Raw genomic sequence first — 144,179 nt, forward strand, 5'->3', positions numbered from 1 at the left:
CCGCACCGTGTGAGCCGTTATGCCTACGAGCCGCACCCACACCGTCCCGCTGGGCCGCCCACAACCGCTTCACCCTCCCCCGAGAGACCGCACTGCTCGCAGAGTTCCCCGCTGTGGGAATCCTTGAAGGAAGCGCCTCGCAAGTTCGGGCCGTACGCACGAAGCGTACTGCCCCCCCCCTGTTCACAGCGCAGCCAAAGAACAACAGTCCTGCATGGAAGGAGACAACTCGTACGCCGCAGCGTACAAGCTCCTAGACACCGTGCTGCTGACAGAAAGGAAAGGCCTCCCTCGCTCGAAAGGCACGACGCGGACGAAAGTCGCGCACACCGAAGGCTCCATACCTAGGATCACCCGCTTCACTCCCCGGGGGCCTCCCGCTTGTACGTCTCGGACCGAGACACCTGCACGGGCTGGACACGTACCAACTGGAGAGGGGCCGCCAGATTGCTCCTGGGACGCCTCGCCTACGCACGCCTCATCCGCAGCCGCAACTCTACATTTAAAAAAGGTACTGTGAGAGTTGTACACTGACTCATGCGCACCGGACCCGAGAGTCCGCAACATTGCTTTAACCCTTTGTTTATGCTACGATCTGTCCCACGACGTTCCGCACAGTCAGCACGACTCGCATGAGCCTAAAAATGAATGAATACGTATTTCTTTAGCGCATGGCTACCCTAGGGCATCCCAGCACATTTAAGACAGCTAGAACTTTTCCACTACTCATGGAAAGAGAAAGGTTTTCAGCAGTTTCCTGAAGAGGCGATAATTAGGTTCAAGAGACACGCATTTCTTTAAGATAATCATATCCTTGCATAAAATGTATTGTGGCCTGATTTGACACGTTATCAGGGTCTTGTACTAAGTCTGCTTGCTATATATATATAAAGTACCTATTTTTGATATAAAAACTAGACTGGTGTCCATTTGTGGTGAGTCAGCTAATTACTGTATGTGATCATAAATGCTTAGCCTATAACGCCCTGAAGTTTAGCCTTGTCTGCTCGCGCCACGCAACCTGGAGGGTGAGCAGGAGTTATTCTAAAGAGTAAGTCCCTTGCCCTGACTAGAGGAGAGGGTCCCTGTTTGCCACAAGTACTCACCTGTGCCAACCAGAGACCCCCAATTCTAACTTTGGAAGCAGCTGTAAGGATCCCGAATTTGCATTTGTGATTTATGTAGAGTGGTTATTGAACACTACATAGTGAGTTCAGACCAATAACGCAGCCACATACTTTTGAGTTTTGGTTTTCTAGGAAGATATCCATTTTTGAAAAGTCATGCCTGGCCCAAAGTCTGTAGAGAAGGCAGCATCCATAGTTTCTGGTGGAAGTGAAATGGATTGGGAAGAAGGGAGGCTAGACAGCTACACCAAGGCCCAGCTGAGGGGCTTCTGCATCAAATTCAAAGTTCCCATAACGGGATGTAGAAACAAGCCAGACTACTACAAGGCGCTTAAGGCCTGGTTAGAGTCAAGGGCACCTGTGAATGTGGTGGATGTGGAACAAGCAGAGAGTGTCCATGAATTTGGCAGAGTCTTGTCGCCAGAGGAGTTGGCAGACAGGAAGGAAGCCAGGGCACACGAAATGGAGTTGGCAAAACTGAAAATCAATGGGCAATTGGAGCTGGAAAGCAAAAAGATGGCTCTGGAAGAAAGAAGAATTCAGATGGAGCATGAGATGAAAATGAGGGAGGCGGATCTGAGAGCGCATACTCCCTCTGGTGGCAGCACATCGCCAGTGCAGGTAGAGTTAAGGGTGTACATCCCAAAGGAGGTGCTTAAGGAATTTTTTAAGAATGATGACATAGGGCAGTGGTTCAAGGCCTATGAGGTAGCCATGTCTTCCCACCAGGTCCCTGAGAGAGATTGGGGAGCGGGGTTGTGGGGGCGGTTCCTCAGTGAGGGGCGGGACACACTGTTAGATCTACCTTCTAAAGTTCATAATTCCTACACTCACATGAAGGAAGCTTTGATGGCATGGTATGGGTTAACTCCTGAATTGTACAGACAGAGGTTCAGGGGTTGCACTAAAATTGCTGGGAGCACCCATGTTGAATATAAGACTTTTTTCTGCAGAGCACTGGATGGTTGGGTGAAGGGTTACAAAGTGAATGATTTTCAAGGTCTCTTTGATTTAATTGCATGGGAGCACGTGTCTAGTAATTGTTTTCCTCAGCTACGCCAGCACCTGATTGATAGCAAGCTGACTAACCCTTGGAAGCTTGCTGAGGAGGCGGACCGCTGGGTCAGCACCAGGGTCCACTAGGGTCAAGTGGGAGACTCAGCCAGGGGTGGGCAGGGTCCCCAGCAGAAGAGTGGGGGGTACAAGGGCAAACAGAGGGAGTTCCGAAAGAGGCTCCAAAGTAATACCCAAGGGAACCAAGGGAAAGGTTCTCAGCCTCCCCTACCCCCAAGACTGAGTGGGGCCCGACAGGTACCCCTGTTCAAAGAGGGCCCCCAAAATGTTATAAGTGTGGTGAGCTGGGTCATTTTGCCAATGACCCCAAGTGTCGCCAGTTTGTGAAACCTGCATCCCCTGGTGCAGTCCCCCAGCAGATGGCTAGTGTAGCCCTGGGTGAGGAATGAGTTTTCCAAGGAGGGGGAGGTCCCGTAGAGATGTCCCTTGTCTCATTAGGAGACTGTGAGGTGGTCCCAGCAAGCCACCTGCCCAAGAACACTAAAAAATATGGGCAGTGGGTGACCATCAATGGCAAGAAGGTGGGGGCTCTTAGAGATACAGGAGCCAGTGTGACCAGCGTAAAGCAACACCTGGTGTCTCAAGAGCAGGTTGTCCCACATGCATTCTGCCGAGTTGTGAACGCAGACAACACTGAGACTCAGTGTCCCATGGCTCAAGGTACCTTTGAGTGGGAGGAGGTCTCTGGTACTCTTCAGGTCGCTGTAAGGACTGCCATGCCTGTTGACTGTTTGCTAGGGAATGATGTGGAGAGCTCACCTTGGGAGAAGGTGGAGTCTGCCTGACTGGGCGTGCGTGACCACCCGGTCAATGACAGTCAGTAGGGGTGCTCAAGAGGTCCTGGAGCCTGAGGGAGAGGCCCAGGAACCGGCCTTGGAGAGAAGGAGCAGGAGGCGCGGGAAGCCGGCCCCTGTAGTTCCCACAGTCCAGGAAGAAGCAGACCCCTGGAACCTAGAGGGGAACAGATAGCTGAACTCGGGGACCTGCCTGAGCTGACCCATTGGCAGCAGGAAGGAGGGCTCACCAGGGAGGAATTCTGCAGAGCGCAGAGAGAGTGTCCTTCTCTCATTGGTCGGCCCCAGCAGGCTGCAGACCATGCCAACGGGGCTCAGTCTGGGTCACATTTCATTTATTGGGAGAATGACCTCCTGTATTCAGAGCCTAAGGTTGCTGAGCTTGGGTCAGCCTGTGTGCTGGTGGTACCCCAGAGTTTCAAAACCTTCCTACTGGGGCTGGCTCACGATGTGCCATTGGCAGGACATTTGGGGCAAGACAAGAACTTTGAAAGGCTTGTCACCCACGTTCATTGGCCCCAAATGCATAGGAGCTCAGATTCTCATTGTAGGACCTGTCAGACTTGCCAGGCAAGTGGAAAGAGTGGGAGGAAGCAAAAGGCTCCTCTCCAGCCATTCCCTGTGGTCAGTACCCCATTCCAGCGGGTGGGAATTGACATTGTAGGGCCTCTGGACCCCAAGACAGCCATGGGCAACAGGTTCATCCTGGTCTTGGTGGACCATGCCAACTGGTACCCGGAAGCCATCCCTCTGAGGACAGTGACGGCCCCGTGGTGGGACGTGCACTGATGGGAATTTTCTCCAGAGTGGGATTTCCGCTAGAGGTGGTGTTTGACCGGGGTACCAATTTCATATCTAAGTATATGAAATCTCTTTGGCAAGAGTGTTGTGTAACCTACAAGTTCACCAACCCTTACCACCCCCAAGGAAATGGGTTGGTTGAGAGATTCAACCGTACCCTCAAGGGCATGATTATGGGTCTGGAAGAACCCATGAGGCGTAAGTGGGACGTCCTCTTGCCATGCTACTCTTTGCTGACCGTGAGGTGCCACAGAAGTCTCTAGGGTTCAGCCCCTTTGAGCTCCTGTATGGCCACCCAGTGAGAGGACCTCTAAGTCTGGTCAAGGAAGGCTGGGAGCACTCTCCCAGGAAACCTCCCCAGAATATATATAGCTACATGCTGGCCTTCAGGAATCAGACTAGGCATGATTTCAAGCAACTTGCTGAGGCAAATCTGGAAGCCAGCCAGGAAGAAATGAAGCGGTGGTATGACCAGAATACCACTCTGGTAGAGCTTCAGCCTGGACAAAAGGTGTGGGTCCTGGCCCCTGTGGATCCTTGTGTGCTCCAAGACAAGTGGACCGGACCCTTTGAGATTGTGGAGTGGAAGAGTCCTGTCACCTATTTGGTGGACTTGCAGTCTCTCAGGAACCCCTTGAGGGTCCTGCATGTCAATTACCTGAAGCCCCACTTGGAGAGGTCCGAGTCCGAAGTGGGCATGCTCTTGGCAACAGATGATGGAATGGAGGAGGACACTGAGCCTCTTCCTGACCTCATGGTAGTCACAGAGTGAGATGGGTCAGTGGATGGAGTTAACCTCTCTCCCACCCTGACCCCTGAGCAACAGAATGACTGTCGCCAGCTGCTGGAACAGTTTTCTGACCTGTTCTCCCTGATTCCTAGTGTCACAGATTGGTGCGTCCATGATGTGGCCACAGGAGACAGCTTACCTGTGAGGCACAAAGCTTACAGAGTAACTGACAGGGTCAGGGCCTGCATCAAAGAGGAAGTCTCAAAGATGCTTGCTCTTGGGGTGGTTGAGTCCTCCAGCAGTACTTAGGCCAGCCCAGTGGTCTTGGTCCCAAAGGCTGCAGCGCCGGGAGCCACACCCGAACTCCGGTTCTGTGTGGACTATAGAGGACTCAATTTGGTCACCAAGACTGACGCGCACCCCATCCCCAGAGCTGACGAGCTCATAGATCGGTTAGGGGCTGCCCGGTACCTCAGCACGTTTGATTTGACGTCTGGGTACTGGCAGATTGCCTTGACTGATGGGGCCAAAGAGAGGTCAGCATTCTCCACACCAGATGGGCATTTCCAGTTCTGGGCTATGTCATTTGGGATGAAGAATGCCCCTGCCACCTTTCAGAGGTTGGTCAACCAGGTGTTGGTTGGGCTGGATGAGTTCAGTGCCGCCTACCTGGATGACATCGCACTGTTCAGTGTCACATGGGGAGAACATCTGCGCCACCTCTGGGAAGTGTTGATGACACTGCGCAAGGCAGGCCTCATGATCAAGGCAAGCAAGTGTCAGATCGGACAGGGTTCTGTGGTGTACTTGGGACACCAAGTTGGGAGCGGCCAGGTGGCCCCCCTTCAGCCCAAGATTGAAACCATCCTGGCTTGGGAACCCCCCAAAACCCAGACAGAGGTGACAGCCTTTTTAGGACTCACAGGGTACTACAGGAGGTTTGTCAAGGGATATGGCTACATTGTTGCACCCTTGACAGAGCTGACTTCCAAGAAGCAGCCAAAGAAAGTGATCTGGACTGACACCTGTCAAAAAGCATTTGACACCCTGAAGACTGCCATGTGCATGGCGCCCATGCTCCTGGCACCCAACTTCTCCAAAGAGTTCCTAGTACAGACAGACGCTTCAGAGCATGGTGTAGGGGCAGTCCTTTCACAGATGACTGAGGAGGGCTTTGACCAACCTGTAGCCTTCATCAGTAGGAGGTTACTTCCCCGGGAACAAAGGTGGAGTGCTATTGAGCGAGAAGCATTTGCTGTGTTCTGGGCACTGAAGAAGCGAAGGCCCTACCTGTTTGGGACTCACTTCCGGGTTCAGACAGACCACAGGCCCCTCAGATGGTTGATGCAAATGAGGGGTGAGAACCCAAAGCTGTTGAGGTGGTCCATTTCCCTACAGGGTATGGACTTCATGATGGAACATCGCCCTGGCACAGATCACGCCAATGCTGACGATCTGTCCAGATTTTCCCGCCTTAGTGATGAGAACTCCCTGGGGTAGGATAGTTCTCCCCACATTTCAGCTGGAGGGGACACGTGTTAGACCTGGCACCTTGGCGTGAGTCTCCCTTCCACTTTCTGCTGATGTGCCTTGTGTGTTTTGCTGGTGTTAGCTGCTCAGAGCACTGTGCCACTGCCAATCAGTGCCACAATGCAAGTGCTCCCGATGAAAAGTGTACGTGCAATTGATTTCCATGATTGGCTTATTTGAATTACTGTCAGACCCCAGTAAAGTGCACCAGGAGTACCAGGGCTTGTGAATCCAAATGCTGCTAGTGGGCCTGCAGTCCTGGTTGTGCCACCCACAGAAGCAGACTTGTAAAATGTGCCTAGGGTCTGCCATTGCAGAACCTGGTACTGTCATGCTGGCTGGGCAGTTGCACACACTTGCCAGCCCCTAAAACTCCCCTTTACTTCATGTGAGTCACCCCTATGGTAGGCCCAAGGGCAGGGTGCATTGTAAGCATAAGGTAGGACAAGCCCTGATGTGTGTGGCTTGCCCTAATAGTGAATTACAGCCATTTTCGTTTTTCACTATTGGAAGGCTACCTGTTCTCATAGGCCAGAATGGGCTGCTGGAATTATTACACTCTATATTCCCAGCAGGCTCAGGGAACATGGTAGAAAGTCAAGTTTGGTATGCCTGAACTCAGCATAATAAAATACATATTTTAGTAAAGTTTATTTTAATATCCTGTGTTTGCAAGCACCACTTTTAGAAAGCTGGTGTTTGCTTACCTAACCATTTCAGCCTGCCTCTGCTCTTCTGTGCATCTGCTGTCTGGTTTGTGTGATTGACAGGGCTGGGGGATTCCAGGAGACAGTCTGGACTGCCAGGTGGTAAATAGAGAGATTACACTAGGATGGGTGGGAGGAGTGCCCCTTGACTCTGAATAGGGCTGTGCTCTGTCACCTCAATGCTGGCTCCACCTCCTGGGGAGCGTCTGATGTCTCTGCCCTGCACACTGAAAGAAAAGCCAGAGTCTCCAAAACAAAGTGCTCAGGAACTGGACTGGATTAGGCAAAGGCCCCCTGGCCTGAAAGAACAAAGGATTTTGGGTATAAAGACAGTAGCCCTGCTCCTAAGAAATCAGATCCTGTTTACGCCAAGAAGAACCTCTGCGACAAGAAGGATCTGTAAAAGGTGCATGGAGGAGTACTGTCTCTAACCTGGGAGTTTGGCCTGTGGTGGGTGCCTTGCTGCAAGAAAGAGAGGAAAAGACTGAAGTGACTTTTGATTCAACTTGTGCTTTTTGAACAAATCTCCAAGTGCTTGTGGGTGAGCTTGCCCCCTGAACGGAGTCCCAGGACCATTGGACTCCTCCTGCCTTGAACCTGAGCCGCTGGAAGTTGCCGATTTCTCCCTGCTGCTGGAGCCGCCAGCTGAGTGCGCTCCGCATCCCGGGACAGCTGTGAAGCCACACCTATGACCGCCCGCACCGTGTGAGCCGCTCTGCTTACGAGCCGCACCCACACCGTCCCGCTGGGCCACCCGCATCCGCTTCACCATCCCCCGAGAGACCGCACTGCTCGCAGTGTCCCCGCTGTGGGAATCCTTGAAGGAAGCACCTCGCAAGTTCGGGCCGTACGCATGTAGCGTACTGGCCCCCCCTGTTCACAGCACACCCAGAGAACAGCAGTCCGGAAGGAGACGACTCGTACGCCGAAGCGTACCAGCTCCTAGACGCCACGCTGCTGACAGAAAGGAAAGGCCTCCCCCGCTCGAAAGGCACGACACGGACGAACGTCGCGCACACCGAAGGCTCCACACCTAGGATCACCCGCTTCAATCCCCGGGGGCCTCCCGCTCGTACGTCTCGGACCGAGACGCCTGCACGGGCCAGACACGCACCAACGGGAGAGGGGCCGCCAGATTGCTCCTGGAACACCTCACCTACGCACGCCTCATCCGCGGCCGCAACTCTACATTTAAAAAAGGTACTGTGAGAGTCGTACACTGACTCGTGCGCAACGATCCCGAGAGTCCGCAACATTGCTTTAACCCATTGTTTATGCTACAATTTGTCCCACGACGTTCCTCACAGTCAGCACGACTCGCATGAGCCTAAGAGACACACATTTCTTTAAGATAATCATATCCTTGCATAAAAAGTATTGTTGCCTAATTTGACACGTTATCTGGGTCTTGTATTAAGTCTGCTTGCTATATATATATATAAAGTACCTATTTTTTATATAAAAACTAGACTGGTGTCCATTTGTGGTGGGTCAGCTAATTACTGTATGTGATCATAAATGCTTAGCCCATAAAGCCCTGAAGTTTAGCCTTGTCTGCTCGCGCCACGCAACCTAGAGGTTGAGCAGGGGTTATTCTAAAGAGTAAGTCCCGTGCCCTGACTAGAGGAGAGGGTCCCTGTTTGCTACAAGTACTCACCTGTTCCCACCAGAGACCCACAATTCTAACATAATTCATCCCTATGTGTGCCTTTTATCTGGGGGAGACTCTACATCCTGTGATTCTGGGCAAATCCCCCAACCCCCGTGCCTAAAAAATGAATGTGTTTGTCTGTATGCAAGTGGTGCTCATGTAAAGCGCTCTGAAACCTTCGGTCGAGTTTGCACTATATCAAACTGAAAAAGAAAAAAAGTACTAGAAGAGGATAACCTCTCTAGAAGAATCAAAGTTTGACAATCTGCAATTCCAAGTGTAGAGTTCTGTACCTTCAGCAACGGCGACACACTTAATTCTGCATCCGGTGTTGCAGCATCTTTTATTAGCTGGACAATGCGAGTGGTCGCTGCATAGTGGCTTGGCAGGGGGCGTACTGCATTTTATCAAAGTGACATTAACATAAGGGCAGAATAAAACTTGATCTGCAAGATAAAAAAAGCAAAGTTCGAACATTAAATAAAGAACAGCAATCCACACACTGTGTTTGTTTACATTTGATAATAAATAGTGCTATAAACAGGGGTCGAAATGAACTACATTAACATAATAACACCAAAGCCCACACCCCATGCACACATCTCACCTCAACACAACTCTCAAGATATCTAGACTGCACATCCCATAAATCTTCATGCATGTGACACAGGCAAAGTGTGCTGTGCCATCAAGACCAGTCACAGAAAAAAGTCAGAAATATATACATTATTGACTTATGCCTCTATTATTCATGGATTTACCAGTTTTTATAATGACAAATAGCAAACCCAGGCAAAACCAAAGTTCAACAATACAATGAGGACCAGCACATTAAAAATAACATTAAACTTAAATGAATTTTTGTATAAAAATAATCAAGATTTTTAATAAATTTCAAATGCACATTGATAAAAGAATTTTACAAAAAACATGTATATTTTGATAACAAATTACAGTATAATCAAAAACACATAAAATACAATTTTAAAAGATGGTAAAATTGAGGTAGTGACATTTTGATCGATTACGCATGGAAATCCACACAAATCAAGCATTGCCGCCTCATCTACCTTCCTCATCTGTGTTCTAACCTAGAGGCATGATGACACCTGAAGATACGCGCCTAAAAAACATGAAAGTGTGTCCTCATGTAAAAACTTAACTTTTGCTATGTAAAGCGCTCTGATACCTGATTCGGTTCGGGTCTAGTTCGCGCTATATAAAACTCTACAAAAAAAAAAAAAAAATAGGCACTTTACTTGTTCCCTTAAAAAAAACACAGCCATTTCTTCTGCAATAACAAACTCCCCCCGGCTATAATCCCCTCCAATCCCAGTGCTGTCTCGAGTATTGACAAAGGTCCACTTGGATCACAAAGATCTGCTTCTGGTGGCACCAGCATGGACCCGGAGGCCTTGGGTTCCACTTCTTCTGATTGACATTGGACCCTCCTTCTGTGTTTCCAGGTTGAACTTCTTTCCTTCGTCTGCCCCTTTTGTGGCTATAAACCCTTCAATGGCTATGCCATGAAGGTTGAGGGGGTCGCCCTGTACTTAGGATGTATGAACCTCTGAAGCTCTCTTTGTGAAATGTGAACCCTCTGAGAAGGTAGGTGAACCCTGTGTGAGCCATTACTATAGCACAGGTGTCTCCAGCAAGTAGCTTTTCAGCTCCCAGTGCTTAGCTCTTCTGCATTCAGGCCAGCCAACTAATATAGAAGCTTTTGCTTGGTTGAATTATTATATTATACTAAAATTTAAAAGCATGATCTCAAGATGAAAATGTGTCTATTTTCAGAACTCATAAGCTGATGTTTAACAAAAAAAAGTTGAGTTTTCAAAATGTTTTTAAAGCTATTATTGAGTCGGGGAGATTTATTACTCATATAATAACCTTAGCTGCAGGGGTATTGCAGCTATGGCTTTTATGTACTACCCATATACAGTCATTTCACATTCTCAAGGATTTTCTTTTACATTTGTGCTGGAAACACTGCTTCATACACTGCTGTGATCACTGCTGACAATCTTGGATGGAGTGGTCACTATTACATCATTAATATTAGCAGCTCCAGATAATTTCCATTGAACATCAGTAGCTCTTGTTACAGAAAGAGTTGGAGACCCCTGACATAAAGAGCACTTAACAACTTTCATAAATCCTCTTGGTGTAAAGAGTTTAGCACCAAACTATATCAATAAAACACCTTGTGTAAAGAATTCAGAAATCGAGAGACACTTCAGACAAGTTTTTGGGGGGCGGGGTGAGATCTCACCATCCTTCTTCGCGTCAGCTCTTTTCTTACCAATTAAGCTAACATTCCCGATGACCTTAGGAAAACAATTGTGACTACCTTGGTGCTGTCCAAGTTAGACTACTGTAATGGTCTATACCTGGGGTTACAGAAACAACACTTAAGGAAACTTCAGATGGTGCAGAACGCTGCAGCCAGGCTTCTATTGAATATACCAAAGTATCAATCTGTTAAAGAAGAGATCCAGAAGCTTCACTGGTTACCTGTGGTGCAACGCGTCAAATTCAAGGTACTCTGTTTTGCCTAAAAAACTCTGAAATGGACAGGTACCTTTGAAACAGCTCTTTTCGTGGTATCACCCAGGCAGACAATTAAGGTCCACAAATGCCAGAATTATGTCGATACCTAGGATTCGAACTGCGAGTTGGGGGGGTCGGAATACGGCCTACTGTGCTGCAAAACTATGGAACACTCCTCCTGCTGATATGAGAGATGCTAACTCTCTCCTTTCCTTTAGGAAAAAGCTTAAAACCTGGTTGTTTTCAAGATAACTCCCCCCTCTTCCATGTCTAAAGGTCTTACTTTAGTTCAGCGCCAAGACACCCCAGGGTATTCGTGCGCTTTAAAAGTCCCTTTAACATTAACATTAACATTAACAAAGAGAATAGGCAAAACCACAGTTTTCAGCAGGTTCACACTGACCATGTTCTAGGTTGTATAGATGACATTTCCAGCCTCCAGAACTGCAGATTTTGGACCTAAACCCATTGCATGGATACCAGTGATTCCTCGAAGACAACCCTTTTGTTGCCTTTTTTGCGGGGTGGATCACGGGGAGAGCAGGATCCGCCTCCTAGGTTTACCCTGCTGTGAGTGTTCACTCAGCATGTACATTACTTTCCTAATATCAATCATTGCTTAAAACCGGTATGAAATTGAGCCAGCTTTGCGCACTTTCTAGACGATGATCATGGCTTATAATGCACCCGCGCCAGCAGTCATTACTCTGCAACCACTGGGAAGCGAGCTGCAAACACAACGATGCTAAGTATCTTCCATAGATCCAATGCTGCTTTTGTCACAAGAGCCCCACTTAGACCCTGATTATGAGCGGGGGTTAGTCCAATATCCCTGGGAAAACAAGAATTTGATCAGGTATCAGTATTCCTAGCTGTACAATGATTATCAATGTCATTTCCACATCAAAATCCTTGGAATAAGTGGTAACACCTCACCTTTTTCTAACCATCGTACACTTGGAGCCCTTGTGAGTGTACTACAAATCCCTCTCCAAGATAAGGTGCCATATGTAGGTAATTTCATTTTACCGATTCCTAAATACCGAATTTTACCGATTCGGTATTTAGGAATAGGTAAATTGAATGTAGGCAAAAAAACTGTAAATGTTACTGATTCGCTAATATTCGTTATTACTGATTCTGTATTTACCGATTCGGTAAATTCCCATTCATTCCTATGGGCCCGGAGGCCCATAGGCATGAATGGGAAGCCATTCACTATTACCGATTCGGTAAATACTGAATCGGTAAGAGGGGGAGCATTTTCAAGGGTGGCAGGGTGTCACATTGAAACCCTGTTGCACCCCTGAATCACGCATGAGTGCACATGTGGCGCACATACATGCCCTAAGGGCATGTATGTCTGCCACATGGCACTTTTAAAAAAACACAACATTGCTTTTTTAAAGGTATTCGATATTTACCACCAACTTGTAGTTGGTGGTAAATAACGAATCCTTAAATAAAAAATGCACTCACTTGAGTGCTCCCCACATAGGATTTAAGGATTTGGTAATTTACCGATTCGGTGTTCTAAGGATTCGGTAACTTACCGATTCCTTAAATTACCGATTCAGTAAATTACCGAATCCTTAAATCCAGCCACCTACATTAGAAAAAGCTAAATACCGGTCAGTAACGGGAAATTTCCAATTTTCGTCCATTACTGACTGGTATTAAGCTATCTACATATGGCCTTTAGTCTCTGAAGATGTTTTACCTGCTTGCAAATTGGGGAGGGAAGACACTGTCTTTGCGGACCACTAACATTGGTTGGACCGAAACTTTCCTTGCAAAGTTCTGTTCAGTCAAATATCTTGTGTGTCCAGTTGCCAAGGATATGTTGTACATGTACCCCGGTAGGCAGACTCCTCAATGGTGTAAACTTATAACTTTTGGGAATTTTCAAGCATTGTTAGTACTACACCAGTCACAGCTTTCTAAGCGTACGCCTTTGAACGCCGCATGACATCTGCTGTTTCCAATGGTGAAATTGTATGTAAGCTATATCTCTGCACTGCAGACATGGAGGTTGATGAACCCGTGCACATCCTTTCTTCTTCAATGGCAAAGCATGGTCCTCATGGATAAACTCCTCCCGCTGCAGCCCCACATGGACTCGAAGAGTCTCATTCCCTTTCCTACCTTGGAATGGGTGTTGCTCAAACATTTACTGGAGTAACCCTCTGGTCATTTACAGGAGAGGAGTTTGTGAATCGGAATAAACTCCAACGTTTAAGGGCAGTCACAAACTCTCTACACAAACAACTCCTTGAGCCTCCCCTCTTTGTGTGGGGTTTACTGCTCATTACCTATATACTCCCACACTTCAGAGTAAGTGTAGGCCATGAGTATCATGGCCTACACTTACTCTGAAGTGAAACTACACATGGCCGAGTGTCAGCACGGCCAATCGCCATGCCTTTTGGAGGTTTGTGCTCCAATCCTGGCTCCGGGCCCATTGCCCACACAGAGGGTCCTGGGCCACTTTAAACTATCCTTCTGGACAAGCAACTCTCACTCTTTCAGCCCTCTGTGACCTGTGAAAGAGTCACCTGTCACAGGCAGAAAGAGGGAGCTGCAGGACAGCAGGGGTCACGCCTCCTCGACCTGTGAAAGAGACGCCTGTCGCAGCTGGAAAGAGGGATCTGCGGGACACCAGGGGTCACGCAGCCTTGACCTGTGAAAGAGACGCCTGTCCCAGCTGGAAAGAGGGATCTGCGGGACACCAGGGGTCCCACAGCCTTGACCTGTGAAAGAGACGCCTGTCACAGCTGGAAAGAGGGAGCTGCAGGACAGCAGGGGTCACGCAGCCTTGACCTGTGAAAGAGACGCCTATCCCAGCTGGAAAGAGGGAGCTGCGGGACACCAGGGGTCACGCAGCCTTGACCTGTGAAAGAGACGCCTGTCACAGCTGGAAAGAGGGAGCTGCAGGACACCAGGGGTCGCGCAGCCTTGACCTGTGAAAGAGACGCCTGTCACAGCTGGAAAGAGGGAGCTGCAGGACACCAGGGGTCACGCAGCCTTGACCTGTGAAAGAGACGCCTGTCGCAGCTGGAAAGAGGGAGCTGCAGGACAGCAGGGGTCACGCAGCCTTGACCTGTGAGAGAGACACCTGTCACAGCTGGAAAGAGGGAGCTGCAGGACAGCAGGGGTCACGCAGCCTTGACCTGTGAAAGAGACGCCTATCCCAGCTGGAAAGAGGGAGCTGCGGGACACCAGGGGTCACGCAGCCTTGACCTGTGAAAGAGACGCCTGTCACAGCTGGAAAGAGGGAGCTGCAGGACACCAGGGGTCGCGCAGCCTTGACCTGTGAAAGAGACGCCTGTCACAGCTGGAAAGAGGGAGCTGCAGGACACCAGGGGTCACGCAGCCTTGACCTGTGAAAGAGACGCCTGTCGCAGCTGGAAAGAGGGAGCTGCAGGACAGCAGGGGTCACGCAGCCTTGACCTGTGAGAGAGACACCGGTCACAGGTAGAAAGAGGGAGCTGTAGGAAAGCAGGGGTCAAAGAGCCGTGACCTGTGAAAGAGACGCCTATCCCAGCTGGAAAGAGGGAGCTGCAGGACACCAGGGGTCACGCAGCCTTGACCTGTGAAAGAGACACCTGTCGCAGCTGGAAAGAGGGAGCTGCAGGACAGCAGGGGTCACGCAGCCTTGACCTGTGAAAGAGACGCCTGTCACAGCTGGAAAGAGGGAGCTGCAGGACACCAGGGGTCCCACAGCCTTGACCTGTGAAAGAGACGCCTGTCGCAGCTGGAAAGAGGGATCTGCGGGACACCAGGGTTCACGCAGCCTTGACCTGTGAAAGAGACGCCTGTCACAGCTGGAAAGAGGGAGCTGCAGGACACCAGGGGTCGCGCAGCCTTGATCTGTGAAAGAGACACCTGTCGCAGCTGGAAAGAGGGAGCTGCAGGACAGCAGGGGTCACGCAGCCTTGACCTGTGAAAGAGACGCCTATCCCAGCTGGAAAGAGGGAGCTGCAGGACAGCAGGGGTCACGCCTCCTCGACCTGTGAAAGAGACACCTGTTGCAGCTGGAAAGAGGGATCTGCGGGACACCAGGGGTCACGCAGCCTTGACCTGTGAAAGAGACGCCTGTCACAGGAAGAAAGAGAGAGCTGCAGGACAGCAGGGGCCACGCCGCCTCGACCTGTGAAAGAGACGCCTATCCCAGCTGGAAAGAGGGAGCTGCGGGACACCAGGGGTCACGCAGCCTTGACCTGTGAAAGAGACACCTGTCGCAGCTGGAAAGAGGGAGCTGCAGGACAGCAGGGGTCACGCAGCCTTGACCTGTGAAAGAGACGCCTGTCACAGCTGGAAAGAGGGAGCTGCAGGACAGCAGGGGTCACGCAGCCTTGACCTGTGAAAGAGACGCCTATCCCAGCTGGAAAGAGGGATCTGCGGGACACCAGGGGTCACGCAGCCTTGACCTGTGAAAGAGACACCTGTCGCAGCTGGAAAGAGGGAGCTGCAGGACAGCAGGGGTCACGCAGCCTTGACCTGTGAAAGAGACGCCTGTCACAGCTGGAAAGAGGGAGCTGCAGGACACCAGGGGTCACGCAGCCTTGACCTGTGAAAGAGACGCCTGTCGCAGCTGGAAAGAGGGATCTGCGGGACACCAGGGGTCACGCAGCCTTGACCTGTGAAAGAGACGCCTATCCCAGCTGGAAAGAGGGAGCTGCGGGACACCAGGGGTCACACAGCCTTGATCTGTGAAAGAGACGCCTATCCCAGCTGGAAAGAGGGAGCTGCAGGACAGCAGGGGTCACGCAGCCTTGACCTGTGAAAGAGACGCCTGTCACAGCTGGAAAGAGGGAGCTGCAGGACACCAGGGGTCCCACAGCCTTGACCTGTGAAAGAGACTCCTATCCCAGCTGGAAAGAGGGATCTGCGGGACACCAGGGGTCACACAGCCTTGACCTGTGAAAGAGACGCCTATCCCAGCTGGAAAGAGGGATCTGCGGGACACCAGGGGTCACGCAGCCTTGACCTGTGAAAGAGACACCTGTCGCAGCTGGAAAGAGGGAGCTGCAGGACAGCAGGGGTCACGCAGCCTTGACCTGTGAAAGAGACGCCTGTCACAGCTGGAAAGAGGGAGCTGCAGGACACCAGGGGTCCCACAGCCTTGACCTGTGAAAGAGATGCCTGTCACAGCTGGAAAGAGGGATCTGCGGGACACCAGGGGTCACGCAGCCTTGACCTGTGAAAGAGACGCCTATCCCAGCTGGAAAGAGGGAGCTGCGGGACACCAGGGGTCACGCAGCCTTGACCTGTGAAAGAGACGCCTATCCCAGCTGGAAAGAGGGAGCTGCAGGACACCAGGGGTCCCACAGCCTTGACCTGTGAAAGAGACGCCTGTCACAGCTGGAAAGAGGGAGCTGCAGGACACCAGGGGTCCCACAGCCTTGACCTGTGAAAGAGACGCCTATCCCAGCTGGAAAGAGGGATCTGCGGGACACCAGGGGTCACGCAGCCTTGACCTGTGAAAGAGACGCCTGTCACAGCTGGAAAGAGGGAGCTGCAGGACACCAGGGGTCGCGCAGCCTTGATCTGTGAAAGAGACACCTGTCGCAGCTGGAAAGAGGGAGCTGCAGGACAGCAGGGGTCACGCAGCCTTGACCTGTGAAAGAGACGCCTATCCCAGCTGGAAAGAGGGAGCTGCAGGACAGCAGGGGTCACGCAGCCTTGACCTGTGAAAGAGACGCCTGTCACAGCTGGAAAGAGGGAGCTGCAGGACACCAGGGGTCACGCAGCCTTGACCTGTGAAAGAGACGCCTATCCCAGCTGGAAAGAGGGATCTGCGGGACACCAGGGGTCACGCAGCCTTGACCTGTGAAAGAGACACCTGTCGCAGCTGGAAAGAGGGAGCTGCAGGACAGCAGGGGTCACGCAGCCTTGACCTGTGAAAGAGACGCCTGTCACAGCTGGAAAGAGGGAGCTGCAGGACACCAGGGGTCCCACAGCCTTGACCTGTGAAAGAGACGCTTGTCGCAGCTGGAAAGAGGGATCTGCGGGACACCAGGGGTCACGCAGCCTTGACCTGTGAAAGAGACGCCTATCCCAGCTGGAAAGAGGGAGCTGCGGGACACCAGGGGTCACACAGCCTTGATCTGTGAAAGAGACGCCTATCCCAGCTGGAAAGAGGGAGCTGCAGGACAGCAGGGGTCACGCAGCCTTGACCTGTGAAAGAGACGCCTGTCACAGCTGGAAAGAGGGAGCTGCAGGACACCAGGGGTCGCGCAGCCTTGACCTGTGAAAGAGACGCCTGTCACAGCTGGAAAGAGGGAGCTGCGGGACACCAGGGGTCACACAGCCTTGATCTGTGAAAGAGACGCCTATCCCAGCTGGAAAGAGGGAGCTGCAGGACAGCAGGGGTCACGCAGCCTTGACCTGTGAAAGAGACGCCTGTCACAGCTGGATAGAGGGAGCTGCGGGACACCAGGGGTCACACAGCCTTGATCTGTGAAAGAGACGCCTATCCCAGCTGGAAAGAGGGAGCTGCAGGACAGCAGGGGTCACGCAGCCTTGACCTGTGAAAGAGACGCCTGTCACAGCTGGAAAGAGGGAGCTGCAGGACACCAGGGGTCCCACAGCCTTGACCTGTCAAAGAGACGCCTATCCCAGCTGGAAAGAGGGATCTGCGGGACACCAGGGGTCACGCAGCCTTGACCTGTGAAAGAGACACCTGTCGCAGCTGGAAAGAGGGAGCTGCAGGACAGCAGGGGTCACGCAGCCTTGACCTGTGAAAGAGACGCCTGTCACAGCTGGAAAGAGGGAGCTGCAGGACACCAGGGGTCCCACAGCCTTGACCTGTGAAAGAGACGCCTATCCCAGCTGGAAAGAGGGATCTGCGGGACACCAGGGGTCACGCAGCCTTGACCTGTGAAAGAGACGCCTGTCACAGCTGGAAAGAGGGAGCTGCAGGACACCAGGGGTCGCGCAGCCTTGATCTGTGAAAGAGACACCTGTCGCAGCTGGAAAGAGGGAGCTGCAGGACAGCAGGGGTCACGCAGCCTTGACCTGTGAAAGAGACGCCTATCCCAGCTGGAAAGAGGGAGCTGCAGGACAGCAGGGGTCACGCAGCCTTGACCTGTGAAAGAGACGCCTGTCACAGCTGGAAAGAGGGAGCTGCAGGACACCAGGGGTCACGCAGCCTTGACCTGTGAAAGAGACGCCTATCCCAGCTGGAAAGAGGGATCTGCGGGACACCAGGGGTCACGCAGCCTTGACCTGTGAAAGAGACACCTGTCGCAGCTGGAAAGAGGGAGCTGCAGGACAGCAGGGGTCACGCAGCCTTGACCTGTGAAAGAGACGCCTGTCACAGCTGGAAAGAGGGAGCTGCAGGACACCAGGGGTCCCACAGCCTTGACCTGTGAAAGAGAGGCCTGTCGCAGCTGGAAAGAGGGATCTGCGGGACACCAGGGGTCACGCAGCCTTGACCTGTGAAAGAGACGCCTATCCCAGCTGGAAAGAGGGAGCTGCGGGACACCAGGGGTCACGCAGCCTTGACCTGTGAAAGAGACGCCTATCCCAGCTGGAAAGAGGGAGCTGCAGGACACCAGGGGTCCCACAGCCTTGACCTGTGAAAGAGACGCCTGTCACAGCTGGAAAGAGGGAGCTGCAGGACACCAGGGGTCCCACAGCCTTGACCTGTGAAAGAGACGCCTATCCCAGCTGGAAAGAGGGATCTGCGGGACACCAGGGGTCACGCAGCCTTGACCTGTGAAAGAGACGCCTGTCACAGCTGGAAAGAGGGAGCTGCAGGACACCAGGGGTCGCGCAGCCTTGATCTGTGAAAGAGACACCTGTCGCAGCTGGAAAGAGGGAGCTGCAGGACAGCAGGGGTCACGCAGCCTTGACCTGTGAAAGAGACGCCTATCCCAGCTGGAAAGAGGGAGCTGCAGGACAGCAGGGGTCACGCAGCCTTGACCTGTGAAAGAGACGCCTGTCACAGCTGGAAAGAGGGAGCTGCAGGACACCAGGGGTCACGCAGCCTTGACCTGTGAAAGAGACGCCTATCCCAGCTGGAAAGAGGGATCTGCGGGACACCAGGGGTCACGCAGCCTTGACCTGTGAAAGAGACACCTGTCGCAGCTGGAAAGAGGGAGCTGCAGGACAGCAGGGGTCACGCAGCCTTGACCTGTGAAAGAGACGCCTGTCACAGCTGGAAAGAGGGAGCTGCAGGACACCAGGGGTCCCAAAGCCTTGACCTTTGAAAGAGACGCCTGTCGCAGCTGGAAAGAGGGATCTGCGGGACACCAGGGGTCACGCAGCCTTGACCTGTGAAAGAGACGCCTATCCCAGCTGGAAAGAGGGAGCTGCGGGACACCAGGGGTCACACAGCCTTGATCTGTGAAAGAGACGCCTATCCCAGCTGGAAAGAGGGAGCTGCAGGACAGCAGGGGTCACGCAGCCTTGACCTGTGAAAGAGACGCCTGTCACAGCTGGAAAGAGGGAGCTGCAGGACACCAGGGGTCCCACAGCCTTGACCTGTGAAAGAGACGCCTGTCGCAGCTGGAAAGAGGGATCTGCGGGACACCAGGGGTCACGCAGCCTTGACCTGTGAAAGAGACACCTGTCACAGCTGGAAAGAGGGAGCTGCAGGACACCAGGGGTCGCGCAGCCTTGATCTGTGAAAGAGACACCTGTCGCAGCTGGAAAGAGGGAGCTGCAGGACAGCAGGGGTCACGCAGCCTTGACCTGTGAAAGAGACGCCTATCCCAGCTGGAAAGAGGGAGCAGCAGGACAGCAGGGTCACGCCTCCTCGACCTATGAAAGAGACACCTGTTGCAGCTGGAAAGAGGGATCTGCGGGACACCAGGGGTCACGCAGCCTTGACCTGTGAAAGAGACGCCTGTCCCAGCTGGAAAGAGGGATCTGCGGGACACCAGGGGTCACACAGCCTTGACCAGTGAAAGAGACGCCTATCCCAGCTGGAAAGAGGGAGCTGCAGGACACCAGGGGTCGCGCAGCCTTGATCTGTGAAAGAGACACCTGTCGCAGCTGGAAAGAGGGAGCTGCAGGACAGCAGGGGTCACGCAGCCTTGACCTGTGAAAGAGACGCCTATCCCAGCTGGAAAGAGGGAGCTGCAGGACACCAGGGGTCACGCAGCCTTGACCTGTGAAAGAGACGCCTGTCCCAGCTGGAAAGAGGGATCTGCGGGACACCAGGGGTCACACAGCCTTGACCAGTGAAAGAGACGCCTATCCCAGCTGGAAAGAGGGATCTGCGGGACACCAGGGGTCGCGCAGCCTTGATCTGTGAAAGAGACGCCTGTCACAGCTGGAAAGAGGGAGCTGCAGGACACCAGGGGTCGCGCAGCCTTGACCTGTGAAAGAGACGCCTGTCACAGCTGGAAAGAGGGAGCTGCAGGACACCAGGGGTCACACAGCCTTGACCAGTGAAAGAGACGCCTATCCCAGCTGGAAAGAGGGAGCTGCAGGACACCAGGGGTCGCGCAGCCTTGATCTGTGAAAGAGACACCTGTCGCAGCTGGAAAGAGGGAGCTGCGGGACAGCAGGGGTCACGCAGCCTTGACCTGTGAAAGAGACGCCTATCCCAGCTGGAAAGAGGGATCTGCGGGACACCAGGGGTCACGCAGCCTTGACCTGTGAAAGAGACGCCTGTCACAGCTGGAAAGAGGGATCTGCGGGACACCAGGGGTCACACAGCCTTGACCAGTGAAAGAGACGCCTATCCCAGCTGGAAAGAGGGAGCTGCGGGACACCAGGGGTCACACAGCCTTGATCTGTGAAAGAGACGCCTATCCCAGCTGGAAAGAGGGAGCTGCAGGACAGCAGGGGTCACGCAGCCTTGACCTGTGAAAGAGACGCCTGTCACAGCTGGAAAGAGGGAGCTGCAGGACACCAGGGGTCGCGCAGCCTTGACCTGTGAAAGAGACGCCTGTCACAGCTGGAAAGAGGGAGCTGCGGGACACCAGGGGTCACACAGCCTTGATCTGTGAAAGAGACGCCTATCCCAGCTGGAAAGAGGGAGCTGCAGGACAGCAGGGGTCATGCAGCCTTGACCTGTGAAAGAGACGCCTGTCACAGCTGGAAAGAGGGAGCTGCGGGACACCAGGGGTCACACAGCCTTGATCTGTGAAAGAGACGCCTATCCCAGCTGGAAAGAGGGAGCTGCAGGACAGCAGGGGTCACGCAGCCTTGACCTGTGAAAGAGACGCCTGTCACAGCTGGAAAGAGGGAGCTGCAGGACACCAGGGGTCACGCAGCCTTGACCTGTGAAAGAGACGCCTATCCCAGCTGGAAAGAGGGAGCTGCAGGACACCAGGGGTCACACAGCCTTGACCTGTGAAAGAGACGCCTATCCCAGCTGGAAAGAGGGAGCTGCGGGACACCAGGGGTCCCACAGCCTTGACCTGTGAAAGAGACGCCTATCCCAGCTGGAAAGAGGGATCTGCGGGACACCAGGGGTCACGCAGCCTTGACCTGTGAAAGAGACACCTGTCGCAGCTGGAAAGAGGGAGCTGCAGGACAGCAGGGGTCACGCAGCCTTGACCTGTGAAAGAGACGCCTGTCACAGCTGGAAAGAGGGAGCTGCAGGACACCAGGGGTCCCACAGCCTTGACCTGTGAAAGAGACGCCTATCCCAGCTGGAAAGAGGGATCTGCGGGACACCAGGGGTCACGCAGCCTTGACCTGTGAAAGAGACGCCTGTCACAGCTGGAAAGAGGGAGCTGCAGGACACCAGGGGTCGCGCAGCCTTGATCTGTGAAAGAGACACCTGTCGCAGCTGGAAAGAGGGAGCTGCAGGACAGCAAGGGTCACGCAGCCTTGACCTGTGAAAGAGACGCCTATCCCAGCTGGAAAGAGGGAGCTGCAGGACAGCAGGGGTCACGCAGCCTTGACCTGTGAAAGAGACGCCTGTCACAGCTGGAAAGAGGGAGCTGCAGGACACCAGGGGTCACGCAGCCTTGACCTGTGAAAGAGACGCCTATCCCAGCTGGAAAGAGGGATCTGCGGGACACCAGGGGTCACGCAGCCTTGACCTGTGAAAGAGACACCTGTCGCAGCTGGAAAGAGGGAGCTGCAGGACAGCAGGGGTCACGCAGCCTTGACCTGTGAAAGAGACGCCTGTCACAGCTGGAAAGAGGGAGCTGCAGGACACCAGGGGTCCCACAGCCTTGACCTGTGAAAGAGACGCCTGTCGCAGCTGGAAAGAGGGATCTGCGGGACACCAGGGGTCACGCAGCCTTGACCTGTGAAAGAGACGCCTATCCCAGCTGGAAAGAGGGAGCTGCGGGACACCAGGGGTCACGCAGCCTTGACCTGTGAAAGAGACGCCTATCCCAGCTGGAAAGAGGGAGCTGCAGGACACCAGGGGCCACGCAGCCTTGACCTGTGAAAGAGACGCCTGTCACAGCTGGAAAGAGGGAGCTGCAGGACACCAGGGGTCCCACAGCCTTGACCTGTGAAAGAGACGCCTGTCACAGCTGGAAAGAGGGAGCTGCAGGACACCAGGGGTCCCACAGCCTTGACCTGTGAAAGAGACGCCTATCCCAGCTGGAAAGAGGGATCTGCGGGACACCAGGGGTCATGCAGCCTTGACCTGTGAAAGAGACGCCTGTCACAGCTGGAAAGAGGGAGCTGCAGGACACCAGGGGTCGCGCAGCCTTGATCTGTGAAAGAGACACCTGTCGCAGCTGGAAAGAGGGAGCTGCAGGACAGCAGGGGTCACGCAGCCTTGACCTGTGAAAGAGACGCCTATCCCAGCTGGAAAGAGGGAGCTGCAGGACAGCAGGGGTCACGCAGCCTTGACCTGTGAAAGAGACGCCTGTCACAGCTGGAAAGAGGGAGCTGCAGGACACCAGGGGTCACGCAGCCTTGACCTGTGAAAGAGACGCCTATCCCAGCTGGAAAGAGGGATCTGCGGGACACCAGGGGTCACGCAGCCTTGACCTGTGAAAGAGACACCTGTCGCAGCTGGAAAGAGGGAGCTGCAGGACAGCAGGGGTCACGCAGCCTTGACCTGTGAAAGAGACGCCTGTCACAGCTGGAAAGAGGGAGCTGCAGGACACCAGGGGTCCCACAGCCTTGACCTGTGAAAGAGACGCCTGTCGCAGCTGGAAAGAGGGATCTGCGGGACACCAGGGGTCACGCAGCCTTGACCTGTGAAAGAGACGCCTATCCCAGCTGGAAAGAGGGAGCTGCGGGACACCAGGGGTCACACAGCCTTGATCTGTGAAAGAGACGCCTATCCCAGCTGGAAAGAGGGAGCTGCAGGACAGCAGGGGTCACGCAGCCTTGACCTGTGAAAGAGACGCCTGTCACAGCTGGAAAGAGGGAGCTGCAGGACACCAGGGGTCCCACAGCCTTGACCTGTGAAAGAGACGCCTATCCCAGCTGGAAAGAGGGATCTGCGGGACACCAGGGGTCACGCAGCCTTGACCTGTGAAAGAGACACCTGTCGCAGCTGGAAAGAGGGAGCTGCAGGACAGCAGGGGTCACGCAGCCTTGACCTGTGAAAGAGACGCCTGTCACAGCTGGAAAGAGGGAGCTGCAGGACACCAGGGGTCCCACAGCCTTGACCTGTGAAAGAGACGCCTGTCGCAGCTGGAAAGAGGGATCTGCGGGACACCAGGGGTCACGCAGCCTTGACCTGTGAAAGAGACGCCTGTCACAGCTGGAAAGAGGGAGCTGCAGGACACCAGGGGTCGCGCAGCCTTGATCTGTGAAAGAGACACCTGTCGCAGCTGGAAAGAGGGAGCTGCAGGACAGCAGGGGTCACGCAGCCTTGACCTGTGAAAGAGACGCCTATCCCAGCTGGAAAGAGGGAGCTGCAGGACAGCAGGGGTCACGCCTCCTCGACCTGTGAAAGAGACACCTGTTGCAGCTGGAAAGAGGGATCTGCGGGACACCAGGGGTCACGCAGCCTTGACCTGTGAAAGAGACGCCTGTCCCAGCTGGAAAGAGGGATCTGCGGGACACCAGGGTTCACACAGCCTTGACCAGTGAAAGAGACGCCTATCCCAGCTGGAAAGAGGGAGCTGCAGGACACCAGGGGTCGCGCAGCCTTGATCTGTGAAAGAGACACCTGTCGCAGCTGGAAAGAGGGAGCTGCAGGACAGCAGGGGTCACGCAGCCTTGACCTGTGAAAGAGACGCCTATCCCAGCTGGAAAGAGGGAGCTGCAGGACACCAGGGGTCACGCAGCCTTGACCTGTGAAACAGACGCCTGTCCCAGCTGGAAAGAGGGATCTGCGGGACACCAGGGGTCACACAGCCTTGACCAGTGAAAGAGATGCCTATCCCAGCTGGAAAGAGGGATCTGCGGGACACCAGGGGTCGCGCAGCCTTGATCTGTGAAAGAGACGCCTGTCACAGCTGGAAAGAGGGAGCTGCAGGACACCAGGGGTCACACAGCCTTGACCAGTGAAAGAGACGCCTATCCCAGCTGGAAAGAGGGAGCTGCAGGACACCAGGGGTCGCGCAGCCTTGATCTGTGAAAGAGACACCTGTTGCAGCTGGAAAGAGGGAGCTGCAGGACAGCAGGGGTCACGCAGCCTTGACCTGTGAAAGAGACGCCTATCCCAGCTGGAAAGAGGGATCTGCGGGACACCAGGGGTCACGCAGCCTTGATCTGTGAAAGAGACACCTGTTGCAGCTGGAAAGAGGGATCTGCGGGACACCAGGGGTCACGCAGCCTTGACCTGTGAAAGAGACGCCTATCCCAGCTGGAAAGAGGGATCTGCGGGACACCAGGGGTCACGCAGCCTTGACCTGTGAAAGAGACGCCTATCCCAGCTGGAAAGAGGGATCTGCAGGACAGCAGGGGTCACGCAGCCTTGACCTGTGAAAGAGACGCCTGTCACAGCTGGAAAGAGGGATCTGCGGGACACCAGGGGTCACACAGCCTTGATCTGTGAAAGAGAGGCCTGTCGCAGCTGGAAAGAGGGATCTGCGGGACACCAGGGGTCACACAGCCTTGACCAGTGAAAGAGACGCCTATCCCAGCTGGAAAGAGGGATCTGCGGGACACCAGGGGTCACACAGCCTTGACCAGTGAGAGAGACGCCTGTCACAGCTGGAAAGAGGGAGCTGCAGGACAGCAGGGGTCACACAGCCTTGACCAGTGAGAGCGATACCTTAAATTCAATGTATAAAGGAAAAAAAAATTGCTAATTGTCCCTAAGGAATCGCAAATTACCACCAACTTCAAGTTGGTGGTAATTAGCGAATTTCTTGAAAAATGCCAATTTTTGCACTTTTCAAAGTGCCATTTGATGCACATACATGCCCTCTGGGCATGTATGTGCACCACATGTGTACCCATGCTTATTTCAGGGGTACAACAGGGTGTCCTTTGGACACCCCTGCACCCTTGAAATTATTCTCAATTTGTAATTAGCAAATTCCGAATCGCAAATTGAGAATAACTTCCCATTCATTCCTAAGGTCCTCCTGGTCCATAGGAATGAATGGGAAAGTATTCCTTAATTGCGATTCACAATTTGCTAATAGCAATTAAGGAATTTTAAGTAATCGCAAAAAAAATGCGATTTTGTACATACATACCCATTTGCGATTCTCAAATAGCGGTTTCTTAAAAGTCGCTATTGGGGAATCGCAAATGGGTATCTTGATACATATGGCCTCATGTCTCTTGGTGTCCACTGGACTACAGGTAGGGTGGCAGTGATTCCACATCAGACCGGGGGGCCTCCTTTCTAAGTGAGCTATCACCCCAGCTTTCGAGTCCAGTGTTCACTTCCAGCATATGTAGGTGAGGCGCGGAAACCGAGATTGGATGTGCCACAGCCGGGTTCATTGTCTAAACCTCCATGACTGGCAGTGGGCAGTTACTGGGCAGCGTGAGGGGCAGATACTATATTTACATCTGTGTTTCAAAAGTTAAGGCTCCTTTGGATGCCAGTTATTCTTTTTCAGATCTTGTCTCTGATCTCTAGTCACGCGGTGTTTGATTTCTACTCAGTTTCCCAGCTCCTCGTGCGCCTTGACTGCACGCCTAGCGCCTAGAGCGCGCAGTCAAGGCGGACGAGGAGGAGGTGGGAAACTGAGTAGAAATCAAACACCGCGTGAATACTGACCAGACACCATCAGGGTGGCACTGGGACATACATTAGAAGCGGGCACCCACATAAAAGTGGCCCAGTCCATACATGCCTATGGACCCGATTCAGAGGGGAAACTCCCGATTTTTTAAGATAAGCATGGCTTCCTTCAGCTGCCTCCCGCCTGAAATGGCCTCTACCTGGACAGCATCTGTGTGTGCTGCAGGCCAGGTTTGTGTCAATATCAGGAACATCAACAGTAAAAACCGGCCCACCTTAAACAGGCCCACAAACTGCAAAAAAAGACTGGCCCATCCTGTGATCTGTCAGACCAGCTCGTCGGTCACTGACTCATTGCCCTGGAGGCCAGTCCAGCCCTGGGCACGAGCGCTCACCCGCAGGCTCTGTAGATGACGCGGTTTAAGCAGCAGGTGTAGGTTATCACCGATATGACGTCATCCAAGAGCAACTGAGGCCAGGAAGCCTGGGCGTGCACGTCCTCTGCGCAGGTGTGACTGACACCACCAGCAGCCAATCCGGTGACGCGCACACCTGGAGGCACATCTGGGATGCAGCCGCTCATCTGGAGGCTGAGCTCTGCCGAGGCCACATCTGCAGGGAGTGACCTGGTCGATTTGCATCCACGGTGTGACCGCGTCACTCGGCGCCTCTGGAACCGGAGGAGATAACATCTGTGGCGGGATGGAGAGAGCGGCTGCTCATGTCACACGTCAGCGTGTGATCCTGGGCAGAGGCGGCAATGCCCTGGCACGAGGCCACATGATCATGGAGTGACCCGGTAGATTCATATCCAGGCCCTTTGTAACCGGAGGATTACCTTCCCAGCCCGGGCGGGCTGTGGCGGGATGGAGAGAGCGGCTGCTCATGTCACACGTCAGCGTGTGATCCTGGGCAGAGGCGGCAATGCCCAGGCCCTGGCACGAGGCCCGGCTCACGGCTGCACCGACTTGTCTGGGGAGTTGACACTCCGGAGCCCTCCCGCGGTCCTTTCCCCCGGAATCCGTGGGGGAGGGGAGCCCTTCACACCTGGTGTTTGCAGGCCTTTTAGCATTTTAGAAAACTGCACATTTTTTCGCCAAATTTAGTGCCAAGGTTGGACTGGCACTTTAAATGCGTTTCTATGTGCTTTATTTTCCCATCCCGCCCGACTTGTCCTTGTTTATTTATATATTTATCTGTCCACTACTGGCATTGTTTAATTGTGGTTGTTAATACATTTCGCAGATATAACTCAATTTAAACGTCCTCCAGTCTGGTTCCTAATAGTCCTATAGTAAAGATACTGAGAGAAGCCTTTTAAGTAGAGAAAGCTGAATTACCCGAGTCGCAGGAGGCTGCTCTGGAGGGGACAGAGGCTGATGTTGAGTCATTGAGGACAGGGGTCAGGGAGCCATAGTACCTTCCACCAGCAGGGGGTGCAAGCGCTCCGAACAGGGACCTCCTCTATGAAACTCTGAAGACAACTTTGGTGGAGCAACTCACGGAATTTGGCTCTGAAGAATTGCTCGTAGATACATCAAATCTCCGCGAGCTTCGGTGGAGTTCCGCCAACGGGCGGAGATAGGCAGGTCGTCGGGCTGCTCACGATGCTATGACTTAGTGCCAGGAGCCCGTTACGGTTTGAAACATCAGCACAGGAGGCACCACACGCGGCATGACAGGGAACGCAGCTACTCGAGTTGACTTTGCTGCCGTTTGCGTAGATTGTCCACTCGAGAGACAGCTTTCAGACCGCAAATGGTCGTGACCGGCAGCATTAGAAAAATCTTGCTGGATGCCAGAAATCGTGCTAGGGGATGTCAAACCTCGCTCGCCAACTTACAGTTCAAGAAAAAAAATGGTGCCACATGGCGAAAGGCGGAATTTACCCAGAATTCAACATTCCGGCAAATCTGTGGGCGGAACAGGCATTTTTCCCACCCCTAATGACTACAAGGATCAATGAAATACAGTCACTGCTACCACCTTCCATGTCCAACTCCTGGGGACTTTCTGAATGACGGAAGGATATATGTGTGCGTATAGTGCATTCCACATCTCATACGAGACCCATAGGTCGGTTTTATTTATATAGCGCTTCATGCCAGTGGCAAAGTGCTTTGCTTTTCGTGAGTGCCCGGGCATCCGTCAGAGTGCGTGGGTGAAAGGGTGTTGTGTAAGGATTGGCCTGCTTGACATACTCATTGGCGTGTGTGTGGTTTGACAGTATTGCGGATGCACATGTCATTAAGGTCCTGATTTATTCGTTTTTCACACAATGCAGCACAGCTCTTGATTTTCCGTGCAGCGTTGCACCAGGACGCAGCGCAGCGCAGAGCCAAATCCATGAAGATTGTCCTGGTGCGGCTGTCACGCCCTGTGCTGGCGCTCTCAAAGACTGCCATGCTTGACACACAGTAAAGAGATATAGCATCCCAAGTGGTATTATTTAGAGACAGTTTGGCCAGGATATGCATACAACATTATCCGAAAGGAAGCAAGGAGACGCTGTATGGTTATGGCATGTGCTCAAGGCATCATTTATACAAAAGTACGAGGGAAAAGGTCAAACAAAAGGTGTAATTCGCAGTTATTGCAGCACTGCAGTATACAATTGACAGAAATTAAGATTGTTGACCATCCAGTGCAAATACAGGCGCATAACACGAAGCGGTTCACGATACTGAACAAACCAAAAATGAACTTTTAAATCTACCTGGAACCGCCGTGTACCGAATATTTCACTGTACATTTATGCACTAGTCACCTTGCGCCACCCACTCTGTTTCACATTGTCACATGCGTCGCTACCTTGGTCTTCACTTATACACCTTGAGCACCACGTACAATTTGGGTTGTTCTTAATTTCTGTCAATTGTATACTGCAGTGCTGTAATAACTGCGAATTACACCTTTTGTTTTACCTTTTCCCTCGTACTTTTGTATAAATGATGCCTTGAGCACATGCCATAACCATACGGCGTCTCCTTGCTTCCTTTCGGATAATGTTGTATGCATATCCGTGCCAAACTGTCTCTAAATAATACCATTTGGGATACTATATTTCTTTACTATACCGAACCCCAATCCCAACGCGGTTGACGGGTACTTTACTCCTGTTGTTGTTACAACATGCTTGGCACACAGACAGCCTGCGCAGGTCAGCGTGCGCGGTCTAACATAGGATGTTTACTAGAAGCAGACACTTCCAGTACACATTTCAATGTCTAGTAAAACAGAGAAGGATCCCTCATTCTGGATGTGTGTTGTGAACTTCAGCACGCAAAGCAATGCATGTTGTTTTTAAGGAATGAAAACATGTTGCCTTGTTTGCATCTGCTCCCAGAAGGCGTTAGATTTGGATGCAAAGTCTGGTCTGGGTGTCTTAGAAGATATCGCTTTGTGTTAAAACCTAATACAGCTTGAGCTGACCTGCCCAAGTCACACCCTCTTGACATAAAATGATGCAACGCAGTACAAAGGGGCCCTAGATCTGAAAAAGGGGCACCTAGGCAGCACTAAATACCTTTTGCGCTGGAAATAAATACCATGCAGCCGTTTGCGTCGCTTTGCGCTGACACAGGGCCTTAGTAAACCTGACCCTGGGTGTCGCTGCGCATCAGCAGTGGAATTACTTAGACTCCATTCAAGAGACAGATAAGCAACCTTTGAGCACTTAGAAACCAATATCAGTTGTTCTATGGTGTATACCAAGGACCATCAAGTGAATGGACACATTAGAGGCAGTGATAATCCAACAGGAACCCATTGGGGGCAAAGTAAACCACTGAGCAATACCATGTAGTGTGTACCCAGAAGCATCAGAGGGTGACATTTGGAGGCCGTGTTATATGGAGTCTAACCAGGAGCAGCAGGTGCGTGGCCTCTTTGGAGGCAGAGAAAAACCAACCGGAGCCTTCAGAGGCAGTGTTAATCTGCCATGGGGTGCTACGTGGAGTCTACCGATGAGCGACAGACGGGTGAGGCTGGGAGGCAGTGTAATGTGGAGTCTAACTCGGAGCGACTGATGGGTGACGTTTTATGGCAGTGTTAAACCACAAAGGCATTTATACGTGGAATCTACCTTGAAGCAGCAAATTAGCAACAAATAGAAGAAGTGTTAAACCACAAGGAGTACTACGAGGAATCTACGCCAGAGGAACAAATGAGCGACCCATGGAGGCAATGTTAAATCACAAAGGAATACTACAAAGAATCTACGCCAGAGAAACAAATGAGTCTTAAACCACAAAAATGTACTATACAGTCTACTCCAGAGAAACAAATGAGCAACCCACTGGAGGCAGTGTTAAACCACAAAGGTGTACTAAATGTAGTCTACCTCGTAGCAACAAGTAAGTGACCCAATCAAGTCAGTGTTAAACCACAAAGGAATACTACTTTCAAATCTATTCCAGAAAACAAATGAGCAACCATTGCACTCAGTTTTAATCTATGTTGGACTTGGCCCTTCTGGCAGGTTTACCCCTTAACTTTTTTCTTTTTATATGTGACCTGGGGATAGTGATTTTTGGTTTCTGCGCACTTTCACTGTGTCCCAGTGGAAAGTGCGTGCGCACTCTGAGAGCGTGTGGTGAGATAGGCATGCCCTCCCATAGGAATGCATGGGGAATGTATGTGTCCCTGGTAGTTCCTGATGCGTGGGGTGTGCAGGCCCGAGTTTGGTATGTGCAAACTCGTGAGATTGAATGCTGTGCAAGGATGTGTGCGGCATGAATGTGTCTAGTATGGAAGTGCCACTTCTAGACATGGGTGTGCGTGTGCAGTGAGTGTGCTGGCGTGTGATTGGCTGGAGCTGGCTGGTGAGCCTGGCTCCAGGAGTCTGGATGGGTCTGCCCCGGTAGTGAGTGTTGAGGTTAACATGCTGATGTGAGGGAGGGGTGCACCTGGGACCTGAATAGGGCTGGGCTTTCCCCACACATTGCTGGCTCCGCCCCCTGTGGTGCGTCTAATGACCCTAGCCTGGCCAGTGAAAGGAAAGGGTGGATGAGCACATCACAGTGCTCCAAAACCAGCTGAGACTGGGTTTTCCCCCACCCTGCACCCTTAGACAAAAGGTTTTAATGTATAAAAAGGGGCTGTGTCCCCTTGCAAAATGTTCTCTTCTTGGATCCTGTTGCTGAGGGGGGGCTGCTGCTGGGCGCCAGGAGGACCGCCACTGGGGATTGCCTCCCTGCCTAGGAGGACCTTGTGAGCTGACTCTGGGCCCAGCCTTGCCCCACCTCCTCCTGAAGGACTTTGTGCTGGTGTCTGAACTTTTCGGAAACTAGCGCCTGGAAGCGCTGTATTTTGCCCCTAGCGCTTGAGAGCGCTTTACTTTGCCTAGCGCTTGGGAGGGCTTTTTGTTCTCAGCCGGTGCCCACCCGGCATTTGCCCCGTTCATTTGCCGATATTGTAAAGTCCCCTGGCAGGTGCCCACCCTGCCAGGGACCTTGCCGCTATTTCTTTTGGGCCCCCAGGCGAGTGCCCACCTCGCTTCATATTTAAAATTGAAGAGGGAGCCTACCCCTCGTGTTGCCCCGTTTCACCGCCGCCAGCCCGGGACACCCAGTGACGTCTTACCCCAGGCCGAACCGCGATTGGCTGCCGGCCCGAGGCACGACCCGGAAGTACTGGGCCAAAGCAGGAAGCGGACGAGAGCCCACCCCGCGCTCCTGTAAGCAGCTGCAAGCCCAGCCGGAAGAGTGAAGCCGGCACCAGGAAGCCGGAAGAGGCGCTGTGGTCAGAGCCTCCCCAGGAGAGGAGACGCTCCGCAGGACTGCCTCGGCGGGAGAAGGGCTGCAGGGACCTTATCAGCAGAATCCCGCAGTGTGAGAAGGCCGGAGCGGGGCTCTCGGGAGTCTGAGGAGAGAGCCCTGCAGCTCCAGGAAGGTCCCTGCGGTTGCCTGCCTGACGTCGGGGCTCCCATGTGAGCAAGGGGAGCCCCGCCCCGCCGAAACCCCGAGAAGGTAGTCAACGTCCTCACCGAGGCTCCCCTAGCGAAGGGAGAGCCCCGCAGCAGAAGGGAGAGAGAGAGGAGCCCCCGCCGGAAGAAGTCACCCGGTAAGTTGAAACGGGCTCAGGGGCTCCGTGGGTGCAGGATTGTCACCAGGTAGGGCCGAGCGACCCTGCCAACCCACTGAGCGGACCCGCCGTTATGGGCCGCTCCCACCTGGGCATTGCCTTGATTTCCGAGTCCCCAGAGGGTGGACTCCGACGTGGGGGACATTTCTTCTTGTTGCAGAGTGGCCCCGGCTGGTAGTGGGCCGTTCCCCCCACCGTGGGCAGTATTTTCTTTAGAGCCCTTGAGGCTCCATCACTTCGGGGGCATATTTCTATTCAGAGCCTGAGAGGCTCAGGGGGACATTGTATTTGTTTAGGGCCACGAGGCTCCAGCGTTGGCCTCATTGTCTCCCCAGCTGCCCAGCACTTAGTGGGCAGCTGCTCCGTTTAGGCCCCTGACATTTAGGACAGTCACTGGTTGTGGCCTAATGTGATTTCTGCGCAATTGATCTTTGCTACACCTCTGAATGTTGTGATTGCATCATGTGTAATATTCTTATGCCTATACCCCTAAATGTATTGTGATACTTAGGTGGTTGTTCTTCCTAGTACAGGTGTTGCTAGTGAGGTCCTGGTTCCCTGCGTAATATTCTCCTAAGGTGGTTAGGGTTGCGCAGGTGGTACTTACCTGTTACCAGTGATTGCTGGTTGTGTGCTCTATTTCCTATTTTGTGCTATAGTGATTTTATATTCTAGGTTTTAAGTGCTATTTCCAACAAGTATTCTAGTTCTAAAAGTGCTGATCCCTGACAGTGGCCCATGTGGCCCTGTCCTGTACATATCCCTTGTAAATTCTGCCCGTGCCTGTTGGCACATTGTAAAGTGTGCGTTTTTATCTAATGTGTTTTGGTATAATACAAAGGCTATTTTTATATATAACCTTGTGTGGAGTTTCCTTTGTGGTGGGCCTTGGGTGTTGTTGTGGGTGCGTGTGCAAACACTCAACTCACATTGTCTCCGAGTTTAGCCTTACTGCTCGTGCTACGTTACCAAGGGGCTGAGCAGGGGTTATCTTGGCGTGTAACTCCACTGCCCTGACTTAGGGTGGTGGTCTCTGACTGACTTTGGCGCAAGCCTTGGCCAGCCAGAGATCCCATTTCTAACAAACCACAAGGAATATTGCACGGGGTCTACCACGGAGAAAACAAAGGAGCAACCCACTTGAGGCAGTGTTAAACCACAAAGGAATACTAACTGGAGACCAGCCCGGAGGAACAAATAAGCGACCCACTTGAGGCAGTGTTAAACAACAAAGGAATACTACATGGAGACCACCCCAGAGCAACAAATGAGCAAACCACTGGAGACAGTGTTAAACTACAAAGGAATACTAACTGGAGTCTACCCCGGAGCAACAAACAAGCGACCCACTGGAGGCAGCGTTGAACCACAAAGGAATATTAATTGGAGTCTAACCCGGAGGAACAAATGAGTGACCCACTCAAGGAAGTGTTAAATCACAAAGGTATACTAAGTGGAGTCCACCCCGGAGGAACAAATGAGCGAACCACTCAAGGCAGTGTTAAACCACAAAGGTATACTAAGTGGAGCCAACCTGTCACAAAATGAAACGTTTGTGCAATGAGATAGCCAGACAAATTCATACAAATATGGTAGCGGGGTCATCCCTACATAAAAATAAATTTTGCTTCACAATGTTTCAGGTGTGACATGTACAATGCCCTAATAAGAGAGAATTTTGAAAACACACATGCATACACAAAAGCATGCATGCACATATACACAGTCGCACTCACGTGCACATACATAAGCAAATTATACACAAAAACAACCAAATATGCACACAACACATCCCCGTATATGCGCATGTGCACATGTGCATGCACACACACACAAGCACACAAACACAAGCATGCATGCATACACACAGAAAAACACACACACACACACAACCACACAACTGCAAGTGTGTACACACACTCGCACACACACACACAGAGTAGATGATACAAGTACCTTGCTTCAGATCCACACATCTGTGCCCACATTCTGGGCAGCACTTCTGGAGTCCAGGGCACTGCCAGTCCTTGTTGCACAGTTTCTCATCACTGGGAGGAGGGCACAATTCCTTGGATGTGGGGCAGACTCCCGGTTTATCTTAAAATAAAGAATGAATATTAGACATGTGGATGCATGCGGTACATGTGAGCTCTCTCAGTGTGTCTTCAACTCTTGCATTCATTCATCCTTCTATTTCGACTCTTTCATCTCCTTTTATTCAAGGGCGGAGGAGAGAAGGCATGGATGTAGGTCGACGTTGGAGACTGCACCCCTAAGGTACACAACAAGAGTTTCAGTTGTATCTGATGATAGACAAGGGCAGTGGATGGTTTGATTCCAATGTAAAAGAAGCACATGGCCCCCCTGGAGAGCGATATCTTTCGTGGCTACGAAGGGGAAACATTATGGGATGATGACGTGTTCAAGGATGCAGATAGATCAAAGAGTAGGAGCTGTCAAATAGTGTCTGCTTAGCGACATCCGGGGTGGAAGCCGGCCTGGAGAGAGTCCTGGGTATCAGAGCTTTCTAGGAAGTCCACCAGCTTCTCCATTAGGCAGTGTGGCTGGCAGGGGACGCACAGGGATTGGACAGTAACTCTCTGGGATACTACAATAAAAGGATCAATGGTCTTCCTTAGTTGTGCCTGAGATGCTCCCAAGGCTGACAAGGCGTTTAAGGACAACTTTAACAGAACAGGTAAAATGTGCCTGTCTCTTCCACACTACTGTTAGGATCACATCTTTGTGGGAGCCTGATTTATAAGGCGACCAGAAATTAAAAAAAAAAAGTTAATCTAAAAGAGGCATAGATGAGGCCAGTGGGATCTCCAGACCTTTCCACATCTAATGTGGCAGGTCCTAAGAGAACAAGCATTGGCATAGCCAGTAGGTCTTGCCTTTGGGACATTATAAGTAAAAAAAGAAAAATTTCAAACTGGTTATAACACTTCACATTTACATTCACTTCACATATAGGATGCAATTGGTAGAGAAAAGGGAGGTAAACCGGTCAATGTGGAAAGTAACCTCTAAAAGAGGTTCAGACAGTGTACAGTGCAACTGAAGGGATTGAAGCCTGCAAGTGAGGTGAGATGATATTGTTACTTTTTGTCCTGGCACTGAACTAAGAATGTTTCTTTTTTGTTTAGGATGCTTCCTGCACTCAGCAGATAATTACTGTGCAAGTTCCAGGCTCTGCTGGAGGCACAGAGATTAGAGCTGTTTTACAAAATTTCAGAGGCAGGCAGGCTGGCTGAGACACTTCTGGCTACTTAGGGCCATATGTAGGTAATTCTAAATTACCGAATCGAAAATACAGAATTTTACCAAATTGGTATTTTGGAATAGGTAATTGCTATGTAGATAATAATTCGGTAGAAAAATACCGAATCGGTAAGATTCGGTAATTACCGAATCGGTATTTGCCATTCATTCCTATGGGCCTGGAGGTCCATAGGAATGAATGTCAATTACCGAATCGGTAAATACTGATTCGGTAAAATTGGGAAAAAGTAAAGGGTGGCAGGGTGTCACTTTGACACCCTGTTGCACCCCTGATTAGTGCTTGTGTTCACATGTGGCACACATACATGCCCTAAGGGCATGTATGTCTGTCACATGGCACAGATGTAAATGCACAGATTTGCATTTACATAGGAATTTGTTATTTACCACCAACTAATATTTGGTGGTAAATAACGAATCCTTAAATCCTAGAAGCACTCTTTGAAGTGCTCCCTACATATCATTTACGATTTGGTAAATACCAAATCGGTAAATGATGATTCGGTAAATACTTATTCGTTATTTACCGAATCGGTAAATGTGCCTCCTACATAGGAAAAACCTATTATCGGTCGGTAATGGCCTTCCTACATATGGCCCTTAGTGAGTGTGTATCATTTTTGCAACATTTCTTTTGTCATCCTGGGGAAGGTAAGAGGCTTCCTGTTTCTAATGCGATGTCATTGAAACATAAGCCTGCAAAGCACCCCTCCCCCTCTTCCAATGTCCGGCCCACGGCTTAGCAAGGGGAACATGTAGATTCTTACCTTCCCCCTTGTCATCATGCATTTGTGAATTAACAGGCTGAAATGTTGAAAATGTAACAGACTCTCTGAGTAACCAAGAGTGTCTCAGCCAGCAGGTCTGCTTCTGAGGCCTCTGGAAGGGATCAGCAGAAAGGAGGACAGAGCTGCTGTGAGCTGCATGGGATCTCAGAGAACAAAGGAGAGACAGCGTCCCCGGCTCCATCCCGCCCCGCCTCCAATGGCCACATCCGCAGAGCCCGTGAGGAGCAGAGCGGCCTAAAGCGCTCAGTGAGGCTTCTACCTTTTTTAAAAAAAGAAAAAATATAAAGGAGCAGTTAGTGCTCCGATACGTAGGAGGCGAGCTTCTTATGCTGCTGCAGCGTGTGAGCTTCTAGAAGGGAAGCCAGTACAACAAAAAGCCGTGTGCCAGCCAGCGGAGAGGGCAGCAAGGAAAAGTAGTGCAGGTCAAGAGAACATATGGGCCAGAGCGAAAGGATCGGGGTAGCAGGGGCAGAACACCCACAAGGCGGGAGAAATGAGTAGTATACACCAACCAACACTATGAAATTAGTGAAAGCAGACAAAGTGACCTAATAAAATCGGTGTTCTGTCATGAGTGCGTTTCATCTCTACATACAGATTACAAAATGCCTCGCTGTGCAGCGCATGTGCGCTGCCTCTAGGCTCGACCTAAAAATGAGACCAGAAACTGTTAAAGTAGTAACATGAAGACTAACCCCCAGATGCATCAACAACACATTTTGCGATTCCTTAATAGCGAAAAATACTGATTCGCTATTAAGGAATAGCAAAATGGAATGCATCAAGAAATCACTTAAAAAATAGCGATTTCTTAGAATTCCTTAATTGCGACTCGCAAACTGCGAGTTGCAATTAAGGAATACCTCCCCATTCATTCCTATGGGCCTAGAGGCCCATAGGAATGAATGGGAAGACAATCTCAATTCGCAAATTGCAATTAGCGAATCGCAAATTGAGTTTGCGATTTCAAGGGTGCAGGGGTGTCCAAAGGACACCCTGTTGTACCCCTGAAATTGATCTGTGCACATATGTTGCAACATGAAACTTTGAAAAATGCACAAAAGTGCATTTTTCAAAGTTTTTGCAAATTACCATGAAGTTGTACTTCATGGTAATTTGCGTGCCCTATTAGCGAATTCGCTAATTTTAAAACTTTCATGCATTGCATTTAAGGAATCTCAATTTGAGATTCCTTAAATGCAAATAATCGCAATTAAGCAAATTCTCAATTTGCGATATTTGCATTTGGAATGATGCATCCCAAATACAAAATCCGCTCGCAAAGGGGCAGATTCTGAGAATCTGCCCCTTTGCGAGCGGATTTTTGTTTGATGAATCTATGCCATATTTTAGCCAGATACATAATAGCTAATTCAATATACAGCTCTGGCTAGAAGAGGACTGAGGGTTAGGAGGGTGCGGGTTACAAAATGATGTAATGATTCGAGAGAGTTACCTTCGGTGGAGGACAGAATGCTGATTTTTAACCGCATGCGTGCGGCCGCTATTTTTGCGCTGTGTGGCTATTTACGAAAAGCCGCGTTACATGACGAGCTGAGCTCGTCATGAGCATGGAAGGCGTTAAGAGGTTTTGTGGGTTCAGTCCTCTATACATAAACTGTCCTTAAGTGTCCCCTCGGTCCACACTTTACCTCTCCGTTGTCTCTCATGGCACTGTGTTTATAATGGTTATAGATTCCCCTCTGCCCCCTCGCTGGCTGTATCTGTATGGGCTGCTGCCCGTGACCCTCTCTAAGGAGCCCCCATTGCTCCACGCCGCCCCACTGCGACAGGGGGTCCCGGCTATGCATAGACTGACCCCAGCTGGCCATCTCTCTGCGTCCAGTGACCCTTGTAAGGCTCACGTCCGTCCGCACACCTCTTGCTTACCTGCTCTTCAGTAGTCTATTGTCCACATGACTACAGTGACGTGTTCCTCGGACCCCTGCCTACAAGGCACTCTCACCGCCATCCATCACCAATAAAAATGTTCATTCACTCCAGCCCTCCCGCTCTGCCCCACATCTGTCCGTGGCCTCTTCCTCATCGTCCTCGTTTCCCCACAACCTGTTGTTCTTCATCCTTCAGCTACTGCTTTTATCGGTGTGGAACTGTGTGATCTCCTCCCCTCCTCTCCCCCTAAATCCCCCAGTCCAGTGGTACATTCCACACAGAGCTCCATTCCACGGATGTGGACTAGAGGTTGGAGAAAATACAATTCCATGGGTGCAATTGGGAGAAATCCATTAATTGTAAATTTCCTGAAACTGCAACATTTTAATGTGATTTTTTCCCCAATCATCCTATTGACACACGTCACCAGATTTCGAAGCACATTTCTCTTGAAAGAAGCAGATATGCTGGCTTTTTTATTTTATTTTTTAAAGGTCATTGTTCACTACTTGTAAAATGTATTAGGTTCTTTGCACAGTTAGTTAAAACCATTGCAATGGAAATGCCTCCAAAACATCTTTACATCCTCGATAGCAGGGCCAAACAGTGATTAGAGCTGCCTTAAAAACTTTCAGAGGCAGGCAGGCTGGCTGAGACACTTCTGGCTACTTAGGGCCATATGTAGGTAATTCTAAATTACCGAATCGAAAATACAGAATTTTACCAAATCGGTATTTTCGAATAGGTAATTGCTATGTAGATAACAATTCGGTAAAAGATACCGAATCGGTAAGATTCGGTAAGTACCTAATCGGTATTTACCGATTCAGTATTTGCCATTCATTCCTATGGGCCTGGAGGCCCATAGGAATGAATGTCAATTACCGAATCGGTAATTACCGATTCGGTAAAATTGGGAAAAAGTCAAGGGTGGCAGGGTGTCACTTTGACACCCTGTTGCACCCCTGATTAGTGCTTGTGTGCACATGTGGCACACATGTATGTCTGTCACATGGCACAGGTGTAAATGCACAGATTTGCATTTACATAGGAATTCGTTATTTACTGGCCATCACATTTAAAACTAATTGTTCAGACAAGGCAAACTTACACAGTGGTCTTAATTGTGAGTAAAAATGTTAAAATCAGAGACAAAATAAACATTAGGACATAGTGTAGTGAGAGAACCCTCCGGGCGGTACTATAAAATAGTCAGTAATGAGTTTTTGAGGAGCAGGGACCAGGTTGGGAGAGGTGATACGAGGAAAAAGTAGGTCTTCCTTCATTGTTCACTAAAATCGGCAACAAAAATCAATATGTCATTTTGGCTTCCAAAGATGTATGTTTGCTGATTTTTCCATAGCAATCATTTTGAAAAATATAACTTTTATGCAATGGAATATACAAAATCTGCAACAGAATCTTCTGAAATTCAGGGTGCCAAAGCATGGTAAATGTATACAGACCAATTGTTTGTTCAACAGAAGCCCTGGCCAACCTTAACCAAGTCCTGAACCAAGAGCGGGCAATCCTATCCTTTCTACCTGAGAGAAGGCATGAGTGGACAAAGACTATGTTTTTAATCGCATCAATACATTCTTCCGGATGTATGACGTTACAACATATACTTTTACAATGCATACCTTTACAACGCATTTTTTAAAATGCAACATCCATTACAACGCATTCCATTGCAACGCATGCCATTTAAACACATTTTTAAAAACTACCTTTACAACGCATTCCATTACAACGCATACTACCTTTACAACGCATACCATTACAACGCATACCATTACATTGCATGTATGGTAAGTATTGGATAGTGTAGGGGTAAAAAATACTATTCTAACTCCAGGGGGTGCAACAGTAGGGTAAGTGCTGGATAGTGTAAGGGTACTCGTTGTGATGTATGCGTTGTAATGGTATGCATTGTAATGACTGCATTGTAATGACATGCGTTGTAGTGGTATGCGTTGTAGTGTCATGCGCTATAATGGTTGCGTTGTAATGGCATGCGATGTAATGGATGTTGCATTGTAAAAGTTTTGTTGTAATGGTAGTGCGTTGTAAAAGTTGCATTGTAAAGGTTGTTTCCCCATTCTTCCACACTCTCTGACGTCATTGATGCAGATATCTACTCATTGGGCAGATTCTACAATGCAGCAATCTGTGGTAGCCGTCTAGAGCATTTTTACGATCACTCAACATGACGCCCCGCTCCAAGGCAGGAGGCGCGTGTGTCACTTCACCCAGGACACCCAAAGTCCTTGCACCGGTTCTGTCTCTCCAACCCAGCGAGCTCGGCAATGACCCAAAACATTGGTTGACACTGTTACCTTCCAAGCCCTTCACACACTGGAACCCGCAGCCGAAGAAGCAGCACTTCTCGTTCCGGCGGCAGTCCCGGTCTCCGCTGCACTGAGGCGGAGATGGGTCCGCACATGACGGGGCTCTTCTCTGCTGAAGCGGGCAAAACCATTTATACTCTGTAATATTGAAACCGCCAGAGTTAGTATCCACATATGCACTTTAAGGCTGACACCTCTGGCATATATCACAGACAACATTTTATTTTCTTATGCTAAAAATGTTTGTATTTTTTGGCTATTTTACATTTGTGCTTCATACATAATAGAGGATCCGTTTAGGAGTCTTTGGGTATTAAGGCTAGTTGGGAATTAGGTAATTATATCTATTGTAGTATCATCAAGGCACAGTAAATTTGCTACACTTTGAGAGCCCAACTCTGATTGGTAGGCAGCCCTTGACACACCTGAAGTTCCCAACTGAGATTGGTAGAGGGCCTGTTGCTTGCCTCGAGATCTCATCGGAGATTGGTGTAGGTGGCTCATGGCTTATGACACCCCTCAAGATCTCACCTGGGATTGGTAGGTGGCGTGCGACATGTCTCAATATACCACCTGAGATTCATATAAAGCCTGTGACACTCCTCCAGATCAACATGAGATTGGTAGGTGGCCTGTGACACGCCTCGAGATTCGACATGAGACTCATAGAGAGCCTGTGACATGCCTCAAAATATGACCTGAGACACATAGATAACCTGTGACACGCCTGGAGAACCTACCTGAGATTTTTAGTGTTGCCTGAGAGTGATCCCCAGCAGTGCTCTCTAGCAGTGATCAGCAGTGGTGCCTAGCAGTGATCTCCAGCAGTGATCTCCAGCAGTGATCAGCAGTGATTTCCAGCAGTGATCTCCAGCAGTGATCTCCAATTGTTTGCTGGGACATTTTCCAGTGACAGCATTATGTGATTACAGGCAGTAAATGGCTAACAGTGATAACTAGTAGTGATGGCTATTAGTGATGGCTTACAGTGACAGTCTCTAGTAACGACTGGTACTCAGGGCTTCTAGTAGTAGTTATGAGTTCTGGTACAGATAGATTGCTTGCAGTGATGGATTACTATAGTAACTTGCAATATTATCCAGCAGTGAACACTAGCACTGATCTCTAGCATTGATTGGCAGCAGTGATAAGTAGCACTGATTGGTAGCAGTGTTCTATAGCAGTGATTGGCAGCAGTAATGGGTTGTAGTGATTCCTAGTAGTGAATGGAAGCAGTGATGGCTTGATCTGATCCCTACCTGTGAACTCTAACAGTGATTGGTAGCAGTGATGGCTTACAGTGATCTCTATCAGTAATTTGTTACTGTGATCTCTAGCAGGGATCACTAGCAGTGAGTGGTAGCAGTGATGGCTTACAGTGACCTCTAGCAGTGATTGGTAGCAGTGATGGCTTACAGTGAACTCTAGCCAGTGATTGGAAGCAGTGACACCTTGCAGTGATCTCTAGCAGTGATTGGAAGCAGTGGCATCTTGCAGTGATTTCTAGCAGTGATTGGTAGCCCTGATATCTTGCAGTGATCTCTAGCAGTGATTGGTAGCAGTGATGGCTTACAGTGAACTCTAGCAGTGATTGGTAGCAGTGACATCTTGCAGTGATCTCTAGCAGTGATTGGTAGCAGTGATGACTTACAGTGAACTCTAGAAGTGATTGGTAGCCATGACATCCTGCAGTGATCTCTAGCAGTGATTGGTAGCAGTGATGGCTTACAGTGAACTCTAGCAGTGATTGGTAGCAGTGACATCTTGCAGTGATCTCTAGCAGTGATTGGTATCAGTGATGGCTTACAGTGAACTCTAGCAGTGATTGGTAGCAGTGACATCTTGCAGTGATCTCTAGCAGTGATGGCTTACAGTGATCTCTAGCAGTCATTGGTAGCAGTGGCATCTTGTAGTGAACTCTAGCAGTGATTGGTAGCAGTGACATCTTGCAGTGATCTCTAGCAGTGATTGGTAGCAGTGATGGCTTACAGTGATCTCTAGCAGTGATTGGTAGCAGTGGCATCTTGTAGTGATCTCTAGCAGTGATTGGTAGAAGTGACATCTTGCAGTGATCTCTAGCAGTGATTGGTAGCCGTGATGGCTTACAGTGATCTCTAGTAGTGATTGGTAGCAGTGGCATCTTACAGTGAACTCTAGCAGTGATTGGTAGCCATGACATCTTGCAGTGATCTCTAGCAGTGATTGGTAGCAGTGATGGCTTACAGTGATCTCTAGCAGTGATTGGTAGCAGTGGCATCTTGTAGTGATCTCTAGCAGTGATTGGTAGCAGTGATGGCTTACAGTGATCTCTAGCAGTGATTGGTAGCAGTGGCATCTTACAGTGAACTCTAGCAGTGATTGGTAGCCATGACATCTTGCAGTGATCTCTAGCAGTGATTGGTAGCAGTGATGGCTTACAGTGAACTCTAGCAGTGATTGGTAGCAGTGACATCTTGCAGTGATCTCTAGTAGTGATTGGTAGCAGTGATGGCTTACAGTGATCTCTAGCAGTGATTGGTAGCAGTGGCATCTTGTAGTGATCTCTAGCAGTGATTGGTAGCAGTGATGACTTACAGTGAACTCTAGCAGTGATTGGTAGCCATGACATCCTGCAGTGATCTCTAGCAGTGATTGGTAGCAGTGATGGCTTACAGTGAACTCTAGCAGTGATTGGTAGCAGTGACATCTTGCAGTGATCTCTAGCAGTGATTGGTAGCAGTGGTGGCTTACAGTGAACTCTAGCAGTGATTGGCAGCAGTGACATCTTGCAGTGATCTCTAGCAGTGATTGGTAGCAGTGATGGCTTACAGTGAACTCTAGCAGTGATTGGTAGCAGTGACATCTTGCAGTGATCTCTAGCAGTGATTGGTAGCAGTGATGGCTTGCAGTGATGGCTTACAGTGAACTCTAGCAGTGATTGGAAGCAGTGACACATTGCAGTGATCTCTAGCAGTGATTGGTAGCAGTGGCATCTTGCAGTGACTTCTAGCAGTGATTGGTAGCCATGACATCTTGCAGTGATCTCTAGCAGTGATTGGTAGCAGTGATGGCTTACAGTGAACTCTAGCAGTGATTGGTAGCAGTGACATCTTGCAGTGATCTCTAGCAGTGATTGGTAGCAGTGACATCTTGCAGTGATCTCTAGCAGTGATTGGTAGCAGTGACATCTTGCAGTGATCTCTAGCAGTGATTGGTAGCAGCGATGGCTTACAGTGAACTCTAGCAGTGATTGGTAACAGTGACATCTTGCAGTGATCTCTATTAATGATTGGTAGCAGTGATGGCTTACAGTGAACTCTAGCAGTGATTGGAAGCAGTGACATCTTGCAGTGATCTCTAGCAGTGATTGGTAGCAGTGACATCTTGCAGTGATCTCTAGCAGTGATTGGCAGCAGTGACATCTTGCAGTGATCTCTAGCAGTGATTGGTAGCAGCGATGGCTTACAGTGAACTCTAGCAGTGATTGGTAACAGTGACATCTTGCAGTGATCTCTATTAATGATTGGTAGCAGTGATGGCTTACAGTGAACTCTAGCAGTGATTGGAAGCAGTGACACCTTGCAGTGATCTTTAGCAGTGATTGGAAGCAGTGCCATCTTGCAGTGATCTCTAGTGGTGAGTGGTAGCAGTGATGGCTTACAGTGACCTCTAACAGTGAATGGTAGCAGCGATGGCTTACAGTGAACAATAGCCAGTGATTGGAAGCAGTGACAACTTGCAGTGATCTCTAGCAGTGATTGGTAGCAGTGGCATCTTGCAGTGATTTCTAGCAGTGATTGGTAGCCCTGACATCTTGCAGTGATCTCTAGCAGTGATTGGTAGCAGTGATGGCTTACAGTGAACTCTAGCAGTGATTGGTAGCAGTGACATCTTGCAGTGATCTCTAGCAGTGATTGGTAGCAGTGATGACTTACAGTGAACTCTAGAAGTGATTGGTAGCCATGACATCCTGCAGTGATCTCTAGCAGTGATTGGTAGCAGTGATGGCTTACAGTGAACTCTAGCAGTGATTGGTAGCAGTGACATCTTGCAGTGATCTCTAGCAGTGATTGGTAGCAGTGATGGCTTACAGTGAACTCTAGCAGTGATTGGTAGCAGTGACATCTTGCAGTGATCTCTAGCAGTGATTGGTAGCAGGGATGGCTTACAGTGATCTCTAGCAGTCATTGGTAGCAGTGGCATCTTGTAGTGAACTCTAGCAGTGATTGGTAGCAGTGACATCTTGCAGTGATCTCTAGCAGTGATTGGTAGCAGTGATGGCTTACAGTGATCTCTAGCAGTGATTGGTAGCAGTGGCATCTTGTAGTGATCTCTAGCAGTGATTGGTAGCAGTGACATCTTGCAGTGATCTCTAGCAGTGATTGGTAGCCGTGATGGCTTACAGTGATCTCTAGCAGTGATTGGTAGCAGTGGCATCTTACAGTGAACTCTAGCAGTGATTGGTAGCCATGACATCTTGCAGTGATCTCTAGCAGTGATTGGTAGCAGTGATGGCTTACAGTGATCTCTAGCAATGATTGGTAGCAGTGGCATCTTGTAGTGATCTCTAGCAGTGATTGGTAGCAGTGACATCTTGCAGTGATCTCTAGCAGTGATTGGTAGCAGTGATGGCTTACAGTGATCTCTAGCAGTTATTGGTAGCAGTGGCATCTTACAGTGAACTCTAGCAGTGATTGGTAGCCATGACATCTTGCAGTGATCTCTAGCAGTGATTGGTAGCAGTGATGGCTTACAGTGAACTCTAGCAGTGATTGGTAGCAGTGACATCTTACAGTGATCTCTAGTAGTGATTGGTAGCAATGTGGAAAAGTAAATTTTGCCATGTTCTGTGTCCCTACGTGTTCCCCACCCTATGTTATATGTGCATGATTAATATGCATATGTATTCCCTTATGATCGATTAAAGACGCAATTCTAGTTGTGTCCAACTCTAGTATGTCAGTTTCCAGTTCTCGTGAAAGCTACGAGTATTAGGCCTATGTAAACTTATGTTGCCACGTTTCACAGTGTGCACGTTAATTCAGAATAAAGTCCCCGTTTCTAGGCCTCAAAAGGGCCCGGACATCAGATTCAGCTCCTGTCTCCTGAAACCTCTCCGAGGAGCGATACAGCCCCCACCTGCATCCCTGACCCTTCACTTACTTCCTGCCTCACAGTGCCCGGCTCGGCCTGGTTCTGCCTGCCAGTCTGCCAAGAGTATGTTATGATTCTAGTTATCAGTCCAGCCCTCCTTCTCTGCATTCCTATGCTACTGAATCGCATCAATAGTTTCAGTCATAGTCTAGCCTTTATGTCTCCATGTAAGAGAAATACTGTATTAATGGTCATCGAATATTCCTCAACACGCACTACATGTAGAATAATGCATGCACCAGTCTTAGAGTCTGTTAGCCTTTGCCCTGATAACTTTCGGATTCTATCAACATGTTCTCTAAACATCAGATACTAGATAGTGTTTAGGTACATGTCGCTCTGACACTCCAGACTTTAGTCTCCTCTTCTAGTGCAGAAGTCATAGCCCCCAGTTCTCCCTAGTAACACGTCATTGCCAGCTTGCGCGCACCACTAGGTCAGAGGTCCCGGCTCCTTAGGTAGCCCCCTCCATGTTTCCGCCCCATTTATGACATATTCTGTTACGTTTACATCACATGTCTATGTATACGCCCTGTACACGCCTCTTGTTACACCTACTTCACTCTTATCTTTCGCGACTGCTACGAACTCCGCCCACTGCTACGCCTACTGTATTAACTGCAATGCAATTGTTTTAGTATATATATGTTATGCGCTGTTATTAAAGGGAGCCTTTTAGCTTTTTGTCCAGATCCTGCCCCCGGCAGCTGCCATCCCATTCCCGTACAGGCTGTCCTGTTCCTGTCCTTTATGCCTGATTAAAGCCTGTAAAACTCCAGCTACCTCATCTTGACTCTTATTTATTGAGCTACCTGTTTATATCGTATCCAGTCAAAAATAGTACCGGTAATTAATTATTTATTTACCACATAATGGCGCCCGAATAGGGACTCGCCCTTTCCCCACGCGCCGGAGAAGCCACGCAAGCCCCCTGACCCTCTGCAGTCGTGACGGAACCATCCTGCGCAGTGGCAGATATTTCTGCTTCAAGTATCCCTCAGGCCCGCGGAGGAGACGGAGGTTGCGGTCCAGCATCCAGACGAGGCGGTGGAGGAACGCGGCGAGTCCCGACCAGAGCCCAAGCCGAGAGTCCAAGGTCCGAGGTATCCGGAGGCCCACCCGTAACTGAAGTCCGAAGTTTGTAGTCCGTCGTCGTAGCAGTCCAGTCCAGTCCGAGGCCTTCCGTTCTTGCTGCCCGGTGAGTACCGTTGCTGGGGTAGTATCTAGACAGGGTCAATTAATTTGTCTCTGGTCCGTGGGTTTGGGTACGCAAATCCAACACGAAGTGTCCACCTAGGTGGATGCGGGTCCTGACGTGTCTCTTTATGAGACCGGTATGTTTCGTACTGTTTCAGCAGTGCATCTAGTAATTCTAGTAAGTTCTGTTCTCGAGAAATTCATGTGTTCTGTTCTCAAGTATTCCAGGTAATGTTTCTGTCCGAACTGTTATTTTAAATGTTATTTCATGTGTTTTTCAATGTCGTGGTATGAATGATTTGTTTTCTCAGTCATTATTGTGTTCATTGTGTATTGTATTGTGTCCAGATCCCAGTTTAAGTCATGCCTCTATTCTCTAAGTTACGTCAGTTAAGAACTAGAAAAGGTCTGCTCGAGGAAGCAGTTCCTGTCCCGCCTAGGGACAGTCCAGGTCATTTTATGTATCATAAGCACGGCATAAGTGCCATATTATATCTAGACTTATGGGTCGAGTATACTAAAGATCTAGAAGAGAAATATAGATGGCCTGTATCAGGCACATGGGATGCCGAGTGCATCATGCGAGTAGAAGAAGCATTATGGAAAAAGAAAGCCAGACAGTCACAGAAAGATGCCATCGAGTTATGGCGCAAAGAATCTCATAAAAGAACCGAAAAAGAAATCAGAAAATCAGAATTAAGTAGAGAATCCACAGAAAGAGCCCAAGAAAGGGAATTAATCGAAATAGGTGAACGAGTTAAAACTGAACAGTCAGACAGACAGAGGAATGCCCTCATTAAGGGTATGTACCCTCTTCTTGCCGAGGGTTTGCCAAAAGCAACCCCGGAGGCATCCAGTAATTTCCCGCCACCATTAGTTCCGACCAAGCTACGTCATAAACCGACCGCAGCTGATATTTTTCTCTCGTCCTATTTGGACGACCCAGTCCCGGAATATGCAAATCCTGCTCCGCCAGCTCCTGTAAATAATGTAATTCCTGCTCCTCCAGTCACCGGGGCACCCGTTACAGCACCTGTTACGGGACCCCCGGTTCAGCCTACATTACAAGTACCCGCTACATCAGTCACTCTGCCAGCACGAAGAGTATCAGTCGACGATTCTAGGTTAGGGGCCACGGGGGGAGGTCCTCCTGGTACCCCGCCGCCACACAAACGTGTAACATCAGTCGAGTTACATGAACGTGCGTTACAGCGCACGCCCAAACATCAGTCCGTTGCAGATATCAGGCGAGCTCTTACCGAATGCCGTTATGATCCAGTCCCAGGCGATGATAATATGGTCATATATTCATTGCGCGTAAGACGGGTGACCGAGTATTTGGACACCCTACCGAACATGAAAGAAGATCTAGACAGAATATATCGTTTCATCCGTACAGGAACAGACCCAGAAAGTATTGGCGAAGTCATGTCTCTAAGGAAAGCTGAGATTCAGCTCATGCTATTAAAGTTTCTGATTAATTGTCTAATAAGGGAACAAGATTATTCGACTAAAGATCCAGAAGAAATGAAAGTCCTGACCAGGTGGAGTGACAACATATCCGAGGGAAGACACAAGACACTCAGTAGTATAGAGAGTATGTACAGGAAAATTCGTAAGGAAATAATAAGGTTACACGAGAAACGCAAAGCAGCACAAGTAAGCGAGAAAGAAGACGACTCTCCTACCGAAGAGGTAGACGACGAGAATCCCACTAGAATTGCGTATGTAGGTAGAACTAGACTTCCCGACCGACATTCACGTCTAGAACACAAGAAAGATCTCTCTCTTCCAGCACCAGAACAAGGTTCTCTAGAGCAAGTATTTCAAGCTACCGATCACATTCTGAAATCACGAATCGGTTATAGTGAACTTAGTACTATGCATGAACAAGAACTAGCCCGATCAGCAGTCCGATGGGCTACTGATTCTACCACTTTTCCAGATGAAATAGTGGCACAATCGTTTCTGAAACTGCCCCCAGCCGAGCAGCGACTGGTGGGTATGTACATGATCCAGCACCTCATTACACTGTATGAGGGTCAACATTCCGATCCAGGTCCGTTACATGATGTATTAAACGAGTTACTACAGTATAGATGGAAAGGTCTAGGTACCGATTTAATTAGTATCATTTTAGAACAGCGCCACAAATATCGAACGTTTCTGAATCCGCATTTTGTTCACGTCTCACCCCCAGAAAGTAAGCCATTTTACATAGATAGACAGCATCCGTTACGAGAAGTACATCCAGTTAGGACAGCGGGTGGTGAAATGCAACGAGTATTTGTTTACACCCCGATTACAAAGATGGAACTCTTAGAGATGAAAAAGTTAATTCCCTGTCATGATAAAGATCCAGCAGGGTTCCACCGTGAATTAAAAGACATGCTCCGTATGGGAGAATACACGTATCCAGATATCATTAAAATGTTAAAGGTCCTGTTGCCTGCGGGCATGTATGAAAAGCTCAAAGAAAAAGAATGGGAGGTGGGAGAGAAAAAGATAGATTGGACAGCTCTAGAAGCTGAAGATAATACACGTGTACCAGGTACCGGTCTAGGAGACAAATGTAAAGAATTGCCCGAACTGTTAATACAAGTTTTGCCAAGATTACTAGCCACGAAAAAGGAAGACTGGGATGCAATCTCAGCCTGTAAACAGAAACCAGACGAAGATACTAGTGATTTTTATTCTAGATTTGAAAAATGTTTCAGTATCAACAGTGGTTTGAAGACGAGTAGTGAGTCATACCCTCATCTTTTGGTTACTAAACTAGTCGAGAATTCAAGTCCACAAGTTAAAAATAGAGTTTTAAAAGTCGAAAGTACCTGGCAAGCTAATACTCCGTCCCAAATGCTTCAGATGCTTCAATATCACCAGAATAGAATCAGAGAAGACCAAGATCACGAAAGAAAACGTATGAAAGACACAAAAATGAAAGTATTAGTTGCACAATCTGTTCCACAAGACAGTCAGAAGAGGGGTATGAATCAAGCCAGTCATCCTGCAGTTCCCGTTAAAGGGACCTGCAATTATTGTAAATAGCCAGGTCATTTTATAAACGAGTGTGCAGTTCTGAAACACAACATAGCTACCGGTAAGACTAAAGAGAGACCACGTCCGCCTAGACAAGAACAAGTTTCACAGACTTCCCAGTTACCACGGAATGCACAACAGACAGTTACAGCACCGCAGCCTATTGCTGCAACACAGCATGTTACACAGCAGATGTACCAGTATGCACAGTCCGAGTATCCAGAGTACCAGCAGTATTCATGAAACAGCCTAGAGAGGGAGGTAGGCTTGCCTCTCATCGAGATACCTGTAGATCAAGAGGGTCCCTATGTTCACAGTCAAGTATTAGGGAAAGACAGAACGTTTCTGATTGGTACAGGGGCAAGTAGGACTACTATCAGTCATGACGAGGTTCCAGGGGCTCCGCTCTCAGGCTCTAGAAATGTTTCCCTTGGATTTTCAGGAAAGCCAATAGTTAACGAGATATCCAAACCAGTTACTCTAGAAGTAGGTCCATTGTCCCGAACTACTGATTTGTTACTTACGAAATCATGTCCAGAAAATTTGTTAGGTATTAAGACATTGAAAGAATTAGGTGCAGTTATTTGTTGCTCTCCAGAAGGAATACGTTTGTTTTTACGTGACTTTAACGGTCACTATGTATTACGAGATTTTGATCCAAGATTACTGAATGTCCCCCAGCATCTATGGGCACAAGGTCCAACTGATGTAGGTTTTATGCAAATCACACCCCATCGTGTGACTCTCAAACCAGGTGTAGTGTTACCACGAATCAGACAGTACAAATTGCCCCCTGAGGCTGTAGCAGCCTTATCCAAAATTATTGACGAGCTCATTGCTCAAGGAGTGGTTGTAGAAACTGACTCCAATGTATGTAATTCTCCTATCATTCCAGTCATGAAACGCACTGATCCAAATGCACCTCCAGTATATCGATTAGTGATTGACCTTCGAGAACTTAATAAATGTATCATTCCCCAGTACCCAGTTGTTCCAGATATTTCATCCCTATTGACAGCCATTGATTCTGAAGCCACGTTCTTCACTGTCATAGACCTCAAGAACGCATTTTTCAGTGTCCCCATTCATCCAGACAGCCAGTTCCTTTTCGGATTCTGTTTAAATGGAAGGAGCTATAAATTCACACGAGCTCCTCAAGGTTTCACAGAAAGTCCTAGTATTTACAGTCAAGCACTTAAGAGACAACTAGACAATATTCACATGCCAACTGACACTGCCCTGCTCCAGTATGTCGATGATCTACTGATCACAGCCCGTTCTGAACGTGACTGCGAGCGTGCGTCACTTACAGTCCTGTATTTCCTAGCCGAGATGGGGCACAAGGTGTCCCCTTCGAAGCTTCAATTCTGTGTCCAGCAAGTGATCTATTTAGGCCACTTACTGTCCAAGAGGGGTAGGCAGTTGACACCTGACCGTATCCAGTTAATAGCGAGTCTTCCTCAGCCCAAGACCCAGAAGGAGGTACGAGCTTTTATCGGCCTCACTTCTTATTGCAGACAATGGATTCCCCAGTATGCATTTCTAGCCAAGCCACTGATACAGTTAACGACACAGGAGGCAGCCGTATCCACTGTCCTCCCTTGGACATCTGAACATACACTTGCTTTTAATGAATTAAAGAAAGCCTTATGCCAAGCACCTGTTCTAGCTACACCAAACTACAGTAAGCCTTTTACACTTTTTGTTACTGAACGTAATGGTACAGCATTATCTGTTCTCACACAAGATCAAGCAGGACAATACAAGCCTTGTGCTTATTTTTCGAGCACATTAGATCCAGTAGCCCAGGCTCTGCCTGCGTGCCTCAAGTCAGTTGCAGCCACAGCACTAGCTATCAGACAAAGTGATTCCATAGTGTTAGGACACTCCCTGACAGTACAAGTTCCACACTCCGTGGAAGTTCTTTTAAACCGAACACAGACTCAGCACTTGACTATTGCACGTTTAACAGGTTATGAATTGACACTGTTCCAGCCACACATAGAAATCAGACGCTGCAACATTCTGAATCCTGCTACACTGTTACCGTCAGTTACTTCAAATCCTGCCACACATGACTGTGTGGAAGTAGTTAACACCATGACAAAGCCAAGACAAGACTTGACAGATATTCCATTACCTGATCCCGACCTGACACTTTATGTGGATGGTTCATGTATGAGAACAAGTACAGGAGAACTAGTAGCCGCGTATGCAGTGACTACTGACACTGAAGTTATAGAGACACACCGTATTGACACCCTGTCCGCTCAAGCAGCAGAGCTAGTCGCTCTGACCCAAGCCTGCATACGTGCCAAGAACCTGAAAGTTAATGTATACACAGATTCACGTTATGCATTCGGAGTCGTACACGATTTTGGAGTGCTCTGGCAAGAAAGAGGTTTTATGACTTCCCATGGAACCAAGATTCAGCATGGTCTCCTCATTCAAGCTCTGTTAGAAGCAATACATTTACCGACAGCTATCGCTATCATGAAGTGCAAAGCACATACGAAAGTCACTGACATTATTTCCCAAGGTAACGATCTTGCAGACCGAACAGCCAAGCTCACAGCTCAGACTCCAGACATTCCAGTTAACGCGACACTGACACACACTCCAGATCCGACTACATGTATGACAGTTAAGGACCCCACACAAGATGTCATAGATATCCAGTCACATGCTATTCCCGATGAAATCAAGAAATGGTCCGAACAAGGAGGGGTCCAGACAGATCAGGGATGGTTGACGAAGGGAAAAGCCACATGGTTTCTCCCCGACTCAATGGTTCAAGTCATTATTAATACCGCACATAGTCCTGCACATTTAGGAGAAAAAGCTATGTTAGACAGTATCCAGAACATTTGGTTCAACAAGCATTTACGAGCTGCAGCCAAGCAGAAAGTCCGTACCTGTATGATTTGTTGTCAGTTTAATCCAGGTAAAAGTGTCCCGGTGGAACAAGGGGGATTCCAACCTCCTGACCACCCTTTTGAGGTCCTGCAGATGGATTACATTCAGATGGAGCGATGTCGAGGTTTCAAGTATGTCCTTGTAGTTGTATGCGCTTAGTCCAGGTGGACAGAGGCATATCCAGTCCCAGATTACACAGCCGCGACCACTGCCAAGCAGTTGGTTCGTGAATTTTTCCCTCGTTATGGACTCCCTAGGGTCGTGTATTCAGACAACGGCCAGCCATTCTCATCTGAACTCATGAAGCACGTGTCCCTTCTGTTAGGGTACCAGTGGAAGTTTCATTGTGTACGCCATCCTGAAGCAGCCGGTCTCGTAGAGAGACATAACCAGACTCTGAAAATCCGCATTGCCAAAGTATGTAAAGAGAAAGGTGTAGACTGGCTAGTAGCTCTGCCAGTCGCCCTATTTTATATGCGCATGGTCGCACATTCCAGATCAGGTCTGTCCCCTTATGAGGTCGTATTCGGCCGCCCCCCGAACATGTGGGGATATGCGCATGGTCGCACATTCCAGATCAGGTCTGTCCCCTTATGAGGTCGTATTCGGCCGCCCCCCGAACATGTGGGGTACACCTAGACCCCGAAGTATTACAGATGTTTCCAGTAATATGCTGACAGATTACCTAGCTTCCTTGATGTCTGCCCTACACTCTTGTCGTTCACAGGTTGCCGCCACATTTCCAGACAATACCGAGGTGAAACCGCATGAAATCATTCCAGGAAGTCTTGTACTTGTCCGGAACTTTGATCGTTCAAGTCCGCTGGAACCCCGCTGGAAGGAACCTCGGATGGTCTTACTCACCACAAGGACTGCAGCGAAACTAGAAGGCAGAAAAGGATGGATCCATATGTCCCATATCAAGAAATTTCATGGAATCCGGAAAAAGACTTTTAATGACAATTCCAAAGACTGTTCCATTTCTAAGGACTGTCCCGCTACAAACTTTGAATCAAAGCCTCCCCTGTTAGAGGAAACTCCGCAGCAGGAGTATAAAAGTAAACTCCGGTCTAGTAAAATAAGTCAGCCAGTTTAATTGTCTAAGTCCCCCTCGGGTGAAACGGTTAGACAGGTTTCTGACATGTATGAGATAGACCCCCATAGTGAGAGAGTTAGTCAAAACTCTATCAGATGTATCGTTATTCTATGTTTTCTTATGTTTTTGAGTTTGATGGTTACCTGCACCAGTTATGCATTGCATTTATGTTTTCCAATTTCTCATGTAAATAAGTTTTCTAATGCTACAGTAGAGCACACATTTAGTGATCTGCCTCCTCACGAGTTATCCTATCGTCTTGCTATGAGAAATAATACATTTATCAGAATGCTACACTATTCACACCAGACCAGCAATGCCACTAATTGTTGGGTGTGTGGTCGACTCCCCCCTTTCCAGACACCGAAGGGAGTTCTGCCACTCTTTCCTTATCCGTTTTCACATAATGGTTCGTGTGGAGCATGGTCCACGTTAACGTCATCCTCAACTGATATGTCCCTTCTGAATAGTACATGTTTTCCAGACAAGCAAGGTCTCACCCATAGAACAGGGTTAGATCTAGAAAATGAAGTATATGATTTAGGTAATTATTCTTCGAATTTTATGGTCCTGAATGTTCAGTCTGATACCACTCCAGATTTACCTGCTATTTCAGTACTACCAGTCAAAGGCGAATTATGTGTCCGAAAGAATGGTTCCGCACATGTAGGACATAGTGATTGTACTACTATTGTCAAGTATACTGACAGTGGGAAATCTATTTTCAAAGCCTCACGTCATTCTTATTTTGTTTGTGGTCAGACCGCATATGTTCGTCTGCCCTTCGATTGGGATGGAACCTGTTACATTGCCTTCCTACTGCCACCAGTTTTTCTAGCCCCATCCGATTATCATAGAAACACACATCTAGTACACATTAGACATAGAAGGGAGATCGAGTCCCCGATTGTCGATCAAACTGAAACTGCTCTAGAACAGTATACCGACTTCAATAAAGGACTCTTCTTCTTTATAGGACCCGTCCAGAATAGTAAGCTAATTCGTAGGTTAACCAGAACCCTTGAAGCAGTAGTGAATGAAACTACTTCTGCTCTAGGTAACTTAACCGAAGAGCAATCTGCTATGAGATTTGTTGTGCTCCAAAATCGTCTCGTTCTTGACGTCATACTGGCCGATAGAGGAGGAGCATGTAGAGTCATCGGATCTAGTTGCTGCATTTTCATTCCTAATAACGCGCCGTCTGTTTATTCAGCTATAACCAGACTTCATAAAATTGCCCATCAGTTACACCAGAATCCAGGCACCTGGACATGGTCCGGTTGGCTCTGGAGTATAATTTCTGCCTGGGGATGGAAAGTATTGTCATTCCTAGGTATAGCAGTAATGATCATTTTCAGTTGCTGCCTCTGTTTACAATGTGGCCCTGCGATTTGCGGCATTTGTGCTACATCCTGTATTCCAAGTCCTAGTCCTAAACCCCGTTCCAAGCCAATTCGAGACGAGCAAATGATACTGTATGAAATGATAGATGGTATCATGAATATTGATGTTTCCTGATGGAAACGTAGTGACAAGGAGGGAATGTGGAAAAGTAAATTTTGCCATGTTCTGTGTCCCTACGTGTTCCCCACCCTATGTTATATGTGCATGATTAATATGCATATGTATTCCCTTATGATCGATTAAAGACGCAATTCTAGTTGTGTCCAACTCTAGTATGTCAGTTTCCAGTTCTCGTGAAAGCTACGAGTATTAGGCCTATGTAAACTTATGTTGCCACGTTTCACAGTGTGCACGTTAATTCAGAATAAAGTCCCCGTTTCTAGGCCTCAAAAGGGCCCGGACATCAGATTCAGCTCCTGTCTCCTGAAACCTCTCCGAGGAGCGATACAGCCCCCACCTGCATCCCTGACCCTTCACTTACTTCCTGCCTCACAGTGCCCGGCTCGGCCTGGTTCTGCCTGCCAGTCTGACAAGAGTATGTTATGATTCTAGTTATCAGTCCAGCCCTCCTTCTCTGCATTCCTATGCTACTGAATCGCATCAATAGTTTCAGTCATAGTCTAGCCTTTATGTCTCCATGTAAGAGAAATACTGTATTAATGGTCATCGAATATTCCTCAACACGCACTACATGTAGAATAATGCATGCACCAGTCTTAGAGTCTGTTAGCCTTTGCCCTGATAACTTTCGGATTCTATCAACATGTTCTCTAAACATCAGATACTAGATAGTGTTTAGGTACATGTCGCTCTGACACTCCAGACTTTAGTCTCCTCTTCTAGTGCAGAAGTCATAGCCCCCAGTTCTCCCTAGTAACACGTCATTGCCAGCATGCGCGCACCACTAGGTCAGAGGTCCCGGCTCCTTAGGTAGCCCCCTCCATGTTTCCGCCCCATTTATGACATATTCTGTTACGTTTACATCACATGTCTATGTATACGCCCTGTACACGCCTCTTGTTACACCTACTTCACTCTTATCTTTCGCGACTGCTACGAACTCCGCCCACTGCTACGCCTACTGTATTAACTGCAATGCAATTGTTTTAGTATATATATGTTATGCGCTGTTATTAAAGGGAGCCTTTTAGCTTTTTGTCCAGATCCTGCCCCCGGCAGCTGCCATCCCATTCCCGTACAGGCTGTCCTGTTCCTGTCCTTTATGCCTGATTAAAGCCTGTAAAACTCCAGCTACCTCGAATCTTGACTCTTATTTATTGAGCTACCTGTTTATATCGTATCCAGTCAAAAATAGTACCGGTAATTAATTATTTATTTACCACAGCAGTGATGGCTTACAGTGATCTCTAGCAGTGATTGGTAGCAGTGGCATCTTGTAGTGATCTCTAGCAGTGATTGGTAGCAGTGATGACTTACAGTGAACTTTAGCAGTGATTGGTAGCCATGACATCCTGCAGTGATCTCTAGCAGTGATTGGTAGCAGTGATGGCTTACAGTGAACTCTAGCAGTGATTGGTAGCAGTGACATCTTGCAGTGATCTCTAGCAGTGATTGGTAGCAGTGGTGGCTTACAGTGAACTCTAGCAGTGATTGGCAGCAGTGACATCTTGCAGTGATCTCTAGCAGTGATTGGTAGCAGTGATGGCTTACAGTGAACTCTAGCAGTGATTAGTAGCAGTGACATCTTGCTGTGATCTCTAGCAGTGATTGGTAGCAGTGATGGCTTACAGTGAACTCTAGCAGTGATTGGAAGCAGTGACACCTTGCAGTGATCTCTAGCAGTGATTGGTAGCAGTGGCATCTTGCAGTGATTTCTAGCAGTGATTGGTAGCCATGACATCTTGCAGTGATCTCTAGCAGTGATTGGTAGCAGTGATGGCTTACAGTGAACTCTAGCAGTGATTGGTAGCAGTGTCCTCTTGCAGTGATCTCTAGCAGTGATTGGTAGCAGTGCCATCTTGCAGTGATCTCTAGCAGTGATTGGTAGCAGTGACATCTTGCAGTGATCTCTAGCAGTGATTGGTAGCAGCGATGGCTTACAGTGAACTCTAGCAGTGATTGGTAGCAGTGACATCTTGCAGTGATCTCTATTAATGATTGATAGCAGTGATGGCTTACAGTGAACTCTAGCAGTGATTGGAAGCAGTGACACCTTGCAGTGATCTCTAGCAGTGATTGGAAGCAGTGCCATCTTGCAGTGATCTCTAGTGGTGATTGGTAGCAGTGATGACTTACAGTGAACTCTAGCAGTGATTGGTAGCAGTGCCATCTTGCAGTGATCTCTAGCAGTGATTGGAAGCAGTGACATCTTGCAGTGATCTCTAGCAGTGTTTGGTAGCAGTGATGGCTTACAGTGAACTCCAGCAGTGAATGGTAGCAGTGACATCTTACATTGAACTCTAGCAGTGATTGGTAGCCGTGACATCTTGCAGTGATCTCTAGCAGTGATTGGTAGCAGTGATGGCTTACAGTGAACTCCAGCAGTGATTGGTAGCAGTGACATCTTGCAGTGATCTCTAGCAGTGATTGGTAGCAGTGATGGCTTACAGTGAACTCTAGCAGTGATTGGTAGCAGTGTCATCTTGCAGTGATCTCTAGATGATTGGTAGCAGTGATGGCTTACAGTGAACACTAGCAGTGATTGGTAGCAGTGATATCTTGCAGTGATCTCTAGCAGTAATTCGCTGTTGTGATCTCTAGTGGTGAACTCTAGCAGTGATTGGTAACAATGATATCTAGCAGTTACCTGTAGCAGTGATCTCTAGCAGTGATTGGTAGCACTGATGGCTTGAAGTGATCTCTTGCAATGATTAATTGCAGTGAACTGTATCAGTGACCACTAACAATGATTGATAGCCGTGATTGGTAGCAGTGATCTCAAACCGTGAATGGTAGCAATGATCGCTTGTAATGATCTCTAACAACAATCTACAGCAGTGAGTTCTAGCAGTGATTTCTAGTAGTACTTAGTAGCAGTGACAACTTGCAGTGTTCTCTAGCAGTGATTGATAGCAGGGATCTCTAGTAGTGATTAGTAGCAGTGAGGGTATGCAGTGTTCACTAGCAGTGATTGGTAGCGGTGATAACTTGCAGGGTTCTCCATCAGTAATTGGTATTATTGATGGCTTGCAGGGATCTTTATCTGTGATTGGTAGCTTTGATGGCTTGCAGTGATCTATAGCAGTGATTGGTAGCTTTGATGACTGTGCAGTGATCTAGAGCAGTGATTGGTAGTAGTGGTGGCTTGCAGTGATCTATAGCAGTGATTGGTAGTAGTGATGACTTGCAGTGATCTCTCACTGTGACTGGTAGCAGTGAAGGCTTGCTGTGATCCCTAGCATTGATTGGTTGCAGTGATCTCTATCAGTGATTGGTAGCATTGATGGCTTACAGTGATTGGTAGCATTGATGGCTTACAGTGATTGGTAGCATTGATGGCTTACAGTGATCTCTAGCAGTGATTGATAGCAGTGATCTCTAGCAGTGATTGGTAGCAGTGATCTCTAGCAGTGATTGATAGCAGTGATCTCTATCAGTGATTGGTAGGAGTGATTTCTAGGAGTGATTGGTAGCAGTGATCTCTAGCAGTGATTGGTAGCAGTGATCTCTAGCAGTGATTGGTAGCAGTGATGGCTTACAGTGAACTCTAGCAGTGATTGGTAGCAGTGACATCTTGCAGTGATCTCTATTAATGATTGATAGCAGTGATGGCTTACAGTGAACTCTAGCAGTGATTGGAAGCAGTGACACCTTGCAGTGATCTCTAGCAGTGATTGGAAGCAGTGCCATCTTGCAGTGATCTCTAGTGGTGATTGGTAGCAGTGATGACTTACAGTGAACTCTAGCAGTGATTGGTAGCAGTGCCATCTTGCAGTGATCTCTAGCAGTGATTGGAAGCAGTGACATCTTGCAGTGATCTCTAGCAGTGTTTGGTAGCAGTGATGGCTTACAGTGAACTCCAGCAGTGAATGGTAGCAGTGACATCTTACATTGAACTCTAGCAGTGATTGGTAGCCGTGACATCTTGCAGTGATCTCTAGCAGTGATTGGTAGCAGTGATGGCTTACAGTGAACTCCAGCAGTGATTGGTAGCAGTGACATCTTGCAGTGATCTCTAGCAGTGATTGGTAGCAGTGATGGCTTACAGTGAACTCTAGCAGTGATTGGTAGCAGTGTCATCTTGCAGTGATCTCTAGATGATTGGTAGCAGTGATGGCTTACAGTGAACACTAGCAGTGATTGGTAGCAGTGATATCTTGCAGTGATCTCTAGCAGTAATTCGCTGTTGTGATCTCTAGTGGTGAACTCTAGCAGTGATTGGTAACAATGATATCTAGCAGTTACCTGTAGCAGTGATCTCTAGCAGTGATTGGTAGCACTGATGGCTTGAAGTGATCTCTTGCAATGATTAATTGCAGTGAACTGTATCAGTGACCACTAACAATGATTGATAGCCGTGATTGGTAGCAGTGATCTCAAACCGTGAATGGTAGCAATGATCGCTTGTAATGATCTCTAACAACAATCTACAGCAGTGAGTTCTAGCAGTGATTTCTAGTAGTACTTAGTAGCAGTGACAACTTGCAGTGTTCTCTAGCAGTGATTGATAGCAGGGATCTCTAGTAGTGATTAGTAGCAGTGAGGGTATGCAGTGTTCACTAGCAGTGATTGGTAGCGGTGATAACTTGCAGGGTTCTCCATCAGTAATTGGTATTATTGATGGCTTGCAGGGATCTTTATCTGTGATTGGTAGCTTTGATGGCTTGCAGTGATCTATAGCAGTGATTGGTAGCTTTGATGACTGTGCAGTGATCTAGAGCAGTGATTGGTAGTAGTGGTGGCTTGCAGTGATCTATAGCAGTGATTGGTAGTAGTGATGACTTGCAGTGATCTCTCACTGTGACTGGTAGCAGTGAAGGCTTGCTGTGATCCCTAGCATTGATTGGTTGCAGTGATCTCTATCAGTGATTGGTAGCATTGATGGCTTACAGTGATTGGTAGCATTGATGGCTTACAGTGATTGGTAGCATTGATGGCTTACAGTGATCTCTAGCAGTGATTGATAGCAGTGATCTCTAGCAGTGATTGGTAGCAGTGATCTCTAGCAGTGATTGATAGCAGTGATCTCTATCAGTGATTGGTAGGAGTGATTTCTAGGAGTGATTGGTAGCAGTGATCTCTAGCAGTGATTGGTAGCAGTGATCTCTAGCAGTGATTGGTATCAGTGATATCTAGCAGTGAGTGATAGAAGTGATCCACAGCAGTGATTCGTAGCATTGATCTCTAGCAGTGATTGGTAGCAGTGATCTCTAGCAGTGATTGGTAGCAGTGATCTCCAGCAGTGATTGGTAGCAGTGATCTTTAGCAGTGATTGGTAGCAGTGATCTCTAGCAGTGATTGATAGCAGTGATTTCTAGCAGTGATTTCTAGCAGTGATTGGTAGCAGTGAACTCTAGCAGTAAATGGTAGCATTGATGGCTTGCAGTTATCTCTAGCAGTGATTAGTTGCAGTGATCTATAGCAGTGATTGGTAGTAGTGATCTCTAGCAGTGATTGGTAGCAGTGATCTCTAGCAGTGATTGATAGCAGTGATTTCTAGCACTGATTGGTAGTAGTGATTTCTAGCAGTGATTGGTTGCAGTGATCTCTATCAGTGATTGGTAGCATTGATGACTTACAGTGATTGGTAGCATTGATGGCTTACAGTGATTGGTAGCATTGATGGCTTACAGTGATCTCTAGCAGTGATTGATAGCAGTGATTTCTAGCAGTGATTGGTAGTAGTGATCTCTAGCAGTGATTGGTAGAAGTAATGACTTGCAGTGATCTTTAGCAGTGATTAGTTGCAATGAACTCTAGCAGTGATTGGTAGCATTGATGGCTTGCAGTTATCTCTAGCAGTGATTAGTTGCAGTGATCTATAGCAGTGATTGGTAGTAGTGATCTCTAGCAGTGATTGATAGCAGTGATTTCTAGCAGTGATTGGTAGCAGTGATCTCTAGCAGTGATAGGTAGCAGTGATCTCTAGCAGTGATTGATAGCAGTGATTAGTAGTAGTGATCTCTAGCAGTGATTGGTAGAAGTAATGACTTGCAGTGATCTCTAGCAGTGATTAGTTGCAATGAACTCTAGCAGTGATTGGTAGCATTTATGGCTTGCAGTTATCTCTAGCAGTGATTAGTTGCAGTGATCTATAGCAGTGATTGGTAGTAGTGATGGCTTGCAGTGATCTCGAACTGTGACTGGTAGTAGTGATGGCTTACAGTGATCCCTAGCATTGATTGGTAGCCGTTATCTCTAGCAGTAATTAGTTGCAGTGATCTCTAACAGTGATTGGTAGTAGTGATGGCATTATTTTCCATACTGCCAAGATGGCTGCCATGGCAATGCCATCTTGGAAGTATAGAACTAAAATTACAAGATGGCCGGATGTTGACATTGACTGTGCCATTTCTAGACAATGAAGTCTCCATTTTGCAAGTGTTTTGGCAAAGCCAAGAGTGGTGAAGAGCAGCAGGTGACGGAAGAGAGGCAGGGAAGGGGAGGGAGTGTGAGTGAGTGCGCAAGACACAAAGCCAAAGCAGTCTTCAGTGTTGGGGCAGCGGGTGGGCCTGAGCAATGGATACCAGGCCAGTTGAGGGTTATGCGGATGGAGAAGAAGTTGATGGGCTGAGAGAGTGATGAGGGATGCAGAAGGAGAGAACACCAGCATGCGAGGAATATACTCATGTCTGAGAAAGGACTGCTCAAGATAGAAAGAGAAAGGAGGATGAAGGGGGATAGAGTACGACCAAGCAAGGTGAGAAAGAGAGAAAGACAGAGCGCAAGAAAGAGAAGCGGTGTGCTCTCTCATGGAATGTCACATATACTTACAACAGCTCCTAGTATTAACTGTGGAAGGATACAGCAAACCAATCAAAGATAAAATGGGGTAAAGTCTAAATGATCCAAGGCAAGAACAAGCACAGGAATAGGGTGAAAAACCACCAGATGAAGAGCAAGGAATTGAGAAAGACCAGAAAGCATCCAATACAAGGACACACCTACAGAAAACCTGCAGCAGGACATTGTTGCCCTACTTTGCTAGTTAAGAGCCCATCCCAATCTTTCGCGGTAGGAAAAACTGTGTTATGACGATGGACTTTGGAACGCCACTAATGGATCCCCCTTGCAGTCAGCTAGGACTGTAGGTTGTTGGGGTCGCAGTGAAGGCTGTGAGGCAGCTGGGTCTGGCTGTCTACAGCATGGGGTGAGATTTATTCTGCTCATGGAACAGATTGTTAAAACTCTAACGAGAAGTTGTAGCAAGTCGTGACTTTCTGCTGGTTGGCTCCGGGAACCATCAATGCTGGTTTAATCTTTGCTGTATGAGGGGGGTGAGTGAAAACTGACTCTGGTGTTAGGGTGTTTAGGAAGAGCATTGTTTGTGAGGTCAAGGAGGAAGATGCTTTTTCAAGGACAGATGCAGCAAGTTTCAAGGTGTTTACTGCAGTGGTGATGTCCATGTCTAAGGTGGTGTCATTGAGTTGGTGTAAGGGGTGTCTGTAAGAGCTCTGGTGCTGGAGAGGTCTTCAGGAGATTGGGGAGGACCTGCTGGAAGCATGGGTGATCTATAGTTTGTGTCTCAGATCTAATGGCGTCTCCAACTTTAAAGCCAAGGTTTGAAGACCTTTGGTGTTGTCGCTGGTGCATGGAGGTCCAATGCTGGAGACCGACAAACCCCACCAGCTTTATACCTTCTTATAATCTGCTTATCATACACCGGACCATGAGGTCTCTGGCACAGGGTAGGAGTCTGTTGTTACTTTACCTGGCACAGGTTCCCGGCACTTCTTCCCACAGTCCTCACAGCACTTCTGTGTTCCTGGGCAGTCTGTGTCGTTTCCACACTGGTGTGTCTCATTATACCCACACGCCTCCTTGGGTACCGGGCAAAAGCTGGGTTTTTCTGCAACAAAGCATGGTTCCTGGTTAGAGAAGGCTCGGGCTTACTCTTTCCTTTTACCTCCACTCTGATGGCGCGTGTCTAGTTTACCATCTCTGTACGCTCCCAAAAAACATAACTTTTCACCTAAACGCCCTTCACAATCAGGGCGTTAACATCTACTGAGAGGACTCACTTCATCTGATCTGCAACAGATTGAAGTGGGCTGTTCATCTACAGGTTCTTGTGTCTATGAATTGAGGCCCATGAGCTTTTTGTCTTTAATGCATTTTAAATTACAGTAAACACACAAAGAAATTAAAACTATTCCCACAGATAAATAGGTTTACCTCAAAACTCCCCTCATTTTATGCATCAGACAATTACAGACTCCCACAGCATTCATCATGCATTGAAATAAAGCTCTGTGTAACTGAACAAGGCCCAGTGTATCCAAAGACAGAGCATCGGTACACACATTGATATTACTACTGCTGGACAAGGCTCAGAGTGGAAGAGCATGCACACAGCCTGCTCCAGGGAGACTGCATGTCATGTCAGACCCCCCCTCCCCCCCTCCCCCCCTCCCCCGCCCCTCATGGATGGAGACCGTCAGAGGTCCTTCTCCCGAAGGTGCCTTCCACCCTGTACTTTGCCCCCTCTGGAGTGTGCCTCCCCCTGGGTATATGTTACAATATGGAAAGGTTGGGAAGGGGTCACAGGTCTCCTGGGAGTTTGTGTGGCGCTGAGCTGAGCTGAGCTGTAGAACAGGTGCAGACAGTGAGAGGCTTAGCAGTGATATGTGTGTTCATGTGAGTGAATTGGTTTTTTGGGGGGAGGAGTTAGAGAAAGCGGTCCAGCCTCATGGACCAGCCCTCCATTTAGGGTCTACAGTTACTGGCTCCTTTTACCATCACATCTGGTGAAGAATTTTTATTTATTTATTTAATGCGATTTTCTATAGCGCGAACTTTACCCGAAGGTGTCAGAGCGCTTTACATAAGAACGAGTTGAAAAACATAAGGGCTTAGAATTACATGCGTTCCATAAAAGATACACACAGAAGGGATACGAATGGATATACTCTAAGAGTCACATAGGAATGGTAGAGAGTACAAAGGTCTACTGCATATACTAGTGATTAGAGTTTTCTCTATATACATAGGGAAGGGATACGAATGGATATACTCTAAGAGTCACAGAGGAATGGTAGAGAGTACAAAGGTCTACTGCATATACTAGTGATTAGAGTTATCTCTATGTACAAAGGGAAGGGATACGGATGGATATACTCTAAGAGTCACATAGGAATGGTAGAGAGTACAAAGGTCTACTGCATATACTAGTGATTAGAGTTATCTCTATATACATAGGGAAGGGATACGGATGGATATACTCTAAGAGTCACAGAGGAATGGTAGAGAGTACAAAGGTCTACTGCATATACTAGTGATTAGAGTTATCTCTATGTACAAAGGGAAGGGATACGGATGGATATACTCTAAGAGTCACATAGGAATGGTAGAGAGTACAAAGGTCTACTGCATATACTAGTGATTAGAGTTATCTCTATATACATAGGGAAGGGATACGGATGGATATACTCTAAGAGTCACAGAGGAATGGTAGAGAGTACAAAGGTCTACTGCATATACTAGTGATTAGAGTTATCTCTGTATACATAGGGAAGGGATACGAATGGATATACTCTAAGAGTCACATAGGAATGGTAGAGAGTACAAAGGTCTACGCATATACTAGTGATTAGAGTTATCTCTATATACATAGGGAAGGGATACGGATGGATATACTCTAAGGGTCACATAGGAATGGTAGAGATCACAGCGGTCTACTGCATATACTAGTGATTAGAGTTATCTCAGTATACATAGGGAAGGGATACGGATGGATATACTCTAAGAGTCACATAGGAATGGTAGAGAATACAAAGGTCTACTGCATATACTAGTGATTAGAGTTATCTCTATATACATATGGAAGGGATACGAATGGATATACTCTAAGAGTCACATAGGAATGGTAGAGAGTTCAAAGGTCTACTACATACACTAGTGATTAGAGTTATCTCTATATACATCGGGAAGGGATACGAATGGATATACTCTAAGAGTCACATAGGAATGGTAGAGAGCACAGCGGTCTACTGCATATACTAGTGATTAGAGTTATCTCAGTATACATAGGCAAGGGATACGGATGGATATACTCTAAGAGTCACATAGGAATGGTAGAGAATACAAAGGTCTACTGCATATACTAGTGATTAGAGTTATCTCTATATACATAGGGAAGGGATACGAATGGATATACTCTAAGAGTCACATAGGAATGGTAGAGAGTACAAAGGTCTACTGCATATACTAGTGATTAGAGTTATATCTATATACATAGGGAAGGGATATGAATGGATATACTCTAAGAGTCACCTAGGAATGGCAGAGAGTACAAAGGTCTACTGCATATACTAGTGATTAGAGTTATCTCTATGTACAAAGGGAAGGGATACAAATGGATATACTCTAAGAGTCACATAGGAATGGTAGAGAGTACAAAGGTCTACTGCATATACTAGTGATTAGAGTTATCTCTATATACATAGGGAAGGGATACGAATGGATATACTCTAAGAGTCACATAGGAATGGTAGAGAGTACAAAGGTCTACTGCATATACTAGTGATTAGAGTTATCTCTATGTACAAAGGGAAGGGATACGGATGGATATACTCTAAGAGTCACCTAGGAATGGCAGAGAGTACAAAGGTCTACTGCATATACTAGTGATTAGAGTTATCTCTCTATACATAGGGAAGGGATACGAAAGGATATACTCTAAGAGTCACATAGGAATAGTAGAGAGCACATTGAGTAACAATACAGAATTAGTAGAGAGCCCTGTAGGTCATCGTTTGACAAGTCTCCAGGCCTTTGTTCCTTCCTGAGCAGACTCCTGCAACAAACTGGATTCAAACTCCCCTGAATGTCCTCATCACAACTTACAACTGACGCGGAGTCTGGCAGCTGGCACAAAGCTAGGTGTAGATAGAGGTACTGGGGTGTCTCCAACGGAGGGGCGCCCGTCCACAAGTCGCTGTTATTGATTACGCCTCATATATGTACACCAGAAGTCCTGTGTATTCATGTGATGTGACTACTTAAGAGAAGTGCACTTAAGCCACTTGAAAGTGCATTCACCACGTCAAATACCACGTAAATATGCGAGAACTCTCATGTTGTCTGCAGTGATAAGAAATTGCAATTTATATATATATTTCACATGCATGTGTTTGTGATTGTTTGTATGCATTCATGGAAATATATTTTGAATCAGTGTATAATGGAAAATGTGTTGATTAGAACTGCTTTTTTATTTGCAATGTGATTGTTTATGTACTTGTCTTCATGAAGTGATAAGGTGCATGGAAAACTTAGCCTTGCTAACTTGACTAAAGGCCTGGAGCTCTTGGATTTCGCAAGGTTGAACCTTCAGAGTGAATGTTTTGCTTTGGGGAGTGTTTTTCTGCACTGAAGATGCCGGGTTCGATGACCCAATGGATGGAGAAGGTCTCTTTGTGCGAAGAATATAAGGAAGCATAGAGGGAGTCGAGGGCAAATACAATTAACAGTCGGAAAGGAGGATTGTTGTCCGAGCAGAGAATGTGTGGATCAAAGAAAAATTATTCTTTGAAGGTAGTCGTTAATTTGGCTTTCAATGCTGATTTGCAAGGGTCCTTTGTGACTATAACTGGGTGTTGTTTTTTGGCTTTGCAGCACAGATTCCCTTAGACTAGATCTCTTAGCACTACACTTACTGTGTGGCCTCAGGCTGTACAGTACTATGTTTAGAAAACTTCTACTTAAGTTCTCCTACGCTGTCACCATCCATGCTAAAGCTTCTAGTGCCGGATTCACAAAAGTAATCTGAGACAAAATCCTAACTTTATGGCTTTCGGTATTCACAAAAGGCGTTTAAGAATCGTAAAGTTAGGATTCATAACTTTAATACTCATAAATGCCTTTTGTGAATACCGAAAGTTGTAAATTTAGGATTTTGTCTCAGACCACTTTTGTGAATCGGACCCTATGGGTGAAACTGGGATCCAGTTAGAATTCTTTGGCACAGTTCAATTTAGGAATTAGAATCTTTCAATGCATCATATACGGGACGATCCGAACTTTCAAACTACGCATCCCGCTGTATTTCTATTGACATGCACAATGGCTACTGAGATTCTCATTGGCTGTTTCCTTTTGAGAATAATTTTTTTCTTTTGCAGATTTGGATTCCCTTTGATAATTCTGTATTGTTACTCAATGTCTCGGAGACTGATATATATTACACTGGCTTTAAATTTGCAATAAATCCATATTTAATCTGACTTATTGACTCTGAGCTTTACTGTGAGACCACATAGGTTTCACTGTAATGGTGAATTTGAATTGAACTTAACCCTTTGTCACTCAAGCACCCTAACAAGATCAGTCCAAGGAGGGGTGAGAAAGGACCATATACTCCTCCGCTGTAGAACCGCGGTTGTCACCAACAATAATCTGCCTTTATTGATGCAAGAGTGAGGCCAGGGCTGTGTCATAGAGAGCTGTGCTCATTAAGCAGAGTGTTGAGCCCAGGAGGCCCATTCATTTGTTCTGTCCTCTGTTATGTTATGTTAAATTTGACTTGTAGAGCGCACGTACGCCCGTAGGCTTCATGGCGCTATAGGAAGTTTTCAGAAACACAACACACCAACAGGAGGACAGCCTGGAACATCTAAGGATAGGCTTCCCTAAAGAGCCGGGTCTTAAAGGCTTGTCTAAAGGCCAAAATATCCTCGTGTGACCTTAAAGAAGCTGGCAGGGAATTCCAGAGGGAGGCAGCAAGAAAGTGAAAAGAGCTGCCGCCCTGACGTTGTTTCCTAACAACAGGCACCGTAAGCAGGCTTTTGTGACTGGAACGAAGGTTGCGAGAGCGGACATATCTGGCAAGCAAGTTGATGATAAATTTGGGGCCCTTGCCTTGTAGTGCCCTGAAGATAATGCAGCCGGTTTTAAAAGCCGCCCTCTGAGCTATCGGCAGCCAATGCAGATCTGCCAGGCCTGGCCTGATGGACTGCCATTTAGGAAGCCCACAGATCAGCCTGGCCGCCTGATTTTGAACTAGCTGCAGCCTCTTGAGCTGCCCGGCTGGAAGACCCAAATATAAACTATTTGAGTAGTCCAGCCTAGACAGCACAAGGGCGATGGTCACCTGTATCAGGGCAGAATGGGTTAGGAGATGGGCAATCTTTCTAATCTTGCGCAGCTGAAAGAAGCATGCGGAGACTACTGTCCCTACCTGACTTTTCAAGGAGAGGTCTTCACTAAAGGTGACTCCAAGGCTCTTGACCGTGCGGGATTTGGAAGGGGGATTCCCCATCTCCGGAGGCCAAAATTGAGGTCCCCAGCTGAGTTCACTCTTCCCAGGCAAGATCAGTTCAGTCTTGCCTGGGTTGAGTTTTAGGTGGTTAAGGCCCATCCACCTCTGGATGTGAGCCATGACCTCCCTAAACTCAGTAACAGCGTCAGGCGAGCCTAGGGGGAGAATCAATTGCAGATCATCTGCGTAGTTAAAGATCCACACTTTGAATTTCCTCAAGGAGTACAAGAGGGGACGCAGGTATAAATTAAATAAAAGGGGGGACAGGGAAGAGCCCTGAGGGACACCGCAGTCGTTCTTAATTCTAGGGGCTGTGAAGGTGCCCAGTCTCACAGCTTGAGTCCGGTCAGACAAAAATGATTCCACCCAGCTCAGGGCAGCACCTCTGAGGCCTGCCTGCCCGACACGGCCGACCAAAATGGTGTGGTCGACCGTGTCGAATGCAGCAGACAGGTTAAGGAGTACCAGTGCCTGGTGGACGTTCCTGTCTGCATTACACCGAAGTGTGTTCTGGACTGCCAGGGTTACCGTCTCGGTCGAATGGCCTGGACGGAACCCAGCTTGATTGGGCTCCAGAAACCCAGTGGTTTCCACAAAGTTGGAAAGACAATTGGAGACGTGAGCCTCCAATATCTTGGATAAAAACGGCAACAGGGATATGGGACGGTAATTTGATGAGTCCCGGGGGTCCAGACCTGTTTTTTTTATCAGAGGGATTAACAGGGCGTGTTTGAAACCAGTAGGTACCCTGCCCTGGGCCAATGATTTGTTTAGTAGGGGTAGGATACCCTGAGGGATAGTCTGACCGATTTCAGAGAAGATGTGGGGGGGGGGCAGATGTCGTTTGGAGATCCGGACTTAACCCTCGCCAAAAGTGAAGAAAAAGTTTTACCATCGATGGCCGGGAAGGCATCTAGTACAGAGGGATTATAAAAGGCGTCATCCAAAGGAAGTGACGTTGGGGAGCTAGCAATGCTCGACTTAATAATGACAATTTTTTCTCTGAAAAAGTTATTCAGGGAGTCACATAGCTTCTGCGTGGGAGCTATTGAGGGGGCTGTCCTGTCGTTGTCACAGAGTTCATTGACTATATTAAAAATGTCTTTGGACTTATTAGATGAAGATAACATTTTTGTGGAAAAGTAGTTGAGTTTGTGTTGGCTTAAAAATTTTTGATATTTTTTCCTAGTGGCGCAGAAAATGTCCCTATCCTGTGGGGAATAAGTGGCTCTCCACTGTCTTTCTTTCTGTCGTACCCCTAATTTAAGTGCTCTAAGTTCCTGGGTGAACCATTTGTGGGCATCATTACCTCTAATATTAGACAAGTATACAGAGGGGGCGAACAGATCTGCTGCGTGGAGGAGCCAGGAGGACAGTGCCCTCTCGTCAACCTCCAGGTCTTCGCCTGATAGGGGAAGGGTGTTGTTCAACATGTCCATGAACCCAGAGCGGTCCATGGATTTCCATTTACGGAACTCTTTTCCCATGGAAGGTTTGGCCTTAGGCTGCCCTTGAATTGCTAGCGGGAACTGGATGAAATAATGGTCTGACCAAATACAAGGACTTATAATGGGAGAGAAAGGTGGTAGATTATGTGTCCAAATTTGGTCCAAGCTGTGGCCCTTCTGGTGAGTGGGTAAGTGGATGTGTTGGACCAAGTTTAGATCTGTAAGCAGATCCCTCAGTTCTCCAGCTTGAATGTCTGTGTCTGTTCTGTCGAACCAATAATTTAAATCCCCCACTAGGACAGTTTTAGAGTACTTTATTACGTGAGAGGCCAGTTGTTCTGCCAAGAGTACTGGATAATTAGCCATGTATTGGGGAGGGCGGTATAGCAGAATTAGAGTAAGAGCCCCACTCACTGAGTCTAATGTGATGACCAAGTTTTCGGTGTTAGGGAGAGTGAGAGAAGGTAATTCCCGAAAATGAAAGGATTTCAAAATGATTGCTGCTACCCCACCTCCGGCCTTCCCTTGTGCACGGTTGGCAGTCAGAATATAGTAGTCTGAGGGAAGTGATGCAAGAATGTCCGGCAGGGAATGAAGATTGGTCCACGTTTCGGTCAACAGCAGAAGATCTGGTTTTTCCTCCATCAGGAAAAGAAAGATGTTGACCTGGTTCTTTATTAGGGACCTTGTGTTGAGGTAGTAGCATCGCAGGTTATGTATTAATGAAGGAGCCGATCGAGGTTCAGTCGTCAATGATGGAATAGACTGAATATCATCGGCCGGTAGGGGAAGGCGGGAGAGCCCAAGTCTTTGGATACGTGAGCAGATGTGCAAGGGGAGTGTAGGGAGGGCTATTCCAGAGGGGAAGCTAGGTTGCAATGATAGTAACTCAGAAGAGGAATACCTCAGAAGATGGTCTGGGGGGGTGGGCCCGGGTCCCGGTCGGCCGCGGACGGGCGCAGACGGGCTTAACTCCGGCGCGCCTTCGTCGCGCCCGCTGCGCTCGTCCGCTGCGCTGACACATATGGACCGTTTAAGTAGGGGCGGGCCTCGGGGGGTGTGGCGGTGATGTCACTGGCCTCGCCTCCCACCTCACCCGAGCAACCCGGCCCAAGATGGCGGCCCCGGCCGCTGCGAGCCCGCTGAAGCGATCAGCGCTCAGCCGACCGCCGGTGCACTCAGGAGGAGTGATCAGGTAGGTGTCCTGAAGTCCGGGGGAGAGACTAGGATCACAAAATAGTTCCAGAATTTAAAAAGCGCTCCTCTGCGCTTGATGCGGCGAAGTGCTGATAAAATGATCCTGCAATGTCACTTTCCGTATTGTGAATGCTGCTGCTACTTCCTTAGCTACAGGCGGAGACCCCCTGCCACAGGGTCGTCAGCCTGCGAATGCCAAGGGTAGGTTCCAATCGGCACTCCTAAGTAGGGGCGGGCCTCGGGGGGTGTGGCGGTGATGTTACTGGCCTCGCCTCCCACCTCACCCGAGCAACCCGGCCCAAGATGGCGGCCCCGGCCGCTGCGAGCCCGCTGAAGCGATCAGCGCTCAGCCGACCGCCGGTGCACTCAGGAGGAGTGATCAGGTAGGTGTCCTGAAGTCCGGGGGAGAGACTAGGATCACAAAATAGTTCCAGAATTAAATGGTTTGTTTTAAGATATATCAATTTTTTAAAACATTTCCGGATATTTATTGGGAAATTTTTAATGCTATTTTTGTACAATGTATTATCTACTGGTTGAATATAGAAGAATTTTTGTATTGTACATAAAGTATTCCTTTTTCAATCTATTTGTGCATTTTTGTGGACCTCCGTCGGAGTTTCATATCAAAATAAAAAATAAAATATTGATATTGATACTGAGCGCCCTTTTCTGCGTATGCGCTGTCTAAAGTTGAAAAACAAACAAATGGGAAGATAGACCATAGACGTCTACTTGCAGGTTGGTTCCACTTCCAGTGTCTACATTTATCAAAGAAGAGGCAACACTTTCTTTGCATTATCAATGCTTCTGTCTTCAGACCAAAAACAAACATTAAAGATGTTTTAAAAGGGCTTTTACCCACTGGGAACTCCAAGAAGCATGCTCCATCAGTGAGTCCTCACCCAAATACATTCCACATCTGGGGACTCAACCTTGACCTTCGAAGGACCACTTCTAGAGCAAAGGGACTTAAGATTAAAGTAGCCCAGGGGACACCCCTATCAATGTTTTAATCAGAGGTCCTCTGGAAAGATGAAAAACAAATGCGATGCTCTATGGAGAGTTGATTGCTCCATCATCTGCGGGTCTGCATGTTTCGGCCATGTTGTATGGCCTTACCGGTCGTGTGGATTTCCTCAAGATCAGCCTTGGATCCCAGACTTGTGGTTGTATAATCTTCAGTGCATTCTAAGGTTGATGATGGAATTCACACATTCGTGCTCATGCCACACACAGAGATCAGTTGGAGGTATTTTCTCCTCTCATGACTGCTATAAATCCTCTGCCCCACCGGGTGATAGAGTCGGGAGGACTTTGTAGTCACACATTCCTCAAAGGTCTCGCCCTTGTAACACCTACTCGAGGACTCCACAATGCATTTATGACACCCGTGACCATGCATGACCCCTCCTCTTGAAGTTAGTTTATAACTGAGGCGCCCCCAGTAACCAGGAGAGACAAAGACGCAGCACCTTGTCGGCCATCTTGGTTTGGGTTTGGTTGGTATCATTAACAAGGCATTTTACTGATTGACATTTTTTTTTCCCTATAAGGTTGATTTACGGTAATATATTGCTGGAGCGAAGATAACACTAATAATTCTGGTGTGGACCCAAAATTCCCCTGTAATATCACCTGTCTCGGTCTCATCCTTCCAGTTTTTGAAATCCCACATTCAAGCTTCACACCTGTCGGTTTTCATTGTTTATTAAACACTCTGTTGAACCTCTCACATGGGCTGTATCTTTACCCAAAAGGTAGTGAAACCACAAAGGTGTGTCTGGGTGACAGATCCCAGTAACTGTGAGACCTGGAAAAAGTGCATTTTACAATTTTGAAAACCCAAATCCTCAGAAAATGAAAGTTAATCCCCCATTTGCCAGCAGATAGCCAGCACGCAGCAACTTGAATGATCTCAGACTCTTTGGAACCAGGTGGTCTTTATTGTGGCATTTTCTCAGGAGCCAAGCTTCACACTCTGATACATGTTCCTGTCATATTTGTGCTGCGTTACAATCCACTATGGAGATCATGACTAGAATTCATACCACCCGGCCCCAGGGGCCAGGGGCTTCCATGTCTGGACACACACACAGAAAAGATCTGCATGTTCACCTACACTCTGAGCAAGACCTGTTGCGTGATACACTTGACATTATCACCCTTACCTGTGACTGTCTCTGTGCATTGCAGTGTGCAGTTCCCCTGGCAGCAGCATCTTTGAGTTCCTGGGCACTGACTGTCATCATGGCACTCAGCGGTGACAGGGTACGCCAAAGGACACATCGAAGTGTTGAAGGTTGGGCAGGGCTGCCACTTCTCTGCAAGAAAGAAAAGTCAGAGGACATCAGTGGCATTCAGGTGCCTGCCAACTGGTCACTGGTATCAGCACATGCAGAGGAAGGGCATTGGCACGTTTGATTTAGAACCCACTCCCCCTGGTGGTGATTCCAGTTGACAAGTTACAAATGGTTTCCACCATTTCCAGTGTCCGAAACATGTTGTTATGATATGAATATTTGTAGAGTGCTCTATCACTCGGAAGACTATCCTGGCGCTGAAGCAGTGGAACTCCTGGCCTGGCCTAGGGTTAGGCTAGTGGAAGTCTATTCAAAAAGCTTCTTGAGGAATTGGAGAAGTGAAGAAGAGGCTTCAGAAGTTGCAAAGGAGAAAGCCCTACCCCTGGATCTGGATCAGCGTATGAGTGGGTTGTGTGCAATTAGTCCTGCTAAGCAGAGGTGTCTTTGGGTTTGTGGAATGTGGTGCAGTTGTTGAGGAAAACTGGGCCTATGTTGTGTAGGGCTATGAATATGTGTGTGAGGACCTTGAACTAAGGTCATTTGTTTACAGAAAGCCAGTGGAGCTCCCGAAGGTGTGGGTGGGAAGTTGAGTGTGATCCTGGCTGCTAAGTTCTGTATGGTTTTGAGACAACTGGTCATTTGTTTGATGATTCCGGGGTAGACAGTGTTTCCGTAGTGCTTGTGATGAGAACTTGAGTGATGGTTCTACGGGGGCTGGTATACGCCCATTTGATTTACCTCAGCATCTTCAGAGTGTGGAATCGGTCACTGTGAGTTGACTGTTGATAATAATGCCGAGGTTCTCTGTGTGGGAAGTCCGGGTGGTTGTAGGTATGAGTTCTGACGGCCACCAGATGGAATCCCAAGGTAAGGAGTTTCTTCTGAAAATAACTTCTGTCTTGTCGGTGTGCCGTTTGAGACAGTTGTTTTTCATCCAGTTGACGACTTCTGTTATGTAGGCTGGGAACTGTTAGATGTTTGGTCCGAGAAGGAGAGTATCAGCTGTCCGCAATAGGCATAGGATGGAACATCAATTCCATGGGTGTGGATAATGCTGGCAGGCGGAACCATGTAGTTGTTGAAGAGGGTCGCGCTGAGTGAAGAGTCTTGTGGTACTCCACAGATGAGGTTGCGGGCGCCAAGCGTTAGGGGCTCGGATGACTGACTGGGTTCGACCTGTCAGGAAGGAGCATATCCAGTAGAGTGTGGGTCCTTGGATTTTGGTTTCATGCAGGTGTTGGATGGGGTAAGAGACTGTGTCGGAACATGAGGAAAGGTCCTGGAGGAAGAGATCTATAATGTCTCATCTGTTCATGATCATACAGAGGTCTGTTTCAGCAATGAGGGCTGTGTCTGTGCTTTGAGTAGGTTTAGAATGGGATTGAGTGGCATCAAGGTTATTGAATGTTGGTCATCTTCTTGAGGACTTTGGCCAAGTAGGGTAGCAGAGAGATGAGTCTATAGTTGGCTTGTGTCATCGGGTCATCGAGAGCTTCTTGAAGAGGGGGAGTCTGTGCCACGTTTTCAGGTGTCTGGGAAGGTGGCTGTTGTGATGGAGGTGCTCAGGATTGGTGGGAGCACTGAGCTGTTGGATTGCAATCAATTTACAAAGATCAGGTGGGGGTAAGCGTCAGATGAAGCCCCAGAGTAGGTGGACCAGATGGTGGAAGCTTTTTCTTCCTTGGTGATGGCGGATCGGTTGTCAGTGTGGTTTCTTTGTTTGAAATGAGCAGGGACATTGCAAAGTGTCTTGTTGGGGGTTGAAGTTGCCGTGCATGCTGAGTATCTTGTTACAGGTAAACTGGGTCAGCTTGGTGCTGAGGTTTTGCAAGAGGGTGGTGCTGGTGGAGCTGGCTGCTGGGAAGGTGAAATATTTCATGATGGTGAATGTCTCTTTGCTGCTGTTGGTGTTGGCATCAATGCCCTATGTGATCAAGGAGCATTTGGTGGCACAGATGGTGGTAGCGTCTGAGGGATGATTTAATGATGTTCTTCTCTGTCTTTTCCTGGCTTGTTCTCCATCTGCTCTCCAGCTGCTTGTCGTGGCTCTTTGTCATCCTGAGTTCCTCTGTGTACCAGCTGAATCTTGTGGTTTTGTTGGATTTAAGGGGTACCATGGTATTCTTGCAGGTGGGTGGTTATCTAGTCATTAAGGTTGGAGATGTAGTGGGGAGGCTGCTGCTGCTGTGTTCTGTATTCCAGGCTTCTTCTGAGACCTGGTTGAAGTCTTGGTAGGCGGGTCGGGGGTGGTAGTTCTGAGGCAATGCAGGATGGAAGTTTTGTGAATTTGTTGAAGGTGTGTTCGGTCTCGTTGATTGAGGTTGGCTTGTTGGTGGGGCTGGGAGGTGAAGCAGGAGGCTGGAAGCAAGACAGCGTGGAAAGGCAGTGGGTGTAAAGGTAAGGAGCACAAGGGAAGTCACCACGGGGGGGAAAAAAGTTGAAAAAAGACAATGAAAAGGGGGTTCATAAATTGAAATGAGTACAAAAAAATGCTGGACATAAAAATGAGAAAGGATGGATAAACAAGTGGGAAAGTGAAAAGAGCAAATGAGAGCTAAGACAAGAACTGAAGGAAACAAAAAAAACAAGAGTTAAAAGCAGGAAACGAAAGTGGGAAGAGTGAGTGGGCAGAGAGAAAGAGTGACGAGGAGACAAAAGACACAGCGAGATAGTAAACAACCTTGAGATTAGGGCACAAAAAGAACAGAGATGGTGGAAAAACCAGCCACCAGAAACAGAGCAAATACAGAGGCAATATGAAAGGGAGAAAGACAAGAAAAGAAACAGGGAAAGACAGAGGCAATATACAAGATAGACAGACAGGCACAGGAAGAAGGCACAGAACGAGACAATATACAAGACAGACAGACAATAACAGAGAGAGAGAAGAGAGAGTGGCAACGGAGAGCAGCCGGAGAGCAACACAGGGAGCCTCAAAGGTGCTGGTCAGGAACCAGAAGCAGGAAAGTCCTAAGAGAGGTCCAGGAGATTCCTCATTAATGTACATGAGTGCTTTAAAATGAAATGATCGCAAGCCTTCATCTGGATAAACACCCCCCTTCTTCCAGCGCACGTGCTGTACCATACCCCTAACACGCAGAGCAGCAGTTCCCAAGGTCCTTGGCATCTGTGCTGAGGGTGGCAGTAGTGGGTGGAGCACTATGTGGTGCAGGGGGTTCTGGCCTCTGGAATCCCCCATCAGACCCTTACCATGCACATTGGGTTCAACTGGCCGGCCAGTTACTCCTCTGCCCTGTGCACGAGGACCTACATGCTGGCTTCAGTCTGGCACTCCTCTGCCTTCTTGGTGCCTACTTGCCCTTCTCACCCTCCTTCCTCTGGGAGCCGCCGGATCCCTGGCTTGGACCTTTCACCAGGGGATGAAGGGGTGGTGACATGACGGTATTTCCTGTGAGTGCCTTGTGGCGACAGGCAGGGGAAGGGGAGGGAGTGGCTGTGGTGCTAGCCTGGAGGGACAGCACATGTTTCAATTTGAGTCAGGGGTGGACCAAATGCCTGGCTCTGGCTCAGCTCGGGGTACTCTGGGAACCTCAAGCTGTTAAAGATCCGAGCTTTCACAGGAAGTGATGTGGGCCAGTGGCAACAGATGCTGACCATGTATTATAGGGCGATACCAAAGGGGATGATGGACGGAGCGTTTGAGCAAATCAAACACTCACTCCCAGTCAACTGATCTGGGTTTAATCCATCACCATTCTTTAGTTCACTCAGCCATCCCAGTTCAGACATAGCTATATGCAAATCAGTCTGACCCTGTGCCTCATGGGAACAGTCCAGCCCGAATTGCCAAGCCATGTCTTCTCTGGACCGAAAACAAGCATCCTGGGACCGGTTTCGGGTTCATAACCCTCATCAGCCAGGCTATCTTGAATCCAGTGGCAAAGTGAGCAAGGGGCTCATGTCTGAGCATACCCTGCCACACTTAGGGCCAACAAAGCGATACAAAAGGGGATGATGGATGGAGCGTCTGAATCAATCAAACACTCACCCCCAGTCAACTGATCTGGGTTTAATCCATCATCATTCTTCTGCTCACTCCACCACCCCAGTTCAGACATGGCCATATGCAAATCAGGCTGACCCTGTGCCTCATGGGAACAGTTCAGCCCGTACTTTGCCACTCGATTCAAGATATCCTGCTATGGAAGTGGAGAGTGAAATATTGGAGAAGTGTTCAAGGCACCAAGTTCCTTCTTTGGAAATAGAAAAGTACTATGATGCGTATGAGGTCATATTTCATAAACGTTCTTTGCGCATTTCAATTAGTGAACCAACCCTGGGTTTGGTTAGGCTCCTTTCAGACTTGGAGAGGTGCAGAACTCTCTAGATGTCTCTGATTGTATGGCTCATGCTCTACATGACTCCTTACCTATAAAACTTCTACAGAGGTTCTGATGCTGACACCTTACTTGCTTCCTTGATTCAGTAGGGTTTTCCCTATCCTTACTTTAGTGTAGGGTTTAGTAGCTGTTGCAAATCTTTTGCATGTACGGGGAGAAGGATCAAAACCATTAGTAGTCATCAAATCATTTTCCTTATTTTTTGCATAACTGCCACAGAAATTCTTACATGCTCTATGCTGTTGAGGACCAGTATTGCACCCGCTTTGGTCTTCCTTTGATAATCCTGTATTTTTATAGTATGTCACTGAGATTGACTTATATTAGTCTGGCTTTAAGTTTGTAATAAACCTTTTACCTTCAAGTTACTGACGCAGACTTTTAATGTGTGGTCCTGATGATCACACTGTACCTTAAAACTTAGATTGTTGTAAACTCTTTTTCCTCTCAGGGTACTGAAAAGGTGTATTGACCAGAGTCGAATTAGAAGGAACGGCCCAGAGCATCCCACTCTCTTATGCCGTTGGGCACGGTTCTGGCTATATAAACTGGTAGGTAGCTAGTGGCTGAATTGAATAATGTGAAACTGGGATATGTGGGATCAAGCCTAGCTTCCCTTGTTGAGCAAATTATGTGCTCCTAACCAAATGCTTTATTTTACCCAGCATCCTTTTTGTTTGTCATTGTATATGAAAGTACCTTTAAATACTAGAGTTCAGAGTGTAGGCTGTACAAGAATCCTGCCTTGTTGTTGATTTATTAGCATATTCAGTTGTTCCATGTATTTTAGGAATCTCGGTCATCTATCCTGTGTACTGACCTGCCTCTTAGTTAACTGAACGCCTTCTCATCAGGGCGGAGGCTGAAATGCTTCTCAGATCTTTTTAATACTTCCACATTAAATACTTTCTAAATAATCTGATGTACTTAGGTAAAACATTGCTGTGAGTTAAACAAATGCACTTTCTTGAATTTTGAGGACAACATATCATACTCTAAGTGATGTTGAATGTATGCTTTACTTGTCAGATATTTCAGAGCTCAGCTCATGCATGAGTTAGAGACACAGCTGGCCCTTTGCCCGGCTCTTGCTCAGCCCTCCTTATTCATCTACTTTGAGGTCTGGTCTGAGATGCAATGCTTCGGATGTGCCTCGAAGTGCGAGGGAGCTTCATGGGATGCTTCAGATAGGGAAAATCTGCCCCTGCTCTGGTTCATGTGGCATCTAGTCACATGAGCCACGCATGTGAGATAGCACAGACCTCCCACCCTCACACATACCACCACAGCTATTACAACCCCTATGCTAGATGAGCCCAAAGAAAGGATGCCACACATCCAGTAGCCATAACAAAATGGCCACAGGCTGTGTGGTTGTCGTGTCCACAACCAGGTTTGCAGAACAACATGCCTACACAAAGAACTGGCATGCTTACTGACCTCAGGCCTCTCCACAGCTGGATAGAGACTCCTTTGCCAATCACAACTGCAAAATGTAGACATGTACAATGCCCCTGTTGGCTGACTGAAAATAGGAACAACAGTTCAAACAAGCAATGGCTGAGAGAGGCGAGCTCCAAACAAGCAATGCCTGAAGGGGGCGAGCTCCAAACAAGCAATGCCTGAAGGGGGCAGGATCCAAACAAGCAATGCCTGAAGGGGGCAGGATCCAAACAAGCAATGCCTGAAGGGGTGGGCTCCAAACAAGCAATGGCTGAAGGGGTGGGCTCCAAACAAGCAATGGCTGAAGGGGGCGAGCTCCAAACAAGCAATGGCTGAAAAGAGCAGAACTTGAACAAACAATGTCTGAAAGAAGCGGGCTCCAAACAAGCAATGGCTGAAAGGGGCGAGCTCCAAACAAGCAATGGCTGAAAGGGGCGCGCTCCAAACAAGCAATGGCTGAAAGAAGCGGGCTCCAAACAAGCAATGCCTGAAGGGGGCGAGCTCCAAACAAGCAATGGCGGAAAAGAACAGAACTCGAACAAACAATGTCTGAAAGAAGCGGGCTCCAAACAAGCAATGGCTAAAAGGGGCGCGTTCCAAACAAGCAATGGCTGAAAGGGGCAGAACTCGAACAAACAATGTCTGAAAGAAGCGGGCTCCAAACAAGCAATGGCTGAAAGGGGCGCGCTCCAAACAAGCAATGGCGGAAAAGAACAGAACTCGAACAAACAATGTCTGAAAGAAGCGGGCTCCAAACAAGCAATGGCTAAAAGGGGCGCGTTCCAAACAAGCAATGGCTGAAAGGGGCAGAACTCGAACAAACAATGTCTGAAAGAAGCGGGCTCCAAACAAGCAATGGCTGAAAAGAGCGGAACTCGAACAAACAATGTCTGAAAGACGCGGGCTCCAAACAAGCAATGGCTGAAAGGGGCACGCTCCAAACAAACAATGGCTGAAAGAAGCGGGCTCCAAACAAGCAATGGCTGAAAGGGACGAGCTCCAAACAAGCAATGGCTGAAAGGGGCGAGCTCCAAACAAGCAATGGCTGAAAGGAGCAGAACTCGAACAAACAATGTCTGAAGGAAGCAGGCTCCAAACAAGCAATGCCTGAAGGGGGCAGGATCCAAACAAGCAATGGCTGAAAGGGGCAAGCTCCAAACAAGCAATGACAAGCAATGCCCGAGGGGGGCAGGATCCAAACAAACAACGTCTGAAAGAAGTGGGCTCCAAACAAGTAAAGCACTGAAAGGAGCGGTCTCCAAACAAATAATGTCCGAAAGGAGCGGTCTCCAAACAAACAATGTCTGAAAGGGGCGGTCTCCAAACAGGCAATGGCTGAAAGGGGTGGGCTCGAAACAAGCATTGGTTGAGAGGTATGGGCGCCAAACAAGCAATGGCTGAAAGGGGCGGTCTCCAAACAAGTAAAGCACTGAAAGGAGCGGTCTCCAAACAAACAATGTCCAAAAGGAGGGGTCTCCAAACAAACAATGGCTGAAAGAGGCCGGCCCCAAACAAGCAATGGCTGAAAGGGGCAGAATCCAAACAAGCAATGGCTGAAAGGGTGGGCTCCAAACAAGCAATGGCTGAAAGGGGTAGGATACAAACAAGCAATGCCTGAAGGGGGGGCTCCAAACAATCAAAGGCTGAAAGGGGCAGCCTCCAAACAAACAATGGCTTAAAGAGGTGGGCTCCAAACAAGCAATGGCTGAAAGGAGAAGGCTCCAAACAAGCAATGGCTGAAAGGGGTGGGCTCCAAACAAGCAATGGCTGAAAGGAGAAGGCTCCAAACAAGCAATGGCTGAAAGGAGAAGGCTCCAAACAAGCAATGGCTGAAAGGAGAAGGCTCCAAACAAGCAATGGCTGAAAGGAGAAGGCTCCAAACAAGCAATGACTGAAAGGGGTGGGCTCCAAACAAGCAATGGCTGAAAGGAGAAGGCTCCAAACAAGCAATGGCTGAAAGGGGTGGGCTCCAAACAAGCAATGGCTGAAAGGAGAAGACTCCAAACAAGCAATGGCTGAAAGGAGAAGGCTCCAAACAAGCAATGGCTGAAAGGAGAAGGCTCCAAACAAGCAATGGCTGAAAGGAGAGTGTTCGAAACAAGCAATGGCTGAAAGGGGTGGGCTCCAAACAAGCAATGGCTGAAAGGAGAAGGCTCCAAACAAGCAATGGCTGAAAGGGGTGGGCTCCAAACAAGCAATGGCTGAAAGGAGAAGGCTCCAAACAAGCAATGGCTGAAAGGGGTGTGCTCCAAACAAGCAATGGCTGAAACAAGCAGAATTCAAACAAACAATGTCTGAAAGGAGCGGCCTCCAAACAAGCAATGGCTGAGAGGGTGGGCTCGAAACAAGCATTGGCTGAAAGGGGTGGGCTCGAAAGAAGCAATGGCTGAAAGGGGTAGGGCCCAAGCTCCAAACAAGCAATGGCAGAAAAAGGTGGGCTCCAAACAAGTAAAGCACTGAAAGGGGTGGTCTCCAAACAAGCAATGGCTGAAAAGGGCGGGCTACAAACAAGCAATGGCTGAAAAGGGTGGGCTCCAAACAAGCAATGGCTGAAAGGAGCAGAATTCAAACAAACAATGTCTGAAAGGAGCGGTCTTCAAACAATCAATTTCTGAAAGGGGCGGGCCCCAAACAAGCAATGGCTGAGAGGGTGGCTCGAAACAAGCAATGGCTGAAAGGGTGGCTTGAAACAAGCAATGGCTGAAAGGGTGGCTCGAAACAAGCAATGGCTGAAAGGGTGGCTCGAAACAAGCAATGGCTGAAAGGGTGGCTCGAAACAAGCAATGGCTGAAAGGGTGGGCTCCAAACGAGCAAAGCAGTGAAAGGGGCGGTCTCCAAACAAGCAATGGCTGAAAGGGGTGGGCTCGAAACAAGCATTGGCTGGAAGGAGCAGGCTCCAAACAAGCAATAGCTGAAGGGGACTCAACCAACGCTTGTTTGTTTCATGGTCATTACAATAGTTCTTGGCTATCATCAGACCCCAAAATAATTTGCATTTCCAGGTGGAAATGTTTTTTAAAGTCCTCACATTACACTGTGGAAGACAGGCACCAGAAACAATGATTTGCTCACCAGGAATGCCGGACACATCACATGCACAATGCAGAGGGTTGTCTCTTACACTGTCTAGTGTGAGCTGAGACCCTGCATTCTCTGCCCTGATGTCCTATCACTGTCTACGAGTCTTACGACTTACTGAGCTCAAAGCACTGTGTGTCAGTCACTGTCCCTTTTACTGCCCTAACCCACTTTTCTTCCAGGACACAGTTCAGTACTGCAGTTAGGGACACTCTAGGCCCACCCTCCACATTCTCAACCGCAGGAACCAACAGTAGGTGAGAAGTTGCACTCCCACTGTTTGCTGCCACTGTGTGGGAGGTTCCTGTAGAATGAGACTTAAAAGGTTCCTCCACTTAAGTGAAAGGAACATGTCTCTTTTGCTATTCTCATTTTTTTACAGGGTGGACTTGAGTCGAAGGAATTGGACCGCTTAACATGAGCACCAGTTACATTACACAAGGACACATTTATGAGATCGAGCCTAGGCAGGGCATGTGCTGTCTCTTTGAGACATGCTGTATTCACTCTGTGGGCTTTCAGCCCGCTTATTGCCTTTTTATTCATCCATACTATTGCCGTTCAAAAATGCTTGCTTGCTAATGGTATTCCTTCCACTTTGCTCCACCTTTTTGTGTTTAGTTTCCTCTCACAGAGCACCACCCTATTACTGTTAAAATTACACTTCTTTCTGTATTTTTTCATTTGGAGGACTTTTTTTTCTTTGATTCCTGCTCATGTCACTGTTTGCCCGTCTTCAATGGGTGAGCTTTGACGCCGTCACTTTCTAGCAGTAGCAATACTTCAAGAGCAGAGGCCCTGATGAAAGCCGGGGGACGTTTTTTGCCCCGTTAGGCAGAAACATGTTGGCCTTTTTTCACGACAGATATTTGCTTTCACTGTCGTTTGCACTGTTCTGGTTTTAATAAGGGGAGATGTCCTTAGCTTAATAAAATTATTTCTTTTTAGGACATCCCACTCTTTTTTAATTCACCTTTATTCTATATTTGCACTGCGAATTCACTATCCCCACAACCATCAATGATCAGCTGTCATAAGTGCCTGTGGACTTGAGCCTGCTCTAATATTGAGCACGTGGTTAAATGGTTTGGATGATCACAGGACCAACCACTTGATACGGGTGAACCAAATGATAGGACTGATCACCAAGTTCATTTGATGGTAATCCACGTCTGAGCTATTGGGATTCAGTAAACTGGCACTGTATGTACTTATCTCTATGCATGCATACCCCTCATGACAATGTATGTTATCAGGTAGGCTACCCAGGGTGACTAGGATACCTGCTTTTGACCTTCATTGTAGTATAGGGTAGCCAGCCACACGAGGTGGTTTTGCAGACCCTCCTTTTTCTCCTTTGTGTTTATCATATGTTGTAGCTGGGGACCTGAACTAGGAGTAGTCTTTAAATAATTGTTTGTCCCTGCGACCCCCCCTTTCCCCGCTGTTAAGAGACTGCATCATGAATAGCCTGTGTCGGAGTGACCATGACAGACAATGTACCTTTAATAGGCATTAGGCACTGCCATCTGCAGCCATAAAAACAGCACTTTTCTTCACCCTGGCACTCGGCTGTGCAGCTCGGTGTGCCTATAACCGTGGTGTTGCAGACTGGAGTGTTGGGAGGCATGGGGCAAGATCCCAGGGTTCCTGAAATGGAGAAATTAAGACACATTAGAATATAGAATGAATGTTTGATACTGCACAATCCAATCATCTGACGGCATATCTTGTTTGCCAGGTGGAACATTATTCATGTGCACATGTAGTGCCACCCCTTCCTCCACATTCCCATTACATAGGTGTTGCATGTCCATTCTTACTCTTGCCTTTGAGGTGAGTAAATCTATGTATGTTTCCAGGGCTCGGAACTTCACAAAGAGGCACACATCTGGAGCTTTAATGCTGTAAACTGATGTCTGCAAAGCCTCACACTTACACACACACAATCTCACCCTTCCATATACAGCTGGGGAGGAGGAAGGAAAATGATTCTGAGGGCACCTAACAGTAACTATTCTAGATTTACCCTCATAGTGTTGATTTTATTGATATTGAAGTTTCTCAAACTAATAAAGGAAAAATCCTTTGAGTGTAACCTTGCGATATTTGTATGCGGACTCCTGCACTATTCCAGGAAAATACTTATGTGAGATTTTCCTCCACAGGTTGAGTGCACCAGAATGGTATTTACCCGCTCTGGTGAGGTTAGGTCACCTATGATGAAGCATGACACGATAAGTTGTTGATGAGGCCACCATACCAACATCTTTAAGATTGTGCCGGATTTCTCCCTATCCCACTCCTTGATAAGCCCAGAATTAGGTAAGCTTCTCTCGTCTGGGGTACTCTCACCAGGGTACTCTCGCCAGGGTACTCTCGCCAGGGTACTCTCACGAGGGTACTCTCGCCAAGGTGCTCTCACCAGCGTTCTCCTACTAGGGTACTCCTGCCAAGGTACTCTAACCAGGATACTCTTGCCTGGGTACTCTCGCCAGGGTAATCTTGCAAGGGTACTCTCACCAGGGTACTCTCGCCAGTGTACTCTCATCAGGGTACTCTAACCAGGATACTCTTGCCCGGGTACTCTCGCCAGGATAATCTTGCAAGGGTACTCTCACCAGGGTACTCTCGCCAGTGCACTCTCATCAGGGTACTCTAACCAGGATACTCTTGCCAGGGTAATCTTGCAAGGTTACTCTCACCAAGGTACTCTCGCCAGGGTAATCTTGCAAGGGTACTCTAATCAGGGTACTCTCGCCAAGGGAATCTTGCAAGGGTACTCTCACCAGGGTACTCTCGCCAGGGGAATCTTGCAAGGGTACTCTCACCAGGGTACTCCCGCCAGTGTACTCTCATCAGGGTACTCTAACCAGGATACTCTCGCCAGGGTAATGTTGCAAGGGTACTCTCACCCTGGTACTCTCGCCAGGGAAATCTTGCAAGGGTACTCTCATCAGGGTACTCTCGCCAGGGTAATCTTGCAAGGGTACTCTCATCAGGGTACTCTCGCCAGGGGAATCTTGCAAGGGTACTCTCACCAGGGTACTCTCGCCAGGGGAATCTTGCAAGGGTACTCTCACCAGGGTACTCCCGCCAGTGTACTCTCATCAGGGTACTCTAACCAGGATACTCTCGCCAGGGTAATGTTGCAAGGGTACTCTCACCAGGGTACTCTCGCCAGGGTAATGTTGCAAGGGTACTCTCACCATGGTACTCTCGCCAGGGTAATCTTGCAAGGGTACTCTTGCGAGGGTACTCTCGCCAGTGTACTCTCATCAGTGTACTCTCACCAGGATACTCTCGCCAGGGTAATCTTGCAAGGGTACTCTCACCATGGTACTCTCGCCAGGGTAATCTTGCCAGTGTACTCTCGCCAGGGTACTCTCACCAGGGTAATCTTGCAATGGTACTCTCACCAGGGTACTCTCGCCAGGGTAATCTTGCAAGTGTACTCTCGCCAGGGTACTCTTGCCAGGGTAATCTTGCAATGGTACTCTCACCAGGGTACTCTCGCCAGGGTACTCTCGCCAGGGTACTCTCACGAGGGTACTCTCGCCAAGGTGCTCTCACCAGCGTTCTCCTACTAGGGTACTCCTGCCAAGGTACTCTAACCAGGATACTCTTGCCCGGGTACTCTCGCCAGGGTAATCTTGCAAGGGTACTCTTACCAGGGTACTCTCGCCAGTGTACTCTCATCAGGGTACTCTAACCAGGATACTCTTGCCAGGGTAATCTTGCAAGGTTACTCTCACCAGGGTACTCTCGCCAGGGTAATCTTGCAAGGGTACTCTCATCAGGGTACTCTCACCAGGGGAATCTTGCAAGGGTACTCTCACCAGGGTACTCTCGCCAGGGGAATCTTGCAAGGGTACTCTCACCAGGGTACTCCCGCCAGTGTACTCTCATCAGGGTACTCTAACCAGGATACTCTCGCCAGGGTATTGTTGCAAGGGTACTCTCACCATGGTACTCTCGCCAGGGTAATCTTGCAAGGGTACTCTCATCAGGGTACTCTCGCCAGGGTAATCTTGCAAGGGTACTCTCATCAGGGTACTCTCGCCAGGGGAATCTTGCAAGGGTACTCTCACCAGGGTACTCTCGCCAGGGGAATCTTGCAAGGGTACTCTCACCAGGGTACTCCCGCCAGTGTACTCTCATCAGGGTACTCTAACCAGGATACTCTCGCCAGGGTAATGTTGCAAGGGTACTCTCACCAGGGTACTCTCGCCAGGGTAATGTTGTAAGGGTACTCTCACTATGGTACTCTCGCCAGGGTAATCTTACAAGGGTACTCTCGCGAGGGTACTCTCGCCAGTGTACTCTCATCAGTGTACTCTCACCAGGATACTCTCGCCAGGGTAATCTTGCAAGGGTACTCTCACCATGGTACTCTCGCCAGGGTAATCTTGCAAGTGTACTCTCGCCAGGGTACTCTCGCCAGGGTAATCTTGCAATGGTACTCTCACCAGGGTACTCTCGCCAGGGTAATCTTGCAAGTGTACTCTTGCCAGGGTAATCTTGCAATGGTACTCTCACCAGGGTACTCTCGCCAGGGTAATCTTACAAGTGTACTCTCGCCAGGGTAATCTTGCAAGGGTACTTTCACCAGGGTACTCTCGCCAGGGTACTCTCGCCAGGGTAATCTTGCAAGGGTACTCTCACCAGGGTACTCACGCCAGGGTACTCTCACCAGGGTAATCTTGCAAGGGTACTCTCGCCAGGGTAATCTTGCAAGTATACTCTCGCCAGGGTAATCTTGCAAGGGTACTCTCACCAGGGTACGCTCGCCAGGGTACTCTCATCAGGGTACTCTCACCAGGGTACCCTCACCAGGGTAATCTTGCAAGGGTACTCTCACCAGGGTACTCTCGCCAGGGTACTCACGCCAGGGTACTCTCGCCAGGGTAATCTTGCAAGGGTACTCTCGCCAGGGTACTCTCGCTAGTGTACTCTCATCAGGGTACTCTCACACGGGTACTCTCACCAGGGTACTCTCATCAGGGTACTCTCATCAGGGTACTCTCTCCAGGGTACTCTCACAAGGGTACTCTCACCAGGGTACTCTCGCCAGGGTACTCTCGCCAGGGTACTCTCACCAGGATACTCTCGTCAGGGTACTCTCATCAGGGTACTCTCACCAGGGTACTCTCGCCAGGATACTCTCGCCAGGATACTCTCGCCAGGGTACTCTCGCCAGGGTACTCTCGCCAGGATACTCTCGCCAGGATACTCTCGCCAGGGTACTCTCGCCAGGGTAATCTTGCAAGGGTACTCTCACCAGGGTACTCTCGCCAGGGTCATCTTGCAAGGGTACTCTCACCAGGGTACTCTCGCCAGGGTAATCTTGCAATGGCACTCTCACCAGGGTACTCTCGCCAGGGTACTCTCACCAGGGTACGCTCGCCAGGGTAATCTTGCAAGGGTACTCTCGCCAGGGTACTCTCGCCAGGGTAATCTTGCAAGGGTACTCTCACCAGGGTACTCTCTCAATGGTAATCTTGCAAGGGTACTCTCACCAGGGTACGCTCGCCAGGGTACTCTCATCAGGGTACTCTCACCAGGGTACTCTCACCAGGGTAATCTTGCAAGGGTACTCTCACCAGGGTACTCTCACCAGGGTAATCTTGCAAGGGTACTCTCACCAGGGTACGCTCGCCAGGGTACTCTCATCAGGGTACTCTCACCAGGGTACTCTCACCAGGTTAATCTTGCAAGGGTACTCTCGCCAGGGTACTCTCACCAGGGTACTCTCACCAGGGTACTCTCATCAGGGTACTCTCACAAGGGTACTCTCACCAGGGTAATCTTGCAAGGGTACTCTCGCCAGGGTACTCTCGCCAGGGTAATCTTGCAATGGTACTCTCACCAGGGTACTCTCGCCAGGGTACTCTCACCAGGGTACGATCGCCAGGGTACTCTCATCAGGGTACTCTCACCAGGGTACTCTGACCAGGGTAATCTTGCAAGGGTACTCTCGCCAGGGTACTCTCGCCAGGGTAATCTTGCAAGGGTACTCTCACCAGGGTACTCTCGCCAGGGTAATCTTGCAAGGGTACTCTCACCAGGGTACGCTCGCCAGGGTACTCTCATCAGGGTACTCTCACCAGGGTACTCTCACCAGGGTAATCTTGCAAGGGTACTCTCGCCAGGGTACTCTCACCAGGGTACTCTCACCAGGGTACTCTCATCAGGGTACTCTCATCAGGGTACTCTAACCGGAATACTCTCTCCAGGGTACTCTCACATGGGTACTCTCATCAGGGTACTCTCGCCAGGATACTCTTGCCAGGGTACTCTCACCAGGATACTCTCGCCAGGGTAATCTTGCAAGGGTACTCTCACCATGGTACTCTCGCCAGGGTAATCTTGCAAGTGTACTCTCGCCAGGGTACTCTCGCCAGGGTAATCTTGCAATGGTACTCTCACCAGGGTACTCTCGCCAGGGTAATCTTGCAAGTGTACTCTCGCCAGGGTACTCTCGCCAGGGTAATCTTGCAAGGGTACTTTCACCAGGGTACTCTCGCCAGGGTAATCTTGCAATCTATGTATGTTTCCAGGGCTCGGAACTTCACAAAGAGGCACACATCTGGAGCTTTAATGCTGTAAACTGATGTCTGCAAAGCCTCACACTTACACACACACAATCTCACCCTTCCATATACAGCTGGGGAGGAGGAAGGAAAATGATTCTGAGGGCACCTAACAGTAACTATTCTAGATTTACCCTCATAGTGTTGATTTTATTGATATTGAAGTTTCTCAAACTAATAAAGGAAAAATCCTTTGAGTGTAACCTTGCGATATTTGTATGCGGACTCCTGCACTATTCCAGGAAAATACTTATGTGAGATTTTCCTCCACAGGTTGAGTGCACCAGAATGGTATTTACCCGCTCTGGTGAGGTTAGGTCACCTATGATGAAGCATGACACGATAAGTTGTTGATGAGGCCACCATACCAACATCTTTAAGATTGTGCCGGATTTCTCCCTATCCCACTCCTTGATAAGCCCAGAATTAGGTAAGCTTCTCTCGTCTGGGGTACTCTCACCAGGGTACTCTCGCCAGGGTACTCTCGCCAGGGTACTCTCACGAGGGTACTCTCGCCAAGGTGCTCTCACCAGCGTTCTCCTAGTAGGGTACTCCTGCCAAGGTACTCTAACCAGGATACTCTTGCCCGGGTACTCTCGCCAGGGTAATCTTGCAAGGGTACTCTCACCAGGGTACTCTCGCCAGTGTACTCTCATCAGGGTACTCTAACCAGGATACTCTTGCCTGGGTAATCTTGCAAGGTTACTCTCACCAAGGTACTCTCGCCAGGGTAATCTTGCAAGGGTACTCTAATCAGGGTACTCTCGCCAGGGGAATCTTGCAAGGGTACTCTCACCAGGGTACTCTCGCCAGGGGAATCTTGCAAGGGTACTCTCACCAGGGTACTCCCGCCAGTGTACTCTCATCAGGGTACTCTAACCAGGATACTCTCGCCAGGGTAATGTTGCAAGGGTACTCTCACCCTGGTACTCTCGCCAGGGTAATCTTGCAAGGGTACTCTCATCAGGGTACTCTCGCCAGGGTAATCTTGCAAGGGTACTCTCATCAGGGTACTCTCGCCAGGGGAATCTTGCAAGGGTACTCTCATCAGGGTACTCTCACCAGGGGAATCTTGCAAGGGTACTCTCACCAGGGTACTCCCGCCAGTGTACTCTCATCAGGGTACTCTAACCAGGATACTCTCGCCAGGGTAATGTTGCAAGGGTACTCTCACCAGGGTACTCTCGCCAGGGTAATGTTGCAAGGGTACTCTCACCATGGTACTCTCGCCAGGGTAATCTTGCAAGGGTACTCTCGCGAGGGTACTCTCGCCAGTGTACTCTCATCAGTGTACTCTCACCAGGATACTCTCGCCAGGGTAATCTTGCAAGGGTACTCTCACCATGGTACTCTCGCCAGGGTAATCTTGCCAGTGTACTCTCGCCAGGGTACTCTCACCAGGGTAATCTTGCAATGGTACTCTCACCAGGGTACTCTCGCCAGGGTAATCTTGCAAGTGTACTCTCGCCAGGGTACTCTTGCCAGGGTAATCTTGCAATGGTACTCTCACCAGGGTACTCTCGCCAGGGTACTCTCGCCAGGGTACTCTCACGAGGGTACTCTCGCCAAGGTGCTCTCACCAGCGTTCTCCTACTAGGGTACTCCTGCCAAGGTACTCTAACCAGGATACTCTTGCCCGGGTACTCTCGCCAGGGTAATCTTGCAAGGGTACTCTCACCAGGGTACTCTCGCAAGTGTACTCTCATCAGAGTACTCTAACCAGGATACTCTTGCCAGGGTAATCTTGCAAGGTTACTCTCACCAGGGTACTCTCGCCAGGGTAATCTTGCAAGGGTACTCTCATCAGGGTACTCTCACCAGGGGAATCTTGCAAGGGTACTCTCACCAGGGTACTCTCGCCAGGGGAATCTTGCAAGGGTACTCTCACCAGGGTACTCCCACCAGTGTACTCTCATCAGGGTACTCTAACCAGGATACTCTCGCCAGGGTAATGTTGCAAGGGTACTCTCACCATGGTACTCTCGCCAGGGTAATCTTGCAAGGGTACTCTCATCAGGGTACTCTCGCCAGGGTAATCTTGCAAGGGTACTCTCATCAGGGTACTCTCGCCAGGGGAATCTTGCAAGGGTACTCTCACCAGGGTACTCTCGCCAGGGGAATCTTGCAAGGGTAATCTCACCAGGGTACTCCCGCCAGTGTACTCTCATCAGGGTACTCTAACCAGGATACTCTCGCCAGGGTAATGTTGCAAGGGTACTCTCACCAGGGTACTCTCACCAGGGTAATGTTGCAAGGGTACTCTCACTATGGTACTCTCGCCAGGGTAATCTTACAAGGGTGCTCTCGCGAGGGTACTCTCGCCAGTGTACTCTCATCAGTGTACTCTCACCAGGATACTCTCGCCAGGGTTATCTTGCAAGGGTACTCTCACCATGGTACTCTCGCCAGGGTAATCTTGCAAGTGTACTCTCGCCAGGGTACTCTCGCCAGGGTAATCTTGCAATGGTACTCTCACCAGGGTACTCTCGCCAGGGTAATCTTGCAAGTGTACTCTCGCCAGGGTACTCTCGCCAGGGTAATCTTGCAATGGTACTCTCACCAGGGTACTCTCGCCAGGGTAATCTTGCAAGTGTACTCTCGCCAGGGTACTCTCGCCAGGGTAATCTTGCAAGGGTACTTTCACCAGGGTACTCTCGCCAGGGTAATCTTGCAAGGGTACTCTCACCAGGGTACTCTCGCCAGGGTACTCTCATCAGGGTACTCTCACCAGGGTACTCTCACCAGGGTAATCTTGCAAGGGTACTCTCGCCAGGGTAATCTTGCAAGTGTACTCTCGCCAGGGTACTCTTGCCAGGGTAATCTTGCAAGGGTACTCTCACCAGGGTACGCTCACCAGGGTACTCTCATCAGGGTACTCTCACCAGGGTACCCTCACCAGGGTAATCTTGCAAGGGTACTCTCACCAGGGTACTCTCGCCAGGGTACTCTCGCCAGGGTACTCTCGCCAGGGTAATCTTGCAAGGGTACTCTCGCCAGGGTACTCTCGCTAGTGTACTCTCATCAGGGTACTCTCACAGGGGTACTCTCACCAGGGTACTCTCATCAGGGTACTCTCATCAGGGTACTCTCTCCAGGGTACTCTCACAAGGGTACTCTCACCAGGGTACTCTCGCCAGGGTACTCTCGCCAGGGTACTCTCACCAGGATACTCTCGTCAGGATACTCTCATCAGGGTACTCTCGCCAGGATACTCTCGCCAGGATACTCTCGCCAGGGTACTCTCGCCAGGGTACTCTCGCCAGGATACTCTCGCCAGGATACTCTCGCCAGGGTACTCTCGCCAGGGTAATCTTGCAAGGGTACTCTCACCAGGGTACTCTCGCCAGGGTCATCTTGCAAGGGTACTCTCACCAGGGTACTCTCGCCAGGGTAATCTTGCAATGGTACTCTCACCAGGGTACTCTCGCCAGGGTACACTCACCAGGGTACGCTCGCCAGGGTAATCTTGCAAGGGTACTCTCGCCAGGGTACTCTCGCCAGGGTAATCTTGCAAGGGTACTCTCACCAGGGTACTCTCGCAAGGGTAATCTTGCAAGGGTACTCTCACCAGGGTACGCTCGCCAGGGTACTCTCATCAGGGTACTCTCACCAGGGTACTCTCACCAGGGTAATCTTGCAAGGGTACTCTCGCCAGGGTACTCTCACCAGGGTACTCTCACCAGGGTAATCTTGCAAGGGTACTCTCGCCAGGGTAATCTTGCAAGGGTACTCTCACCAGGGTACGCTCGCCAGGGTACTCTCATCAGGGTACTCTCACCAGGGTACTCTCACGAGGGTACTCTCGCCAAGGTGCTCTCACCAGCGTTCTCCTAGTAGGGTACTCCTGCCAAGGTACTCTAACCAGGATACTCTTGCCCGGGTACTCTCGCCAGGGTAATCTTGCAAGGGTACTCTCACCAGGGTACTCTCGCCAGTGTACTCTCATCAGGGTACTCTAACCAGGATACTCTTGCCAGGGTAATCTTGCAAGGTTACTCTCACCAAGGTACTCTCGCCAGGGTAATCTTGCAAGGGTACTCTAATCAGGGTACTCTCGCCAGGGGAATCTTGCAAGGGTACTCTCACCAGGGTACTCTCGCCAGGGGAAACTTGCAAGGGTACTCTCACCAGGGTACTCCCGCCAGTGTACTCTCATCAGGGTACTCTAACCAGGATACTCTCGCCAGGGTAATGTTGCAAGGGTACTCTCACCCTGGTACTCTCGCCAGGGTAATCTTGCAAGGGTACTCTCATCAGGGTACTCTCGCCAGGGTAATCTTGCAAGGGTACTCTCATCAGGGTACTCTCGCCAGGGGAATCTTGCAAGGGTACTCTCATCAGGGTACTCTCACCAGGGGAATCTTGCAAGGGTACTCTCACCAGGGTACTCCCGCCAGTGTACTCTCATCAGGGTACTCTAACCAGGATACTCTCACCAGGGTACTCCCGCCAGTGTACTCTCATCAGGGTACTCTAACCAGGATACTCTCGCCAGGGTAATGTTGCAAGGGTACTCTCACCAGGGTACTCTCGCCAGGGTAATGTTGCAAGGGTACTCTCACCATGGTACTCTCGCCAGGGTAATCTTGCAAGGGTACTCTCGCGAGGGTACTCTCGCCAGTGTACTCTCATCAGTGTACTCTCACCAGGATACTCTCGCCAGGGTAATCTTGCAAGGGTACTCTCACCATGGTACTCTCGCCAGGGTAATCTTGCCAGTGTACTCTCACCAGGGTACTCTCACCAGGGTAATCTTGCAATGGTACTCTCACCAGGGTACTCTCGCCAGGGTAATCTTGCAAGTGTACTCTCGCCAGGGTACTCTTGCCAGGGTAATCTTGCAATGGTACTCTCACCAGGGTACTCTCGCCAGGGTACTCTCGCCAGGGTACTCTCACGAGGGTACTCTCGCCAAGGTGCTCTCACCAGCGTTCTCCTACTAGGGTACTCCTGCCAAGGTACTCTAACCAGGATACTCTTGCCCGGGTACTCTCGCCAGGGTAATCTTGCAAGGGTACTCTCACCAGGGTACTCTCGCCAGTGTACTCTCATCAGGGTACTCTAACCAGGATACTCTTGCCAGGGTAATCTTGCAAGGTTACTCTCACCAGGGTACTCTCGCCAGGGTAATCTTGCAAGGGTACTCTCATCAGGGTACTCTCACCAGGGGAATCTTGCAAGGGTACTCTCACCAGGGTACTCTCGCCAGGGGAATCTTGCAAGGGTACTCTCACCAGGGTACTCCCGCCAGTGTACTCTCATCAGGGTACTCTAACCAGGATACTCTCGCCAGGGTAATCTTGTAAGGGTACTCTCGCCAGGGTACTCTCGCCAGGGTAATCTTGCAAGGGTACTCTCACCAGGGTACTCTCACAAGGGTACTCTCACCAGGGTACTCTCGCCAGGGTACTCTCACCAGGATCCTCTCGCCAGGGTACTCTCATCAGGGTACTCTCTCCAGGATACTCTTGCCAGGGTACTCTCATCAGGGTACTCTCGCCAGGATACTCTTGCCAGGGTACTCTCGCCAGGGTACTCTCGCCAGGGTACTTTCACTAGGGTAAACCTGCCAAGATACTCTCACCAGGATACTATCACCAGGATACTCTCACCAGGGTACTCCCGCCAAGATACTCTCGCCAGGATACTCTCTGTGTGCACATGGATTCCATCACACTAGCCGAGCTCCCTCCTTCACAAGTGCACCTCACAGCCATGAAACGCAAGCAGACCCAAGTGTGACACCCCGGAGATCAAACTGTTAAACAACTGGGGTCAAAGGTGCAGAGAAACAATCCGCCTGCAAACCTAAGCGCATCGTGCATGCTTCACAGCTGCAAAATGCACCGCTGAAGTGCATAAAAGGCCAATTTACACATGTCACTCACTTCAATTACAGTAATATTATACCACTATGGAAAAATATTCCAAGGGAGAAAATCTTGCAAAACAGTTAGTGTAAAGAGCGATGCCATAAGCAATCACCCTTTTGCTGAGCATTGACGTCTGTGCAGAAGTAAGTCATGTGCGTCATGCATGTGCAATGGTTACACATGTGAGTACACTGTATGTATGTGTGCATGTATTTGAGTTTGTAAAGCGCACTGCTACCCGTCCTTAGGTTTCCTGGCACTGTATAACTCTGGGGAATCCGTCCTGGCTTTCCCTGTGGGATGGTCCCTGCGGGGAGGCCGCAAGGTGGAGCCAGGCATCGCCGGAGTTGATGGGGCCGTTGTGGAGATTAGGCAACCTAATGCCCAGAGTTGCCGAGTGGAACCCCTGATTAGAGTAAGCACCGAAGCGAGAATTATAGAGTCCGCTAACCCAAGTCCACGACCCTGCCGCGTCGGGAATTGAACCCTGGTCCCGGGCCGACTTCTGCTCCCGGGTCTGCCGCCTCTAACCAGTGAGCCACACTACTCCACTACACTGGGAATGCAGCAACTGTTGCGGTTTCTTAATAGAGCCCTTGAAAGTTTTTGCGAACTTTAAATAAACTGTGAATGCGCTCCACAGGAGGCTGTAAAAACACAGGTGTCGATCCGTGTTTTTCTGATTCAAGTCCAATGTGAGGGCGGCCTTTGTCGCACACTTGTCTGTCAGTCAAGTTTATTCGATCAATAACATGATCATACATATACATAAAAACACAAGACATACAATATTTCAATTATAAAAAAAGCATAAAAAGTGACAACATCTTCATAATCCTGTACATCATTCAAGAGTGGTGTTATAGAATCATAACTAAAAGAAATTACTTTTAAAATTGCTTTAAAACCTAGAGTAAACATTAGGATATGCATCAGCATTAACAAACCAGGCCATGGCTGTCATTTTACACTACAGTCCCTGACTAACCTCAGTGTATACTACCCGTGTAGGTTCCAGGGTCCTGCTCCACTACATTATTTTACCAATTGGGACCTCTGCCACCAGGCATAGAGCGGATATCTAGACAGTGAAAAGACAAGCCACCTCGTCGTATCTGATCTAAATACACATAGAGCGTCTGAGGGACGCGAGAACGACAGCAACCGACAAGCCGGAATAATTCAGGGCAGGACAGAAGAAGACCTAGGGCCCGATGTAGGTGGCCATTACCGGTCCGTAACGGCCGAATTCGGCCGTTACCGACCGGTAAATGGGTCGTTGAGATGTAGGGGACCTTTTTTACAGAATTGGTAAATTTACAGAATCAGTAAATTTCCCGATTCTGTAAAATACCGAATCGGTAATTTTACCGATTCGGTAAATCTCACATGTAGGTGGCACTGCAAACAGTGCCACAGGCCTTCAGGGGTCGGTATTTTACCACCCAATCCAATTGGGTGGTAAAATACCGAATCCAGGTGCACACCTGTGCCATGTGACACACAGACATGCCCTTAGGGCATGTCTGTGTGCCACATGGCACACATGCCTGTAATTGGGGTGCCAGAGGGTGTCAAAGTGACACCCCCTGCACCCCTGCAAAATTCGGTATTTACCGATTTGGTAAATACCGATTCGGTAATGCCCATTGATTCCTATGGGCTTCAATGCCCATAGGAATCAATGGGCATTACTGATTCGGTATTTACCGAATCGGTAAATACCGATTCCTTCCGATTCGGTAATTATAAAAATAAAATTACCTACATCTGCCCTCCTCTTTTTTACCACTTCTTAAATACCGAATCGGTATGAATCGGTATTTAAGAAGAGGTAAAAAAGATTTACCTACATCTGGCCCAAAGTGTTCAATGGTTTCTGGTATAATACTACAGGATGGACACAGAGGAGTTACAGTAGCGTTCGCCCAACTACTTTTCATGACATTCAGTGGGAGAACCCCACTCCTAAATTGCATGTAAAGTGCTCATGCCTGTGCGGGTTCAACATCATCCATGTAAAAATCAAACTTAAGACAACTTTTCCATTGAAGAATCTGGTGGTTAAAGACCCAAGTGACCTACTATGAGTGTCTGATTCTATTTCCTGTTTCCAGTAACGCATTGAACACCAAAGAATATCAGAATAATGTTAGATGATTTATGCTGCCACAGAGAACTGAATCACACATTCATCCTCCTGTGACCCTCTGCTGCTGCAGCAAGCTATAGGACGCAGATCATGGTAAATATATAGAGATGTGTGTATGGCATAGGAACCTGTCACACAGCAGTCTATTGCGGTAAGATAGCTCAGCAAGTTCATTGAGCTCTCAATATTTTCTTAAGTAAGAGGCTCAGGGTTCAGCATGGGCGTAAAATCCGTTCCGCTCGCGGAATTTGCGAATTTTTGACAAAATCGCATTCCGCGAATTGCGCAAATTTGTCAAAAAATTCGCATTTCGCAAGCTCGCGGATTTTTTTGCTTGGCGCAAGACTTTTTGACCGTGAGCACACAAAAATGGACGTGAACACGCAATTGCACAACGCGAGCATGCAACTAGCCCTTGTACGACCTCATGGGTAACCTCGCGGTAGCCGCGCTGAAAAAATCCCGCGAACACGCAAAAAGCCCCGCGAACACACAAAAGCCCCGCGAACACGCAAAAATAAATTTGCACGAATTCGTGGTTTTCGTGAACTGCGAATTTGCTAATTTCGCCCATACTTACTCAGGGTGAGACAAGCTGAGAACTGTGGAGATGGCTGATGCAAACATCTGGCGCTCTGTTGTATGCAGTGTAATGAGTCATGTTTGCGTCTGTCACTTGCACCCTGGGGCACTTTGGTATTACAGAAGGGGCTGCAGATGTGTGCCTGGCCTTTCTTTAATATGTATTGTGCCATTGCACAAATGTGCCCCAGCGCGATCAGAAGGGGGGCTCCATCATTTGTAAGGGAGAGAGCACCAAGCAAATGAGGAAACGCTTTGCCACTGCATCCTCCTCATTCCACAGATGTGGGCTGAGGAGCAGTGAAGCCCTTGGGGTGACAAAAACCTTTGCACCACTTCTGCTGCTTGTGTGAGAGGGAACTGACTTTGGCTCAGTGCATGTCACAGAGAGATGTTTGCACCCAGGGTATACCTCTCAAGAGTGCACTGGGGTCCAGAGACAGGAGGGGTCCTCTGCACTGCACCGGTGGCTGACACGTTTCAGTCTTGCAGCACAACTCTCTCAAGGGTCTGCAGCAGATCCATCCCTCGCCTTGTTAATTCCCTGTCACTCCCACCTGACCCTGAGAGAAGCAGGAGTAGATACCTCCTTCCTCCTTGACATCATGCCAGTAGTGTTTGCGTGTAGTGACGCGGGTAGGGATCCGCTACTTCCAAGGCACTGTGGAGTTGTAACATATGGACCTGTGGCTTCAGTGGTGGCTTACCACATGTGCACTCTATGTGCACACTGCAACAGTCAAGAAACACACAGGGAGCAGCAAGTACACAAACACAACAAAGAGAGGTAAAGGAGCTAAAGGCACATGTGGGGCTGAAGAATGTATCATTAAAAGCATCTCCGCATGTCACAAACAGCACATTGAGTGGCTACCGGCAGTGGAGGTCCGTGACGGTCGACTTATCAGGGGAGACTTATCAGGGTCCTGGAATATTGAAGCTAAACAGAACCACCTCCACGCGGCAATACTTTTTCACTTACTAAAAAGGAGAATATTGAACTCCCTATTCTTACATGAAGCCCGAATTTCCAATAGGTGACTTGTGGTAGCTGGATTTGACTACGATATCGTTCTATAATTGTGGAAATCTACCTAGGAGGTTGATGAGACCACCGGAACCGATTCACTTATTATTGAGAGACACGGGTCGTTTGACCAGAATACCTAAGATCGCGTCTCCACAGCTAATACGTTTGCCTTGAAAAAGTCTCCATGAGACGAAACACGTGTCGGCGGTGTGAGCTGGGAAGTTTTTTATGTCTGGGAAAATAAAGAATTGGAAGTAAAATACCTGGTCTGGATCCATAATTTGGAGTCTGCTGCTAACAATTGAACATTTTTCATATCAATGAGTGGGAACTAATCCATGATACTTGATTTCTGATTAATAGATCCACGATATTAGTCCAGGACATTCTAGACTAATATATTTAACACAAGAGGCCTTGAGTAGTGCTGCATTGACCTGTTTCTCTTTTCCCAAACAGCACATATGTACAAATGTTCTAACATGTTGAGCATACAGACATTTTGAAAAAAAGCATGCAACACCAACAACAATGCAAGGCCATGGTTGGTGTCTCACTTCTATTTTATGAGTTTCATTTGATTTCTGAGAAGCTCAAAACCTACCACAGGATTTTCTGAGGTTCTAAGAGATAGCATCATGTGCGGGGATTTTTAACCACATACATTAGCCAAGATGGTTGAACCATATTTGTGTGTGCCACAAGCACGGCCATTTTTACCCTGGTGAAACACAAGTGGTCATCGTGAAGTAATGGTGAAATGCTCTTCAATGTGCATGTATCATGTCTGTGATCACACATGTCCAGAGTAGGGGCAAACCTCTACTCTACTAAGCATTTATCCTCAAATGACCCAGAAGTGTGTGGTTGCTCTGTGGGAAGGTAGGAGAGCTATTATTACTTGTGAAAATTAATTTCTAAAAAGAACATATCATGAAGACATTCTTTTTAGAAATCTGGAGCTGTGTGATTAGTGGGATTAAATGTGCCTGTGCATGCACTCCCCCCATACCAAAGACATCTACAGGTATGTAGCAAAGGGTCACCAGACAGTGCAGCCAGAGCCCCTCACTTGTACCCTACACAAACTTTACACTTTCTATCAGTATTGGGTGATACACAGCTCCATCAGAGTACAACTAGAGACATATTAGAAATAACTCATTTCTGGCATCCTGCAACCTCACTTATGGGTGTGTCTTGTGAATATGGAGTTCACAATATTGTGGAACACTAATATTGTGGACAAAAATTGTAAATTGTAGTAAATTGTAAATTGATATTTGTATAGCGCACTACTCACCCGCAAGGGTCTCAAGGCGCTTGTACGAATACCGCTGTGGAACCCATCCTGGCTTTCCCTGTGAGGTGTCCACTCCTGGGCACCCCCAAGGTGGAGGCCAGGCATCCTTAGCGTTGTGGGGGCCGTTGTGGAGATTAAGCACTAGCCAGGGACACGATACCGAGATATGAGTATGTACAGATCTTCTATAACTGGTTGCACACATCTGTACCCTGATGATATACATTGTCAAGCTGTCAAGTTAAGAATATTACATCTGTGCTTCCCTCTGTGCACTTACCTGATGATATCTGGTCCCTCTGTATTTTGTATACGGTATTGGCATGCCGAAGTATTCTAGTACTCAATATGCAAGAGTACAGTCACTTGTGGAGGGAGGTCTGTGAGCCACAGCCAAGCCTGTTCCCCCAACATTCACTTTGGGAGGGAGGTCTGTGAACCACAGCCAAGCCTCTCACCCTAGCAGTCACTTGTAGAGGGAGGTCTGTGAGCCACAGCCAAGCCTGTTCCCCCAACATTCACTTGTGGAGGGAGGTCTGTGTCTTACAGCCAAGCCTGTTCCCCCAGTGGTCACCTGTGGAGGAAGGTCTGTGTCTTACAGCCAAGCCTGCCCCCCCTGCAGCCACTTGTGGAGGGAGGTCTGTGAACCAGAGCAGGTGTGCCCCCCAGCAGTCACATATGGAGGGATGTCCGTGACTCACTGCCAAGCCTGTTCCCCCAATGGTCACCTGTGGAGGGAGGTCTGTGACCCACAGCCAAGCCTGTTCCCCCAGCAGTCACTTGTGGAGGGAGGTCTGTGACCCACCCGCCAAGCCTGTTCCCCCAGCAGTCACTTGTGGAGGGAGGTCTGTGAACCACAGCAGGTGTGACCCCCAGCAGTCACTTGTGGAGGGAGGTCTGTGACCCACCCGCCAAGCCTGTTCCCCCAGCAGTCACTTGTGGAGGGAGGTCTGTGACCCACAGCAGGTGTGACCCCCAGCCGTCACATGTGGAGGGAGGTCTGTGACCCACTACTAAGCCTGTTCCCCCAGCAGTCACTTGTGGAGGGAGGTCTGTGTCTTACAGCCAAGCCTGTTCCCCCAGTGGTCACCTGTGGAGGGAGGTCTGTGTCTTACAGCCAAGCCTGCTTCCCCTGCAGCCACTTGTGGAGGGAGGTCTGTGAACCACAGCAGGTGTGCCCCCCAGCAGTCACATATGGAGGGAGGTCTGTGACCCACCCGCCAAGCCTGTTCCCCCAGCAGTCACTTGTGGAGGGAGGTCTGTGACCCACAGCAGGTGTGACCCCCAGCCGTCACATGTGGAGGGAGGTCTGTGACCCACTACTAAGCCTGTTCCCCCAGCAGTCACTTGTGGCGGGAGGTCTGTGTCTTACAGCCAAGCCTGTTCCCCCAGTGGTCACCTGTGGAGGGAGGTAAGTCTTACAGCCAAGCCTGCCTCCCCTGCAGCCACTTGTGGAGGGAGGTCTGTGAACCACAGCAGGTGTGCCCCCCAGCAGTCACATATGGAGGGAGGTCTGTGACTCACTGCCAAGCCTGTTCCCCCAGCAGTCACATATGGAGGGAGGTCTGTGACTCACTGCCAAGCCTGTTCCTCCAGCAGTCACTTGTGGAGGGAGGTCTGTGAACCACAGCAGGTGTGCCCCCCAGCAGTCACATATGGAGGGAGGTCTGTGACTCACTGCCAAGCCTGTTCCCCCAGCAGTCACTTGTGGAGGGAGGTCTGTGACCCACCCGCCAAGCCTGTTCCCCCAGTGGTCACCTGTGGAGGGAGGTCTGTGACCCACCCGCCAAGCCTGTTCCCCCAGTGGTCACCTGTGGAGGGAGGTCTGTGACCCACAGCAGGTGTGACCCCCAGCCGTCACATGTGGAGGGAGGTCTGTGGCCCACTACCAAGCCTGTTCCCCCAGCAGTCACTTGTGGAGGGAGGTCTGTGACCCACAGCCAAGCCTGTTCCCCCAGTGGTCACCTGTGGAGGGAGGTCTGTGACCCACAGCCAAGCCTGTTCCCCCAGCAGTCACTTGTGGAGGGAGGTCTGTGACCCACAGCCAAGCCTGTTCCCCCAGTGGTCACCTGTGGAGGGAGGTCTGTGACCCACCCGCCAAGCCTGTTCCCCCAGCAGTCACTTGTGGAGGGAGGTCTGTGAACCACAGCAGGTGTGACCCCCAGCCGTCACATGTGGAGGGAGGTCTGTGGCCCACTACCAAGCCTGTTCCCCCAGCAGTCACTTGTGGAGGGAGGTCTGTGAACCACAGCAGGTGTGACCCCCAGCCGTCACATGTGGAGGGAGGTCTGTGACCCACAGCCAAGCCTGTTCCCCCAGTGGTCACCTGTGGAGGGAGGTCTGTGACCCACAGCCAAGCCTGTTCCCCCAGCAGTCACTTGTGGAGGGAGGTCTGTGACCCACAGCCAAGCCTGTTCCCCCAGTGGTCACCTGTGGAGTGAGGTCTGTGACCCACAGCCAAGCCTGTTCCCCCAGCAGCCACTGACTCCCGGCCTTGAGGGGATATATAGCCAAACATGAGTAGTCAAGTCTGCCAACAGGTGTCACATGATCTATATGGATGTGCAGATTACATGAGGGTTCATACGTGGCAGGCAGAGTGGCTGAAAATTGGAGGTGCACAGCAGGCCTGACACCGTCTCAAATGCGTTAATTCTGATTCCAGTAAAAGACACCTGCAGGCGGGGAGGTGCAGCCAGACCCCTGGAGGGCTGCGTCTAAGGTGCTTCGAGAGTGCCTGCCACGAAAGCAGGCTGCCCAGACTCAGCAAGAGGGAGGGTGGGCCCTAAAGGTCACCTGCGCCCCTTACGCCGCCACCTTATAGATGCCTGGTGTGCGCAGGGAATCCCTTGCGCAGGATTGTAGTGCCCAGGTCGAGCAGGGGCCAATGTGGAAAATTAGTGCGTTTTGGTGAACATTATCTGCGCCATCTTGCCTCTTCCCCTGATGCCACACTTTTGTCGTGCGCGCCCGCCATTTTAAGATGCCCCGATCAGAACAAACCCTTTTGCATGCCGCTAGCCCCTGACATAGCCCTTTGCCTTCGCTAAGCCTGCACGCTGACCACCTCCTGCTTGCACCTGCCTTGAGTCATAAACCCCTCTTCGGCGCTGCTCTGCCCCCGGCCCTCATCCTGTTCCCAGCGCGACACCTCCCTGCTTTCCTTTCATGATCTCCGGCCCTTAGATGCAAACCCCCTTTTTCCCCGTGTGCCCGTTTTGTCCTCCCCGTTCCCAAGCCGACACCCAGCTCTGCCGATACCACCCTTGCCCCTCCCCGTACAATAGAAAGCTTCCCCCATCAAAGAAATCCCCGGGTTGATCAAAGCCCCCACCCCATGAGACCCAATCACACTCCCCACATCCCGTGACTCGGCGGATTATCCAGCTGCGCGATGCTCATCACCTGTTGTGATTAGGGTGGGGATTTCAACTGTAAATGTGTGTGGGAACGGGCCCCAAAGGGGGATTCCGGGTATGTCTTTCCGTATATCAAAGCTTTGTCACATATATGTAAACTGCAATAAAAACCATAAGACACTGTATATAAGGGGCCAGGCCTAAAACGTAAGTTAGAGCACCTCAGAACGATACCTTCTGTCCGTTTCGTTGTGTTCTCCTCCGGAGAGAATAAAAACCCTTGTTTCCTGCCTTCCAGTCTCCAGCGCCTGCCTCTTCATTGATTTAACTGACTAGAGGGTCACAGAGGCAATACCGCCGGGCAAATATCGATTGTCCCCGACCCGATTGAAACTGTTTTTACAATTGGCGTCCCAAGCGTGGGGCCCATCAGCGACTCGTGGATCCAGTGGGAGAGGTCCCGACGACAGAGTGAACGACTGCAACGATCGGGAGAGCTCTTGCCCAATAGACCCTCGTCTGGCAGCCGATCATCCGAACTTCACTAGTTCCGAACAGACCTCTCTCGAGTGATCTACGGTCCTGACTGGGAACCATCAGGAGTGCCGTGAGAAATACGAGAAAAAGAGGACGATCGGGCGCTGGATTCGGAAGACAAGAAACTGTCCACATGGTCCGGGTAAGGTCGTGTTGCCACGACTAATTGCGAAATTTGTTTTGATCGTTTGATTGTTCAAAATACTAGTATTGCCTTGTTTATTTTTATTTAGAGATTCACTGTCTGCAAACGGAGAAGCAACAGGCTCTCTCTCCCTTTGCAAGCAGTGGAGGATAAGTAGGGTAGCAGCCGTGCTTATTCTTTTTCTCCCCCACTCAATAATTGCTTGAAACTGAACTGTTGTTCACAAACTATTGTTTCCTGGAGATTCTCTGTCTGCAAGCAGGGAAGAGACCATCCTTTTTGCAGATAGTGAAAAGGGTAGGTAACGCAGATCTTTGCGATCCTACTCATTCTCCCCATTGTTATTTTGTTGGTCTATTGGTTTTTTTGGGATCCATGAGGTATTCACTGCCTGCAAACAACGTAGAATAGAAATATTCTGTCTAGTCTTTGCACCTAGTGATAAGATAGGCAGTGCTGACTTTTTAGTCCCTCGTTACGAGCCGTCATGTCTGTCTTCTCCCCATTGATAAATAGCCTGTTTAGCCCGGACCGGGTGTTAGAGGTGGACCATATGGCTCCACTAGAAGGCACCCCTAATAAGGACATGTTCATAAACTATGGGTTAGTCACCATAGCTTATAATAAATTATGGCATAGGTATACCGAAGATAGCCAAGATAAACAGTGGCCACTGGCAGGATCCTTTGACCTTGATAAAATAGAAACGTTAGAAATAGCCCTTTGAAATAATAAGACGACGCCAATTATGCTCGACAGTCTCGGTATGTGGCGCAGAGAGGCTACGAAACGACAGAGAAAAGACGAGGATAAACCAAGTAGGGAAATATACCGACAGGACAACCCCAGGACACCGCTACCCACAACTTACCCCCCGACACTATACCAAGGACGACCAGACTTAGGGTCAGACCAATGCGCTTTTTGTAGGTATGTCGGACACTGGAAAGCCCAATGCCCGACTCTACTGAGCGTGAGTAGGAGCAGAGGACCGACAGGAACGACAGACCGACAGTACGAGAAAAGGCGCGAGACAGAGAAGAACCCGACTTACATAGACAGGCCAGACAGAACCACCACGTTTGATTATGCCCGATGGCACAGATTTCGCCAGGAAAATCTCAGCGGCATGATCAAGTTCTCCTAGGTCGGGCAATGTCAAGACGGGAACCCAGCCTCGTTTAAAAAACTTACAGACGGAAAGAGATAATTATGACCGATAACTGTTTTTATATTTGTCTTGGGTCTTTGTATGTCGTACTTGTACTGCCCCCCGTCTGAGTTCGTGCGTATGTAAATGTACAAATCTGCGTCACCCCTCTACACGTGTTTCCGTGTTACTCGACCCCTGTTAGCAGAAACTTAGCATAAAAGCAACCTGGAAGGAAAGAAATGATAAAACAAAATCCGTAGAACATTAATAAACTTGAACTTTTAATTTAACACAACAAACAAGGAATAATAACGATAAACTGTAGAAAATGAAAGTCAAACAGAACATTCGCCCCCCCCCCCCCCATTCTGGAACCTTCCAAAATAGGGCAGGGTTACGGCTACGCCCAACCAACGGCAACCCATATAAGGCGAGCCCCGCCGCCAACTCTTGGTCAGGAAATCTTAACGTATGGGGGAGCCGGAGGAGAGGCAGGAGCCCGCAGCCTGGGCATTTGCAGGTAGTCCCGCCACATGTCTCCTTGGCCGGCCGCAACGGGCCTGGAAAGACTAAGGTAGTCCCGCCACATGTCAAGAGGAGAGCGAGGCTTCTCTTCCTTTTCTCTTCTGTCACAGCCGCAGCAGTCCTGGACGGCGGGATGTCCTGCACGTGCCTCCACAACAATTTGTCCAAGTTGGGCTGGGAGGGAGAGGCGACGCGGACGAGCCTCTCCCACCTCCACCGGTAGGAGGTTTCCCAGCCCCCAGTCCGACGCCGAACACCCCCAGTCAGGCGATGGTGCCCATACTTCCACAGCACCGGACACACCATGGTGGCACCCCAGTACTTGCGCAGCACCGAACACACAATGGTGGCACCCCAGTATTTGCGCAGCACCGAACGTACAATGGTGACACTTAGGGAACACCGGATGTGGAGAGGCCTTCATGCAGGGCGATGAAAAGGAGCGGCATGGAGTGCACCGGGAGAAGGAGACGATGTGAACGAGTCTCCCTCGCCCCCCCCCAGGTGGGGGCATCACAGCTGCACCCCAGCTGAACGTCCCGCTCTCACAAAACAGGGACCTCTTCCTTTCACTCCGAAGGGTCTCTTCCATTCTTGCAAACTCGACGAGGGTGGCCCCTGTAGGGCCTCAAAATGGCGTCTGGATCCGCTGGAAGGCGGGCCCCGGCCACTAGAGTAACTTCGGCCAGCCATACAACTCAAACATTTGTCCCATGGAGCACGAGCCCCCATCTCCGGCAGCATCTCCGCAGCCTTGAAGATCATACAAAGGTCCCCGGCGGAGCCTTCGGCCTTTTGCAGGTTTCCGGTAAGGGACGGCTGCTTCGATCGCCAACGAAACAAACATGACATTGCCACACCTTCTGTTAGCGTGAATTCTAGAACTGCCGAAAAGGACTCTGGTCCAAACTGCCAGTACTGGAAACATTTCCCCCTGATGCTGCTTCCGGACTGTGCCGGCCCCGCCCAAAATGGCGCTGGTATCAATCGGAACTTACGAACACCTCGTGGTGTTCCTTCGCACTAATATAAACTTGATGTTCTGAGATTTTTGTGATCCTTTGTACACTTGGCTAGAAAAGACAAGGAGAGCTCACTCGACGAACAGTATGAAAAGATCCCCGTTACAAACGTTGATTACGAATATACAATGTATTATATTTTTATAACTGATGTAAACCTCATTTACGATACATGCGTACGGTATGTATATAGGAAATCTGATTACACCTGTTATGCTTATGTTTCTAAATTATGAAAATATATGCCCCCGAACCCCCAGCCAATTAATAGACGTTTTAGTCTCTCACAAATGAATGAATGAAACTTTCCGATGTTTTTACTGTTGCAAACGACACCCCCGCTGTACGCACTTTAGCCATTGCCACGACCGACCAAATACGACCACACCCTCCTAATCCATATGCCGAAATGAATTTGCAAAATAAAGTCTTTGAAACTATGGACGGGTATTGCATGCTTTATTTTAAAACAATATGGGATGGGTAGGAAAGTTCTTTTTCTGTACACCCTACTCTGCTCTCTCTTTAAGGTTAAAGGAAGATGGTTGCCCAGCCCTGGAGGACGGATCGGATCGACAACACGACACTCCGTCTTAAAAGTACGCGACTGACTCATGAACTCTCGCGTAGAGGAAGACCGTGACTTCCAAGGATGGGTAAAACGAATGGTGTAAATGAGGGAATGTAAAAGGAGGGTGAAATGAAATAATGTAAATACTGTAAAGTACAACGTTCCAAAGTAGCAGGGACCCAAGAACCGAAGAACTTTAGAACGCCACGGCGTTGAAAGAGGTTTAAGGATCCCGATAGTGAGATATATCCTTTGACTAGATACCTCGCACTAGGCACCTCTGGTTTCCTTTTTATGTTTCCCCGCACACGCCCTACATGAACACACTACCCCCCCCTCGACTCCGAAAACCATATCCCCGGGGACCCTGCCCCAAGGAGGAAAGACGAGTTAGAGGTAAGTAAAGGACTTATGAATCCATGTATTTGTATGCGCGCGAATGCTGTCTCCCCCACCCCCTCCCCTTTTTTCCTCCCTCTGCAGGTTACATCAGAGATTACAGCCAAGGTGTGGCGAAGATCTGAGACCTTGCCATGTCTAAGTGCACGAAACGGACTAGCGCCGCAGGGTGGTGTCTAAGCACGCCTGCAAACTACTCACGTATCGAACAAACCCGAAAAATTAGCACAACCTGATAAAAAGTGATCACCCTTAAACCAGACCGGACGAATGAACCCACGTTACGTATGATGCGAAACTGTGAGGGAATGTGTGTGTGTGTGTGGCTGAGGCGTTGACCCAACTGGTCAAAGGACCGAGAATGCGAGAAAGTGCGACAAAATGGTACCTCCTTTTTCTTCTTTCCTTTTCCCAAAGCACGTCCCCTCTACCCTGTCTAATGCTCAAACTGCATGATTACAAGCTAACGTGGACTCGTGAATACCCTTTACTGTGTAATGCACTAAATAGCCTTTCTCGAACGCACTGCCGCCCTCTCCGTTGCACGTGTACTATTTAGCCTGCCGTTGCACTCTCTCTCTCTCTCTCACTTTCTCTCTTTCTCTCTCTCTCTCTCTCTTTCTCTCTCTCTCTCTCTCTCTCTCTCTCCCTCTCTCACTCTCTCTCTATTTTTTCACTACCACTCTTCCGAGTGGTTAGCCCCGAAATTGGCAGATTGCCACCCCTAGCACACCACCTAATTGGCTTCAAATACCGTCAGTATTTGCACAAACATTTGTCTTTAATGCAATCACCCTGAGGCCGCGTCATTACCTCTCCTTTTCCGCTAGAAGTCAATGAACCCAGGTTGGGCCGTAAGGGAAAGGACAGGTAAGACGACAGAGGTTCCCTAATCTGGCCCGAAATAAGGGAACTACATGTCAACGGCTCCTATAGTATAAAACAAGGACCTCAGAATACGCGACCCTCCCCTCCCCGAATCGTCGCAATACCCAAACCAGAAAAACGATCACCCCCGTTGCCTCCCCTGTCTATGTCCCTGGTTGTTTCCCATAAATCCCCTGTCCTCCCTAGTTAAGTAACCGGGCTGTAAAAGGTTACGTAGGACCCAGAATGATGTTTTACAAGGTTAACAGACTAGACCAAGGTAAAAAAAAAAAAAAAAAAAAATCGTCAAAATGAACCTCGCAGTAGCTGAAAAACAGGATGCACCGATAGAAAGGAAATGTTTAGCCATGTTCGTCTCTCAGCGAAATACCTGTGTAGTACCATGTTGACGACTCACTGTACCCTTTTGTAAATGTGAAACTCTAGAGAACGGCATATCTTTGCCAGATTTATCCCCCGAAGGTGGGTTACCATCAGATGAACTGTCATGCCTGTAATAAATGATTATGAAGGAAAGTCATAGTAAATCCAGCAGGTCCGCCACCGGTCATTCATATGCCAGTTGTGAACGTTAAAAATGACGGACATTTTCATTCTTTGCCTGGAGCTGGGAGAGAAATAGACTTTTTGATTATCGTCATCCGAAAATTTTCTAAAAAACTGTCTTTTCAAACTTGTTTAAGGGTACTGCTGTTGGAGGAGAGAAGGACCGGATGTGGGAGCACGAGGCCCGACTGCAGACTAAGGGACACCTACGACATTGGCCAAGGCGAGACCACGACTGAAAAGAGCTGCAGGACGAGGCACTGTTTTCGACAGCATGAAAAGAAAGGGTCGACCTGATGCCCCTGCTCGACGTCCAGTGCCTGTCGACAAGTCCCCGCTCTCTGAATTCCGTCACACGCCCGCCTATTTGAAGTCTCTCGTTCCCCTAGTTTGTTCCTAATTTGGCCTTGCTCCATCCCCCTCTTTTTCCTCTGACCTACCCTATAGACTGTTTTGAACGCTCTTCTTCCATCGGAACTTTCTGACAATCACCTCAAAGGACACGGGGCGAAAAGGACCTTTTCCGACCAGAAACGCGAGGAAAGGGTCGTGCCCTGCAACGCAGAACTTAGACCAGAGCTGGACTCGTAGCTCCACCGCCGGTGCTCAACAGCGCCAACGAAAGACCACAAAGAACAATGAGAACTCGTAAACTTCGAACGTTTGACCTCCTCAACCACCGTTTTTTCTACGCCTCATTTCTCTCCCAGCCACCATTGTATTGATCCTGCTCCAATCCGAATCCGAAATATGTATTAACCTGCCAGTTTACGTTATGATATGTACTTGCTGCTCGCCGTTTTTGTATTTCATTCCTATGACTTTCCTGCTGAACAAATTTATCAAAGTTCATCAAATAGGTGCACCTCCTAAAAACTAGTAACCTCAAAGTGTATTGTTTACAACTCTTTATCTTGGGTTTCCTACCGTTCTCTCTTTCATGCTCACCACAATAGACCCGAGTAGAAAATGAACCAACAAGATGTCTTGAATATGTTAAAGGAGGGACTGTGGAAAATTAGTGCGTTTTGGTGAACATTATCTGCGCCATCTTGCCTCTTCCCCTGATGCCACACTTTTGTCGTGCGCGCCCGCCATTTTAAGATGCCCCGATCAGAACAAACCCTTTTGCATGCCGCTAGCCCCTGACATAGCCCTTTGCCTTCGCTAAGCCTGCACGCTGACCACCTCCTGCTTGCACCTGCCTTGAGTCATAAACCCCTCTTCGGTGCTGCTCTGCCCCCGGCCCTCATCCTGTTCCCAGCGCGACACCTCCCTGCTTTCCTTTCATGATCTCCGGCCCTTAGATGCAAACCCCCTTTTTCCCCGTGTGCCCGTTTTGTCCTCCCCGTTCCCAAGCCGACACCCAGCTCTGCCGATACCACCCTTGCCCCTCCCCGTACAATAGAAAGCTTCCCCCATCAAAGAAATCCCCGGGTTGATCAAAGCCCCCACCCCATGAGACCCAATCACACTCCCCACATCCCGTGACTCGGCGGATTATCCAGCTGCGCGATGCTCATCACCTGTTGTGATTAGGGTGGGGATTTCAACTGTAAATGTGTGTGGGAACGGGCCCCAAAGGGGGATTCCGGGTATGTCTTTCCGTATATCAAAGCTTTGTCACATATATGTAAACTGCAATAAAAACCATAAGACACTGTATATAAGGGGCCAGGCCTAAAACGTAAGTTAGAGCACCTCAGAACGATACCTTCTGTCCGTTTCGTTGTGTTCTCCTCCGGAGAGAATAAAAACCCTTGTTTCCTGCCTTCCAGTCTCCAGCGCCTGCCTCTTCATTGATTTAACTGACTAGAGGGTCACAGAGGCAATACCGCCGGGCAAATATCGATTGTCCCCGACCCGATTGAAACTGTTTTTACACCAATGGAGGTTAGATGTGGGTGGGACCATAGGACCGACTCACCTCTATTCTAAGGTTGTTGTAAATGTTTTATTTTTCTCGTCTTAGTCAATTAATGTACATTTGAATGTGCTTTTATGGCTGTAAAGCTGAAATAAAGAATTTTTGACTGACTGACTCTATTCCAAGGGTGGGTGGACCCACCTCTATTCCAAGGGACCCACCTCTATTCCAAGGGACCCACCTCTATTCCAAGGGTGGGTGGACCCACCTCTATTCCAAGGGACCCACCTCTATTCCAAGGGTGGGTGGGACCCACCTGTATTCCAAGGGTCGATGGGACCCACCTCTATTCCAAGAGTGGGTCGGTGGGGACCCACCTCTTTCCCAAAGATGGTGAGCGGCGTCTTTTCTCGCCACCTTCACCCTTGATGTCCCATCCACCCACACCTCCACCTCAGGTGGGCGTCACAGCTGCCAAGCGGGGTCAGGACCAGTTACCCTGCATTAATAAACTCTCTGGGGTGGCCAACAAGCTGTTTGAGGGCAAATAGTTGTCAGCCAGGAGGTCCTTACGGATCCTCATGGCAGCGCATCGAAGGGCAACAAAGGTGCCCAAAGGAGAGTGGCAAAGCAGACCTGGCACTCTCAGCAGGGTAAAGCCAGAGAGGGCCTCAGGTGCCGCACAACAGTGGCAAGGGAAGCCTTGAGCTGCACACAAAAGACACAGTGAACCCTCACTGTGGTGTGGGCTCAAGAGTGATTCATGCCACTCTGAGGTCTAAGGGATGACGTCAAAGTGATGGATTATGGATTGACAGTGCGGCTCCTAGCCAGGGAGGGACATGGTTTGTTTATTGGTCCGCATGACTGACAGTAATGCATGAACTGTGACGGGATGATGCCTGAACTTCCAACCCCGCGCATCTACAGAGCCAGAGCAGGCGGAAGATCCTTCTCTCACGTTGCAGCCAAGACCTGGAACGAGCTACCGGCGGACATCAGACGCGCCCCCTCCCTGAACACCTTCAGGAAGGCTCTCAAGACCTGTTTCTTCGGCCAACAGATCTGCCGACCGCCCCCCCAGCCCCTTGAGACCCTCATGGGAGAGTAGCGCAATTACAATGCCCCTGATTGATTGATTGATTGGCGCTTTGTGTCCATTGTTTGAAATGCTACAGGGTGTCAATAAACTGCGCCCTTTACCACCACCCGAAAGTATGAGGGCCTTTCTGTCACGGGCATGGGGAGGGGTGGGAGGTGGAGGCTGTTAGAGGAGGCCGGAAACCTTGGGGGCAGAGGGTAGATAAGGCAGGAATGTGTATCCTGTGCAGTATAAAAAGCACTTAGACCCTCAGCCCCCACCAAACAAAGCTTTACAAGCCCTTTAAATACTCAGAATGGACCTGGGCTTACAGAGTTGCCCTGGGAAAGCCACGCTGGGAGAGGTTTCAGCTCTCCTGGCGCGGTGTATTATCTGATCTTCACCAGGTGACCGTGTGAAGAGAGCTGATACCTGTGACTGTGAAACATGGTGGCATGGGACAAATAGGCAAGTCTGGGACAGGGAAGATGAGGATAAGAAGAACTGCAGAGGAATGGGAATAAACGGGCCCGCAAACTAGCTATAAGGTCTTTAAAAGGACCAGTAAAATTGAGTTAATGGCAGATTTATGCAATGGAAGAGTGATTGCGTGGGAGCATCAATGAAGACAAATGAATGAATGGATGAGTGATTGTGTGGGAGAGTCAGTAAAGGCAAGTGAATGAATGGATGAGTGATTGTGCGGGAGAGTTAGTAAAGGCAAGTGAAAGAATGGATGAGTGATTGTGTGGGAGAGCCACTAAAGGCAAGTGAATGAATGGATGAGTGATTGTGTGGGAGAGCGAATAAAGGCAAGTGAATGAATGGATGAGTGATTGCGTGGGAGCATCAATGAAGACAAATGAATGAATTGATGAGTGATTGTGTGGGAGAGTCAGTAAAGGCAAGTGAATGAATGGATGAGTGATTGTGCGGGAGAGTTAGTAAAGGCAAGTCAAAGAATGGATGAGTGATTGTGTGGGAGAGCCACTAAAGGCAAGTGAATGAATGGATGAGTGATTGTGTGGGAGAGCGAATAAAGGCAAGTGAATGAATGGATGAGTGATTGTGTGGGAGAGCCAATAAAGGCAAGTGAATGAATGGATGAGTGATTGTGTGGGAGAGCCAATTAAGGCAAGTGAATGAATGGATGAGTGATTGTGTGGGAGAGCCACTAAAGGCAAGTGAATGAATGGATGAGTGATTGTGTGGGAGAGCCACTAAAGGCAAGTGAATGAATGGATGAGTGATTGTGTGGGAGAGCCAATAAAGGCAAGTGAATGAATGGATGAGTGATTGTGTGGGAGAGCCAATAAAGGCAAGTGAATGAATGGATGAGTGATTGTGTGGGAGAGCCACTAAAGGCACGTGAATGAATGGATGAGTGATTGTGTGGGAGAGCCACTAAAGGCAAGTGAATGAATGGATGAGTGATTGTGTGGGAGAGACAATTAAGGCAAGTGAATGAATGGATGAGTGATTGTGTGGGAGAGCCAATAAAGGCAAGTGAATTAATGGATGAGTGATTGTGTGGGAGATCCACTAAAGGCAAGTGAATGAATGGATGAGTCATTGTGTGGGAGAGCCACTAAAGGCAAGTGAATGAATGGATGAGTGATTGGGTGGGAGAGACAATTAAGGCAAGTGAATGAATGGATGAGTGATTGTGTGGGAGAGCCTTGCGTCACACTTTTTCTGGCTTTCATTTGCTCCCACTACGGCACCTTGAGGCGTGTTCATTTGGAAGGCGGTTGACATTAAGCACCTGAAGTGACAGTATGTGACAAATGTACACACTGAAGGATCCAAATACTGATTTACACAAGCACTAAAGCTGATTCACCAGTGCAAACTTTCTGCAATGCCACTCATGTTGTTTTCATACTACTGCCACATGATACTTGTAGTGAGGACTTAAGGTTACAAACCTTTCTTTGCAGGTGTTGTAATTGCAAGGTTCAATTAAACTAAATCAACATCACTCTAATGTGGCCTGCGTAGAAATAAGGTGCCACCATGACGCTGAGTCACATGGTAATCTAAGGTACAGAGCTGTGAACTCAGCAGCTACAAGCTATGCAGAAAAACAAGCTGTAATTATTGTTTACAGGCAGTGCCTGTTGGCACACACTGTGCATCCAATTACTACTGCTCCCTTTTGTCAACCTCAGGAGAATTAAAGTCTTAGTGGAAAAGGCAGCATTCAGAGTTGTGACTTGAACTTTGCACAGCGACTCAGGAGTGGAAGCCTGCCCCAGTGACGTGCCATGCAGACCCCACCATTTCCATTTCAGTTATTAATTAAAGTGCCTCTTTATTTCTGCTTCAAAATTGGAAGATATTTGTGTTATTTATGACAGGAAATAAAGCTCTGCAAGAATTTTGGAGGCTGATTTAAAGCCAATGAAACATTTCTATCCATGCCACATGAAAACACTTTACACAAATGTGTGACACCCATTTATAGCAAAAGCTTGTGTCTGGAAGAACTCATGGCACTTGTCTGCAAATGACTGATCAGAATTTTCTCTTGTACTACTATAATCTCTATGCATGTTGCTGTTTTAAATGAGCTGGCGATGTGGGAGGCACTCAAATCAATAGTTGGTGGCAGCAGTAGTGCATGGTAGCAACACCCTCTAGACGCATACTTTCATGTTAACAGTCTAAGAACTACTGCCAGATTAGGCAAGAAAGACCCCTGGCAGCCACATAAGGCACAAAGTGCAGAGGAAGTGCTTGTCCATATCACACATGCATGACACGCTTACAGAGACAACCTGGTGCTACAACAATGGGGTCCATACCAGGATCCTGCCAGTAAACAGGATACACTCTGTAGCATCAGGATGGTGGAAGGAAAACACCCAGTCTGAGTACTCACCCTGCACGAGCTGCGACGACACACGAGTCAGTGCCACGACGAGGACGGAGAGGGCCAAGCAAGCGGAGAGGCCACTGGACGTCATCTTGATGCTGTTAGGAGCCAGACCAGATCCCCAGTGGCTTACTTTAGAATGCTAAAGCAGTGTGGAGGGTGCTCACCATGCTTCCCTACCAATCACACAGCATCACTCGTTCAACTGACCAGGAGCTGTGGAAGAATGTAGTGATGGAGGACGCACCCGGATGATGCCATTCTTTGCCTTGTACACTATCTAACGCACGTATTGTGGGTGGATACACTTAGTAACAGCGTCCTCATTATTCTGCTCTTCGTCTGCACCTGAGGTCGTGACCTGGCGGACATTCTCTCACCATGTGTCACTAGTCTTGCACCTGGTTTGCTTGTATTGTTTGACCTGTGTGGTTCATACCTCAAGTGAGAACAATAAGATGATTGCCAGCACATACCTTTTTTCTAAATATGAATTACTCCGTCTGTTAAGCTATTTTAGCATAGTGTGTGTGCTCTTTGGTTGGAAGGCAGCCAGCCTATATTGAAAGAACAACATCTGGTGGATTCACCACTAGTATGCCAAACGCACAACAAGTTGTAAAGTATAACAGTGTAAAGACATTAAACTGTGCTTAGTCAGGGTCTCCAATAATCAATCAAAGAATGCACTTTGTAAAAAATTATAAATTTTATATCGTATATTCATATACATTGTCAATAATCAACTACCGTTAGTGAACTCGATATTTGCTTATACCAAAAACAAGCAATCAGACATTGCTGGTGTAAGTAGTTGAAAAAACATAACTTTCACTGGATTATTTACACATTATAACATTATCACAACTTAAAGAAGGGCCGCTGGGGGTCGTGTAACTAGTTAGCATGGAGGAGTCTCGTTTGTTATCGGAATTAACCAGACAAATCGCTCCACCAACTAAGAACGGCCATGCACCACCACCCACAGAATCGAGAAAGAGCTATCAATCTGTCAATCCTTTCCGTGTCCGGGAAACCTCACCCGGGCCTTCTTTAAGTTGTGATAATGTTATAATGTGTAAATAATCCAGTGAAAGTTATGTTTTTTCAACTACTTACACCAGCAATGTCTGATTGCTTGTTTTTGGTATAAGCAAATATCGAGTTCACTAACGGTAGTTGATTATTGACAATGTATATGAATATACGATATAAAATTTATAATTTTTTACAAAGTGCATTCTTTGATTGATTATTGGAGACCCTGACTAAGCACAGTTTAATGTCTTTACACTGTTATACTTTACAACTTGTTGTGCGTTTGGCATACTAGTGGTGAATCCACCAGATGTTGTTCTTTCATACCTCAAGTGTACATCACACTGCGTTGTGAATGTGCACTTCGCCCGTAAAATGATCTTCCTGCTTAAAAACATACAACACTTGTTAGAGAGATGACAGCAGCAGTTTTGGGAGGTCAGATGCCTTTTTGACTCCCCACACTTTGGTGGCCCGGGACCTGCTTTCCATAAAAGAGCTGTATTTTGAGCAGACATCATCCTTTCGGGAAGGGGCTGAATTGATGAAACCATTGGTGAGGGGACACTGGCTCCTTGCAGCTGTCCAGGGTATGGAGCATTATTTAGCCCAGGTGTCTAGTAGGTGTGACCGGTGTCTTTTGGCCAGGTGTCGTTTTCATCAACTGCACCATCTCCATGCCATGCTGGGGTTGGGTCCACTCTGGCAATAGGACGTCCTGCGGCTGCGACAATAGGTCCCCACAGGATACCCTACATTTTGTAATGTTCTGCAGCTTCTGCGGTTGGCTGAGAAAGCAGTTCCTGATTCCATTGTTGAAGCCACTGAACTTTACGCAAGTACGGCCCGCTCTTATGTACTTGCAATTACTCCAGGATGAACATGTCTTACTTGCTGTGGGCAGTTTGTTATGTGCTGCTCTGGTGCCCTGGTGCTCAAGACCACATTGAGAATCACATTAATATATTCTGCACTTCTTTTTTAAAGTTGTTTTTATTGTATCTGACTCTAAATTTGTGTTATTTGTACATGTGTCATATTTGTGTGGTTTTATGAATATTTATTGTGTCTTTTAGTGCCACATGTACCAACATTAGCAATAGCGATAACCTAATTCCCATTTTATGCAAATCACAATTAGGTAATCGCTATTCCCAATGTATAAGACTCCATGAGTTTCATTTAGCAATTCCCATGAGGGTGGTGGTGGTGGTGGGGGGGGGGGGGGTCGAAGATTGACCTACCCCATGAATATCAGTGAGGTAGGTCACTATGTGTGGCCCATTAGGAATCGCTAAAATCATGGGCATGGTGATCACAATGTCTGTGATTGCTTTTAAATAAGGCAATCATTTTTTTCCCAAATGCAGCCATCTTTCCTTAAAGGAAAAAGGTTTGCATTTAAAGAAAAAAAGAGAAGAAAAGTTTGCTTTAATTTTTTAAGAGCAGGAAGTGAGTTGTCTGTGGGACCACTCCCTACTCTGAAAAAAGTTTTGTACTGCGGTTCACAAGGGGGAAGGGGCCCTTGGAGACCACTTCACATTTGCGAAGGGTTACCACAAACTTGAAATTTTTTGGTAAAATGCGAATGTTTTGCAGCCGCGTTTCAGTCGCAGAACATTCTTACATACCGCTGGGATTTGGTATTAGGAAGGGACGCCCGAAACACGCATCTTCCTAATGCCGAATCGCAAACTCTATTTGCGATTCAGCAAGAGGTTACCAAAAGGAAATAGGACTTGGAACATAGGAAGAGTCTTTTTTTCGGGTCGCAAATGGCCAGATTCTGCAAATCAGACCATTTGTGACCTTAAAAAAGGTACATACATGTGGCCCTTATTGTTGCTTGTACAACTGGAAGTGAAGGTCGTCATGGCTCGTGGGCACAAAGAACAGTTTGCGGGCGGGTGTCAAGCAGGTTTGTGCGCGATACTAAAAAAAAATTCACCTTGCCGCCGGATCCCGCGTCTCTGCTCCTGCACTCCTCATCGTACTGGAGGAACAAGAAGCACAGCCAGGCCCCACTGACCAATCACAATGCTGCAATGAAGTGTTGTGATTGGTAAGCACCCAGGCTCCTCTGGTCTGAGTGTCCTGGTTTGACGCTCAGCCAGGGAATGGTGGCCTGGGCATGTTCTCCACGCAGACTGTAATATAGCCTGCATGGAGAACAGGAAAAGTGTGCATGACTGTTGTGGGTGGCCCGAGAGGGACGACCAACCAGCCATGTGCAATTAGGAATGGGCAAACCACTCCTGCCCTATCCTTCTCCGACAGCAAAACAGCCCGCTCACCCGACCGCCCGCAAAGCAGCACAAGCATTAAATGATCATAACTCAACGTTATTCTCATTTTATGTTTCTACTTTTCACTGCTTAAAAGCAGTGGGGTGTCGCCGCCACTGACAACTAAATAAAGATTGTACTACTACTACACCATCAGTAATGTGTTTTGCATACTCCGAGAGCCAAAACCATTTAATTGATCAGGCAGATTTTCACAAAGAAGCAGTGTATAAGTAAGTGGGAGCAAGGCCAAATAAGAGATTGCATTAATGAGTGAATGAATGAAGAAATGGCTGACTGGATCAATGAGTAAGTGAGTAAATTAGTGGGTGTTTGTATGAGTGTGGAAGTACATGAGTTAGTAGTGTGCGAGTTAATGAGTAAGTGAATAGTTCAATGAGTGACATGAGTGAATGAGTTAGTGAATAAAGAAATGACTCAGTGAAGTGAGTCACAGTGGGAATGAAAGAGTGTGTGGAAGTGAGCATGTGAGTGTATCAATAAGTGAATGAGAGAGTGAATTAATACATCTGTGACTGAGTGAGACTGTCAATTAGTGAGTGAGTGAATGATTGAGTGAATAAGTAGTCAATGGAGTAAATAAGAGATTGAATGAGTGAGTGAACACATTTACGGAACACCCTCTGCAGCACAAAGTCTCTGTAATCTAATCTTACTCCCATGGAAGCCGGTTGAGTACAGACAGCTCTCTCCCTTAAGATTGAAGAATTGTAGGGGGACCCGCTACAATGCCACAGAAGGGGATTCCAAGTTGAAGTGGTTTTGCTGATGTTACTGCAGCTGCCTCTCTACCTTGGGTCAATTTTATGGATAATCAACCAGTTTAGTAATTAGGGTCAATGTCTCCTTAGGATGCTTGTTGTGTGGGAGTATTGGCAGCTATAGGCCAGACAAGAAGGTAGGATTGTGTTCATCACATAGTGCATGTAAATGGAGGATTCTATTTGTTTTATTTGTTGGAAGCAGTGCTCAATTTGTAAAAATATAAGTGCCTCGTCAGGAGGCCACTGCAGCTTGTACCACATTTTACCGCTGCCAGTACTGCCAATGATATTACCAACACAATACTTGCCATCACACTCCTACATACTATTCCAGACCCCTAATGCTGTAATAATGGCATGGGCGGCAGGTCGTAGTCATATGTAATGTATGTTGGGTTAATAAACAACTGTTGCTGTACTCATCCCTAAATTAGACAGATAGCGCCATCATGTTGCAGACTGTCACAAACGCCGGTATTGACAAGTAAGCACCGGTGCCGAGCACCGGAAACCACAGGTTCAAATTAAGCACTGGTTGAAGGTTTTAACAATGTTTGTCAACAGATGTAGGATGTATCTATTCATTCAAGAGATAGAGGGAAGAGAGGCATGACAAGGGCTGTTTTGACCTGGTGTTACTGTGCCTGAAGCAGAACATAGTTCAAGATGGAAAGTCATTGCACCAGGTATCTCATCCCCTCAATACCAAAAGCTTTTGCATGCGTTGTTTGATATTAGGCACATGCGGTGCGTTGAGCGACATCAGGCACAGGACGTGCGCAGAGAGATATCAGGCACATGACATGCACTGAGAGATTTCAAGCACAAGATATGCACTGAGAGATATCAGGCATAACACATTCACTCAAAGATATCAGTCATAAGACATGTGCTGAGTGATATTAGGTATAGGACATGCACTGTGTGATAGCAGGAACAAGAAATGCCCTGAGAGCCTGAGAGATTTCAGGCATAAGAGATGTTGAGTGATATCAGGCACAGCCCATGCACTGAGTGATATCAGGCACAAGACATGCGGTGAGTGATTACAGGCCTATCACATGCTATGAGTGATAGCAGGCACAAGAAATGTTCTGAGAGATATCAGGCAAAAGGCATGCACTGAGTGATATCAGGCTTAAAACATACACTGAGTGTTAGCAGTCACAACAAAGGCACTGAGAGATATCACCTATAAGACATGCACTGAGTGATATCAGGTACCATACATGCACTGAGTGATAGCAGGCACAATAAATGCCCTGAGTTATCAGGGTTAAGACGTGTGCTGAGTGACATCAGGCACAAGACCTCCTGGGGTATTCTGTACTCACTGCATGCTTTATGTATTGGTCTTTGGGTGGCAGCTCCCTGGTTTGTGCTGCTGGAGTAAACATGGTGGTAGCTCAATGGCCTTTAGAGCTATGTTAAGTGCAAGAGGAAACAGTGGTTGTGCTTCTTGAACATTCTCTTGTGATAGTGGCAGATTCAAGTGCATTCTGGGAAGGTTGTCACTTCATCAGCAGCTGGCTTTTGTAAAGCGCTTCAAACCCACATCGACTAGCCCATGCCAGATCCTCGCCCTCCAAACATGGCGGAGGTTAGAGAACAACGCCTCTTATTTGTTTCTTGGCTGCTGATGAGTTTTCATTCGTATGTTGGTCGTGTCACAGTAATCAGGGTCAGATTGGGATCTCAATGAGGCCTGGACACTCCCAGGAAAGTGGCCCACATTCCTGGATCGTCCCTTTCATGGATCACCATCCGCGTGATCTCATTGGAATCTGGCCGGTTTGGGAACCTTAGCTGTGAGTCAGAAAGTGCCTTTGTAGAAAGTAAGGCAAGGTGACCGGAGGCCACGGAGAAGCACTCGCTGTGGTATGGAGGCGTGAACTCACCCTAGGCATGCGGACAATTGCAGCTTGATTAGAAAACTCGTCTGGAATACACTGGATCCCAAGTCCCCTTTCAGAGCCAGGGTGGCCGTCCTACTACGGATAAAAAGGTGGATCCCTTTTTCAGATCTGCTCCATTGTTCCTTTCTCATGACAACATCTGGCTTTAAGGAATCATGTAGTCCTAAATGTTTCCTAGGTTAGGGTTTTCTACTTAGTATTTTTGGTTGCTGCAGTATTAGCTTCCTTTTAATATAGGCTTACGTATTTCATGCACCAATGAGTGAAATGAAATTAGATGGTATTTGTTTCATCTCATGGATCGGAGGGTGAGAGATTTGAAGCCAGGTCACTGCGCATCTTTCTTCTGAGGGTACGCGCTTTAGGGTGATAGTAGTGCTTTCCTCAGAAAGAACGCGTTTCCTAGTACCAACGGCTTTGGCAGAGATGGTGTTAGCATGTGTACCCCATGTCAATTCAATTCAATTCAAGTAAGCTTTATTCGGCTTTTGAATTTAAAACCATAAAAGCAGCAGAGAAAAGATACAAACATACAAAGAACTAGTCCAGCAAATCAAAGCATAGTTAAAAGAAAAACAGACTGTTTAGGACAAGCTAAAACAGTTTGACGAATCAACTATTCAAGATCCTAATCCAAAATACACAGAATCCTCCTTTATCATCAGGTATGATAGTAATTTGGTACACCGGGGCCAGGATAAAAGTCATGCAGATCCCAGATACGGATGGAGCCATCTCCAACTTTGTGTTGGGTAGAACGTAAAAAGGGGGCAATGTTTCTGTCTTTAAACTTAATTAAAATCAGATCTCCTGGGACATTTTTGGGCATAGAACCAAGCCACCCCACCCTCCTGACGCTCAATATCCCGCCGTCTAAAACAGATGGTAAATGTCTATGGATTTTAAGCCAGAAAATGGCTTTATTCATTAGGTCCTGCTGTAGTTCACGTTTACCCGGGGTGAGTTCAGGGACCCCAGAAAGCATGGTAACGTATGGCGCGGCTTCCGGGGGTAGGTCCATTTGATGCCTTCTTTCCAGGAGTCTGTGAGGGGTATGTTTTAGATTAAGAGGAGCGTTGCGACCACTTAGAGTGGGTGGTATAGGAGGGGGGTCACAAGTGGGAAGTATGCTGGAAGCATTGTTCATGGGCCTTTCATGGATGTTAGTAAGGGTAGAGCATGTGGATATCATAGTGTTGGCATTTGGTGGGAGGGACCTTATTACAGTGTTTTCGATCCTGGTCAGCCTCTCCCCCAGATCATTAATTTTTACGACCAGTGGTGATAGAGCACTGTTTAACATTCGTTCAATTTGGGCCAGCAGGGTCAAATGAAGGGGGGATACGGGGTCATTTGATCGAGTCTCCGCTTTATCCGAAGTTAGTGAGACAGGGTTTGGGGCGGATAAATGGGGGCTGCAGAAAGTTGGTTCGGGGGATGCGGGAAGTGTGAAATTTACTTGTTCATTGTCTCTGACCACTATAGGGGGAGTTAATAAATCCTGGGCATAGTTTGTACCGCACATGGCATTCAATTCTTCCCAAATTGACATCGTGGTTGGGAGACAGGATACCGAGGGCAACAATGTACAGATCAAAGCAATAGAGGGGGAAAGGTTAGCATCTGACTGTACCTCCTCCTGTAGTAAAACCAAGTGTAGTTGCCCGTCCCGTCCTCCTCTGGCCTCTGAGGGCCACAGAGGGCCCGCCCTTTGCCCGGGCTTAGCCCGGCGCAGTCCCGCGCGCGTTCCGCGACGCGGAGGGAGCCTCGTCCTTTTTCTGCACCTCCGGGCGCGTAGCTACCGGAAATGCCCCTCACAGGCTGCTGGGAGCTGTAGTCTGCCGGCGGCCGTGCAGGTGGAAAGCAACGGCGGCGTGCAGCACTCACAGCATGTGGGCCCCAGCAGCAGCAGCAGCGACTGAGTGTGCCCGGTGAGTCCCGGTGAGTCCCTCCTGTTCCGTGACCCGTGGCTCTGGTCCTGGACTGGACTGTTTCCCCCCCCATGTCATATCAATGGATTCATTCCAACCCACTTATAACAATCACTGCATACGCACTCCATTCTTGCCAGCAGAGGACACTCTGACACCCACCAACTATGTTAAAATTAAGTCTCCCTGTATTCCGTTTTTACTGATTTTTACAGATAAATACAGACAGAAAAACATTTGTTTTCCTGTCTGTATGTATTTTTAAATGTGGATAAAAACGGAAATATGGGTTGTTTTTGAGTGATTCTAAATGCTGTCAGTCATGACTGCCAGGCCAATAGCGGTGCGGATTGACAAACAAGGGGATCAAAACAATATAGGGATTTTAGAGCCTTAAACACCAATAGATTTGCACGACCTTGATAACAAAACTGACATATTTTCTGCTAAGTGCATATTTTACCATCTGAGTGTGTAGATATTTAAACCTGTCAGGCATTGAGGCACGAGTGCATATGAACTGGTTAAATAAATGCAGAAATATAATCATTTCAGCTTAATTTTTGCACAAAACCTAACATAAATATGAATAAATACAGGTAAAATTAGCAAAAAATATATATGGATAAATACAGACGGAAATTACAAAAATATAAATACCATACAATCCAGAGCCCTGCTTAAAATGTTGGGTAACATTTTATTAAAAGTGCAAAATCAAGAAAAAATAAATTGTAAACATAATAATTTATACACTAGTGTTGAATAGATTTAAACACAGAGTAAATTCATGATTTAAAAATACATCATGAAATAAACAAGTATGAAAGTGTATTATAATTAAAATAAAAGTATGAATAATCAAAAAGACATGGCAGGATGGAAAGAGCGTAAAGTGTGTAAAGGTATTAAAAGAAAGTGGAAATGTGCTAGTATAGTAATTATAATATTACATATAATATCATCACAATAAATACATAACTACGGGCCCGATTCACAGAACTAACTTAAGACAAAATCCTAACGTTAGTACCATTTTGGTATTCACAGAAGGCACTTACTCATTTCGGTATTCATAGAATTTAGGAGTCCTAACATTAGGACTCCTAAATGCCTTCTGTGAATACCGAAAGTCTTAAAATTAGGATTTTTCTCAGTTTAGTAGTAGTAAAGTTAGGACTCCTAACTTTAGGACTCCTAAATGCCTTCTGTGAATACCGAAAGTCTTAAAAGTAGGACGTTTCTCAGTTTAGTAGTAGTAAAGTTATGACTCCTAACTTTAGGACTCCTAAATGCCTTCTGTGAATACCTAAAGTCGTAAAGTTAGGATTTTTTCTCAGTTTAGGAGTAGTAAAGTTAGGAGTCCTAACTTTACTACTCCTAAACTGAGAAAAATCCTAATTTTAAGACTTTCGGTATTCACACAAGGCATTTAGGAGTCCTAAATTTAGGAGTCCTAACTTTACTATTACCAAACTGAGAAAAATCCTAATTTTAAGACTTTCGGTATTCACACAAGGCATTTAGGAGTCCTAAAGTTAGGAGTCCTAACTTCAGTGAATACCGAAATGAGTAAGTGCCTTCTGTGAATACCAAAATAGTAGTACGTTTAGGATTTTGTCTTAAGTTAGTTCTGTGAATCGGGCCCTACCTGTGCAAATTTTAATAGAAGTAAAAATCATCAAGTAGTTATAAAACAAAGTTTTGTGTAAGACATCTAAATGTAGTTTGGAAACTTCTTCAATATTTGGGCAATGTAATGTAAATTGCAGAGAAATATTAGAAAGAAAGCAGGTCCCAGGGGACCTTAACAAACCTCTTTTGCTTGATAGTTAGACAGGCAATACATGAAAGTTAACAATCAAATTGTTTTTCCAATTTTTGTAATTTGTTGGGAAAGCTGTAGTTAATAAAAGATCAATTATGGAAACAGTAGAGGAGCAAGAATTCCATACTGTTGATAAACTCCCCAAAAGATTGATATTAAAGGGTACATTGGTCTCTAACATATGGTTTATCTGTGTCCAAGCTTTCTGCCAAAAAGTAGAAATATTTTAACAAAGAAAAGCCATGTTTTGCATTGGCAAAATGTTTACTATATGATCAACAGTTAGAAGGATGTTCTGGATTAATTTTATGAAAAATACTCTGGTGTGATTAACAGTCAATTAAAGATTTAAAAGAAATCATAGTGTGTAGCATGTGCAGCATGAAAGGACTTATGTATCTTAAACCAAATCTTATTCCATGAGGAAAGGGACGATGAAGCATAGATGTCGTCCAACACGGCTGGTAGTGTGACTGCGCGGAATAACGGGCTGCACAGCCGGAGGTCAAAGCTGAGGGAGCTGTTTCCACACAGACCGCCCAGGCGGCGGGGACCAAGATCATTGGGCCGATGCCTACCTCCTTGCTATCACCACCCTGGGGGACTCCAGCAACGGGGCTGCAATGTCCACTGGGATGATGGCTCCTGACGAAGGGCCACCAACTGCTGCTGGCCCCGATTTTGTCCCAGCGCCCCTTGGACCACTGGCTTTGGAGCAGCATATGTTCCTAATGAGCACCACCACACAGGATATTTCTGGATTCTTCGTATGGACAGCACTGCTTATCACTTGCCACCAGATCTACATGCACTTACGTTCTTACACCTGCCCCAATTTACAGCGATATATTGTGCGCATCCTCTTCATTGTGCCCATCTATGCCTTTGACTCCTGGCTAAGTTTACTCTTTTTCACCAATGACCAGTACTACGTCTACTTTGACACTCTGCGGGACTGCTATGAGGCTTTTGTGATCTACAACTTTTTGATCCTCTGCTATGAGTACTTGGGTGGAGAAAGCAACATAATGTCAGAGATCTGTGGGAAGCCTATTGAGTCCAGCTGTATATACGGGACCTGCTGCCTCTGGGGAAAGACTTACTCAATTGTTTTCCTACGCTTTTGCAAACAGCCCAGTTTGACGTTATAGCGAGGCCAGCAGGGACCTGTAGCTGTATCTGTCTCCCAAGACCACCACCCTTGAGTGCAACACCACCTGAACACCTGGCTGAGCGATGGCAAGAATTTCCTGCTCTGTAAATATGTAATATATAATGGTCCAAGCCTAATTGCTGTTAAAATGCAAGCCTGAGTGAATTTGAAATTGGTATATATATTAATCTCTAATCACTAGTATATGTAGTAGACCTTTGTACTTACTACCATTCCTATGTGATTTTAGAGTTTATCTGTTTGTATCTCTACCTTGAGTGACTTTACAACTTGTACATTTGCGATTTTTCCCTCCTTTTCACTTCACTTGTATATATAACTCTAACCACTAGTATATGTAGTAGACCTTTGTACTTACTACCATTCATATCCTATGTGATTTTAGAGTTTATCTGTTTGTATCTCTTCCTTGAGTGACTTTATAACTTGTACATTTGCAATTTTTCATCCTTTAGCTCCATTTGTACATTTATTTTCCTGTTTATATCTCTTATGTAACTCATGTAACTTTTGGGCCCCCATAAGGTACTTTTCTCCCACTGCCGGTCTGCCAGAACCAATCTGCTTCCCACTCCCCTCTCCCATTCCCTCTATTCCTATTTTGGGGACTTGTTCTTCTGTGTTTGACTATGCAACTACCACTGCTTATCTGCCAGATCTGACCCGCTTCCCAGCCCATGCCCCCCCCCCCCTTCCCTCCTTCCTCTCCTGGGGACTTGTTTCTTCTGTATTGGACTTTTGAAACTCTCTATTGTAACCATGTGCCCTTTACCTTTTTTTTTTTTTAAATATTTTTATTCTTGTTTGCCGGTTGACAAAAAAACAGAAAAAGACTGAAAATATACATACATGAGTGGTTTCGTACATATACATAGAGACATCAAAATACATATGTTGTGAACCAAATAATTTGATAAATGGGGACGATAGAAGAATTCCTGTTACAAGATCAGACTATAGATAAATTCATCTTTGTAAGGGGAAGAAAAGAAAAAAAAATATTAGAATTAGCAATTATACGACATTTGGAAATTGCTTTACTCTAGAAAAGTACCCCAGTTTCTATTAAATTTAATCAGTGAGCGTGTTCCCCTGAGGTTAGCTAGGGCTAGCTTCATGGCATGTATCTCAGTTACTAGTGTCCACTACTTCCAGACCGTAGGGGGTTCCAAATCGATCCAAGCCCTAGCCAGGGTTAATTTGGCACAGGAAATAAGTATGGTGGCTAAGGCTGATTGTGAAGGTGAGAGAGGATTAAAATCTAGTAGAACCGAGGCCGCCGTAATGGTGGGTAGCGGAATATTTTTTGGTCTAAGAACATTCTGTATATCCCCCCAAAAGGTCTTGAGTTTGGGGCAGGAATACAACATATGTACTAGATTGGCTGCCTCAGTTAGACATTTAGGGCATTTAGTACGGTTACTAAAAGAAGCATTAGAGGACCATCTAGAGATTCTTTCCGGTGTGTAGTAGAGCATACAGGTCATTCTATATTGTTGTAGCCGAAGGCTAGATGACCGTACAAGGTTGTTAATATTAGCCAAAGAGTGCTCAATATGATTTGATGTAATATTTAAACCTAATTGGGTACCCCACTTCGTGGCTAGTTTATCACAGTCGCCCGTATTAAAGGTACTGAGTATTTTATAGGCTTCGCTTATTACTGATTTATTTTTGTTTGAATAAAGACAGGTCCATATGTCACATTCGGTGATATTTTGAATCTTTTTGTTGTTAATTAAATAATCATGTATTTGCAGGTGTTTATACCTTGTGGCTTCTGGTATATCGTATATCTGTTTAAGCGTATTGAATTCTAAGTAGCCCTGTGTGCCGTACAGATCCGCCAATACTCTGATCCCTAGTGAGGCCCAATTATAAGTAATAGTATCCGTGAAGATGACCGGGAGGCCTGGGTTGCCCCACAGCGGCAGCTTCGGGTGGAAGAAAGTTGTTTTACAAAATTTTAGTACATGTGCCCTTTACCAAAGCACTCCTTCTCCCCTAGTTCGGAGGGGATCCAGCATGTATACCCTGGTGTCTCAGAGACCCCTCTGAGAGAGTCCACAGCGTCAAGGGAGCCACACACAGCGGAAGTGTGAGAATGGCACCCCTTGCCAAAGCACTCCCTCTCCCCTTGTTGGGGAGGGATCTAATTTGTATACCCTGTAGTCTCAGAGACCCCTTTGAGAGAGTCCACAGCGTAGAGGGAGCCACACCCAGTGGAGGTGTGGGAATGACTCTTGGATGATACACAAAACCGGGAGAGGGAGGGTCAAAGGGAAGAAAAGTTTAAAGAGCTATTGCAAGTTCGCTTCCCCAGTTACATGCTATGAAAAACAGAACAGAACTTGTAAGGTCCATTGGCCAAATAAGTTTGGCCGTGCTGGCAAATAGTGACTTTGGCACTCACTGACATAGCATATTTCATGCCAGCGCGGCCAAACTTATTTGGGCAATAGACCTTACAAGTTCTGTTCTGTTTTTCAATGACTCTGGGATCACAGCACACCGGATGTTGAAAACTGTTTTTCCTCATCTCCCGGTTTTGTTTGTTTCACCCTCCTCCTCCTCTTTCCCTCTTTCATTCTTTGTCTACTCCCCCTGCTTCTATCCCCTTTCCCCTGAATTTCTCCCCTTACCTGCTTTTTCTCTTACGTATATTTTTAACACATGTAACTACGCTCCAGCAACTTGTAACTATGCTCTGAAACTGTGTAACTTGTAATTATGTAATTTGTAACTATGCTCTGAAACAATGCTCGTCCTTATGTAAAGCGCTCTGATACCTCCGGGTCTAACCAGTGCTATATAAAAATTTTCAAATAAATAAATAAAAGCAATTTGGTTTTGACTTTAATCTCTCTTCAGAAGAAGGACTTTTAACCACACATAAATGCTAGAGGCTTTGTGTGAGGATAGAAGAATATTCATGCTTGGAATGTTGTGTAGATTTTAAAATATCTGTGTCATAGTTTTTAAGGTTTGGCATAAAGGAGCATGTATGTTTTTATAAGAAGAAGAAAGATTAAATCTGTCCTTGGCATCAAGAAAGGGAATGCCGTTTCCATTATTAATAAGTTGATGAACCCATAATAAACCTTTTAGTCTCCAAGCAGTCCAGAAAATAATCCTGTGTTTAATTATATTTATTATGCAAAATGAGAAAAGGTAAGAACATTGCTTCGATCCTCATGATTAAAAGAAATTATGGATTGAATGAATGTAGACATATTTGAAAGTTAAAAAAGTCTTCGAAAGAGAAAGCGAATAAGAATGATTTTTCTACAACAGCCCAAGAGAAATAAAGAGGTTTTCAAACCAGCAGGATAATTATTTAAAAATTCATGAGTTATGATATAATATAAAGTCTGGAAAGTTAACCCCCACCACAATTTATCTAATTTTAATACGGAGAGCGGTAAACTAGATTCTTTATAGCTCCATAAAAAGTGGAGATATCAGGACTCTATTTTCTTGATATAAAAAAGCGGTATTTTTCAAGCTATCTCAGCTAATGTATTTAAAATTATTAGAACCAACAATATTTTATCGTATCTAAATATTCCCACCAGAAGAAAAAAGAGAATGCCATCGATTGAGTATATTATCTACTTTTTTGTCCGTGTTTATTTAACCTTTTATGGTGGATCTGAATCAATATCTTGAAACAATAAACTCACACTACCCCACATTTGCAAATAGTCCTCTAAAATATTTACAACATGCGGACTATAGTATACTACTCAGTCAAACACCCATAGGCTTACATCAGTTCCCTAGAAGAATATATTTCACTTTATCGCCTCGGATTGATCTCAATCCTGGCATACAAGGGGAGAGCTAGTCGAACTGGTCAAGACTTACAAATATCTCGGCATTTTGTTTGATAATAAAATCTCTTTTAAAGGACATGTTGATCTTTGAAGAGCTAAAACAGCTTCCTCTATTTTTGCTTTTAAATCATTGAGCCAAATTAATGTGTCCCACTTACAATCATCTGGTGAAAATGATGGCTGCTAAACTAATTCCAGCATTAGCTTCTGGCTCAGGTGTCTTCCAAGGGAAGGATGCTAAATTACTGGATCTGTTGCCAATTAAGGAGATAGTATCTGTCTTTATGATTCCCAAGGACATTGGTCATGCAGAAATTTGGTTGCAGATCAGTCTCTTAGGGCAGGCTCTAGTGCGACAGGATGATTTAAAACATTTTTTACATTCTTTGTTTTTAACAGAAGCTGGTTTATAGCAATATGTGCTGTCAGGAAATCAACAATTCTCCTAAAAATGGTGCATGGAAGGCCAACTTATCAGAGTCTTACCAAACAACTGTTGTTAAACGTCAAGACAGGTGCACTCTTAGCCAAAATGCATGCTTGGACAGTCATAAACTCCTAAGAGCAATTGGGTTTACAGCCTTATAGGACTATATCCTTTCCATCACCCATCAGAGATCCATACCTGAAGACTTGGCAGATACCCAACTGAGGATGGAATTCCAAAATGGCTACTTGAATTGCCAACTAATCACTGCTGACTTTGTGGTTGTCCACAAGAAATACATTTATTTGTGTCTGCTCAAACCTGTTATGTGCTTGTAAAATTCCTTTCAAACCTCTATTTTCAAAGGCAAGAGTAAGAACATGTCACCAAGCACCTATGTTATGCTTATCTGGCAAGTCAATTCACCTTATTTGCCTGTTTGTTAAATTCTTGACCGGGGTGGAAATAATTTTTTCAACTGTATCTGAACAGATGGCGATTCAATGTTAAGCACTTTAGTAACTTTCTTCTCAGGTCCTGTAGGGAGTAGCTCATGACTATTGTCAAGCAATAATTGGTTGATGGAAAATTAACGTTAAGTATGTTTGACAATTCTTTATAGGTTATGTGAATCATTGATTAGAAGGTAGTGATGGAGTATTAAAATCAAGCACTTTAACAATTTCTACACAGGCTGTGAATGATGTGTATCAATTTGCTGCTGATAGAATTGAGCTGCAAAAGCCTAGTGTTAAACAGCAATGGACTAGAAGTCAAAGGATGGATAATTATTGCTAAGTACTTTAGCATTTTAATTGCACAGGTTGTTGAGAATGACTGGCACATCCTATCTTTACTACTACTAAATGCATTCTGAGAATACCAAAAGTAGTAAGTTTAGGATTTTAGCTCAGATTAGTTCCGTGAATCAGCCCACGATTATTGTATTCATGTGTTTAAAAAGATTGTGATGATTCAAATTAATCAGACAATAAACATACTACTACTTCTTTTGTGTAGGTTTCGTCCATATTTAGTTTAACTGTGTTTTTAACAAATTGTGATGCAAATATTTAATTGTAGTGGGATTTCAGGAGCAACCAGAATTGACGAAGATCTATTTGAAAGGTAAAATGTCAGGCTTATCAGAGTTTAATTTATAAGTTGAGACTTTTGTAAAAGAAGTAATTTCATTAAGAACAGTAAAGGAGAAAGTGAAGATTCAACCTTTTATATAATTAAAAGAATATCACCTGTGCACACAGAAATGTTCAGCTGTTGATCGCCATAAAGAAAAACATGTATATCCATATTTTGTCTTATGTTTCTAACGAATGGCTCGGGAGCTAAAATAATTAAAAGTGGTGACAACAGGCAATCCAGTCTTACACCTCTGATTAAGAATTAATTTCATTTAATTTAATTTCATTTAATTTCATTTCATACCTTTAATCAATATATCGACAGTAGATGAAGTGTATAATACTGAAATTAAATGCATTATGTTGGGACAAAAACAAAACCATTTTAAAGATTGAAATTTGAAGTCCCAATCCAATCTATTAAATACCTTTTCTGCTTCAAGAGTAATGGCTGCTAGGACGTCTTCATAATGATGGACGTTACTCAGAACATTGAAAAGCAATATATTATTATTAGGGCTCCCGGTTTTATGCTATTCATTTTTTGACATTTCCGTATGTATTTATCCATATTTATTTTTTGCTATTTTTATTTGTATTTATCCATATTTATTTTTTGCTATTTTTATTTGTATTTATCCATATTTATTTTGGTCTCTGTGAAAAAATTAAGCTGAAATTAGTATATTTCTGCATTTATTTACCGATAAATATGCATTCATGCTTGAATGCCTGCCAGGTTTTAGTATCTACTTCTTTACTTATCTTTATTAAAATCCCTTTTCTTTTTCAACCCCCTTTCCTATCCCCCCCAATAGTTATTTGCCTAGCAGTCATGGCAAACAGAATTTAGAATTACTCAAAAAACCACCCAATTTCAGTTTTTATCCACATTAAAAAGAAATATACAGTCACAAAAATAAATGTTTTCTGTCTGTATTTATCTGAAAAAATCAGTAAAAACTGATAAAATGGAGCCCTAATTATTATCTATTTTTGGCCAATCCACATTGTTGAAGTTTTATTAACTTTGGTGGAATAGATTCGAGACAGGAAGCTAAAAGTTTAGCACAAAGATTTATAGTCTGTATTTACTAAACACATAGGGTCTATTATGATGCCAGTCGGAAAGCATTCCGACCAAATCGGTCTCGGAATGGTTTCTGACTGAATCGAATCTTGGGAGCCTGACCGACCGATTACGATGCATCCGGATGCTTCGGGATACGATTCGGTCAGACTCCTGTTGACTTCAATGTGAGCCTGTGTTACGACTGAATACACAGGCTCTGAGGAAACTCATGCACTCAGTGGTGGGTACCCCTAGGTTCCTGTCACACTGTGCCTGGTTGGAGAGAGGGGTCCCTTGGATACCCCCATGGGCCCCATTCGGAAGGCCCAGGGTGAAGGGGAACCTGCTTCGTGCCCCCAAAGTCAGATTCTGACAGCTGAGGAACAACCAAATTAGAAAGGCTGTCCAAATCTGACATCGTAATCTCTCGATCGTAAAGCTTCCGAGTCGTTTGGAAAAGTGGCCCGTAGACACACACGATTTGGCTCCGAACGACTCAGACTTTCCGAATTCCATCTGGTTTGGATTTGAAACCGAGTGGGACAGTCCGAACATCGTAATAGGTTGTTTGGAAAGGTTTACGAATCGGTCAGAAACAAGGCCTCCGAATTCAACTTGGCAGACCCAAATCCAATTCGGAGCCTTTCCAACCAGCATCGTAATCGACCCTATAGTAAGTTCATAGTACAGTGTGCCAGGAGTGCCAGAGGGCCTGTAAGTTTTCCAATGTTCCTGAGACTTCCAACAGGAGGCAATCTCTACCAAACCCTTGGAGAAACTTAAACAGCAGGATACAGAAAGTTCAGTCCAATCCTTTCACTGCCCAAGACAGTAGCAGCACACAGCAGCCCAATACACCAAAGAACGGAACAAAGTGATAGTCTCTCGTGGCACAGTTTCCAGCTCTTCTTCTTGGCAGCGTCTTTAGTCCAGAGTAATCTAAAGATTGGATTGTGGATTAGATTGTTGGATTTGTGAGGGTCAAAACGCAGTGCCAGGGGGAGGCATAGCACATGCACTTCAGCACTTATTAGCAGTGGCATAGTGTCTAGCATCCTAAGGCCAACAAACAGAGTGTCAGAAAAATAGGTGGAGGAAGGTAAAACATTTAAAGATAACCCTGCAAAGAGGGCCTGGTCAAACACTTTTCCTGCTGAAAGCCCCAGTGCCAGGGCTCCAGACTGCACTTTTGCCCAGGCATACTGTGCGTAAAGTTGAAAGGGGATAGGAGCACACTGCCATCACGTCTCAGCATCATTACCTCTAGGCATCTTGGTCCATGTAGTGCATTGTTTTTCGCTCACTACAAAGTTCGAAATGATAATTGGCTAATGCCATATTTTTAGTAGCGTATCCCTAGACACTTGTTTCTGGATTCCTCATTCATCAGTAGGGAAAAAGTTAGTAGGTTGCTGGACATGCTGCCACTTAATTTTCACAGACACAATTCCACTCAGGAACTGACTAACGACCTTGGATGGGAGAAGAAGGTAGAGGGCATTTTAGTGGAATAAACTACTCACTAGCAACTGCACAGGCACAGATTAACAGTTGAGAGCATTCCACATGGTGCTGGTCAACAGGGGACTTGAATTTAGTCCAATACCGCAGGTCTCAACTAGCTACATACTAAGACTGCTTCTTCACATCTCAGAATGACAACCAGATGTGGGATGATTATATTAATACAATCCATCCCTGCAGATCTCTCTACCTGTCTCCCTCCAACCCATGCCTACTCAGGACCATAAACCTTAATATCCGAGTGGACATCCCGGTGCAGTATCCAGATGAGTGGACGATGAACATAAGAAATACCATAAAGGGATCTGCAGAGCTCTTCAAAAGTGCAACTTTACTAAAAAGCATAACTATGCGCCTTTCTCACACATTTCTGCATACTTTACACAGCCAAGCAATGCATCCCATAACACTTTAGGTGAGCCTCTGTGATTATCTTGCACAACATGGAAACACTTTCCACACAGGTTCAAAGCCAAGATAACGCACTTCCAACCACACACTCTACATACTAAAGCAGGCTACTGATGTAGGCTAGTGCTTCAGCACTTCATATAGGGGTAGTTAGGGCAATTTAAATGTAGCAATACAATACAATACATGCTGCATAGCAGCCATGCTGCTGTACGACATGGCTTATAACATTGACAGAGCTAATATCTCTCTCGTAGGCATGACCTGCTGCTTTTCAAATGCTTGTTTTGCAGCGCTATTAGCCATGCCTACTTTATATCTTCCAGTGAGGTGACCTCCGCCTCCATCGGAAGACGTTCCTCTAAACTCACTTCCAGAACTATTGATGGGGTATGGGCCATTGTGGTACTGAAAATTCTGGACCCTTTGTCATAAACATCGTTGTATGATGACGATTTTGGTATCAGCAGACCGAGAATGACTAGTAGACTATGCACAAGCATTTTCGTCATGTTCGAGTGACGAAATCACCCTTTAATCATAGTTTTCATCCTGAACCCTCGGGTTCCATTTTGTGTACGGCAGCCATTTTATGTGTTGCCCTCACATAGGCTGGCGACTACGGCCAGAAATGAATCTGAAGGACACGTACACCTTTGCTGACTTCCCTGTGACCTGGGCAAGCTGACTCCACTGCCTAAAGCCAAACCTGTACATGGGAGTATGTTGTTGGTGCCTTCAGAAAGTTATGGTGCAGTGTGCCTAGTGCTGTTGGAGTGCAACACAGAGCCATTTGTCTGTTAGTAGGTGCTGTTACTTCTATAATCACTGTGGTTGTGCTGGTGAGGGCAAGGGCATCGAATTGGCATTGTGTTGGCATTTAGAACTTGGCGAACTACATTTTATAGATGGCATCACTCATTAGGAGTGGCCCGTAAATTCCCTGTTATTCTCCATCCCCTTATTTATCATTCCCATGGTTCTCGGAATATCAGGGAATGAGTTTTTGGGGATTTGCATGCTCCCCACTTGGAACCAAGGTCTGCTTTCAGCAGATGAATTCCCTAAGTTGAATAACACTCATCAGCGGGGTTCCTGGTGAACTCATGGGGGCTTATTTATGAAAATGGTGGTGCGGGGCAGCGCAGCAAGTTACCTTGCTGTGCTGCCCTCATCACTGGAAAAGGGGAGGACTACAGTGTATTTATCCAATACGGTGCTTTACTGTCCCTTCTCCTTGTGCTATTGCCGCTTTGGTAGCCTAGTGCCAACACAGGCACCTTTGCACCATGGTGCAAGGGTGCCTGCATTACAGGCAGAATAGTTTTCGTGCACAAAGGGACACCTTCCTGCACGAAAACAACCCTTCGAGGCATTTTCCTCTTTCTATGTGTGCTGCAGAATGCAGTACTCGTTGAAAGAGATAAAAACGAGGAGAAATATATGTATTCCTCCTTGGTACCCCTCACCTGGGGAGGCATAAGATTTTGACAGATTCCAAGGTTTACAAGTCCTTGTAAATATGAGAATGCATCAAAACCCATGAGAGTTGTATGAGAACACCCACCGCAACGCCCATGGAACGTATCCCTTTCAGTGATTTGCGCTTCGTTACCTTACTCCAGATTTTTTAAGCAATCGAAAGCAAAGCAAAGTGCCTTTGCGTGGCTTCATAAATCTGACATAGAGGCTTGCGTCACACATGTACCAGCTTGCGACACACATGTACCAGCTTGCGTCACACATGTACCAGCTTGCGTCACACGTGTACCAGCTTGCGTCACACATGTACCAGCTTGCGTCACACATGTACCAGCTTGCGTCACACATGTACCAGCTTGCGTCACACGTGTACCAGCTTGCGTCACACATGTACCAGCTTGCGTCACACATGTACCAGCTTGCGTCACACATGTACCAGTTTGCGTGGTGCAAACGTGACAAACACCTCTCATAAATATGCCCCTCAATTCTAATGGGACCTTCAGCATTAGCATGCACGACTCGCACTGTAGGCCCTAGGAGTGGATGGACGTACTCTGAAGCTGGGCGTCTGTAACAGGCTGCACTCTGCTGCAATGTGAGATGCTTTAGCCATTTATGGCACTGCTGTCCTTGATTCCCCAGGTCGAGAGAAGTTAGTGCTCAGTCTTATTTAACAGTAGCGCGGATACTCATTCGCTTGCGGTGCACATGTGAGGCTGAGTTGGGATTGCAGCTGTTTTGATAGATGCACCTCAGTCATATTTGCTCAAATATAAGACCTTCAAGCCCAGGTTTGTCATTTATTGTACTATCTGAAATTTATCACAAGAAGCACATCTGACATTTTACAAGTTTCCCATATAAATCAAGGTAAAATGTTTCCTGACTTACCAGTGAGTGAAACAGTAATTTATTTCTGAGGGCACTGGGCCAATCACCCACACACTGTCCATCAAACAACAGAAGTAAACACAGGATCTGTAAAGGGTGATTTCTAAAATCAAAGGAACAATTTTGCTAAAAACCTGAAACTTTACTGGTTTCTTGGCACCCTCCACTCCTGCCCCCCCAAAGTAAATAATTGATGGTTCATGGTGACAGAATATAAGGGCTCAGACCTCACACAGCAGAACACTCCTACCCAGACCAATCTGCTGTCTCTCTGTAGACAGCAGTGCTATCCTTGAGGAGACTCTGAACTCACAGAATCAGAAGCCTGTTAGAATTGGGGGTCTCTGGTTGGCACAGGTATGTACTTGTGACAAGCAGGGACCCTCTCCAATAATTAGGGCAAGGGAACGACTCCTTTAGAATAACCCCTGCTCACCCTTTAGGTTGCGTGGTGCGAGCAGCCAAGGCTAAACTTCAGGGCGATGTGTCAGTTAAGCATTTGTAATCACATACAATAAATATACTGAATCCCCCACAAATAGACACCAGGCGGTATTTTTTAAATAAAAATAGGTAGACTTTATGTAAAATTATATATATTCAGGCAAATTATCACAAGACCTTGTATAACATTTTCAAATTGGGGCCACAGTATTTAAAAATGGCAAGTGTTCTTTGTAGTTTCATAAGAATATGTTTAGGCTACTTCCCTATGGTTCTATTTATCTTAACACAGTTCTCTCACACTCTCTGTGCTATTCCTCAGCGCTGGGGCAAGGTCCGTTCGGGCTGTGCGCTTTGTAGCACCTCTATCTGATTCGTTCATGTGGGGGGAACCGGCCCTGCCAATCCTCACGCGTCTCGCGGTGCGCCGCGTACAGCACGGTCGATGCTACTGCAGGGTACGGGTCGGGCCACACTGGTGCGACTCGTACTTTCAAACGAACAGCTGCTGCGGGGTACGGGTCGGGCCACACTGGTCCGACTCGTACTTTCAAACGAACAGAAGGCTCTTGCTCCGGGTACGCGCCTCACGCCGCAAGTGTACCAGGCCGGGAGGCCGGAGCGTACGGGAACACGTTACAGCGCACGGTGCCTACGGGGAAAGAAGAACGTTGCGGGGCCCGAGCCCGTGACAAGCACTTATGCGTTCGAAGGGGGGGAAGTATCTGGTGCGCTCCAGGCCACGCGGTGTCCTTAGTAAGACGAGACGTACTCAGCGAGGACACACCGGTGGCGGAGCGTGCCTTGGGATCTGTCTATGCGGCGGGTGGTCTCCAGTAGACGGGGCGCGGCACAGGACCCCCAGTGCAGCCTGTACTGGAGAAGGATCCCTTCAGTGGGCGGCACGACCTCTTCCAGTGGTCAGAGGGCAAAGCGGGGTGGCCGGGTGCGGTACAGCGCACGGGCGGACGTCCAGGCTTGGGGATGCTCTCGGACCAGGATTCCGGCGGGAGGGGCGAGGGAGCATTCCAGGCACTCCAATAGCGGGCGGGGTGGCCGGGGAGCAGGCGGCCTGACCCGAGGGGCAGAGAGCGGCTCTACACGAGCAGGGCTCTCAACAAGCACAAGGCAGGCGAGCTCCCGGGTGCCACGGCCCTAGGAGGCGCGAGGGGGCGCAGACTTCACCTCCGGCGGGAGGAAACACACAGCTTTAAGTTGAAGGTGAGCCAAAGCACAGGGAACCCACTGGTCCTGGGGTTAAATTCAGGGGGCAAGCTCAGACAAGCCCTTGGAGATAGTTCTCAGCACAGCAAAGCAAAGTCCTCTTTAGGTCTTCTCCTCTCCTTCCTCAGCAAGGCAAACTGCAGGCCAGTCCTTCAGCTTCTTCTTTGGGTCTTCTAGTTGGGCAGAGGTTCGTTGTGGGAAAACAGGATCTGATTTGTTAGGAGCAGAGCTCTTCTTTTTATACACCTTTACTTTTGTCTTTTCAGGCCAGGGGGGCCTTTGCATAGTCCAATTCAGTCTCTGAGCACTTTGTTTTGCTGTTCCTGGCTTCTTCTTTCAGAGTGTGAGGCAGGGACAGCAGACGCTCCGCAGGAGGTGGAGCCAGCATTGAGATAACAAGTACAGTCAGGAGCACTCTGTTGACAGTCTTCCCTCTTCCTGGGCCAGGTGTCGGGCTGAGTCATCAGTCGCTCCCCAGGGGGCGGAGCCAGCATTGTGGTGGCAGAGCAGAGCCCTATTCAGAGTCAAGGGGCACTCCCACCACCCACTCTGGTGTAATCCCTCCATTCACCACCTGTCATCTCCAGCCCTGTCACTCACAAAACCCAGACAGCAGATACACATCCTAGCAGAGGCGGGCTGAAATGGTTAGGCAAGCAAATGCTAACTTTCTAAAAGTAGCATTTGCAAACACAGGATATTAAAATAAACTATACTAAAAGAAGTATTTTATTATTCTGAGTTCAGGCATACGCAACTTGACTTTCTACCATGCTCCCTGAGCCTACTGGGATTATAGAGTGTAATAGTTCCAGCAGCCCATTCTGGCCTATGAGAACAGGTAGCCTTACAATAGTGAAACCCGAAAATGGCTGTATTTCACTATTAGGACATGCCACACACATCAGGGTTTGTCCTACCTTATGCTTACAATGCACCCTGCCCTATGGCCTACCAGAGGGGTGACTCACATGAAGTAAAGGGAAGGTTTAGAGGCTGGCAAGTGTGTGCACTTGCCCAGCCAGCATGACAGTACCAGACTGCACGCAGGTTCTGCAATGGCAGACCTCAGACACATTTTAAAGGGCTGCTTCTGTGGGTGGCGCAACCAGTGCTGCAGGCCCACTAGCAGTATTTGTATTTACAAGCCCTGGCACAACTGGTGCACTTTACTGGGGACTGACAGTAAACCAAAAAGGCCAATCATGGAAATCAATCAAAGTATACACTTGTCATAGGGAGAGCATATGCACTTTAGCACTGGTCAGCAGTGGTAAAGTGCCCAGAATCATTAAACCAACAAAAACAGTTCGGAGAGAATATTGGAGGAAGGAAAAAAGTTCAGGGATGACCATGCAGAAAGGGCCAAGTCCAACAAATCCCTACAGCAGGCCTCTCACCTGACACAGATCTTGCAGCCATGAGCTGTCAGTCAGCAGATCTGTCTCTCACCTGACACAGATATTGCAGCCATGATCTGTCAGTCAGCAGATCTGTCTCTCACCTGACACAGATCTTGCAGTCATGAGCTGTCAGTCAGCAGACCTGTCTCTCCCTGACACAGATCTTGCAGTCATGAGCTGTCAGTCAGCAGATCTGTCTCTCACCTGACACAGATCTTGCAGTCATGAGCTGTCAGTCAGCAGACCTGTCTCTCCCTGACACAGATCTTGCAGTCATGAGCTGTCAGTCAGCAGACCTGTCTCTCCTTGACACAGATCTTGCAGCCATGAGCTGTCAGTCAGCAGACCTGTCTCTCCCTGACACAGATATTGCAGCCATGAGCTGTCAGTCAGCAGATCTGTCTCTCACCTGACACAGATCTTGCAGTCATGAGCTGTCAGTCAGCAGACCTGTCTCTCACCTGACACAGATCTTGCAGCCATGAGCTGTCAGTCAGCAGATCTGTCTCTCACCTGACACAGATCTTGCAGTCATGAGCTGTCAGTCAGCAGATCTGTCTCTCACCTGACACAGATCTTGCAGTCATGAGCTGTCAGTCAGCAGACCTGTCTCTCACCTGACGCAGATCTTGCAGCCATGAGCTGTCAGTCAGCAGACCTGTCTCTCACCTGACGCAGATCTTGCAGTCATGAGCTGTCAGTCAGCAGATCTGTCTCTCACCTGACACAGATCTTGCAGTCATGAGCTGTCAGTCAGCAGACCTGTCTCTCCCTGACACAGATCTTGCAGTCATGAGCTGTCACTCTGCAGACCTGTCTCTCCCTGACACAGATCTTGCAGCCATGAGCTGTCAGTCAGCAGACATGTCTCTCCCTGACACAGATATTGCAGCCATGAGCTGTCAGTCAGCAGATCTGTCTCTCACCTGACACAGATCTTGCTAGTCATGAGCTGTCAGTCAGCAGACCTGTCTCTCACCTGACACAGATCTTGCAGCCATGAGCTGTCAGTCAGCAGACCTGTCTCTCACCTGACACAGATCTTGCAGCCATGAGCTGTCAGTCAGCAGATCTGTCTCTCACCTGACACAGATATTGCAGCCATGAGCTGTCAGTCAGCAGATCTGTCTCTCACCTGACACAGATCTTGCAGTCATGAGCTGTCAATCAGCAGACCTGTCTCTCACCTGACACAGATCTTGCAGCCATGAGCTGTCAGTCAGCAGATCTGTCTCTCACCTGACACAGATCTTGCAGTCATGAGCTGTCAGTCAGCAGATCTGTCTCTCACCTGACACAGATCTTGCAGTCATGAGCTGTCAGTCAGCAGACCTGTCTCTCACCTGACGCAGATCTTGCAGCCATGAGCTGTCAGTCAGCAGACCTGTCTCTCACCTGACGCAGATCTTGCAGTCATGAGCTGTCAGTCAGCAGATCTGTCTCTCACCTGACACAGATCTTGCAGTCATGAGCTGTCAGTCAGCAGACCTGTCTCTCCCTGACACAGATATTGCAGCCATGAGCTGTCAGTCAGCAGATCTGTCTCTCACCTGACACAGATCTTGCAGTCATGAGCTGTCAGTCAGCAGACCTGTCTCTCACCTGACGCAGATCTTGCAGCCATGAGCTGTCAGTCAGCAGACCTGTCTCTCACCTGACGCAGATCTTGCAGCCATGAGCTGTCAGTCAGCAGATCTGTCTCTCACCTGACACAGATATTGCAGCCATGAGCTGTCAGTCAGCAGATCTGTCTCTCACCTGACGCAGATCTTGCAGTCATGAGCTGTCAGTCAGCAGACCTGTCTCTCCCTGACACAGATCTTGCAGTAATGAGCTGTCAGTCAGCAGACCTGTCTTTCCCTGACACATATCTTCCAGCCATGAGCTGTCAGTCAGCAGACCTGTCTCTCCCTGACACAGATATTGCAGCCATGAACTGTCAGTCAGCAGATTTGTCTCTCACCTGACACAGATCTTGCTAGTCATGAGCTGTCAGTCAGCAGACCTGTCTCTCACCTGACACAGATCTTGCAGCCATGAGCTGTCAGTCAGCAGACCTGTCTCTCACCTGACACAGATCTTGTAGCCATGAGCTGTCAGTCAGCAGATCTGTCTCTCACCTGACACAGATATTGCAGCCATGATCAGTCAGTCAGCAGATCTGTCTCTCACCTGACACATATCTTGCAGTCATGAGCTGTCAGTCAGCAGACCTGTCTCTCCCTGACACAGATCTTGCAGTCATGAGCTGTCAGTCAGCAGACCTGTCTCTCCCTGACACAGATCTTGCAGCCATGAGCTGTCAGTCAGCAGACCTGTCTCTCCCTGACACAGATATTGCAGCCATGAGCTGGCAGTCAGCAGATCTGTCTCTCACCTGACACAGATTTTGCAGTCATGAGCTGTCAGTCAGCAGACTTTTCTCTCCCTGACACAGATATTGCAGCCATGAGCTGACAGTCAGCAGATCTGTCTCTCACCTGACACAGATCTTGCAATCATGAGCTGTCAGTCAGCAGATCTGTCTCTCACCTGACACAGATCTTGCAGTCATGAGCTGTCAGTCAGCAGACCTGTCTCTCCTTGACACAGATCTTGCAGCCATGAGCTGTCAGTCAGCAGACCTGTCTCTCCCTGACACAGATCTTGCAGTCATGAGCTGTCAGTCAGCAGACCTGTCTCTCACCTGACACAGATCTTGCAGCCATGAGCTGTCAGTCAGCAGATCTGTCTCTCACCTGACACAGATCTTGCAGTCATGAGCTGTCAGTCAGCAGATCTGTCTCTCACCTGACACAGATCTTGCAGTCATGAGCTGTCAGTCAGCAGACCTGTCTCTCACCTGACGCAGATCTTGCAGCCATGAGCTGTCAGTCAGCAGACCTGTCTCTCACCTGACGCAGATCTTGCAGTCATGAGCTGTCAGTCAGCAGATCTGTCTCTCACCTGACACAGATCTTGCAGTCATGAGCTGTCAGTCAGCAGACCTGTCTCTCCCTGACACAGATCTTGCAGTCATGAGCTGTCACTCAGCAGACCTGTCTCTCCCTGACACAGATCTTGCAGCCATGAGCTGTCAGTCAGCAGACCTGTCTCTCCCTGACACAGATATTGCAGCCATGAGCTGTCAGTCAGCAGATCTGTCTCTCACCTGACACAGATCTTGCTAGTCATGAGCTGTCAGTCAGCAGACCTGTCTCTCACCTGACACAGATCTTGCAGCCATGAGCTGTCAGTCAGCAGACCTGTCTCTCACCTGACACAGATCTTGCAGCCATGAGCTGTCAGTCAGCAGATCTGTCTCTCACCTGACACAGATATTGCAGCCATGAGCTGTCAGTCAGCAGATCTGTCTCTCACCTGACACAGATCTTGCAGTCATGAGCTGTCAATCAGCAGACCTGTCTCTCACCTGACACAGATCTTGCAGCCATGAGCTGTCAGTCAGCAGATCTGTCTCTCACCTGACACAGATCTTGCAGTCATGAGCTGTCAGTCAGCAGATCTGTCTCTCACCTGACACAGATCTTGCAGTCATGAGCTGTCAGTCAGCAGACCTGTCTCTCACCTGACGCAGATCTTGCAGCCATGAGCTGTCAGTCAGCAGACCTGTCTCTCACCTGACGCAGATCTTGCAGTCATGAGCTGTCAGTCAGCAGATCTGTCTCTCACCTGACACAGATCTTGCAGTCATGAGCTGTCAGTCAGCAGACCTGTCTCTCCCTGACACAGATATTGCAGCCATGAGCTGTCAGTCAGCAGATCTGTCTCTCACCTGACACAGATCTTGCAGTCATGAGCTGTCAGTCAGCAGACCTGTCTCTCACCTGACGCAGATCTTGCAGCCATGAGCTGTCAGTCAGCAGACCTGTCTCTCACCTGACGCAGATCTTGCAGCCATGAGCTGTCAGTCAGCAGATCTGTCTCTCACCTGACACAGATATTGCAGCCATGAGCTGTCAGTCAGCAGATCTGTCTCTCACCTGACGCAGATCTTGCAGTCATGAGCTGTCAGTCAGCAGACCTGTCTCTCCCTGACACAGATATTGCAGCCATGAACTGTCAGTCAGCAGATTTGTCTCTCACCTGACACAGATCTTGCTAGTCATGAGCTGTCAGTCAGCAGACCTGTCTCTCACCTGACACAGATCTTGCAGCCATGAGCTGTCAGTCAGCAGACCTGTCTCTCACCTGACACAGATCTTGTAGCCATGAGCTGTCAGTCAGCAGATCTGTCTCTCACCTGACACAGATATTGCAGCCATGATCAGTCAGTCAGCAGATCTGTCTCTCACCTGACACATATCTTGCAGTCATGAGCTGTCAGTCAGCAGACCTGTCTCTCCCTGACACAGATCTTGCAGTCATGAGCTGTCAGTCAGCAGACCTGTCTCTCCCTGACACAGATCTTGCAGCCATGAGCTGTCAGTCAGCAGACCTGTCTCTCCCTGACACAGATATTGCAGC

At 48.0% G+C, this 144,179-nt stretch overlaps 1 protein-coding gene across 1 annotated transcript; it reads right to left on the reverse strand.

The window, feature by feature from the left end:
- Window positions 1-11,785: 11,785 nt before the first annotated feature.
- LOC144763049 (uncharacterized) lies at window positions 11,786-115,087 on the reverse strand. The gene is made up of 7 exons (XM_078648358.1): window positions 114,903-115,087; window positions 83,896-84,042; window positions 73,379-73,531; window positions 63,016-63,153; window positions 40,388-40,537; window positions 34,039-34,179; window positions 11,786-11,799 (listed from the first exon to the last, which is right to left on the reverse strand). Exons 1-7 carry the CDS (start codon window positions 114,985-114,987, stop codon window positions 11,786-11,788), a joined length of 828 nt encoding a protein of 275 aa, XP_078504484.1. The 5' UTR covers window positions 114,988-115,087.
- Between the last annotated feature and the right edge of the window lie 29,092 nt (window positions 115,088-144,179).

Source organism: Lissotriton helveticus, chromosome 6, assembly GCF_964261635.1.
Source record: "Lissotriton helveticus chromosome 6, aLisHel1.1, whole genome shotgun sequence".
NCBI lineage: Eukaryota > Metazoa > Chordata > Amphibia > Caudata > Salamandridae > Lissotriton > Lissotriton helveticus.

Coding starts and splice junctions, on each gene's coding strand:
- LOC144763049 (XM_078648358.1), bottom strand. CDS start 114,987: ATGACGTCCAGTGGCCTCTCCGCTTGCTTGGCCCTCTCCGTCCTCGTC. Junction 84,043..114,902: donor GTCGTCGCAGCTCGTGCAGG/GTGAGTACTCAG, acceptor TCTCCATTTCAG/GAACCCTGGGATCTTGCCCC. Junction 40,538..63,015: donor GTGCCGGGAACCTGTGCCAG/GTAAAGTAACAA, acceptor TCAATATTACAG/AGTATAAATGGTTTTGCCCG.